Below are 128,075 nucleotides of genomic sequence, written 5' to 3' on the forward strand. Positions count from 1 at the left end.
ATAAATGATCGAAATATGTTGTATTAATTAGATAAATATTAAATAGTTAGTATAATAAGTATAAAAAAATAATACAAATCTCCTTTAGGGTTAGGATATTATGGTGTGTCTCTTCCCAAAGTTAGACAGATAAACTCTTTCCAACACTTAGGAGGCTTTTGCTGCTTTATTGCACACCACAATAAAAACGCTGAAACAAAGTGAAACTACAAAACTCAGTTATCTCTCAAAACATAACAATAAGATACAGTTTTAGTATAGTTCTTTGAATGTCTTAAATTAACATTACACAACTTTATAAACAGTAACAAATGTAATATACATTTATTAAAACATTACGATTCTTTATACAGAGGATCACAAGATGATTGACACCCTTCATGCATCCTTTGAACTGTCGGTGTAGGAATGATATAACGTTACCGGCATTTGCAGCACCCGGACTATTCACATAAACGGACCGGAAATGGTCCCATCATGTTATCGTTCCGCTGCGGCTCTTTGGTAGAGTATAACGTAGCTCACAAATATGCGTAAAAAAACTTAACATTTAAAATGGAAAACACTAGCAACGGCTCCATTATGTTTAATAAAAAGAAAATTCGAAGCAAACCATGTATAAATGTTAAAAATGCTTAGATAGGGACGTAAGTAGTAAACTCGGGTTAATGTCTGACTCTGAATGAAACTATCAAAAATGTCCCACGAGCGAGAAAAGAGTCAACGCTGGGACTGGGACAGTCCTCAGTGTCGAGCACAACTGGATGAGGTCTTTTTCCGCCCGCATGACTACATCCAGACTGGCAGTACTGAACACAAGGAGTTCTGGACCTTCTTTGAACGCTTTCAAAGGTTTAAAGCCAAAAGAGACATGTCGGGGTCCAAATCCAGCAGGCAGGAATCACACGAGAAAAAATCCAGCAAGAAGTCTGCATCTGTGGATCTTGGGCTCCCTAAGGACTATGATGCCAGATACAGGATCAACATTTCAGTGTGCTCCAGAGACGTGGAGGAGCGTCTGGGAAGATCGGATCACAAGAGGCGCAGAGAGACCTCAGGTCCTGGCAGCCAAGAGATCACAGACTGCCGTCTTGCCCTCCTTCACTTCCTAGATTTCAACCAAAAGCAGAGTTTCATTAAGCTCGCCAAGTTAAAAAGGGAACAGAAGTGTCTACCCATCTTCCAGTACCGGGATAGGATTGTGGAGCTGGTGAGAACTCATCCAGTGGTTGTGGTGGCTGGAGACACAGGGTGTGGAAAGTCCACGCAGGTTCCGCAGTATCTGATGGCATCAGGGTTCAGCCACATAGCCTGTACTCAACCACGCCGCATTGCTTGCATCTCGCTGGCCAAGAGAGTCAGCTTTGAGAGCCTTAACCAGTACGGCTCCAAGGTAATCATAATTCATTCATTTGAGATTCATTCTCACATGTCAGGATGCCTAAAATCCTTTTGTGTCGTATGTTTAATCTGTAGGTCGGGTACCAGATCCGCTTTGAGGCCAGTCGTACCCCTGCTACCAAACTCTTGTTTCTGACTGAGGGTCTGCTGCTCAGACAGATCCAGCATGATGCTTCGCTGGGTCAGTATCAGGTGATAATCGTGGATGAGGTGCATGAGCGACACCTGCACTGTGACTTCCTGCTGGGAGTTCTGCGTTCACTGCTGCCGCTGCGTGCAGATCTGAGGCTGGTTCTCATGTCCGCTACCATTAACATCAAACTCTTCTCCAACTACTTTAACAATGCACCTGTACTGCAGGTGCCTGGTAGACTCTTCCCCATTCAGGTAAGCAGTGAAAGTCATCCAAATGCACAGTGAATTTACTTAAAATTTGATTTTGACAAGTTTTTGATTGTAATTGTGTTTCATTTCAAGTGCATTTAAACTGACTTGGGTATATTAGGACATTTAAGTAGGTTTAACAAACAAACCTTACAAAAACAATACTCGTGTGCATATTGAAACAAAACAATGGTACGGATATATGTTAAGATATGTGAGGGTAAGGTGTTTTTAAATGAAGGGAACGCAAACATGCATTTTAATCTAGGACTACGATAAGCCCCGTCCCATAAACATTAAAGTCACAGTGGCAAAAAGTAAAAAATAGAAATCCAGGCGTCGTTTAATGAAAGAAGGGTAGATCAATGTCATTATATTGGTGATATATAATTGGAGGTACATTTGGTGTCCAAAGTCATTTATTTTTCTTTTGTTTCCAACTGGTTATGTATTTATTACTTTAATAATTGAGTACTCATTGTCATGGATCACAGGATGTTACAGGCCTTAACAATATAATATTTTTGGTAGAAAGTGTCTTATATAGCTGAAATCATGATATCCTGTTAACACTGACCACGCTTACATGCACCCTCATATAAGGGCTGTCATGGTTATGAAATTTTGCTGACGGTTAATTGCCTAATAAATTGTGCCGATTATGACGATTAATTGCCTGTTAGGGCTTTGACATTTGTGACGATTAGTTGTCTGTTTTATTGCTTTGACATTTAATTCTCACATTTTTTTTTGTTTGTTCCTGAAATCATTTTCACACATTGTTGTGATTATTTAAATTAAATACTTTGCAAGGTTTACATGGCAGTAAATATTAATAAACATAACACATATTTTAAAGTAATTATTTAATGAATATATCTTTCAAAAAATGAAAATTCTTCATATAATAAACACAGTTAAGTTTCAAAATGCAATCAAAATAAACTGATTACACCAGAAGAGTTTTACCTGGCAGTTAATACTGCTTATCAAAGTTTTGCAGCATTTCTTTAAATGCAGTTTTTTTCCACTGTATTGAATGGCTTTGCATTGTATCACGTTACACTGTCACTTAAAGGAGTAGTCCACTTTAAAGATGGGGTCCATTGGCTTTTTATAGTAGAAAAAAATGGTAAGTCAATGGGCCCTATCTTTAAAGTGAACTACTCTTTAAGGAATGCCATCTGATACGGTCTCATTTATGCATGCGCTTCAGCTCCCCCTTGTGTTTTTTAAAGAAATGTGCAGTCATTGCGGTGATCTATAATCATCGCGGTGAGGTCAAACAATCGCGATGAGACGATTATTTAATCATTGTGACAGCCCTATCCTTATAATTCGACTAAAATGCGATTTTGGCAATATTTAAATTTTACTTTATTTCATATAAACACAATACTTCAATAAAAATAATGTGACTAAGCTCATCAGTTAAGTTTATCATTTTCTCATCCTCATGTTGTTGTAAACCTGTATGAATTTCTTTTTTCTGGTAAACACATAAGATGATATTTTGATAGATGATGGTAGGCACACAGTTGATTGTAACCATTGACTTCCATAGTAGGAAACAACTACAATGGAATTCAATGAGTACCGTTAGCTGTGCTTATCATCATTTATCAAAATATCTTCTTTTGTGTTCACCAGAAAAAAGAAATTCATACCGGTTTACAACAACATGAGGATTAGAAAATTATTATTTTTCATTTTTGGTTAAACTTTAAATTTAAGTCAAAATTTCTTGGAATTTGGTAGTTTTCACTTAACACAACACGACTCTGTCAGCAGTCTGCCTTTATCCACAAACAGCTCAAATAACGCGACAACAGCATATAAAACTGTTACTGGCACTGTCATAATATTTCTGTCTTCATCACGGCACAGAAAAAGAAAATACATCCATAAGAATGCTTTGTCATTTAATTAAAACAGTGGACAGCATATGTGAGTTCATCATTTGTGTTCTGCATTGGGCTATGTGTGAATGATAAGCACAATCATTAGCGAATAATCATAAAATTAAAGCTGCATGTTACCAGCAGTGAAGAGGTTAACTCCAGTCATGTAAACATCTTACTGCACTTTAGTCCTTACTCTGATATTATTGGAAATAATCACATTATTGGTGTACAAGTAAACATAGTCACTATTACTCTACCAGTTTGACAGTAACTAAATTGTCGCTTTCTCATCTGTATTTTATTTTCTAATCTGTGTAGGTAATTTACCAGCCTATTCCTCCAGAAGAGCAGGTGTCCCGCTCGGAGAAACTGGACCCGCGGCCGTACCTGCGTGTGCTGCAGGGTATTGATCAGCGCTATCCGCCGGAGGAGCGAGGTGACCTGCTGCTTTTCCTCAGTGGAGTGGCTGAGATCTCTACCATTCAGGAGGCCTGTCAGACTTACGCCACACACACCCAGCGCTGGATTGTCCTTCCTCTTCACAGCACCCTTTCACTGGCACAACAGGATAAGGTTTGATCATTCAAACATCATTGAATGTTGCAGTTGCTGTGCTTCAGAACCCGAATTTTATATGAGCGTTTCTTATTTGTGACTGAAAAGCTATTTTTTGTGATTTACTGATTTTAACATACAATCATTATACATTATGTAAAGAAGATTCTGTGAAAATATAACCTTGACATCTTGACATCAAAGGGGACATATCATGAAAATATGAGTTTTTCCATCTTTAAATGTTATAATTGAGTCCCCAGTGCTTCTATATAATAAACCTGACACCCATTTATAACTGCTTTGAGTGACCTGCTTTAGATAACTTAAGGGAATTTGTTAATATATGTCACTTATAAATGTCTCCTTTTAATTATTGTATATTTAACCCCATCAGGTTTTTGACATCGCACCTGCAGGTGTCAGAAAATGCATCATTTCTACCAACATTGCTGAGACTTCAGTCACCATTGATGGAGTGCGCTTTGTGGTGGATTCAGGTACTTTTGTAGGTCATCTGTATTATATTTTAGAAGTAAAACCCACATCAAGCGCTGTTAAAAAGTTTTTTTTTGGCAGGTAAAGTAAAAGAGATGAGTTTTGACCCAAAGGCTAAGATGCAAAGGCTCCAGGAGTTCTGGATCAGCCGGGCCAGTTCAGAACAGCGCAAAGGACGTGCGGGCAGAACCGGGCCGGGTGTCTGTTACAGACTTTACGCTGAGTCCGACTATGACGCCTTCGCTCCGTATCCTGTTCCTGAGATCCACAGGGTGGCGCTGGACTCCCTCGTACTGCAGGTGCTGACCCTTACATCTGCTTGTCCCGCCCCAAACACACACTTCAAGCTGCATGCAAGGACAGGACAATGTCCATACAGTTTAAAGACACAACCATGTTGTTTTTTGCAGATGAAGAGTATGGGTCTGGGAGACCCTCGCGCTTTCGTTTTTATAGACCCTCCACCCGCGTCCAGTATTCAGACCGCAGTGACGTATTTGAGAGAACAGGGGGCGCTAGACGAACATGGAGAACTCACCCATATTGGCAGGCTGTTGGCTCAACTACCTGTCGATGTGGTCATTGGTAAGAGTTTCCTAACTAGCTAGCATCACTATTGTAAATGCTAATGCATTTTTTAATGATCTCAGGCCATCATGCCACCATTGTTAAACATATCGTATACACGTGTTTGTTTCAGGAAAAATGTTGGTTCTGGGTTCCATCTTTAAACTGGTTGAGCCGGTGCTGACGGTTGCCGCCGCATTGAGCGTTCAGTCTCCATTTTTACGCAGTGCTCAACACAACCCCGACTGCTCCACCGCCCGCCAGCCCCTGCAGAGTAACCAGGGAGACCCTTTTACCCTCCTGAACACTTTTAATGCATGGGTGCAGGTCAGCCTTTCAGCCTCTCTGTGTGTTTAACAGTGCATCATCAGTGCTGATGTATTCAGCGATGTGTGTGTCTCTCATCAGGTGAAGAAAGATCGAGGAAGTGGCTCCAGGAAGTGGTGCAAAAGAAGAGGACTGGAGGAACAGAGGCTGTATGAGATGGTCAACGTGAGACGACAGTTTAAAGTAAGATCTATTACATAGATTTCTTTCTATGACATCACTTCATATGCTTTCTTATGACAACTTGTGTTTTATGGTGTCTTACAGGAACTGTTGCGAAGTCACGGTTTGCTGGAGGATGATACGGGCGGCAGGTCGCAACCGCAGGACCGAGCTCAGCGCAGGAAGAGACTGACCGAGAGGCAGAAGCTACACCAACTTAAACGAGACCACGAGCTTCAGGAAAACACCAAGAGGAAAGTTCTCCGTCTGGAAGAGGGACTGGAGGGAGATGGCTCGTCTGGGTCAGATGATGAGGGAACGGCATCAAACAAGAAGAGGAAAGATGAACAGACCGTGGACATACAGGTGCCTCTTAAAGGAAAATGTCCTTCATAGACAGGGGTTCAATTCTATCTATAATATTAGGCAGGTGTGTTTAATAAAATGTGTTATATAAGGACACACTGTCCCTTTAAGAATGGAGTTGAATAGCCCTGTCAAAGTAAGACCACCTCTTTGTGTGTGGAGTAAATGACCCCTAGCTAGGAAACGCACTGACCAGTGTCAGGTGACCCAAAACAAAGATATTGGATATAACAAGGTGTTGATAAGGTTCAGAAATCATCATTCTAATTTACTCAGCAATTCTCCTGCATCCTGATTGGTTGTCTGGTTTTACAGGAAGTGAAGTTCAAATTGCGTCACAATGTAAACGAGCTCCAGGAAGCTGCGCACGCCAGTGCAGATCTGTCATCACGGCAGCAGTCTCTGCTCAAACTGGTGCTGTGCCGTGGACTCTACCCACAGCTGGCCATGCCCGATGAACATAACGCGACACGCAAAGACTCTGAACAGGTAACTGCTAAATGCACACAAACAGTCACTCATTCGTCATGTTTGTGCAATAACAGATTGATGTTATTTCATTTAAATGGAATTACTTTTATGCATTAGGTGTTCCACACACGTAACAAGCAAGGTGTTGTGATTCACCCAACCAGTGTGTTCGCCACCGACCCTGAAGTTCTTCACGTCCCTGAGCAGGAGTGCAGCGAGTTTGGTACACACTGTTGCTTCTGAAATAAACTTATGACATGATTATCTCAAACTTAAGGGTTCTTCACACTATGAACGATAAAAATTATTGTTTTAAAATTGTTCTCCGTTGGGGCTGCACGATATTAAAGGGACACTCCATTTTAAATCGCAACTTTTAATTTTCCATTTGTCTTAGTACACGATGTAACTACAGAAGAGGCAAGTTTTAAATAGCAAAAATATACAAACTCTTTGGTTATTTTTAGTGCAATGCTAATGGTCTAATCAGATTCAATGGATTGTGCTAAGCTATGCTAAAAGTGGTACCGCCAGACCCAGAGATCGGCTGAATGGCTAAAAATCAAATGTTTAACTCTAGGGTAGCTGAAAAATGAGTATATTTAAAAAAAAGTGGAATGTCCCTTTAAAGATGAATGTGATAACTTTAACATTCTTTCTAAACTTTTATTATCATAAATATGATAATACATTGACTATATAGCTAACTTTGACTATGCATACTCTTTTGAAGTATTCAAATCATTTAATTACTGCAAATGGGAGGGTGAGCGGTGGACTGAGCTGTTTGTTGCAATTCACAACTTCACCGCTAGATGTCGCTAAAATCTACACACTGCACCTTTAAATTTGTAAATTAAAATGAAACGCATTAAAATATGTTTAAAAATGGAAAATTATATTAGTGTGTACTCTTATATAGTTAAAGTTATCATCACAGTGTGAACACCACCTTAAGGCCGAAGTATCGTCTATTGTTTACATGTATGTGGTTGGGCTGCTTAACGATGGGGGATTATCACGCTTACGGGTTTCATGGGCGGGACTTTGTGCATGTCCACTTCCGACGTAGTTAGGTTAGGTATCTAACATCCTGTAAGGCAGTGGTGGAATGTAAGTTACTGTATTTAGTGCATTTTTCACGTAATTGTCTTTGAATCTATAGTGCATACTTTTGACTTACATTTTTTAACAAATTATCTGTATTTTTACTTTACTACATTCTTACAACACCATCGTTCCTTTTACGTATCTTTCTCAAAAACTTTTCTGTTCAATCTGGACCAGCAGAACTGGCATTACGATCCACCGGAATGTGCACAAAGGTTGCTGAAAGCGCAAGTACTACGTATCAGCGTGATAATCCCACATTAATCGCTTCCCAAATACAAGTTTACATCACTTATGTGTGTGTACTGTCACTGTGTATAATAATGATGTATATATATAAATACACACACATGCATGTATAATTATAAGCATTTATACTTGTATATAACATAAATTATATGCAAATGTACAGTGGCAAGAAAAAATATGTGAACCCCTAGGACTGAACTGGTTTTCTACAGTGATTTGCCATAAAATGTGATTTGATCCTCATCTAGGTCACAACAATAGACAAACGCAATGTGCATAAACCGACAAGACACAAATAATTCTAGTTTCTTGTGTCTTTTTTGAAAACGTAGTTCAGATGCTTTTTCTTGCCACTGTATATACACATGTAATTATTTCTTAAAGGCGGAGTGCACAATGTTTGAAAGCCAATGTTGATATTTGAAATCACCTAAACAAACACGCCCCTACCCCAATAAAATCTGGACCTTCTTTTAAAAGACCCGCCCCACACATATGCAACCCGGCAAGGATGTTGGTTAGTAGACACGCTCCTTACTGCTGATTGGCTATAAGTATGTTTTGTTTGTCGGCCCGTCTCCTTTTCTAAAGCGTTTTTCAAACATTGTGCACTCCGCCTTTAAATGTATACATGCATGTGTGTGTATTTTTATACATAATTATTATACACAGTACACATGAATGCAATTAATCGTTATGCAACCCTAGTATAGCAGGGTCCGTATACAGTGCGTGCAATGCAATTTTTGTCATCAAAAGGGTGCACATGTACTGTATGCCCACCTTATTGAAACTCTGTGTACATTGTACGCAGAACTTTAAACGTCTGTGTACATGTAAACTATATAAATACTATAAAACTATACTCTGCAATGCTGTGCGTTTGACCGACCATGTACGTATGTTCACGTAAATGTTAAAAACAGACTATACTCCGGTCTTAAGTCTATCGATCTTTATATCTCAGTGCTCTATCTCACACTCACTCACTCTTTGTAGGTGCTGATAAAGGGCAGAGTAATAGGCACCAATTGCTGGCTTTTGTTACTTTACTGGAAACCAACAAGCCTTATGTGTCAAACTGTGTTCGTGTTCCAGCCCTGCAGGTCAGTGAAAGTGACTTTTCCTAGTAAACATTATTTGGCATTTGATGTAGCATACATACCTTTATGTAAATCAGCATGTCTCCTAGAGACCCGACCATCTCGGATGTTCACCTCCAGTCGTGATCTCTCTCCGTAGGCCCTGGTATTGGTCGCTAACTCTGTGGACACTAATGCAGACTGCACACGGGTGGTGGTGGATGGCTGGTTGGAGTTGGGTTTGAGCGATGGAAATACGGCCCTTAAGGTTCTCTCCTCTGCCCTCACTCTGCGAGGGGAATGGGAGCGACTGCTTCAGGCCCAGCTCGGCCAGGCCGGCTCAGGTTCCACCGCTGGGCTTGGACTGGGTGGACCCAAACCGTCCCGTAGGGACCTGGAGAAGCTCTGCGAAGGTCTTGTGCGATTTCTGCTCTACACTGAGGTAATAAGTTTGTCACGTTTGTCAATGTAAATTAATGTTTGCCAAATGCATTAGTCTGTCTGGTTTATATAAGTCTAACATCTCCACCCATTTAGGTGAGTTACAGTCTGAGACGACTGACAGCGCTCCAGTCTCAGAACCTGTATGTCGGACCCCAGCAGGATAGCGAACTCTCCTCCACCTCAGTGCTCGGCTCTCTGTTTCCCGGCACGAAGGCGGAGCCGGATCCCATTAAAGGAGGCCTGCGTGTCAGCCACTTCTTCACCTACAACTGTCTGTGTGTACGTGCTCTTCATATGTCCACAAATATTGCGTTAAGAAAAGTGGGCACGTGTAGTTGCTATTCTTACAGGTGTTTTGTTTCTCGTCCCTCTTTTAGGACTCTAAGGACCTGTATAGTGAATGTCTGCGTACGTTTTGGAGCTGTCCTCACTGTGACTTTTACATGCCCCTGACACCATTGGAGCGCATGCAGCATGAGGCCACCTGCAGGCCGGCAGAGGAACAGCAGCCTGAGGATGGTGAGCAAGTGAAAGCGGAAGCATCCATTAACAGGATCATGATGTGCTGTGTTTTTTGTTACTGATATTTTTTGGTTGAAAGCATGATGGCTTGTCTTAACTGGAAAGAAACATACAAATTAGTGGTTGCTCATACATATATATATATATATATATATATATATATATATATCATATGAAAAATGTATTTATGTATGTGTGGGTGTGTATATCTTTCTTCAGCATGACTAATACAAATTTGTCTTGACAATAATGTGAGTTTTCTTCTAAATTAATAAATGAAAACTATTTCTTTTTACAGAAGCTGAAAGTGCAAAGCCTTCTGCATCGTCTTCATCTCATCTGACCAGAGTTTATCACTGTGATATCTGTAATAAAGACCTGAGCCTCACCTCAACAGAGATCCTGAAGCACAAACGCCAGCACCTGTCCTGAGATCCTGACTCAGCCTTTATATGATCTGCAATCGTACAGGACCAGTTCATCGGTTTCATTTTTTTGATGGCACATTGGGAGCCTTCTTGGTCTGGTGTGTAACATGATGCTGAAAGGTCTTGTTGTTTTATATAATTACAGTTACAAATGTGTTTCATCATAAAAAGGTAGCTTTTTTTATGTTCATTGCTTTTGGTTGAGTTGGTCATGATGTTGCACTGTTGTGATTGTGAAATACTGACTGGTGCGCCCTCTTGTGGACAGTAAAGAAGGTGTCTTGTAAAATTGGCCCAATTTAGTGGTTATTTAGGGGTTTCAAACTATGGTAAGGACCCCCAAATATGATAAAAACTTATGCAAGGCACCCCATCTTAAAATATATATCCATTTCTATATTTTTTCTATAAAAATATTTAAACTGTTTAATAAATAGTAATTTTGATATTATAAAGACAGCTTAGTGTTTTGAAATAATTGACTATTCAGTAGATTTTTTCTTTGCCTTTTTTCCCCTTAGAAACTTCTGGAGTTCCCCAGAGACCCCCATTTGAAAACCCCTGATTTAGATTATTGTCAAGACACTTGCCAGTTCGCAGTAACTTACTGTGATTTAAATAAAACAATCTTCTTATTGTTGTAATGCAAAATTATGTAATATATACACATTTTAATATAAAAATAGACTACTTTGCAATACAATAATAAGAATTTGGAGTGCACAGTGTATGCAAAATGCACTTCCTGTGGATTTTAAGGTAAAATATGATCAAGATGTTTGACTTATGGCAGATTCACAATGGTCCCCAATGCATAATTGCACTGTACAGTGTTGTACTTATGCCACTATATTTGTGGAAGTCCCAAATCGTGTTTCTCTTACGTTGGATTCATTTCAGAAAGCGTTGTGCTGTGCATAAACATGTAAACAGGATTCAGAGTGCAAGCTTTTCATTAAAATATAGAGTTAGGGTTTAATTAATGATACAAACCCACGATATGTAACACCTCAAAGCAGCAAATTGGCACAAAGTCAGAGAAGTTAGACAGCACAGAAAATAAAAACCCGTCTCCAAAAATAAATAAAGAATTAGAATAAATATCTCAATAAATATATAAACAGGTAATATTTTCCATTGATTACTTTTTCAAACTAATAGATACATACATATTAAAATATGCACATTGGCAGAAATAAACAACCCGAAAAGGAAAATGAGTATTTAGGTACGTCATTACTAAAATTATAGGTTATTGGTTAAATAAATCAAAAGGCACATTTATTAATAGGATGTATGACTAGGGCCTTCAAGGGTGGTCTTATCTCTCAAAGATCTCTGTTTTCCAGTGCTATTTTTGTAATATTCTGCTGAGAAGATGTGAGTGTGTGTAAGACTGCGTCTTTGAAAATGAACTGTAATGTGTCCGAATGAAACTTGGACTATGATGTGCAATGCTCCAATGGCCGCTTGATCTGCATTTATTACAGCACTGATTCCTATGTAACTTGACACTCCTTGACAGAGTAAATTGGGAAGGACATTAAAGTTCTTCTTCATCCATCATGGATATTTTTCATCTGACGTGATTTAGTGGCGAGTCTTTGTAAATCAGATTGACTTCAGGGCTGCGTCTGATGCTTGTTTACGTATTATTACTGTAGCAGCAGAGGTAAGATAAGTTTAAGCGATTCAATATAGCAGCTTTGAGATATTTTAAAGCAATGTTTTAGGTCCAAACTGATTGGTCTAAATTCTCGATATTCTTCATTGTGATTTTACCAGATGCAAAAGTTTTCAGCATTAAAAAATCCACAATATAAGTAAAAAAGTGCATCCAAATTACTTACAAAGATAATTAATTTTAATTATACAGCTATAGTGTGGTATTTTTTGACCAATGAGATTTCTCTGTGGGTAGGGCTACACTTTTAAAAATGTCTGTAGAAATTACAGTATTAATGGCAGCTGTTTGCCAGTAACTTACTGTAGATTTAAATGTATGCCACCCACTGGCAACAGTTTGTTCAAAATTAAAGGGGACATTTCACAACTTTTTTTAAAATGTAAAATAAATCTTTGGTGTCTCCAGAGTTTGTATGTGAAGTTTTAGCTCAGAATATCATAAAGATAATTTATTATAGCATGTTAAAATTGCCACTTTGTATGTGTGAGCAAAAATGTGCCGTTTTGGGTGTGTCCTTTAAAATGCAAATGAGTTGATCTCTGCACTAAATGGCAGTGCCGTGGTTGGATAGTGCAGATTAAGGGGCGGTATTATCCCCTTCTGACATCACAAGGGGAGCCAAATTTCAATGACCTATTTTTTTATATGCTTGCAGAGAATAGTTTACCAAAACTAAGTTACTGAGTTGATTTTTTTCACATTTTCTAGGTTGAAAGAAGCACTGGGGACCCAATTATAGCACTTAAACATGGAAAAAGTCAGATTTTCATGATAGGTCCCCTTTAAATAAGCATTAACATAACAGCCTCATGCAAAGCATTCTGGGAACCAAAATCTGAAGGAAAAAACTTTCTGGTTCCCAGAATGCCTTGCACAAGGCTGTTATTTTGTAGTTTTATTCTAATGTTTAATGTTAGTTTAACTTTGAACAAACTGTTGCCAGCAAACAACATAAATCAAAATCTACAGCATCTCACCGGGAAACAGCTGCATAACTACAGCAAATATTTTACAGTGTTCCCCAACTATAGAGTGCCGCAATTTGTTGTGCGCTGGTTAGAAAGAAACTCTTCAGAGCCCAAAAGCAAATTTGAGATGCAGCGTAAGCTATAACAGTACTTTTCTTGTTGCCGTTCAGGTAAAAGTGTTGTGTTATACACATTGCACTGTATTTTTGGTGGTATCTACAACTACAATTCAAGGCCTCGGTTTACATTCGCTAAGCAAATGTTCGGCAGATTCTGGTCTAGATTATCTTTTCACTTTTTTGGTCTACACTTGAAATATAGGCAACATTCTTGGTTGTTGGCGAGTTAATGCAACTAGATTCTTGACGGAGGAATGAGAGTATGTATGTGTCTGCATGTGGTGACATTGGTTTTGGTGAAAGTGACCCTTGACTGCGCGGGATCCGTTCACGTTCTTTTAAACAACTTAAACGACATCGTAATCTCCTTCACGAGATGTTTTCTAGCTGAACATGCTTGGAAAAACCTACAGTGAAGACCATATTACAAAACCTCACCACAGCATACAGTCCCCGAAATAAGTGTCTCTTTCTCTCTCCTTAGGACATTGAGGTAAAACTCAGTAAATTAGAGGTAAAAGGGGAATTGATTCAAAAAAATATCGAAAATCTTTCCATATTTCAAGTAAAATAAGATACTCGTAAAAGGTCTGATAACCATACCTATAAACATCATCTGTTTTTTCATCTTGTGTGTTCTCCATAAATAAAAAAGAAAACTAACAATTGAAACAGTTTACACGTCACTGATCCCCATTCACTCCCCACCTCCCAGAGATGACCCCGAAAACCAGCCAATCAGTGAGCTCAGACCCCCGGGAGTTATCTCCTCTGCCTGTCTGCCTGAACCGTGCGGTGACACGCTGCCCATGCACTCAACATTGGTACAACCATTAAGGGTCCAAGTAAAGAATAGAAAGAGCGGAATGCAGCAGACGACCTTGAGTGGGGACGGGGTGGGGGAGGGATTTTATCGTGAAGGTTTATGTAGGAGATCCGGCTCTACGGCTGTTTCTCCAATGACGACAAAGTCTTTGTGCTCCCTTTCCTGTCACAATAAGCCCCGCCCTCCCCGGCCGCATCCCAAGCCCTCCCCCCGCATCCCTCCCCCCTGTCAGGCCTCATCGCACGGCCTTGTGCTTTCCTCCGCAGCAGCCGCATCTCTCCCCACAGCGCAGGCATGCGCGCAGGGGCAGGTAGCAGCACATGCAGGGCACGAAAAGAGACAGCGCCAGCAGCGCCATCCAGCGAGCGCAGCACAGCGAGTGCGGCCGCCCGCCCAACGAGTCCTCGCACGAGCACGGCTCCCAGAACTCGCCCTCGGAGTCCGACATGCAATGGTAGAGCAGGCTCTCTGCGCACCACACGCACGTCCACTGGCGCAGGCAGTGTAGCGCCGGGTCAGGAGCATCCCGGCAGCGGCCCCGTCCGTTCTCGGAGGCGCTGAAAACAGAACGGCAGTACACGCAGCGCGACGAGCAGGAGGAGGAGCCCTGTGGGCAGGAGCTGTCGTCGTCGGGAGAGATGGCCTCCCCGCCGCCGCCCCCTCGCTTGCGAGTCCGAGAACGGGGAGTGGCGAGTGAGGTGTGGATGCAGCAGGGAGATGGTGACCCTTTGCCTGTCTCCTGTGGGGAGCCGCCGGCAGATGGCACCCCCGGAACGGCATTGGGCATGCAAGTGGGCGAGGAGTGATGCTGAGAGCCTTTGGTGTCCAGCATGACGGTGACCTCGCAGCCTGTGGTGCCCACGCCAGCCAGTTCTTTCTCGAAGCGGACTACGCAAAGCTCGGTCTTATCCGGTCCGCCTCCCACGACTACGCCTCCGGTAAGCCCTCCCACCTTGGTCCGTGCGGCACCGGCGCGTCGGTAGTCCTCGTAGCCGCGTGTTCCCCACAGGTCTTTGCAGGGGTCGAGGCTGCGGAGGTCCCCCTCTTCTAACAGGGAGATGGTGGGTGAAAGTGGAGAGATGGGAGAAGCAGCAGGGGGCGCTATGGGAGGAGTCGGTGGAGCCGGAGGTGGCGGAGGAGGTGCCGGAGGGTTCAGCACGGCCGTAACTTGGGTGAGCTGGTGCTGGGTTGGTCGGGTGTGGATCTGTGGTGAAACACAGGGGATGGGAAATAGTAATGAACAGGACTGCAACTTTCCCCTGAGCTTTTGACATATAAGAGGTATCAATAGAAAAAAATCCTGTATGTTTTATAGCCTAAAACGCCCTCCTTATTAATAATGAAAGCGTTTATGTAATGGTTCTTCAAAAAAGTATGACATCACACTGTAGGTTCATTTTCATATAACCTTTCATATAACCCCCAGAGAAAGACACTGCATTTGATCATATCATTGGCTCCGCCCACTGGCGTTCAGTCAGAGGAGCGACTCAAATGGATCTGAAGGAGTAGTTGTTTACAATCTTGACAAGATTGCAGTAGATCTGATAACATTATATACTGCATATAAATGTGTACGAGTTTGTGTCGCATACATGACAGTAGTTTGTGTGAATGAAATACTACATACTACGTACTACATCCGCCATGTTGTTACATCATGTTACATACGTCATCAACAACAGGTTGTGTGCAAAGTGCAATTTAACCACATAGAACAGCTGTTCTCTATATGTATTTGCATTTAAATAGAGCAGCATTACAGCTTTCGACATTTTTGAATATGACGATGCCTCTCCTTCTTCTTCGCTGGGTCACTCCTCTCCCGGGGGCTCATGGGACAGTAAAGTGTCCATCGAACGCACACTTCAATATCTTGCCGGAAGTAGTAGGTCATGTGGGTAAGTTTCACCTACAATTTTTCAAACCACTATGAATTCGAAGTACTGCTCACTAGGCCTACTGCTTTTAGGGTGTTTTCAGAACTGTAATTCAATTGTTTTGATCCAAAACCGGGGGTTAAACCGCTACAATGTTGCAATTTCATGTTGGTTCAATTGGCATTTGCAAGGCATCTGTTTATTTATTAAAATAAAACACTGCAGAAGTTAAAGAAGATGCAGAAAAGTGTAAACTTTACCTGGGCTGGGGTCTGCGTCGTGACGCCGTGCGCTGCTCCATACGCAAACTCCTCTGTGGAACGCACAAAACAGGTGGAGGACGACTCACTGGTCACTATGGTAATGGGTTTAGGCAACATCTCTTTTCTGCTGTTGGATGACGACTCACTTCCTGTATGAGACTGAGACAGACTGCAAGTCATCAAACATGCAGAACCACCTCATGCTAAAGCTAACAGGATTTGGACTATACACAGGCCTGGGTGTAACCTGCACAGAAGACAATATGAAGGAAGCCGGTCGCTTTAGGCTGTCTTTTTGATTCCTAATGCACCTGATCATTTTAGTTGCAGTTTTAGTAAAACTTAAATGTGTGTTTACCTGCCTAAAAGAGACTGCACCAGCTGAAGAGACGTTTGGAGAGACCTGGATGCTGAATGTCAAATTCACCTGAAAGCATCTCAATGAATCCTAATGGCAGCACTATTGTTGCATCGACTGTTATTACGTTCATGTAATATTGTGCAAGATTTTAGAAAGACATTCACAGGAACCTATTTATGTGGCCTTGCAGAAAAAGATGAAGGAAAGAAGGTAAATGCCAATGGAAAAAATAAGTAAATGCCAAATGAGTAAATGTAAATGAAAGTTTTAGAGGTGATGCAAGTTCTTTTCATTTTGCTTTGAATTACATATTTTTAAATAATAAAACTCATGCACAACATAACCAGCTGATGACATCACAGATGAATGCAACAACACGTGCAAGCATAAAGTGAACCAAAACCTAAACTGCCCATCCAGGGTGAGATAATACAGAGAAAGGTAGATGATATTATTACCCCTAAACACCAGAAAAACTATCTAAGTAAAATGAAGATCACAAAACTTGTCTGTTCCTGTCTGTCCGTGACACCTGCCACTCTCTGTATCACTCTAAAGCAGTGGTCTCCAACATGGTACCCGGTTGCCCACACAGAGTCTGTTATTTGCCCGCCAAGGCACTTTCTATTAATAGCCTCAATTTTCATAGTTATTACATTTTAAACAGTGATAAAACATATCAACAAGTAAAATAAAATCAACAAATAAAACAAAAAGGTTTTGAGTAAACTACATCAAAAAAGTAGCCCACCATATTGTTTTATCCATTGTGGTAGCCCTTGCTCAAAAAAAGGTTGGAGACCCCTGCTTTAAAGCATCTAACATTAGAAAAGAGTGGCTGATCATCAGTCTGATCTTAAAGCAACACTATGTAGTTTTTTTACGTTTAAATAATGTCTCTAAAATTATTTCAGTGATAGAACAACTTTTAACTGGACAAATTGTACTGTTGCTGCAACCTGAGCAGCCTCCTAGCTGCTACAAGCACACGCTGAAAGTGGCGGTGGAGGGTAGAGCACACAGCCCCGCCCCTCCCCCTGCCTGCAGAAGAGTGTCTGATACCAGGCACTGTTGCGCTTTTCAACTACATGGGGGAGCTATAAGTCATTTTTACATGGTAACTACATAGTGTTGCTTTAACAGCTTGTATGGCACATTTTAACATAAACTATTGTGTGATCACAATGTAAATGAGGCAGTTAAAAACAATATCTGACGCAAAAACAAACCAGCAAAGTATGTAAACAAAGACAGCCTTCAGGCCAATGCGACCCTTCAAATGGTTAAAAAAGTAAAAAATCACTAGTTTTGGCACAATATGATATGACCTGTTGATGGATATACATACACAGGGTCATTATTGACCTCCTGTTGACCTATGGTCTATGATAATAGGATTTTGAGAAGATCAAGGCACAACGTAAATCTCAGCAATGGACACTGGTTGACATTTCTCCTATTGGTCCATTTCTGTTGTGTTGTGGCAAAATTTTTGTGTGAACTTTGGTTTACTTTGTTAGTTTCGTTGTGTTGTGCACCTCTTGGTTAGACACATGTGAACCTGACAAAAAATGTGAGGAATGTGATTAAAACACTCACTGCTTGACCGTCATCCTCAGTGTCGCCCTCTTCAGGTGTCGAAGAGGATGGCGAGTCAGATCCTAAAGGAAAACGATAACATTGACATGATCACATTAAACATCTGCAATACACACCTATATCAACATCTAAACTACATTAATTTGCAATGATACATCTGACTTACAAATTCGTTCAAGGTATACATTTTATCACTATGTGTGTTCACTGGGAATTGAACACGTGACCTTTTGCACCGCTGATGCAATGCTCTACCAATTGAGCGACAGAAACATTCACGTCCTGTTTTCTATTTATTGCTGCTGCTTTACCTCTGTCCAGCTTCTCAAGGACACTTTGAAGCCCCTTCTCGAAGGAGATGGCATCAGCTGGACTCTGGAAGGTCAGGCCAAATTTCCTCTCCTCCACACGCCAGTGATGGAAGATGGGGTTCACCTTGTTGTAGACCAGACCCTTTTGAATGGCGCATTCCAGCACAGGCTATACGAAGAAAGAGATGCCGGTCACTCGCTGCACTGAGACCCCAGCGAAAGTGATGGACAACCTAGGACAGGACTGTTCAACTCCAGGATACATCCAGGCAAGTGCACTCGATTAGGATTTATATCTGAACTGTACAGAACGGTTGGAGTTGAATAGCCCTGTCACAGGATATAGGCCAGGACTGTCAACATCAGCTCACTCAAAGACAGGCATGAACACACACGCACACACTCACTGCTCGATCGCGTAGCCGTTCTCCACGTATGACATACTCTCTCCGCCCACGACCTTCAGAGCTCCGCCCCTTACAAATAACCACATGACTAAGGCCGCCACCTCCAAGGGGCACCCAGCCACCGCTTGAATCGTCACGTGTCATCACCACTGCTCGGACACGTACACTGTTAGAGAAGTGAAAGGAGTGAGCGCAATAGTACAAACACAGACTTTGACACAATGGCAAATGAAGCAGAAGAAGACAATACACAGATAATAACCCCTTAAATACAAGAATTACATGATGGATAATAAACAACAGAAAATCTATAGAATATAAACATAATATTACAATGGAACCAGACATTTTACTTTTGTATTAGGATATGTTTTGTAGTGAAACAGGATATTCAAAAAAAAAAAAAAAAAAAATGTAGGGCAGGAGTTGATTTCTTTTTCATGAATTGCTTACAGTATATTGTTGGAGGAGAGAGCATTGACAAGTAAAGGGGATTCTGATCATTTCGGCTGTATTAAAATAATAAAGTCAAATATTTTTCTATTTGGAGGAAAAAAAATTGGATGAAATTATGCATTACATAGTAAACAGGGTCAATTCTGACCTCAAAGATTCAGTGAACCTCATATGCTTTTGTAAAAAAGCATAATGACACAACCGCAAACTCCAATATTTCTCCTTCAAGCTGGAGGGCCACTGCAAGGTTAGTTTGGGAACAGAGGAGAGGATTTTTTGAGGGATGCTTTACCTCCTCATCATATGTGTTTTGTGACACTAGTTTGTGGATGCAGCTAGCAGTAAACAGGTGCTTGGTGATGGGTGGTAAAAGACTTTCTCGGCCAACTTTGTCACAATGATGTCAGATGAAATGAAAAGTCATTTTACAAAATTAAGGAAGCAATTACATCTTGATTAAAAATGATGCGGACAATCTTTGGATTATTGTGCATCAGTGAATTGTTCAAAATAAAACGCACAGTATGCATTTCTTGTCCGTAAAGTGATTTAAATTTTTGCCTGAAAATTAATCTATATTCAGATAAATCAGACTATCCCACTCACTTTAACCACAAAATCTCTAAAACCACGCCCTCCAAAGATGCCACTCAAACTGATGTCCTAAATGATTGACAGGAAAGACTGTTTCTTATGGGTCTTAGGCCGCTCCCCTGACTCTTTGGCTTTGGGCTGTCACAGAGAGGTGCCATATCTGTCAGGTACGTAATAAGAACAACTCATGTGTGTATACTTCATTTTATGTGGACTAGTATTTGGCTATATATTTTATATAAGATACGATTGATTTCATAATGAACGAATCTTAATTCTTGTTTATCACATAATGGGTGCTTTGTGTAGCTATTACGTAAACTAAAGGTTTATATCATATAAGCAGTGAAGCACGATTATAACAATGACACGGAACGGCGCGATTTTTTTAATGGATGGTCACGTGGGCGAGAAAAATCTAATCAGTTTGCGCGCGCGCGACTGAACGCGTTCACAGTCATCGCTCATTTCTGCAGAAATGTCCTTATATAGCTATAGCATATATTAAGAATGAAGTCGCTATACAGCAACGAACATAACAGCTCCATGTGTTAAATAAATGAATGGCCTGAGGGAAATGTGCCTGAGATGATGAGGCAGAGGGTGGGAGATGAAGAGGGTATAGGAGATGTATCAATGAACGCGCCCATGTTCGCCATACAAGGCCCTTCATAGCTGTTTCTCAGCCCGACGAGCTCCATTAACAATAAACGCTTTGAAATCTCACATCCATTTTGAATCAGATGTCCATTTTTGAATGATTTCAAAGGTATCCATTATCACGAGCCATTGCGTCTGAACATATCGTCCGATCAAGGCGCGTTCACGCGCACTCATTCGTTCATGCCCGTTTTATGAATGAATAAAATAAACGGAGCTGAATCACGCGTATATTGCACGATAAATTCAATGGAGAGATGAGTGGGTGAAAGGAGGATATGGACGAGAAGAAGAAGAAGAAGAGAAGCGCTGGGGGAGGGGGAGATATGAGAAGAGGAGGAGAGAAGGGGGGGTGAGAGAAAAATCACATTTCATTCATAAAGTTTGGCTTTAAAAATCATAATGAAACTCGAGACGCGTTGATAAAACGCATCCCCCTCCACCTCCGTCCCGCCAATGGCGGAAAACTCGCCATATTTCGTCGGTTTCTCAACGACGTGTTTTATAATTCACGGATGTATTTATACGTGGAGCATTCACACACATCATCTTCGACACACATAAAACGCGTCTGTTACTGCGTACTGGGAAAAGCAACGCGAACATGTCTTTTACGCGGCATTGAAGGCGTTTTATCACGGTGTAGTTGAAATGAGGCCCATTCACATGCGTTATTCATCAAACGCTTGCACGTATATGGAGAATATGTGTACAGTGTTGATGGCCATAGCTGCGTAATTATGTTTATGAGCATCTAACATCAGTTGTAGGCGCATGACCGTCTTACAGTCCATTTGCTTAGAGGTAACGCAGTTCAATCTGTTTCTTCTCTCTTGTGTCTCTAAATGTTTCGTCAAATAAAAATGCATGCACTTACTCGCCCTCCATGGCTCGGTGTTGCCCGCCGCTTCGAGCTGGCTGCCCCCCGGTCTCTCGTCTTTTTTATTTCCCTTCTTACGGAACACACATACGCGCGCGCGCGCGTTCTCACACTCATACACGCAGACACACACACTCACACACGCTCTCGCGCACGCATACACACGCGCTCTCGCTCACATACGCACGCACGCAGTCTCTCGTTCGCTCCTTGGACTCGCCGTTCTCATTTTCTTATCTTTCTCCGTCCACCTTCACACGGCTTCGGATGGGCTCGAGGATGCAGCAGCCATTTTCCACCGGCAGCATCATCATCATCCTCCCTCTCTCGCTCCTTCCCTCCCTCTCTCTCACTCTCAATCACTCTCGCCCTCCCTGTTTCTCTCTCTCTCCCTCTATCTCTCTCTCTACCTGTCGACTCCCTCACAGCAGTTCTCACACACTCACTCGTATGGACACCGTGTCCCGTGAAACGGACACGAGCATGTCTCGAGTGGAAGCTGCATCAGTCAAGTTCAATGCCAGTCATGTTAAAACAATGGTAAATAATGTTATCTATAACATTGTGTTGGAGTATAGATGACTCTCACTAGTCTGACGACTGAATGCATATTGTAATATATAGTTTACATTATAATGGTGATAATTAATACAGGTCTGAGGTCGGTGATATAGAAGAATACAGTTGATATTGTGTGGATAAGGCTTCAGTACCGTGGACAGCACCCATACAGCTCTATGCGCCATGACAGAAGTCACAGCAGCCAGTCTCCATTCATCTCTAACTCCCCCATTCATGTTCACTCATAGCCCACCATTGATAAACAGCCACGCCATCACTCTGATAAACAGCCCGCGTTCACTTTTAACAATTAGGATAACGTACATTAAGTTAGCCTATCGCGAAAGCAGCACTCTTTGCTTTAGCTTAAGTAAATTGGCAAATGTCAGCAATATTGAATGATTCCGGCGTGATTTAACCCGAGCTTTTTTTTTTTTTTTTGTAACGCATCCGTTACACGATAAGATCAATACAGAACAAAACTTCAAAAAGTAAAGGGACGCAGGTAAACGGGTTTAGGTTGAATTTTTTTTGTCTTTACTATGTTCTTCCTTTGTGTTAGTTGTCTTGTTTAGTTCTCCACAGCAGTGATGGCAGAAAATGTTATAATGCGTAAGGATTGACAAACTTTTTACAAAAAAAGGTGCAGAAACTGTAAATATGGAATTTAATAAAATTATAGTTTTAAAAATGTAAAAGAATACGCACGCACGCACGCACACACTTTATTTTTAAGCCATTTGGTTTATGAGAATCGATAACAACAGAGTCCTTTCAGAGTATCCTAGTTTATTTCTGATAACAAGCTAAACAAGTAGATTAACTTTGTTAAAATCATAGCTAAAAGCGAATTAAAAATTACACTGAGCTAACATTGGTGTAAAATGTGTATATAATGTGTTGGCCTATACAATGTTAACTACATATTGGCTGCCAAACCTTCCTTGGTAATTCATGATCGCCGTCTCTTCTCGTCTTTAGAAAACCAAAACATTTGTTATTTTCGACAAGGTAGGCTATTTGTTTAGCCAGTCAGACCTTTAAACAAAGACCGGAGGTTAAGTTCCGTCCAAACGCGAAACCGAAACGCTACACGTTATACAAGTCATACATGTGTTTTCGTGTACGTACACATACATTTATAATAACGTTTTCATTATTATTAAATTATTTTTAAATTAATTTTAGTGGTTTTTCTAATATAAATAAGCTGTAGCCTTAACAAGAAAACATTTGTTGCGACCATGATTTCCTTAAATTTCTTAGTTATTTAAGTATTTGGTAACTAAGTATAAAACTTTTTAAAAAAGTGAAAATAAATAATCATATGCTTGTTCTATAATTTCAGAGTTGCCTTCATATTTTTTGACAAAAACTGAACATTTACTCACTGTATCAGTGATTCCTGCCACAGAATGATGAGTGGTCACTTCAAATGACACAAAGACATCATATTATTAAAATTTATGTAAATAGATCAATAAGTAATACATGTTATACAAAAATACATTTAAACCAGATTTTATTACAATTTAACATACGTTTTATTAACATTTGTACAACATAAGTGCACCATTACATTTAAAGGTGCAATGTGTACATTTTAAGCTGATCTATTGACAGGAATGCAATACATAACCATATTATCAGTGGTGTATAAAGACCTTACATAATGAACTGTTATGGTTTTATTACCTTAGAATGAGCTGTTTTTATCTACATACATTTGCATTAGAAGCTGTCATTTCGCACCGCCATGTTTCTACAGTATGTGAGGGTTTGGCAGGACAGATTAACCCAAAAGCAGACGATGTCGGGGGAAAACAGAAAACACTTTATTTATACAAAAAACAAAAACCCACGAGGGGGTACACAACATGAAAACATGAAACACTTAACTTTGACTGGATAGCAAGACTAGACCTTAACATGAACACGATAACAGAACAAAATGAACCTGCACAGAACTAAAGAGACACTGACATTAAATAGCAGAAACCAAACAAGATAACGAGCGGGAACAGGTGATGGGAGAAAACCAATGATTACTAATAAGCAGGAGAACGAGGGGGCGGGGGGTCACAGGACAAGACACCGGAGGCACATGCCACACAAAAACAAGGCATGAACCTCCACACACGGCCTGGGACTGCCAGAACTCTGCCACCATGCCACAATACAAATATAACATAAGACTTCAAGGCAGAGTCCTGACACAGTAGCCCTAAATGGACAAACTGCTTTACAGAGCACGTTTCGTCACTATATAAATGTCATTGCTTGACTGCTCTCTGCTGTCTCAGACGACAACATGTTTGTCCTGTGGTGGCTACCATAACTTCTCTATGTGCTTTGAAAGGGAGGGGTGAGCGGTGGACAGAGCCGTTGATTGCAAATTCGCCTCACCGCTAGATGCCACTAAAATGTACACATTGCACTTTCAACCTAACAATGGAGACAAAGAAATAAATAAATTTTGATCAGAACCATGTATAGTCACGTAATAATCACTCATCACAGTTTTAAGTAAATGCACAATTGTGGTCTTCTTGTGAACAAACTTGCGAGTGTTTTTCACTTTGCTTGACACTGGCACAGTAAAATAGATTAAAATAGTTATTAATAAATAAAAAATAACTAATAAATGCATAATTACCAAACTGATATTACATGTGATACATTATTATATTTTTGCATATTTATTTATTTATTGCAAATTTCAGATTTTAAAACCTATTCCAAATGATACTATAATAAAATACTTTTAACCACATACCAGCTGTTAAAAAATTTGAGAGTTACAAACCTGCTTGCTGCTTCCTTTGCAAATTGGACTATGATGCAACTTCATAATGGAATTCAACATAAAGCCAAAGTCTTAGTTTCTTGATAATCGCATCACATAATTATTATAATAATCATCAGACAATGTTTGTTTGTATATTGTGAAGAAAATGTTTTGTAATTTTGTACTGGATTTAAAAAACACTTAGGAAATCATGACAAAATAGGACAGAAAATAAATTTCAGACATTTTCAAAACAGCTGTAATGGTCGCGCCATGGCATGAAAATCTGACTTTTTCCATGTTTAAGTGCTATAATTGGTTCCCCAGTGCTTCTATCAACCTAGAATATGTGAAAAAGATCAACCCAGTAACTTAGTTTTGGTAAACAAAACAAGCACATGAAAAAATAGGTTGTTGAAATTTGTCTCTCCTTATGATGTCATAAGGAGTTCTTATTATAATAATACCGCCTCTTAATCTGCACTATCCAACCACAGCACTGCCATTTAGTGCAGAGAAAAGCACAATTGAGTTTTAATTGCAACAAACCACCATCATTGTCATCAGTGTTTGAATTTCATCAGCTCATTTGCATTTTAAAGGACACACCCAAAATGGCACATTTTTGCACACACCTACAAAGTGGCAATTTTAACATGTTATAATAAATTATTTATATGGTATTTAGAGCTAAAACTTCACATATGTGCTCTGGGGACACTTTATTTATTTAAATTTATTTGACATCTTAAAAAATTATTGTGCCATGGCCCCTTTAAATAACAGAAAAATACAATTAAAGGAGCAGTATGTAGGATTGTGACCAAAACTCGTATTGCAATCACAAAACTTGTGGCTAAACCTGGTATTGCAATCACACAACTGGTGGCCAATACACAAAATGACAACATAAACATCAGTTGAGGGCTGCAACTCCACTTTAATATCCAAGTATTTGATATTAAAATGATTTCTTAATGTCTAGTGACATATAAGAGCCATTTTATGATTAATTGATATAAATTTCTTACATACTGTTCCTTTAACTTATGTTCAACTTAAAGTGAGTACATACATGGGAGTAGTACTACATATATGGTGTCTTTTTATGCATTTAAACCTGTTTTCACTGAAAATTTAAATGCAATCAGACAGAAAATGTAGGTGCTACGTGATTGACCCATATATCATTATTTAAAACAATTATGACTTTTCACTCAAATCATGTGACAACAAGCCCCAATCTCTTATATGACACAATGCTGTGTACTATTGAGCATGTTTACCTACATAATAACACCCTATTAAATGGAAACTATACAGAGGACCCTCAACAAGAACACAGAATACAAGAGAGGAAAGGACCACAGGAAATTGTTGCTACAACCCGAAAGACAACAGCTTTGCTTTAACCCACCATGCTGAAGTCCAAGAAAACACACAGAAAATCAAACCTTGAGGGTGAAGATAAGAGCACTGGGGCAAGTCATCTGGGATCTCAGAAAAATGCAATTATCCAATTTTTCCGAAACCTTATTGACTCCACGTAAGTGCTGTCTACAATGTTGTGTTTATTTCAAATGTAATGTTAAATGCGGAGTGCACGATATCTGAAAAACACTTTGGAAAGGGGAGTCTACCAAAACACACTTGTAGCCAATCAGCAGTAAGGTGCGTGTCTAATAAACGACATCATGCCTAGTTTGCGTATGTGTGGGGCGGGTCTATCAACAGAAGGGCCAGATTGGGGTAGGGGCGTGTTTAGTAAGGTGATTTTAAATGTCAACATTGGCTTTCAGAGATCATGCACCCTGCTTTTAAATATGACTTTAATGGTAGTACACTGTTAAAAATAAAGGTAACAAAGCTGTCACTGGGGCGGTACCCTTTAAAAAGGTCCTAATATGTATGGTACAGATATGTATGTACCTTTGAGGTACCAATATGTTTCTTTGAGTACTAATATGTACCCTTTAGACACAATTGTTTACTTTTTAAACCCAGTGACAGCTTTTGTACCAAAATATAACCTGGAATTGATTATTTTGTAAACAGAGCTGCAAATTTACAAAAACGAGAATCTTCTGTTTGTCAACCCCTAAAAGAAGATTTCCAACTACAGATCAACAATGCAAAACTGCTTTACTGTTGACCACTCGTGCACACGTACCATTAGCAAGAATGCTGACCTGCCACCAAATGTAAGACGATGGTGACTCAGTGATCAATTTCTTTAAATGTGTTGGACGGCAAAAGTCAATTATTCAATTGTTCAGTTTTTTAGGCTGAACGTGAAACATCCTACAGGACCCACAAGAGCCCCAAAGATGGGGGGATGCAAACAATGACTTATACCTGGTGAAAGTCAGTCCTAATGACACTTCTGCAGAAATATTGTTTTGCACAGGCTGTTTTTAATATACACTACTTTTTGAGTCTAACCAAATCTATGGGCAGTAAATCACAGAGTTAAAGGATTTTATAAAAGAGTCAGAAAAAAGGTTTTATTCAATAGAATCATCAATGCCTTGTAACAACTGAAGAAATAAACAGTTTTGTTTTTTTATTATTAGGGGAAGGATCACAAAGAAACTTACCAAATATTAAAAAATCTGCAATCTTGAAACGGCTTCACTCAGTGGCTGGGATACAAAGCAAGGGCATTGAAAAGGTGTACAATAACTCAGTGAACACATTTAGGGCAAAAATGGACAGGTGGTGTTTTATACTCATGTAATTGTGATCTATTTTCCCAAACACTTTTAAAGAAAGTAACACACTCTTGATAAAAACCTTGCACAGTGAATCAAATGGGGAACATGTGACTGTTGCATGAAAGTTTGTCCAAAAATGGGTTTTTAGATGTTCACTTGTAATGCGAAGGAAAACACAACAGATAACACAACAAACAGGGCTTCTTTTACGGGCATGATAAAAGTAGGCCAAAAAGTCCTGGTTTCTCTGAGTGCATGTTATCTTGTGTCTAAACTGAGTATAGACATATGGAAACTGTACAATGGTTTAATTTCTATACTGGGATAAACAAACAAGAACCTATTTGAATACATGTGTCTACATGTTGTATAATCGCACTACACAATCATTTCTAGCTGCCTTGCATACTCGATGACTTGTTGGGCCAGCTCTGTGGAGGGGATGTTCACTTCTTCTGTCTTTTGGTGCTGGGTACTGAATGAATAGTAACCATCAGGGCTCTGCGTCCAGCCTCTCTGCAAAGCGCAAAAGCAAAATCATATCAAATAAAAAGGCAAATGATCCGTCAAATTACTTCTCTAAAAGTACACTTACTTTCTTAGCATATTCTGTCATCTTTTTAGGAGAGGAAAAGAAAAGGACCCGTGTGGCCTCGTTGAATTGGATCTGTTCATATGCTTTCTCTATGCATCCTGCAATCTCATCTCTATAAAAACAAGATTACCTTGTAGTAAAGATCAATATGGCCAAAACAGATTCTACATTTGATTATCGTTAAGACAATGAATAATGAAAATCCCTACCGAATAGTATCCAAGAGAATGTCAATGAAGAAGGTATAGCTTTCGGCAGGGATATTTCCTTTGGCAAGGAAAACTTTATTGTAACTGCCCTCCATCAGGTACTGATTGTAGACGGATAAGAACACATTTTAATTAACTTAAAGTATAGCCAATAGACATTACTACATGCATGCAACCAATGAAATAAACTATTTAAATGTATTGCACACCTGCTCTAATGAAACTGGGTGTGTGATGTAGACATTGGTCTGGATGTCTTTTGCACTCAGTCTTTCCAGCTCTGTGTGGAACTCAGAAACTCTGTTCTGAGAGAGCAGGAAGAGCAAGTTAAGACCCAGCAACTGGTGCCTGTAAGCGGATTCGGGTAACTCTTCCTTGTGGAATTGAAAAGAGTGCAGAAGGATTATAAAAGGAGCAAATAAAACAGTGCGAATTACTACTGTTAGCAAATAGACCACAGCTATTTCATAAAATCACTGCTGTTACTTTATGGAGACGTTTCCCAAAAAGGGTTTAGGTTAATCCACAACTAGGCCTTAGTTATTTTACAACATTAAAGTCGTTTTTACAAACATACTTTAGAAAAAAATTAAGATACATCAGTGCAAGATGTTTTTAAATTAAGCCAGCTCAAACATGCACTTAAGTCTGGGACTGGGATAAGCCCTGTTTGGGAAACAACCCCTGAATGTGTCAGTTCATCACAGTATAGATTAAAATGTTTATCATTGCCCTCTGTGTAACACAACATAGTGTATTACAAAGCAGAATACAGTATACACTGTGTGTTGAACAAGTATGTGGTGAGAGATACTTACTTGTAATCAAAGTAATAACACTTAAGCTGAGCCATGTAGCGTTCAAACGAGGGGATGTCTTTCTTTAGTATGCTCCATAGTGCCCCGATCTCCAATACATCTCCTGTAAAAGACATAATATATCTTAAAGGTGACATAGAATGGTTGAACGGAGTATTTATCCTTGTTCTGTGATGTGACATGTAGACAAATGTTTTTTTGTTTGGGTCTGTAATGCCTTAGAAGCTTCCTAAAAACCTCTCTCAGATAGCTCTATTAGGGTGGGGGATTTTACACAACAGGTTTTGCACCTATTTGGCCCCCCCTAATGGCTTAACTTGCAATCTCATTACTGATTGGCTGACTTTGCTGCCACTCAAAAAAAGTAACCAATTATTTTAAAGTGGAGGGGCAGTTAGATGCCTGTGATGTCATAAGCATCAGTTTTTCAGATTGGGCTGTTTTCTGGCTGACATTTCTAAAAGAGGAATTTCTATGAGACTGAGATGTTTAGCATGTTTAGCACTTTTTGTATGTTTGTGAATGTGGGTAGACTACCATATTCAACAAAGACAAGGTAAAAATGTTTTTTTCAATCTCTGTCCCCTTTAATAAGACTTTAACTTGGACCACGGCACAAACTTTTTATTGAGTCTTCATAAATACATCTCTGGCAAGAATGAGCTGCTGTTTGGTTAGTTTGGTCCCAGTAGTTGGTAAAAAGTTCAACTCCAAAAGGGAAATCTTAAGAAATCAAATCCAGCATATTAAAATGAGATGAACTATTTATGACAGGTGTATAAAAAAAGTTTAAAATGTAAAGGTAGAATAAAAGGTTGAATAAAGTAAAAAAAATAGGGTCAATGCTAATTAGGCCAGGTAAATGAGATTTGTCAATTGACATAATAAATAATAATACATATTATTATAATTAAATTGAAACAAATATGCATAAATGTATGCATCTACCGTATATAACGTATATATCTAAAATCCATCCATCTATATCAATTCACGTCACACATGCTGTCACTTTGCTTTTGCATGATTTGTTTTGGGGTTGCTAACTTGTCATTTCGGTGGTCAAAAAGTCGTAATCCCTAACGACACCTCACCAACTATTCAACTAGTTGTTTAATTATATATATCTACAACAAACTAAACCAAAGGTAATGCGCGTTTGTTAGTAAACAAGAGTCAGTCAGATTTTAATAGTTCGAGATAGCACGATTGCTAACTGCCTGTCAGTGTCAGGTCATTCATTTGGCTTTTTTTAATCGTATCTAACCAGTGTAATTGACAAATGTCGTGTGTCCTACCTTAAGCTTGCTCAGGATCTCGCCACATTTGTTCAGATTTGGATTTTTTTTATTCCATTCAGCTTTCAGGGTCTCATACAAGCTCGCAGTCTCTTTCAACACAGACGCCATGGTGATTCTGCAAAAACGTACGACACCGGTCTAGCGGAACACGGCAGGAAGATGTCGTAAAGAATGTTGCTGTCGCCGTGGAAACAAAGAATTTTGGAGCGTGATGATGGGATTTAAGCCAATCCAGTTTGTCCGATGATGAATATAATATTTTCCTAAGAATAGAAACTAATCAATAGTATACATTTTGTGTCAACTAAAATGTTTAGAACGATTAAGTAATACGGTTGATATATTGACGACTACTTTCATTTTCATACTTTCATTTTTAGACACAGAAATTGAGACATGCATGGATGTGGTAGCCTTTTCCAGATTGCAATTAATAATTATTCAGACTAAATTATCGGAATAATTATTCATCCCTGTAAAATAACTTGCATATTCTTGGAATACGCATTCTTAACATGGACTATTAAAATAACAAAAACTATTTATAACACATGATTTACAAAATAACAGTTATTGACATTAAAATACAAAAATTGTTACCACTCATACTCTTAAGTAAAATCTGTGGGAAGAGGGTTATAAAATACAAAATGATGTATTGGCGCCCTCTGCTGGATGCAGTACGAAGGGAACGCGGCATTAGCGTTTAGCTGTTGTTGGAACGAGCAAAGGTAGGCTGTGATTCAAATTTCTCATGACTGTACTTATTTGTAATAAATCATTACAATGTCAGATAAAGTTATTTGTCGAGATACGCGCTGTTCCGATTGGTTATGTCATAGCTGAAAGTATACGTATCTGACATGCGCAGTTAAAGGGGGACAAAGAGGAAAGAGTGGGTGGCGCGGCGGCTTGTGAAAATCTAGTCATTGCTTTATTTCTGTCACACCAGCGGTGATTTTAAACCTCTGGGACGATCGCAAAGGTCCAAGCCACACCCGAACTGTAAGCGATATTCAAGCGCAACTTCAAATGCGACCAATCAAGGGGGTAAACAAGATTGTAGACCACGCCTCTTATACATACTTCATAAAATGTCTTTTTGTGAGGGGGCAAATGGTTAATTTCGTTTTTATTACATAGAAGCCAATCCTCCACTGTAACACTAGAAGTCGCGCCACCCCTTATTTGTGATGTTTAAAAAGATGGCCAATCACAGTTCACTGTGTTTTATCAAAACAGACTGCTTTATCATAAAAAAAATCCGGACCCAATGTAAAGCTGTACGGATAGGCGCCTGCTTTTTATTTTTCGAGGGAATCCCTCCTCAAACCTAAACATGTGTCACAGTGGTTGAAAAAATGTGCGTATTGTATATACACAATTTGGCTAAATACAATCAAGATCTACATTGTGGTTATAGAGTGAAATCAGGCAGTTATTCAAAGTATTCATGTTAGTGTTTGTGTATGAAAATTGAATTCCCTTTGGCGTGTTTTAATTATCTTCGATTAAATGATACTGTTCTCTTAGAAAGTATATGAAAGCATCTTGCACTGACCCACGTCTTCTCTATCGTCATGTCTTATCTATCTGTTTACAATTGTGAAACATGATATATCAGTCAGCCATTTATTTTAACACTTTTCTGTGTATGTTCCTATTGATCGAGTCAAATAATTACACGAATAAAGTATAAGAATATGCTTATATATAATAAAAACATTCACAGTTTGCCGCAATACAATAACACTGGGGTGTTGTTGTTTATTAATCAGGCAAACGCGTCGGGCCTCTGTTTCCTGCTTCTGAGCGCTGTGCTTGGGTCCTAACGCGGAGCCCGTGCAGGGCCGTACTGGAGACCCCGCGCCGCCTGCACCTCTATCGTCTCGGGTGAGTTTGTTACAATGTAGCAATTTCTCTATAATTCTCAATAACTATCACAAGGCTGCAACATTCGCATGTTGCAGGCTGTTCACAGACCTCTTCTCTGCCCGCTTTTTACGACCGGGCCGCTGCAAAGGTCGGCAAATAGGTTGATTTTACAGCGAATTCCCAAGCATAGCCCCTGGTCCAAGAGTATTCCAACATAAACTCATATTTAGCAGGGATAAAGATAGTCTACGCAATTACGTCTATTGAACACCGAACACCTATTTTTTTATTATGTGGGCTCGTTGCCTCAACAAATACGTTAGTGTGTAAGAAAAACTACGTGTCTACAATCAGTTGTTGTCAGATATGTTCGTATTACGTGTGTAAACGCAGAAATAACAGCTAGGTTGCTAGTTAGCCGTAGCTAACTGAGTCTGCAGCAGATCGGGCATTTAAAAGCTAGTTAACAGTGATGATAAAGGCAATCTATGTAGTTAAACATTTAAAAAGAGTCGCAAATAAAACGCTTTGCATTGCACCAGTGCGAATGTCGAACGAGTTTTTGTAGTTTTGCAAAGGAGAAATATAACCGCCGTATCCTGGAAGTCCCGAGTGTCCGTTCAGTCTCCAATTGTTTTTATTTTTATTTTTAAGAAAGATGCTCTTAAAACGCTTTAAAATACATCCTAGTGCGAAGAAGCTTTAAGTATGTGACAACGATTGACCGTATGCTCCGCAATGTTTATTTCCCCCCAACAAACATTAGTGGCGTCCCCGCCTACCTCATCCTCTTTCTGTGGTTTCGATTGTTTAGAGTGAGACTTTACGATCGTGAACAGTGTAATGACTCATTAAAGTCTGCCTAATTCGTGAAACTAGGTGTTTGTGAGCCGGTAAATCGTAATATTTGCCCACATGTGATGTTTTTCTGCCTGGGAGGATGTGAGATGATGCGCGCGCTTTTTCCCTTCATCTTCTCTCGCGCCATAGACAGCGCACGAAAGTTCAGTTGTTGATGTGATGAAAAAACATTTCTTACGCTATAGTTTCGTAATATCGCTTCAAAATATTTTTTTTTTACATAAACGTATATTTTAGACAGACTATGCCATGTGAAAGTAATAAATCAATGAAGTGATATCCTGATTTAAAAACTGTAAAACCGTGTATTCAGCCTTATTTAATATACTATGTGTAAATTAATATCAATGTTTTGGAGCATTTTTTTTTTTCATTTTTTTGTGCGTTTTTGTTTATTTATTTTGTGTAGTTATTCACATTGTGATTCTCATTAACATTTAAATTGCAGTATTTACATTATATAGCATCTACATTTTTGACAATTCTGATTTATTTTCTTAAGAATGTGCTTTATTTTCTTTACATAACAAAACATGGCATTTTTTTGTAATTTACAAATCACTTTTTATGCTTATTAATGTTCTTAATTGTTATTGTCAAGTGCTTTTGTTGCTTTGTATGAACGTTTCTGCTAAATACCTAAATGTAAACATGTTGCATAACTTGCATATTGTAAATAATGTTTCATCCACAAACATGTCTATGACCGGTAAACATTTTTATTTGCTTTTGTGGGCTGGATGTGTAAAAACATAAACACACAAATTAATATAAACTGTTTCCATAGTTAATTTTTGTGCGTGAAACTTCTTTATACAGTTGACATGGATGATGAAGATGGCAGGTGCTTGCTAGATGTAATTTGGTAAGTGCATTGTTTTTTTTACCCTGTTAACTCAGGAATAACATTTTTATTATAATTCATCATGGATATCTTGAAGTGTTTTAGACATTAATGTTTTCTAATTACAGTGACCCACAAGCACTCAACGATTTCCTTCATGGATCAGAAACACAAGTGAGTACTGAAAGTGAAAGTCTCTGTGATTTTTTGTCTGGTATTGTTTTAGTGCTAAAATGGCACATATAATGGCTTAATCTAGATGGGTCACAGAATAACAAAGCACTCTTACGCATAAGCATTTCCGGCGCTTTAAGTGTTGTTTACATTTCCATCCAAATCGGTTGTTTGGCTTATTTGATCCTTTCTTTACAATTTAATTGCTTCTCTTAATTTCAATCCTGATTTTTCCTCTTTGGTTAATTCACATATATAACATACTAATCTAATGTTTCATGTCTTTAACTCCTGTTTTCTTACCTGTTTGCTTGCCCTTTTAACTTGTGTATGCATTGGGTATGCCTGCATTTTTTTTCTGGTTGATTGATGCACTTGCCCTTACTTTTCTCTTTCCTTAACTTTCCCTCTTTATCTGACTATTTACCCCCCCTTGCATCTGCCTATCCCTCTCACACGCCTGTCTGTGTGCTGTGGTGATTTCTGCCTATCCTATCCTGGGTATGTCTGTCTGTAGCTGGACACTGATGACCTTTTGGATGGCTCAAGTGACCCGTCCAGCTCGTTCTTCTCCACCGCTGGGGTGAGTAGTTTCCCCCAACCTCCTGTCTCCATCCTTTTCATAGCGTGTGCTTTTCGGTCAGCCATCCAATTCAGATGCATTGTGCACCAGATCTGCATCTACAGCGGTCATGGTTTTGCCATAGGCCTGGAGCGTGCCAGAGGCATTTTATTCCTCCTCCATTTGGATTAGCTGTCATGTCAGTGTGCTAACATTGGTCTCTCTCTGTTTTCCAGGGCCATGTTCCTGAGGTCCAACCACAGGCTCAGCTGTCGACAAATGAGCCAGGCCTCCCTAGAGTCAGCGTTGATTTGGACTTTCTGGAGGACGATGACATCCTGGGCGGATCGCCAGGAGGAGACAACGGAAGCAATGGTGTTGGGACAAATCATGAGCCTTGTGACATTTTGCAACAGAGCCTGGCAGAGGCGAACATCACAGAGCAGAGCCTTCAAGAGGCAGACGATGAGCTTGATCTCAGTTCTTTTGGGTTAACTGGTCTCACGCAAGTAGTCCAACCCCTCTCTGATGCTGGCCTGTCTGGGGTGGGCATTGGAGGTGCAACTCAGATTTTTCCTAGCCAAGGCGCCCCTAATGCACCCTCTAATGCCACCCCAGACATGCTTGGCTCTGTTCTGGCACATCCAGGCTTGCAGCTTCAATCCCAGGTCATGAACAAGACCATAAGTGTCCAACCATTTGTGCAGCCAGTTGGGCTTGGAAACGTAACTCTTCAGTCTATTTCAAGCCTTCAGGCCTTACCAAATGGCAGTCAGTCTGGACCGCTGGGTATTGGACAAATTCAAGTTGTCGGCCAACCGACTGTAATGACAATAAACCAATCTGGGCAACAGATCTTGACAAAAACCATGGGCGGCTACCAATTGCATCAACCTGGGGCTGAGGCCGCAAATACTGGAACGCAGGCTGGGCTTGGAGCTTCTGTTTTGGGCTCAGGAGGTGGACTTTTAATACAAGGTGGCAAGGCCACTCTAGGGTCTCCTGCCTTAAATGGACCAGCTGTCTGTTTAAGCAACACAAACACCAACAACAGTGGAACGACAATGGCCACTGCTGGTGGCATTGTGGGTTTTGGTAATGCATCTTTGAGTGCCGGAATTGGGTCTCAGAACCAGCCTCAAGGCCAAATCATGCAGAATGTCATCATCCAGCGAACGCCAACACCAATACAGCCCAAACCTCCACAAGGGGGTACCATCCAACCCAAAATCTTCAAGCAACAGCAACAACTTCCAGCCCCGCACCCCTTGCCAAATGACGCTAATAAGGCTGTCGGGGTGCAGCAAATCCCAGTGTCTGCTGCTCAGAATGTAACTCTTCTCACTGGGAAGCCTGGCTCAAATGTAGTCTTGAGCACACAGGCAGCATCACAAGGAACACAGTTTTCTCAAGCTCTCTTTAAACAGCAGGGCCCCCAAACATCAGGCAAACCACTCAGTGTTCAGTTGTTAAATCAACAGGGCAGCATTGTTATTCCCTCTCAAACTGTCCTACAGGGCCAAAACCACCAGTTTCTCTTACCCGGGCTTCAGACTGGAGGTCAAATCCTGGCCCAGCATCCCGGTGGTCACATCATTACCAGTCAGGGACCTGGAGGGCAGATAATCGCAAATCAGATCTTGACAGCCAATCAGAACATCAATCTGGGCCAGATGTTGGCCTCGCAGGGTCACCCTCATATTCTCTCTGGACCCTTTCAGCTGCAGCCCGGTCAGATGGGTCAACACACGTTGTTCCAAATGCCGGTGTCCTTAGCCCAAACACAGACACAAGCCCATCCCATAACGGGCCACGTACAAACAGTCATCCAAGGCATGCCAATACAGAATTCTCTCTCAGTGGAGAGTCTTAGTCCGGCAGTCAGTTTACAGACATTACAACAGTCCGGTGGTATTCCCAGTAACAGTAGTGGTGGAACAACAGCCATGGCTCCGTGCCAGCCTGGAGAGGGCATCACAGTACTGGGTGGCTCCGCAGACCCAGCTGCCCAACCGGCGCAGGCCCAACCGCAGCCTTCGATTCTCACGGTTCAATCGACACCAACGGTTTCAGTAGCTGCTTCGGCTCCTTCCTCTTCATCTCCGTCTCCAACTATGGCCACGTCCACATCCTCGATGGTGGGTTTGGGTCATCAGGCCCAGCACAGCCCAGGAAAGGTGTTGTTCACGTCCTCTGGTTCCAGTATGATCCTTAGCCAGGAGTCTCTACAGATGTTCCTACAACAGGTCAGTGTTCACTGTCTGTAAACCTCGTTTGTCGTTTGAAAACTGTGTGCTTTAGCCAATAACACATCTTAGCTAACGTCATTTGATCCCCAAGCTGACCAGTTATTGTTTCACTTCTCCTATCCCTAAACTGATAAATGTACTCATGTTAGGACCATCAGCAGCAAGCGGGAAAAGACCCACCTGCCGCTGTAGGTGTACCTGCATCTGTTATCGTCAGCGGCAGCAGTTCTGGTCCCGCCCCTTCAGGCCATGACAACTTGTTAGCTGAGACTCGGCAGAGGCAGAGTCCCAGCCCCTCCCTTGGCCCCACCCACATGGCAACAGTGGTTAACAAGGTAGATGAGCTCAAGCTCTGTCCTTAGCCCCACCCACTTGTTGCTGCCTCTGCTGCGTATTGGACCACTGTCTCCCAGCAAAACTTCCTTTATCTCCTTGTCTCTCCCACTCTTCTCCTTGCCAGGGTTGTTTTGTTTACGTTTTAGTGTCCGCATCTTTCATGCTTTGCTTTTGGTTCACTGCTCATGATACATTCGTGACCCAGTCTATGCAAACCAGGCTTCATAATCTAATGATGACATTAGTAGCATCAAAGTTAAATTTCATTTTTGACTTGGTCGTACTCAGTCAATATTAAGGATATCAAGGTTTTATATGTTTTGAACATAATGTACTGAAAATCGCATAAAAATTACTTTAGCTGGATTTTTTCAGACTGGGTCACATTTGTCTTTGCTATTGTGATGCCAATTGTCCATCATTAATGCAATAGTTTTGTCTTTTTGCTTGCCACACATCTCATTGCCCTCATAATAGACTTGATGTTAATTTGCATGATTATTTAACCAGGAAGCTTGACAAATGACATTGACACTAATTGAAAGGAAATTCACGTGAATGACGGTGTAATCGTTGCTCTAGTGGTACATGCAGGTTAGAGATTTCATTTGGTTGCATTTGCATCACCTTCATGCACTTTTCCATGAGCATGGACTCTTTCTATCAGTTTTCTTATGCTGTAAATCTTTATACCACTCGCACATCTATCCAAACTAATACTTAAACTCACTACTGCTACCCTAATATACAGTTACTCCTGTTTTTAACTTTTCAATCGATCCCCCCACACCACCTCCCAGCACTCCCTAAAGAGAAATCAAATTCATTCCCTTCAAGATCACTTTCAAAGATTTGATCTTGATCACTTCCTCGCTGCCCTGAATTACCACTCTACTAGCAAAATGTTGTATATGATTTTTACTTCTTTTTTTTACTTTTCTGTTCTTGGTGAACACATTTTTGTTGTTCTTTGCAAAGATGCTGCCCTCGTAGTTGTCTGTTTTTCAGACCCCAGTGGTGTCTGTTCTGTTTTAGTTGTGTGCTTGTTGTACATTTTAGATATTTAGTACTAGGGATGTTCATAGTACCAGAGATGCTGCTAATTTCAGTTAATTTTCCCGCAGCTTGTTAACTGAACATTTAACCGTTAACTGATAAGATTATAATATTTAATTGTCATTGAATATACAGTTAAAATACATTTTATTTAATTTGAACGTGCAAACACCAGCAACAAATCACAACAGAACCAGGATTCATACATTATTAAATATTCACGCAACTTTACATTATCATAGAGCACGCAATCAGTCCAGAGGATTAATATCCAAAGTGGGCGGATTGTCTCTTTTTCATCTACCACAGTGGCCATTTCTATAACAGGACACATTTCAAAAAGTTTTTTCTGTTTGTGCAAAAAGAGAGATGTTTATGGTCAGGGTGTAGGACAGAGGTGATCAGCGAAAGGTATGTCTGGACGCTCGCGAGACGGACACGGGCCGCGTTATCTTGCGCACACACGCATGGTTCCGTGCAACTTCCAAACCATACTCGAGCACGGACACTTATGCAGTAAAAATTATTTCTCATACAATTGATTACTTTACCAGACTATCAATTTAGCAATAATTCACATCATTTAACGGCCAGTCACAAATTAAGGATAGAAAAGTGGCACGTTAACAATTTTTTTTTAAACCTGATTATTGATACCTGAATATTAATCGGTCCTAAATTCTTTCTTTCGGTTAACGGTTTACCGGTCAATATGAACATCCCTATGTAGTACATTTAGAAGAGGTATTCAAACTCTTCATGAATATATTTTTCAAGCTTTTGAAAAAGAAATTTTCCTCTGTCTCTCCTATTATCTTGCTTGTGTTTGTTTGTGGCTTGTTAATGTGTGTTATTTTTCATGATTGCTATAGGTAAGATTGAAAGTTATTTGTTTTAGTGATGCACTGAAATGCAAAAACAAGGTTTAAAATGAATTACACAGAACAGGATATAAATAAAAAAGTTTGTGTAACACTCATCCCACACTGTTCGTTATATGAGTGTGAATATATCTAAGTTACAATATTAATGTCTCACATGATAAATTCATCTCGCATATTCAGAAAATGTGCAAATGCACTAGTTGTGCTGTGATTTTTGTCATCTGGTCACATCATTAAAGTGATTTATTCAGAATTATTTGTCGATTGTTTGTGCTAGACCCTTTAGTTATAAATCCAGCCCATTTTCACCTGAAGGATTGTGATTGTAAATGATTTTGCACGTTTGGGATGATGTTGATGTTCCCCATTATCCTAAAGAAGTTAAAACCTTTCTGTGAAGCCTTAATAACAAGCAGAAAATAACATCCAGATGCTCTTGAATATGTCTGTTCTGTCACGTAGACTTCTTTTTGTTTTCGTTCCTGTTCTCATTGTTTTTAAAGTTGCTTTTGTGCCAAATCTGTCAAGATCAGAGCTGCATAATCGTTTTAGCATCGACATTGCAATGTATGAATCAGAAAATGTGTAGGGGATTTTTTTTTCTTTTTAAATTAACATGGTCTGGTTGCTTGACAAGTGGTTTGTTAAACCATCACGCAACAATTTTTCTCAAGTTGACATCCCAGAGATACAAGAAATGCAAGGCACAAGTTAAATATTTCAGTGCATCCCTAAAAACGTAGTATGTGTCCACAAATTGTTATTTGAATGCATCTGTTTTTTGACAATTATCTGACGATTTCCCTCTTATCTCAAGGTTCCTTCAGGGGCACATCCACAGACCATAAAGATCCAAAGCGCCTCCCCATCTCAGCCTTTGGTTACCCCTGCGCAGACACCCACCCTATCCGACAGCCCTCAACCCGCCCAGGTGTCTCCCCTTACTCTCGGGCAGCAGATCCAGTCTCCTCACCAACACCAGCAATCTCGCCCTCCCTCACAGCCTCAGCCCCAATCTCAGACTCCTTCACGCTCCTGCACACCCTCTTCTCTACCCCCTCTCTTTATAATACAGAATCAGATCGCAGGTTCACCACAAGCATCGCAGCCAGGACCTCCACCGCAGCAGCCTCAGCAGATACAAGTGCAGCTTCAGCCTCAAGTTCTTCCCCAGACTCTGCAGCAGCCAGACGTACCTCCTTCTTCCTGCTCCCCGAAACCTGCACAGTTCCAATTCCAGCCTGCTGTGAGGGAGGCCGGAGCGGTGAAACAGCAGGTGACTGTGGTGCCAGGACTGACCGCAGAACAGCAGCATCACCTTCAGCTGATCAGTGCGCAGCTACAGACCATGTCATCCATCGCACAGCCTACACCTCAACAAAAGCAGCTTTTGGAAAAGCTTCACCAGGTATCGTGTTGTTACGCCGTTTCAAGATTTAAAAATGTTTTCAGCCACCGTGATACGATTATTGTTTGTGTCCTCAGGTCCAGCAAAATATTCTCATTCAGGCCAAGCAGCAAGCTCAGGCTCAAGCCCAAGCCTCTCAGCAACAGGCTACAAACCAGTTCAACAAAATGCCCGATCAACCTTCAGTCCAGGTCGCAACCTCGGCACCATCCACCATCCAAGCTTCGGTCCCATCGCTTCTGCAGCAGAAGTCTGTGCTTGTCAAGTCCTCTACTACAGGTGGGCTCCCAGAATTACTTACCTTGATATGTTTGTTGCAATATATTACCGTGCTGACAATGTGTTGTTCTCACCGCAGGTGCAAATGACACACAAGCATACTCTGCGGTTTCAGCTGGGGCTACGGTGAACCAAGGAATCACTACACCAAATCTCACACAGGCTGTTCATGTGAGTGAAATGTGTTTTGTAATACAAAACGTTACAGCTGCAGTTATTACTGAATGGGAAATTTAAACCCTATCTTAACTTCTGAGATCTTCAAATTTTGCAGGCCAAGCCAGGAGTCATAAGTTCAGTTGGTGGACTCACTCTGGCTAAAGCAGGTTTGCAGATTCAGGTTTTGGGTGCTGGACTGTCTCAGATGCCTGCACCTCCACCACCCACTCCTGTTCAAACACAGGTAATGTTTATAACCACATTGCATCAATTAAAATAAACTGTGGATTTATGTTTGTAGTAATATTTGTGACGTCTCTTCATAGACGACAACGTTAAAAAGACCGTTCAGCATGGAACCAAGCAAAGAAGCTAGGTAATTAAACAAATTTTAGTTTCTGTTGTATATATTTGTTCATACCTTATGAAAGGTGCCACCTATACTGCTGTGTCGTTTGCACACCCTGGCACTAGGGCTGCACGATTAATCGAAAAAGAATCACAATCTCGATTCATACATAAATGCGATCTTCATTTTTAAATGATAGCGATTCACTTGCATATACAGTATTTTCCTGTATTCAGATGGAGAAAGTGACAAAGCAACAACATTGGTTTCGAAAGTAGGCAGGGAAATGAGTTACCTCTGTACGTTTCTAAATCGTTTCTAAATCGGAAGGCTGCAGCCTCTGGAGGTCGCATCTGCAGGCTGCATACGTTATCAAGTCTGGTTCATTTTAGTTAACGGAGCATTACATTCGCAAGTCATAAAAATACTACAACAATTTATATTTAACTTAAAATATTAGTCACCTTTAAATGTTAATTGTTAATATTCTGAAATTATGATGCGCAGCTTAGAAATGCGACCTCCAGAGACTGCAGCCTTCAGATTGAGAAACGGACTCAAGTTCTCCATTAGAAAGGGTTTTTAGCATGAGAGGAACATTGTAACATGTCTGCGTTTCTCTCTGATGCCTCAAAATGTTGATTGTTTAGTTTTTTAAAGGTTTAGTGTTTTTAAAGTTTTAAGGTTGGCCAGATCGATAGTACAAAAAGCACAGGTGCTATTTAACAGCTAATATATTTTAAATTAAATTAAGGGGTCTAAAATAAGGAAGAGAGACTTTTAAAAGAGACTTTATTATAACTGAAAGTCCTGTAGCACTTTTTTTTTTTAAATGAAGTGCATAATAAATGTTTTTGTAAAAAATAAAAAGAATCGAGTAAGAGAATCGGGATCTCAATTCCCATGGAGAAAAATCGTGATTCACATTTTAGCATGAATCGTGCAGCCCTACCTGGCACACATATTTGTGAAACCTGAGAGTTGTTCTTATGCTGTACACGTGTATCTGTTTGTAGGATGCTGGAACAGCTTCGAAAACAACAAGGCTCAGTTTTACATCCTGACTATAGTTCACCTTTCCACTCGTTTGAGGACACACTTCATCGGTTGTTGCCGTACCATTTGTACCAAGGCATGGCTTCATCTTCAGAAGACTATCGCAAAGGTAAATTCTCAGGCCCTTGCTTCCATATTTTTGGCAGCTTGTGCTTTTGTTGGCAGTCGCTTCGAGGCTGACTGTGTATCTCTTCCTTTATGTTTGTCTGCCCAGTCGATGATGAATTTGAAAGCGTCTCAAGTCAACTCTTAAAGCGCACACAAGCAATGCTGGATAAGTATCGTCACTTGCTCTTCGAGGAATCAAAGGTATCATTTATATAACTGTCCCTCACTTTCTTTTTCATATTGATTGTAACTTAACATTTATGCCTTTCCCAGATGCTTTTATCCAAATCCATTTAGTATGTTCTTAAATACATTGGTCAGTTTGTATTAAACCCATGAGACTCTACTCAACCGCTTGAGTAACTGAAACACTATTGAATTATATAACCTGATATATTTGGCAGTGCATTTAAGGCATACATTTTCAGTCCACCCTCCGAACCTTTGACGTTGCCCGTGCTAATACAATACTATGGCTTACGTGAGCACTTATTGGTATCTTGTGTGCTTGTCATTCTGGAGCAGAGGCTGGGTCCCTCTGCAGAGATGGTTATGATTGACCGCATGTTCATTCAAGAGGAGAAGGTCGCCCTGAGTCAGGACAGAGTTCTGGCCAAGGAGAAACCAGGTAATGAACATGCATTAAGGAAACTTGAGGATTCAATAAAACTTAAAGTATCTAATGAAATAGTGTGATCAGTGCCATTTTCTTTCCAGTTGGCATATTTCTGATTAAAACAGGATTGGACTTTGAAAGGCAGGTGACTTTCTCATAATAGAGGGCATTTTAAGATGAGTCCTTATCCCCCTTCGGACCAGGGTTTCCCGCAGAAAATTAGTTAGTTAAGGTGGTAGGGTTGAGTGGTTGGTCGTGTCCGGGAGGCTTGGCAATCGCAGGGTTCCCACAGGTCCCTGAAATTCTTGAAAGTTTGTGAATCTGGGGGAAAAAATTCAAGGCCTTGGGAAGTTTTTGAAAATATACATACATAGATACAGGTCATTGAAAGTGCTTGAATCTATTTTATGCAAGAAGGTTTCTGGAAAAAATCCATATCATTTCCTGTGTAGTGTAGGATAATATCATAAAAATTCTAGACTTTTTAAGCACACGTGTTAAACTGTTTGCTTTAAATGATTATATCTTCTGTATGCGAATGGTAATTCACACCAAATTTTTTGCATAGTTGTGTTTGACACATAAAAACGTCTCGGGTTACGTATGTAACTGTTGTTCCCTGAAAAGGGAATGAGACGCTGCGTCTCCCTTGCCATACTTCCAATGCCGTCTTTGGCAATATTTCAGATAGCGATATACTTCCTGGCTCTCTCTCGTCACCATGTCTTTGTTGTTAAGCCTGAATTTGATATACACATTCAGACACACTTACCCCTGGAGGCGTCCCCAAACTGTCACCGCAGTGATGCAGCGCGAGTTCCCTCAAAAGGGAACTCTAACAATGTATCTTAAAAGGTAACTCGATGTAACCTTGCTCTCACTTGAAATGTGTCCCCAAATTTAGGAGTTGAATTTGAGGGCATTAGACCAGGAAAGTCCTTGAAAGGTCCTTGAATTTGAAGTTAACTAAGGTGTGGGAACATACGCGTCATGAAAATGAAAATATTTTTATTTAAAACACTCAAATAAAACCAGAAAATGAACACATACTAGATTATTAATGAATTGAATGTTTTTACCTCTAACAGGAATAGCTGCGTGATAAAGTGAATCTAAAGGGTTAATAAACACTAAATAAAGCAGATGTTGTAGAACGTCTGGCGAATGATAATAGATAGCGCAAAAATTGAAAAAACTGATTATTTGGTCGGTGTGTGTGTTTTAATAAATGTTAACAATAGGCAAAATGCAATGCAATATGCTTTGAGCTCAAAAAGAGATTTTGCTCGCTCCATCTTAATGTGTTTGTCAACGTAGTGGTCTATAGGACCACTATCGTCATTTTGCCCCATGGACTTCAATTGTATTTTCCAACACATTTGATGGTGTTGTATCTAATAATTTTCATTTTGGACTCTTTGCAGAGGAATATGTGGCTAATTCCTGTTTGCTGGACAGCAGTGCAGTAAGGCCTGTAAAGGTAGAGCTGAGCTCTGTAAGAATCGCGCCACCACCAGTTGGAACTCCACCTGTGGCAGCTACACCAACTCCAGCTGTTGCCCCTGCCCCAACCCCTGCACCGGCTCTTGCTTCTATCCCGGCTCCTGTATCTGCCCCTGCTCCCGTTTCTGCTCCTACACCTGCACCCTTCCCTCCTACTAAACTGGTAATAAAGCAAGGTGGAGGGGGCGCATCGGTATCCTGGTCCACCAGTTCCACCCCTACGCCTGCTCCTGTGGTCAGGCCCTCCGTGGAGCCGGTTGCACCGAACGCCTCCTTCAGCCGCACTCCGTCCTCCTCCCGGCCTGTTGCTGATGATGACGATGATGTCACGCTACCCCAGCGAACCAGCAAGCCGCCCATCAAGACCTACGAGGCGCGTCGGCGAATAGGTTTGAAGCTGAAGATCAAACAGGAGGCGGGACTTAGTAAGGTTGTTCACAACACCGCATTAGACCCGGTCCACTCCCAGTCCCAGCTCACACCGCAGCCCCAAACTCCTGAGCCTCCTCCGAAAGTCAAGCCATCTGTAGCCCCACTCACCACTGTCATTAGAACTCCGCCCCCAGCTTCCTACTCCACCCCCTCATCCGCTGTCACTACAGTAACCACACATAAAAGCTCCGCCTCCAGTAGTGCAACTTCCTCTAGCGGAGCCCCACCCTCCTGGTCTTCGTCAAACCCCTCCACGTCCACGGCACAGATGAACGGCACTCTGGAACACCACGAGGTAGGCGGGGTCAAACGTAATCCGGCCTCAACGGCGACTCCCCCACAGACCACTTGCCGGCTCCCGCTTCGGAAGACGTACCGTGAGAACATCAGTCCGCGTCACAGGCCGGGTGTACCGGGGGGAGATACAATACCCATTTCATCAAGACCTCCTGTTACGTCTTCCCCTCAACCACAAAGCTCCTCCCCTAAACCTGAAAGGACTGTGATAGCCAGTGTGAAACTAGAGAGGCAGGGTGGACACGGGCGGTCCCACTCGCATCCAGAGTCACAGGGCTTTGCAGCGGTAGAGGACGTTCTCTACCGCGGTATCAAAAACGCTTACCACCACCATCAAGAGTTCTCTGACAAAGAGGACGAGGCCGAGGAAGGTGGCGGTATCGGTCGATTAAAGGGCATGGAGGGCAAACATAGAGATGGAGGAAGGGGTACTTTCAGGATGGATCAGCATGCTCCTGGCCCACCTTCTCTAGGAGAGCCTTCCTCCACAAGAGACTCCTCACTTCCTGCCAAACGCTGCAAATCGGACTCTCCAGACATGGACAATGCAAGTTTCTCCAGCGGTAGCCCGCCGCCGGACGACTCGCTGAACGAGCACCTGCAGTGTGCCATAGACAGTATACTGAACCTACAACAGGGCCCGCCTGGGCACGGAAGCTCCGGGCGAGGGCCGTTAGGGAGGGTTCATGGGTCCAACCTGCCTAACCAGCACCAAACCCACCCTTCCTACAGACAGTCCATGCCTCCCCTGTCCTCTCAGCCCTCTTCTGCCCCCATGTCCCAGCATCAACAGGTAGGGGGCCGAGGACAGAATGGAAATCTTGTTTCACAGACGCACAGTAGATAACAGCCCCTTTAGTAGAAGTTGACTGAAAGACTGAAAAAGCAGCAGGTCAATGGATACGGGAAGTAAACTTTTCAGACAGTTTTCCCACGTTAAGCTGTGTTTGCTTTCTTCGTCTGTGGTTTTTGCTGATGAAATGTGTTCTTTTGGTTTACATACGGCCCTATCAGTGTACTTCCTAAAGTGCGCTTTGGTATGATTTTCGAAATTTTGTCCCACTTTGTTGGATGCGAAACGGCGGCCGTTCCTAAGTTTCTCAATTTTTTGTGAGAGTCGGTCATTTAATAAATCACATGCTTTTCTAGTTACTGCAGCACGATATACAGACTGCAGAAATTCTTTGATATCATGAAATTCGGCATATCGAACAGTGCTTATCTTTTGATTTGGTTATTTTGGATCACTTTTCTTTAAAGAGACCAGATTGTTCATATAAAAATGGTTCCCTATAAAGTGTAATTATGTTTTTTGAAATTCGTGAACACTTCAGGGAGGCTTAATAATGCATTATAATGGTGTGCGCTCCCCCCCCCAAACACTTTTGGTTATCTTATTACAGGAATTAACAATGTAGCATTCACAAGCAGATAAGTCACCTGAACTGTAACAAATCTGTCGACGTGAAAGCATTCCAGCATCAAGAGCACATCAAACAATCACAGCACAGTGAATTTGAGACTTAAAATAAAAAGTTATCTTTGCCTGTAAACAGGGTGACGAACAACCATCTTTTGCATCTCTAATATATGTTCTAGTAGTAAGACAAAACACCCTCTCTCCCTCCCATTATTTTGTAGACGAGTGTTTTCGTGAGAATCACTGAAAGATATCACTTTGGACCGTGCAGAAGCAAACACAGCAGAAGCAATGACATGAAAAAAGAACAATAATAATGTAAAGAGAAAAAGATAATAGAACTGTAAGAATTTGAAGTATAGTACTACAGATTAATTTTGTATTGTATTTATTGTGTATAATGACACTTTTTAAAAAAACTGTACATTTAGTAAAACTGTAAATTAAACCTTTCTTCTTTTATGAAACAATCACACTTGTTTGCCATTTCAATGTGTTTTTAATCTAAAAGTTCAGTAGTTTTTTTTGCATGATTGTATGCAATGCTTTTAATGACCAGTAGGTGGTGGACCTGCACAATATAAACTGTCTGCCAGATCTCTAAAGCCTGGATACACTGCATGGATTTAGGCTATCCCAGATGAAAGATTACAATCGTGGGATTTCTTTGATCGTCTATGTTCGAATTGGGAGGGGTGAATATACCTCCTATAAGAATTGAGAGACCCCCTATAAAGCACAAGAAATGTCCCTTGGTTTTAAATAAAATTAAAATACTATAGGAATTAAAAATTCTTGTGCTGGGATGCCACAAGTGATATTGTCCATTATTGTTTGAAAAAATGTAAACTCTTTTGACAGATTGTTAGATTTAGGATTGGGTTAGTGGCTTTTAAAAAGTTCTTAAACTGTTATTTCACACTAATTTGAGGGGTAAAATGATTAGGGTTTGAGTTAACCTCCTAAGACATGTATTTCTTTTGTTATTTGCACTATAATACTAAATTCTCTGTAGCTGAAACCTGTTTTACACAAATGTGGCCAATAACACTTCATGATGAAAGAAAAAAATTTAGTTATTATATTTTGGGTTCTTTCTAACCCCAAATAGCTTGAAGAAATCTGGAAAAAAGACAAACCAAAGCTCGGGTCTTATGAGCAGAGTTCCCACGTGTCCTTGAAATCCTTGAAAGTTTGTGAATCTGGGGGATAAATTCAAGGCCTTGGGAAGTTTTTGAAAATATACATAGATACAGGTCATTGAAAGTGCTTGAATCTATTTTACGCAACAAGTTTTCTGGAATAAAAAATCTATATTATTCTCTGTGTAGTGTAGGACAATATCATAAAAATTCTAGACGTTTTAAGCACATCTCTGTTCGCTTTAAATGCTTATATCTTCTGTATGCGAATGTTGATTCATACCAAAATGCTTTTTTGCATAGTTGTGTTTGACACATGAAAACGTCTCGGGTTACGTATGTAACTGTTGTTCCCTGAGAAGGGAACGAGACGCTGCGTCTCCCTTACCATACTTCCTGTGTCCCTGTAACGCCGTCTTTGGCAATATTTCAGATAGCGATATACTTCCTGGCTCCCGTGTCACCCTGTCTTTGTCATTAAGCCTCATCATTGGTTGAATTTGATATACACATTCAGACGCACTTACCCCTGGAGGCGTCCCCAAAGTGTCGCCGCAGTGACGCAGCGCGAGTTCCCTCAAAAGGGAACTGTAACAATGTATCTTAAAAGGTAACACGATGTAACCTTGCTCTCATTTGAAATGTGTCCCCACATTTAGTCCATGAATTTGAGGGTATTGGACCTGGAAAGTCCTTGAAAGGTCATTGAATTGGAAGTTAACCAAGGTGTGGAAACCCTGTATGAGGTTAAGGATCATTGAGGGTTTCTTTGATTAAAACATGAATCCAGGACCAACAAAGAATGTTGATCCAGGATCACAGCTTACTTTGTGAAATCATGACGATCCTATAATGATGGGGGCTTGGTCGGGGGGTGGGGCTTAGCTAGGGTACCCCCATAATCTTCGAAAACTGGTGATCGTGGCTCTTTATCGGTGGTCCCAAGAGAGCTTCAAAGATGGCAGTTTTCCTGGTCTTGCAACCAAAAATAGCCTACAATAGTTTTCTGACAGTGTCAGAAGTTCAGGATGATCAACAAACAGTATTTCTTTACCAGTAACGCATGCTGATGACGTTGTGCTAACACAGCCATCACGACCACGATTCAAAAGGTATCATCATCGTACACTCTTCATGCTTGTCGTACCCAAGATTCGCACAGTGTGATATGGGAGTGCAAAAATCCTGCCGTGTATCCCGGGATTAAACGGTGCCCTTTCATTCCAGCAACAGGAGTCATGTGAACGTCCGATGTGCAAGCAGATCTCTTGCATCAACAAATGCTAAAGATATCACAATGTGTTGCTCCACAGTACACTGCTGAAAGATGAACAGCACCACACCCTCATGTTTGCAGGCGGTACTTTATGTAAATGAGTCCCTACACTCCCTATGAAGCATCAGACTCCACCTCAATGTGTTGATGCACTGGCAATCTTTGCTCACCACCCCACCCCGATCTAAACCTACCAGCCTTCCAGGGCTTTCCCCGCTGCTGTGTTATTAGAAGAAGAGGTGCACAGAGAAAAGCAGGCAGGGAAGGATAGGGAGGTGACTTGTGTGCACATTTTGCTGGGAGAGAGAAAGAACAGTTAGATCCTATCATAACCTCTCATCTGAAATACATTAATGATCTGCAGAAGATCCTTCACTTGAAGTGCTTGATCTGGTGCTATTTTTAAGGTACATCCTTGTGTGTAGAAACACCTTCTGGGTTGGAGAAGACAAAGAAAGTAGTGTTAAGGTTCATCAACTCTTCAAGTACTTTTGGATGAATGTTTTAAGGTAAAGGTAAGATCTTTGTGCTATAGTCAAAACTGTGTGATAGCATGGGAAAAACGTACCTAATCTCCTTTTTCTCCAAATGGTAATGTTTACAGGACGATTGCATAACGTGCATCTTTAACTATAAAGTCTGTGGTCGAGTTGTTTAAACCGATGTGAACTGTAGCTTCGATCCAAAGAAGGAAAGAAATGAATTTTACGGTCTCTTTGTGATGAGCAAAAGTCTCCGCTCTTTCCTCTTATTGCCAAAAATGCAGTGTTGCATCGGATCTGCAATAGGTTTGGAAATTAGTTGGAGCTCAAGGCTTACTTTTCCCAAAAAGTTTGCGGTCTGTGTTGCAATTCTGGTGAATGATGCCACAAGGCATTTTCCACCTCCTGCGCAACATGTGAGTGCATCCAAACTATGTTGCACTTCTGTGGAGAAATCTGGCTTCATTTTGTTAATAAAGGTCCGAAAATTGGCACAACTAAGAGTAATGTGTCTTAAAAAACATTTCAGCTGTCCAGTTTCTTTAATTTTGGATGAACTTAATTTGATCCTGAATCAATCCTTTAAATATAGATCTATAAATGGTTAAAATATGTACCACATAGGTATGTATACATTTGGTATCAAATGTGTACTTTTAAGATACTACTCTTAAGTTGCAAAGCTGTAATTTTAAATCACCAGGGAAAGATGTTTTAATATTTTTTTCTGACTGTAGGGAGTGATTTTTGTTTTAATCCAAAACATGATGGAGATTAAAATGGAGATTCATTGGAATTCAACCAAGGCAGCTGAATATGATTTTTGTCTCACAAATCACTGGCGCTTACATCAGCCCTTTCTAAACTGCAATCTTTTGTGTATTTAATTTTCCATTAAGCGCCCCAGTTGGAAAACTGTTTTCAATATAAGGAAACAAGTTATGAATGCGTGTTTGTGGAGTTGGGCGTGTAAGTGTTTCCAAAAGGAGCACCAATTTTTTCCAGACATGCATGGACAATGTACTGTACGCTCCCTGTGGGCTTGAAAAGACTCTTTAATATTCATCATTTGCAGATGCGTTAAAAGATTACATGTACAAGAGGTTTGTTCACCCTAAAACAGTAAAAATATTTTCTCCTTTTCTTTCTTTTCTTCCAGGTAAAGGTAAAAATCACAGTAAAAGTCCACAGATTTGAAGTAAACTACATTTTGATTTATACACCACACCATACCCCGGAGCTAGAAACATTCGGGTGTATTATATAAATACAGCAAGACAGAGAAGAGTCTTCCCAGAGGAGACATAAACAGTGCAAAACACAGCTATAAATCGACTGCCAAGGAAACTCTGACTAGTCACAAGATGTCACGCTGGGGACGTAAGAACGTCAAGAAAGCCCCCGAGGTGATCAGGACGGTGACCGAGGGTCTCAAGTCGCTCTATCGAAAGAAACTTCTGCCCCTGGAGGAATACTACGGCTTCCACGACTTCCACTCACCAAGTCTGGAAGATGCCGACTTCGACAACAAACCCATGGTGCTAGTGGTGGGGCAATACTCTACTGGAAAGACCACCTTCATCAAGTAAGACTAAACATAGATGTAACCCAAGTTCAAAACAGGGGTGACCCTGCCAGGCCAAAGTCCAGGAAATATTAAAGTTATACAGTATTTTCACAAAATGTTCTTTACGTTGTGTAGGGTACATACCCATATATTCATAGGCAGGGTCACCGTTTTTTAAGAGTCAGCTATTAAAATCTCAAAATCTCTGATTTGAATGTAGGGAAGGGGGTGTGTCTATACTGAAGTTACGCCCCGGGGAAGTTTTAAAAGTCCGCTCATGGTTTAGGTATTTGAGAGTTGGTGTTATGGACAAATCATTATTTCCTTGGTATGTGATACCAGGCGGATAAAGTGACCAATGTTTGGCCATTTTGAGACTAACATACCTTTAATAGAAGGACAGCATGGAAATGTTATGTTCCTGTATAGGTCAATGTGTTAAAGGGACACCACTTTTTTACAAATAGGCTCATTTTCCAGCTCCCCTACAGTTAAACTTTTGATTCTTGCCGTTTTGGGATCCGTTCGGCTGATCGCCGGGTCTGGCGGTACCACATTAAGCATAGCTTAGCATAATCCATTGAATCTGATTAGACCATTAGCATCGCGCTAAAAATTAACCAAAGAGTTTCAACATTTTCCTATTTAAAACTTGACTCTTCTGTAGTTACATTGTGTAGTAAGACCGATGGAAATTAAAAGTTGTGGAACTATACTCTCATTCTGGCGTAATAATCAAGGACTTTGCTGCTGTAACATGGCTGCAGCAGGCATAGTGATATTACGCAAAATAGTCCCCTTGGTTACTTTCAATAGCAGAGGTCTATTTTCGGGCGCTGCATAATTTCATTGCATCTGCTGTCGCCATGTTACGGCAGCAAAGTCCTTGATTATTACGCCAGAATGAGAATATAGTTCCTAGCCATATCTGCCTAGAAAATCACAACTTTTAATTTTCCATCAGTCTTAGTACACAATGTAACTATAGAAGAGTCAAGTTTTAAATAAGAAAAATGTTGAAACTATTTGGTGATTTTTAGCATGATGCTAATGGTCTAATCAGATTCAATGGATTATGCTAAGCTATGCTAAAAGTGATACCGCCAGACCCGGAGATCAGCTGAATGGATTCCAAAACGGTAAAAATCAAATGTTTAACTCTAGGGGAGCTTGAAAATGAACACATTTTCAAAAAAAAAGAGGAGTGTCCCTTTAACAGCACAAAAGGCATGGGTTTGATCCCAAGAAAAAACACATACACTGAAAAAAAATATGTAGCATTGATGTCGAATGAACATATAAAAACAAGTTAAACTTATTAAAAATATATATAAGTTATGTCAACTTATTACAAGTCTAAACTTAAAATAGTAGGTTAAATTGACCAAGTTGTTTTAACTTCATGTTGCATTTTTTGTTTAATAGATAATGTTCATTTTCTGATATAAGCATTTTCAAATAAATCGACTTAATTTCAAGTAAATGTTTCAATCAGCCAATTTGAAAACTATTGATCTTGTATTGGTTGGAGACATCTTTCAACCTCTTGATGAATTGTGGTAGTGCTTCATGTGTATAGGACAGCTACAGTATACATAATTTTAAAGGGGTAGTTCACCCAAAAATGAAAATTCTGTCACGCCTGTATTATTTTCTTTGTTCTGATGATATCTTCCTTTGTGTAGGGTGACCATACGTGCCATTCTTCCCGGACGTGTCCTGTCCAGGATTTCGGTGCATCTACCAGAAGTCGGATTTGTTGACCGCATACGCCATTCAGTTAAAAACATAAGACATACAATCGTAGTTTCATTCTTACCTTAAAATGTAACGTTTACTTTTCTGTAATAATAATAATAACCCTCTATGACGTTGGCGGTCAACAAATACGACTTCCGGAAGACGAACCCGAAATCCTGGACAGGACGCGTCCGGGAAGAATGGCACGTATGGTCACCCTACACAAAGGAAGATATTTTAAAGAATCACAAGCCCCATTGACCCCATTGCTTCTGATTGGTTTGGTTACAAACATTCCTCAAAATATCTTCCTTCATGTTCATCAGAACAAATAAATGTATTCAGGTTTGTAACAACATGAGAGTGAGTAAATACATTTTCATTTTTGGGTGAACTATCCCTTTAACATTGGATTCAACCCCCAGTCAGTGTTTTATTTACTGATTGAAAACAGAGCATGGCAGAAAAATAAACAGTTATGAAAAGCATCATGTCAGCACTCTATTCATGACTTCATTCTGTCAACACAGATATTTGCTGGAACAGGAAGTGCCAGGGAGTCGCATAGGGCCAGAGCCCACCACCGACAGCTTCACTGCTATCATGCATGGAGACGTGGAGAATCTCATTCCTGGAAATGCCCTCATTGTGGATCCCAACAAACCCTTTCGCCAGCTCAACCCCTTTGGAAACACCTTCCTTAACAGGTGAATTGATTTGTACGTGTTGCACGGGCCAGCTATGTCGAAATGGGGTCGAGGAGGGTGGGTCGTGTGAGAGAATGTGTCCACTGATCCATCTGCTTATGCTGGGCAGGCTGGGAAGATAACAGAGAAACAGTGTGTTAGTTTTCGCTCTATGGAATTTGAAGAGTCTGTGCCAAATTTCAAAGGGAGGAGGGACTTTTCTTGTTTATGGAAAGCTTGTGGAGGGGAGAGATATCACAAGAGAAGTTATTCAGCAAGGAAAGCTGCAATGTGTAATGACTTGATGGTCAAAGTGCACCAAAGGTTAAAAACATTTACTCGTTTTTTTTGACTTGTAAAGGTTGACTTTATGCATCTTGTGATCTAGATTTGTACACTCTGAAAAAAGATGGGTAAAATATGAACAAACCCAGTGGTATAGTGTAGTACACTTCTTTATTAGATGGCATGGGGTATACCCACCTCTAAATTCTAATCATTGATTAATAATATTAATTTCATAATGACCCTTATGCTGAAAAGTCAAGCAGACAATTTTAAGTGACAACACAGTGGCCCATTTTGAAGTGAACTAAATATGCAACACTAGTCTTACATATCACTGTTTATAACACAGGGCATTCAACCTTAGTTGGGCTGCTTAAAAATGGGATCATAATTTAAGAATATACCCACTTCTTCAGGCATCACTACACCACTGGACAAACTCAACTGTTGGGTTAAATTTATCTAGTAAATGTGTGTACAGTATGGTGGTGATAGACTGTTGAACTGTAGTAGCCAATATATTAGCCGATATTTGGATTGTTTGGTTAAATTAACCGATATATTGCAGTTGACGATATTTGGACTGTTGTGTTGAATTAACATGGTAAATGAGTGTATGGTGGCGATAGACCGATATATTGCATTGACCGATATTTAGACTGTTGGGTTAAATTAACCTAGTAAATGAGGCGCTAGACCGATATATTGTAGTGGACGGTATTGGTACTGTTGTGTTAAATTAACCTGGTAAATGAGTGTATGGTGGCGGTAGACCGATATATTGCAGTGGGCGGTATTTTGAACTGTTATGTTAAATTGATCTAGTAATTGGGTGTATGGAGGTGATAGACTGATATATTGTAGTGTGCGATATTTGCGATGCTGATTTAAATTAACCTAGTAAATGGTTGTATGGTGGAGATTGAACGCTATATTGCAGTGGGCGGTATTTTGCGCAGCTGGGTTAAATTAACCTAGTAAATGAGTGTATGGTGGTGATATATCGATATTTTGCAGTGACAAAATTAGTACTGTTTTGTTAAATTAACCTAGTAACATAGGGTATTGTGGCAAAAGACAGATATATTGCAATGGACAATATTTTGGACTGTTGGGTTAAATTAACCTAGTAAATGAGTGTATGGTGGCGATAGACTGATATATATTGTAGTGGACGGTATTGGGACTGCTGTGTTAAATTAACCTAGTAAATGAGTGTATGGTGGCGATAGACCGATATGTTGTAGTGTGCGATATTTGCACAGTTGATTTAAATTGACCTAGTGGTGGCGATATACCGATATTTTGCAGTGACAATATTTGTACTGTTTTGTTAAATTAACCTAGTAACTGAATGTATTGTGGCAAAAGACAGATATATTGCAATGGACAATATTTTTGACTGTTGGGTTAAATTAACCTGGTAAATGAGTGTATGGTGGTGATAGACCGATATATTGTAGTGGGCGATATTTGCACAATTGATTTAAATTAACCTAGCAAATAGGTGTATGGTGGAGATAGACTGCTATATTGCAGTGGGCGATATTTGTGCGGTTGGGTTAAATTAACCTAGTAAATGAGTGTATTTGGCGATAGACCGATATATTGCATTGGGCGCTATTTGGACTGTTGTGGTAAATTAACCTAGTAAATGAGTGTATTGTTGCGATGTGACGATATATTGCTGTGGTCGATATTTGGGCTGTTGGGTTAAATTAATTTAGTAAATGAGTGTGTGTGGTGGCAATAGACCAATATATTGCAGTGGGTAATATTTGGACTGTTGGGTTAAATTAACCTAGTAAATGAGGCGAAAGACCGATATATTGCATTGGGCGATATTTGGACTGTTGGGTTAAATTAACCTAGTTTAATGAGGCGATAGACCAATATATTGCAGTGGGTGATATTTGGACTGTTGGGTTAAATTAACCTAGTAAATGGGTGTATGGTGGAGAGTGGACGATATATTGCTGTGGGCGATATTTGCTCGGTTGGGTTAAATTAACCTGGTAAATGAGTGTATTTGGCGATAGACCGATATATTGCATTGGGCGATATTTGGACTGTTGTGGTAAATTAACCTAGTAAATGAGTTTATTGTGGCGAGAGACCGATATATTGCAGTGGGCAATATTTAGACTGTTGGGTTAAATTAATTTAGTAAATGAGTGTGTGGTGGCAATAGACCAATATATTGCAGTGGGTGATATTTAGACTGTTGGGTTAAATTAACCTAGTAAATGAGGCGATAGACCGATATATTGCATTGGGCAATATTTGGACTGTTGGGTTAAATTAACCTAGTTAAATGAGGCTATAGACCAATATATTGCATTGGGCGATATTTGGACTGTTGGGTTAAATTAACCTAGTTAAATGAGGCTATAGACCAATATATTGCATTGGGCGATATTTGGACTGTTGGGTTAAATTAACCTAGTAAATGAGTGTATGGTGGAGATATACAATATATTGCATAATATTTTATTATCGGCATTCAACGATTGCCCACCAAAAAACACTCAGACCTAAAGTCAGACAAGTCTGGCTAGTCAATTAAATGACCAATCATTATTCACATAATGAAGGAGTGCAGTAATGTTTCACTCAAACGACACTGTGAGGTGTCATATCTGCAGTACATATGTCTACAAACATTTTTCAAGCTCTTTAAAAGGAGTGGATTTATAAATATTATCCATAAAATATGTTTGTCTCTGATGTACTGTAATAACATTTGTTATATCAACCTCATTTCAACTAATCGGCCACATTGCTCAATATCCATATCCACATTAGTCATTAAAAAACCCAGATTGGTCGACCACTAGTGTGTACTGTTCTGATTGTCTTTTAAGTGAGTTGCTAGGGTGTTTTGGGTGGTAATGTTGCAGATAGTTATGTTTTCGGATAGTTGCAGATATTTTAACACTTAAAGTAAAAGTTTGTTATACCAATTTCAAGGCCACTAATCTAGGTAAGGAGATAATGGGCTTAAAAATGCTGTAAAGCAGAAGCTATAGTGACAGGCAACTATGCTGAAGTTCAAGTCCAGTTCATCTGACCAGCTTCAGTTTTCTTAACCTTGCCAGGAAAGTTTCAACATTATCAGGTCGAAGGTGCACATCGGCACCAGAGAGGGAGCTGTTCGGAATGCCGTTTTTCCACAGATTCGGTTGTCCTCTGGTCTCTTAGGGTGTATTTGTGAACATGTTTTGAGAACGTCTTTTCTCTTGTTTCCTGGCCAGGAAAACAGTTCACGTTAAACTCATTTAGCACAGGAAGAGACTGTGTTGTTCTATAGCTCGGATCATTAGCAGCAGGTATTGTTTGCTTTTGGCAGCGTTCCTTATTTTCCTTCAGGAAGCTCTGTGTGTTTCAAGCACTGCTTCCACACAATGGAGCGACCAGGGAGGAGTGACGCTCGAAGCCTGCTTGTTAGATCACATACAGCTGTTATAAGGGTAATGAAAAATTCTTTCGGCTATTCTCCAGGGGAAAGTTGTTTTAACTCGAGGGCTCTTGGATGTTTGATCATTGTAGCCTTTTATGGTATTACACAGCAGCCATTTTGGGCATAAGAAAACCAGTGGCCCCAAAACTGATGTTGTCCACTTAAAAAAATAATTTCACTGAATTAAATATACTGAAAACATACATGAAATATAAACATATATTAAAGGTGCCATGTGTAACTATTAGGAGGATCTTTTGACAGAAATGCAATATAACATACATAACTATATTATCAGTGGTGTATAAAGACCTTACATAATGAACTGTATTGTTTTTATTACCTTTTTATCTAAATACACCGCGGGACCCCTTACATGGAAGGCGGGTCCCCTTAATGTTTCTACAGTAGCCCTTAAGTGGACAAACTGCTCTATTTCGTCACTACATTGTCTCAGACAATGTTATGTTTGTCCTGTGGCAGCTAAGTGTTTCGAACGGAAGTGGACTGAGCCATACATATGGCAGATATATATATATATTTAAATATATTTCAAAATATACAAAAATGGCAAAAAATTATAAAAATAATTTGGCCATATTATAAAATTTAATAAATTTAAAAAAATTAATATATATATATATATATATATATATATATATATATATATATATATATATATATATATATATATATATATATATGAATAAATATATTATTTTAGCTGCCACAGGACAAACATAACATTGTCTGAGACAATGTATATATATATATATATATATATATATATATATATATATATATATATATATATATATATATATATATATATATAGCTTACTACTATGTTATGTTATGAAAAATGTGTTTTTATGTTTACAAAAGAATAAAATTAAATATTTTCAACTTCAAATAAGCTTGCATATATTTAAAATATATTTTGGCAAAGAATACTTTTTTGCCATATGGGATGTAAAATTTGAAATGTATTTGCTTGCTCTTATATTTTTAAAATATATGTTGATATATGAAACGAAAATATATTTCCGAATTCAAAAATATATTCATTTGAGCATTATTTTCTACAAAATATATTTATTTAAAGGGTACCATCCCAGTGACAGCGATTGTATCTTTATTTCTGAAAGTGCAGCATAAAACAACTGGCAAATCACAGATGAAACGTGCAATGTTGTCAGTCGCTGAACGCAAAACATCATCTCTTTAAACTTGATTGTGCGTCTCTGTCAGGTTCCAGTGTGCTCAGCTGCCCAATCAGGTGCTGGAGAGCATCAGCATCATCGACACACCAGGCATCCTGTCTGGAGCCAAACAGAGAGTGAGCAGAGGTGAGAAATAATGAGAGGTTTGGTGGGTTGATCGTTGCTATGAATTAGATTAGATTATGACCTAAAAGTCAACCTTAAATTAATTTAAAGATGACACATTAGTATGGGGAACACACATTGATTATTATGACCTAAGCCTCAATAAGCTCCCAATTTACTTATTATTAATAGCTAATAAGGTAGTTGTTGTAACAATTGGGTTGTATTAGGGATGTCGAATATGGTCATGCAGAAAAATGTGCTTTGTACATAATAATATGCAAGCTAAGCAACTTGTTAAAAGTGAGAATTGGTCCCTATACTAAAGTGTAACCAATTTGAACGAATGAAACTCATTTCATTGTAGTTTATTGTTGACTCAATGATGAAATGTATTGCTTCAGTGTGTCTCTGTGAGTGGTGTTTGCCTGGAATAACCACAGCAACATCAGTACATCACTACACTGTTAGTCAGAGTAAAGGAGTATGATTATAATAAAGATAAAAAAAATATGTGTCACTATTAGAATACAAGCCAACAAAACCTAGTAAAGTTGTAAACACATTATCAAAACCTAGAGACAATATATGTGATGTGACCCTCGACCACAAAACCAGTTATAATTGGCATAGGTATATTAATAGGCAAGAATATATTGTATACATAGGTTTTGATGCCAAAAATCATAAGGATATAAAGTAAAGATCATGTTCATGAAGATATTTTGTAGATTTCCTACAGTAAATATATAAAAAATGCATTTATCATTAGTGTCATTAGTGTGGCTAAGGACTTCATTTGGACAAATGCGATTTTCTCAATATTTAGTTTTTTGCACCCTCAGATGCTAGATTTTCAAATTGTTGTATCTCACCAAATCCTATCCTAAGAGACCATACATCAATGGAAAGCTTTTTCATTCAGCGTACAGATCTCAGTTTCAAAACTTTGACCTTTATGACTGGTTTTGTGATCCAGGAATGCATGTTTTGCAATTCCAAAAAATGCTGGGTTATTTTTAACACAGTGTTGGGTAAAAATGGACGAGCCCAGACGGCTGGGTTTTAATTTAACCCATGCTGTGTTGTTTTAACCCAAAATGCTGGGTTGTTTTAACCTATCGTTAGGTCAAATATAAACTTTTTGGGGTTAATTTCAACCCAGCACTGTTTACAGTGTAAGCATACTTTTTTTCATTACAGATAATTAGATTAATTAACAGTCCAAATGTACTTAATATAAATAATTCTGTAAGAATCATCAGGAAGTCACAGAAACCTAACAAGAATACTAAGTGATACTATTATAAATTATAGTCCACTACTGTTCTGAGACCTATTTCAGGGTAAATAAAGTATGTATAATATCTAGGCTCTCCCACAGAGGACATTGTTGAGTAATCCCAGTTTATCTCAATGGTCCCAGGCCTGTATTTCTTCACATATTTTCCTCTCTAAAGGGAATTAAACATATTTTGTGTGTGATGCATGATGAGACTGAGCGAGTGAGCTATTAAGGTGTGAAAGGGAGAGGAAAGGAAGGAATGTGAAGCCGTGATATTTATTGTACAGGAATCTTTAAACAGAATGCAATCCAAGTTTAGCACTTTAGTTAAAAATATGATTATATTAGCAAACAGTCTCCACGTTTATATTTACAAAGTGCGTCAGTAGGTTTCTCTCGATTCAAATCCTTTTAAAGTTGCAGTGTGTACATTTTAGCGGCATCAAGTGGTGAGGTTGCGAATTGCAACCAACGGCTCAGTCCACTGCTCACCCCTTGCTTTCAAAACGCTAGAAGCTACGGTAGCCACCACACTCAAAAAAAAATTTCATTGGATTAACTCAATAAAATTGTGGACAGGATTTCCATCCAATATGAATGTGTACCCCTAACTCATAAAAAACTGCTTTACACAATAAAAATATATTGAGTTAGTCCAACTCAATTTAAAGTAAATGGCAATACTCAATTAGTTGCCTCAACTCAATTTAGTGTAGTCTGAATAACTCGATTTAGCGTAGTTTGAATAACTTAATGTAGTGTAGTCTGAATTAATAAATTCTGTAATTTTATATAAACCGTTTGGATGAGCATGTGAGAAGAAACTGATCTCCAAACAGGCATTAACACAGTTAATGCTCATTGAGAGAAACACGTCACATCCACAACCTAACCACAAGCGCCACTCTTCTGCATGATGGTAACCAAACAATTTGAAAAAAATATAACACAAACACTTCTAAATCAATAAACGGAGATTAAACGCTATTAAGTCTTTCTCTTTACCTAAAAATGCATAAAATAACACTCAATTAAAAAAATTACTCTCCAAAAGCAGTTGCATGCAAAGCATGCTGGGAAATTCTCTTTCCAGAACCCAAACTCAAACTAATTGTGTTAACGCCATTAAAAAGAAATCAATAAATTATAGTACATATTAATTTTGTGTTAGACTAATTAAATGTAAATACTTATTGCTCTTAATGAGGTATTTTTAATTCATTGAACACAATTTTAATGTGTCATTTCTAAGAAGGGCTTGAATCATTTTTTTGAGTGCACGGGACAAATATGTCATTGTCAGAGACAATTTAGTAAAAAAAGTTTGTCCGTTAAGGGCTTTTGTAGAAACATGGCGGCACAAAATGGCCACTTCCACATAAGGGGATCCTCAGTGTGTGTAGATAAAAACGTCTCATTCTCAGGTAATAAAAACATAAGGGTTCATTATAAAAAGGTCTTTATACAACCCTGATAATATAGTTTTGTATATTATTTTGCATTTCTGTCAAGAGATCCTTCTAAAAATTACACACTGCACCTTTAAATAAATCAAATTTTACTAATAATGTATAATTGACAGGTCCATCATGAGCAGTGTTAGCTGTGCCTTGCAGCTCCATGTTAAAATGTTATGGGACGCTGGTTACTCAGTGGCGTCAAAATTATCTTTCTAGTTTCTAGTTAATTCATTTATGATGAATCCAATAGCAAATTTATGACATCTAGAGTCAATGTGTGCATTTATAAATGGCTCTGGATTAAATCATCTGCTAAGTGAATGAATGTCCATTTAAATAAAATATGTGGTCCTGTGTGTGAAATCTCATAATCTAGATTAGGAGCATCAAAATTTGATTTAACATATTTTTGATATGGTCTTACTCAGTCAATATCTATATATCAAGGTTATACATTACTGTAGGATGATTTTATGTAGAAAACTATGAAAATTACTTACATATATGTTTATTAAATATGATTGTCTTCTACCCTCTTCTTTATTTCAGGTTATGACTTCCCAGCTGTTCTCCACTGGTTTGCCGAGCGTGTGGATCGGATCATCCTTCTGTTCGATGCTCATAAGCTGGAGATCTCGGATGAATTCTCAGAGGCCATCGGTGCCCTTAAAGGCAACGAAGACAAACTGCGTGTCGTGCTGAACAAAGCCGATATGGTTGACACCCAGCAGCTCATGCGAGTGTATGGAGCTTTGATGTGGTCTCTCGGGAAGGTTTTTGGCACTCCTGAGGTTCTGAGAGTCTACATCGGGTCCTTCTGGTCCGAGCCTCTCGTTGTTACCGATAACCGCAAGCTATTCGAGCTGGAAGAGGAAGATCTGTTCGCCGATATCCAGAATCTGCCCCGACACTCAGCCCTGCGCAAACTTAATGACCTGGTGAAGCGGGCTCGACTTGTTCGGGTATGTTTTCGAAATAAGCTATGAATGAGTTTTCTTAAACCTATATACATTTTGTTACATTGGTGCATTTTATTCATATACGTAGGTGCATGCCCACATCATCAGTTACTTGAAGCAGGAGATGCCGTCTGTCTTTAGGAAGGACAACAAAAAGAAAAACCTGATCTACCAGCTCCCAGTTATCTTCTCCAAAATCCAGTTACAGCATCATATTTCCCCCGGAGACTTCCCTGACTGTGCTAAGATGCAGGTTTGTAAAGGTTTGCTTTAGGTGTGACAAACTTAACCATTATGAATGACCACTCACTCTTTTCTCACTTATCGTGCAGGAACAACTTATGGGACACGACTTCACCAAGTTTAAATCCCTGAAGCCCAACCTGATGGCTGTGTTGGATGATCTTCTGTCTAGTGACATTGCCAAACTGATGCCCCTTCTCAGGCAAGAAGAACTAGAGGCCGGGGACCAACTCGGAGTGCAAGGTGGGGCCTTCTTGGGCACCCGTGCTGGACCGTTCGTGGAAGGTGACCCCTTTGCCGAAAACGCGGATGAAAATGGCGAGGGAGGTGAGGAAGATGACGAATGGGTCGTGACAAAGGACAAACCTAAGTATGATGAGATCTTCTACAACCTGGCACCAAACGAAGGAAAACTTAGCGGCACCAAAGCCAAAGATTGGATGGTGAGCACACGGCTGCCCAACTCTGTTCTGGGTCGCATTTGGAAGCTCTCGGATGTGGACCGCGATGGCATGTTGGATGAAGAGGAGTTTGCATTGGCCAGCCACCTGATCGAAGTGAAACTGGATGGTCACGGGCTGCCCCCTGAGCTGCCTGCCCGTCTCGTACCACCATCCAAGCGCCGACAAAAAGGCTCTGATGCTTAGACAATGTACAAAGCTCACACGGCTTCCATACTGATATCTATACTTCTCCAGCTTTACATTGCTTCACTGTATTTTAATGCCGTTGTTAAACACATTATTAGTGTCTTACTCTGTATTCTCACTGTAATAAAAAATGCCAAAGATTCCCAGCTGGAAGCCAAAGAACATTGAGATAACCAAAGACTGCTGTCATTCGTAAAGAATGTAGCAACTGTCGGCCATTTTGATTTCCGATAGTAAAATCAGAGGTCCGTGTGACGTCTGATACAAATGCTACACATATGACTCACATCATAGTTCAAACTATTATGGCTTCTGAACTGTGAAACTGCAAGCAAACTTTTGTAGATTATTGTCATTCATTTCAGTGTAGAAACCTGTATTCATAGCTTTACACACATTTCTAGCAGCTTTTATTTTTTTTGCCGGCTAAATATCAAATGTGAAGTCTGAGCTTTCGACGGTTGACCAAAAGATGTAACTTTTTTGGGGTAAATCTGTTTTCTAGCATGTTGCTTTAGTCCTGGCCCTATAAATGGAAAAGCAAATATATTCATATATTTTTTGTCGTTTTTTCTCTTTATTTTGTATTGAATGAACTCCATGCATATGAATGAATGTCACAAGATATAAATATATATGAAATGAAAGTCATAAAGAAAACAAAATGTGGAAATTCTTACTACTGTAATCCATTTCACTGCTTCAGTTAACCGCAATGTTATCACAGTAAATACACTGAGCTGAATAAAGACCCGTTGACTTGTTTGTGTTGCTTCGAACCAGATTTTTTACAAATTATGCATTGAGAAATATCCATTAATAATACTCTGAAATAATACTGATGTCTTAAATTGTGTAGAAAAAATAAAACAATGCAAATCTATAGCCTCTACTGAGCAGTGGCGGCTGGTGCCTTTTGTTCTGAGGGGCGCGAATTCAAAATATGTGTTTGGTGTATCATGTGAACCTATGTGCATCATGCGTCATGTCAAAATATGTGTTCGGTGCGTCATGTAAACATATGTGCATCATGTGTCATATCAAAATATGTGTTTGGTGCGTCATGTCAAAATATGTGTTCGGTGCGTCATGTAAACCTATGTGCATCATGCATCATGTCAAGGTTATTTTCAACTGAATGTTAATGCAGAAACCCAGACACTGGTTTAAATTAACCCAGAAATTGTTTAAATTTGACCCCAAAATGGGTTAAAACAACCCAGCATAGATTATGATTTGGGTTTGTTCCTTTTTGATCCAACGCTGGGTTAAAAATAATAACACTTTCTGTAAAAAGTAAACGTTTATGTCTTGGGAAAACTTTTACTTCACTATATTCTAAAACAGACTCATACTGTTTATTCCTTTATATTAAATATTAAAATTTATTTAATACCCAATTACATGAAAATGTTATACTTTCATACTTTTACTAAAAGTAAATGTACTTTTTACTTAAAGTAATAAAGTATTAGATGTTTAATAGATATTAAATGTTAAACAAAAACTTGTATTTATGAAATGTAGTGGAGTGATATAATGCTTGGAAATGTATTCCAAAGAAAATTATTTGCTGCCTTAGATTTTTTTGGTTGAATCAACTCAGATTTACAAGTCTTTTAAACTTACTAATAGAGATGAGTTATTTTAACTACAGATGAGTTGTATCTTATAAATATAGTTGAAAAAAGTCAACTTCATTTTATAAGTTGTAGCAACTTATCTCTTGTCAAGATAAATAATAGTAAGTTGACATGACTTGTAAATCTGAGTTGATTCAACAAAAAATGTATGGCAGCAAAGATTTTTTTGCGTGTACACTGTAAAAAAACTTTGCTTAAAATTTTTTGTTAAATCAACTCAGATTTACAAATTATGTCAACAGAGATGAGTTTTCATAACTTATAAAATATAGTTGAGAAAAGTCAACTTAATTTTATAAGTTATAACAAATCACCTGTAGTAATAACAACTCATCTCTAGTCAAGATAAATAATAGTAAGTTGAAATGACCTGTAAATCTGAGTTGATTCAACAAAAAATTTTAAGGCAGCAGAAAAAAATTGTGATTATGTTTCACATTAAACAAACTAAATCACACAAATTATAAGAAATTATCATTTAAATTTTGGTTACAGGGTTACCAAAATATTGCATTAAAAAAATGAAATATTGCATGTAAAATAAAATAAAAATAAAACAACTTCACTGTAAAAAATACTTTGCTGCCTTAAAATTTTTTGTTAAATCAATTCGGATTTACAAGTCATTTCAACTTATATTATTTATCTTGACTAGAGATGAGTTGTTAACTACAGGTGAGTTGTTATAACTTATAAAATTAAGTTGACTTTTCTCAACTATATTTTATAAGTTGTGTCAACTCATCTCTGTTTGATTTAACAAAAAAATGTATTTTTACTTTTTAAAAATAAAAGTATTTTTTAAAGTGTTGATAACAAATTAGTTAAACTTTCTTCTTTAAAGAAACGTCATTTTCTAAAGGATCTCTTTCTTTCACTCATATTTTGTTAAATAAAATGTCTCTTTTATTGATTTCTGCTGTATGGTAACTTTTAAACATGTTGTTCTCACTCTTCTTGTTTGGCTTATTTCATGTGAAGCACTTTGGTCAGTTTGGCTATTGTAAATGTGCTATACAAATAAAATTAAACTAAAATGGTAACACTTTACAATAAGGTTGTATCGGTTAACATTATATGTATTAGCTAACCCAAACTTACAATGAACAATACTTCCACAGCATTTAATAAGTACATGTTCATTTCAGCATTTACTAATACATTTATAAAAGTTGTAGAATGAGTTAATGCACAGTGAACTAACATGAACAACTGTATTGACATAAACTATATTATTCTTAGTTCATGTTAGCTAATGCATTTACTAACGTTAACAAATACAACATTATTGTAAAGTAAACAAAGACTTTGAAAAGTTTTAATCCCCAAAGGTTTTTACAATGTTTTTAAAATGCAGACACATGAAAAGAAAAGCACACAATCGGGCATTTAAAGCTGCACACATATGCTGTACAGTTGCTCAGTTACAGGCCAGATAAACAGTGAGTCACACAACTCCGTGCCAAACCCCCATACCACCATTTTCCATCTTCCAGCACAACCGTCCATTCCTCAGTTTTCTCATTTATTTTCCAGCTCCGCGTCATTCCAGAGGCTCCGTTAACTTGCCACACTTCATACTTAATGTCTACCCGCATTTCCCCCCTTTCCTTATGCAATCTCACATGTGAAAGCAACATTGTTTGTGTTATGTGTGACTTCACAGGTTTGTGAAAAAAGAAAGGAAGGGCTCTCCCTGTTTCTTTCCTCAGTTTATCCATGGAAAAAGAATCACAAATGAGAAACAGAGGCAACCCACCCATCGCTCCACTGCTAGCTGGTTTACAGTGTGACTCACTTATAAAGAATGTGTTGGGAGGGACCTGAAGAAGTTATTAATATCTCTTTTCCTCGGGTCTGTTAAGTTGTCTAAAGCCTGGGTTCAGGCTTTCAATGCTGTGCCTTCACGTAAGATGTTAACAACATTCCCTATTTGGAATTTTCTGCACGACTGGTTTTAATCCCTGGCCATGTCTGTGTGTGTATGTGTGTCAAAATGAGTATGCACAGAGGGAGACGTGACAGAGACTTATCTGAAGACATTTGAGATCTGCCTCATAAATTTTGTCTTATTGAGCAATGAAAACACAAATCATTATAATTATTTCCATTTTATACAGAACCTCCTAACCGCCTAGTTTTCTTAAACAAAACCGGGTGACTAAAGTATTAACACTAAAAAAATGTAAAAGGCTGCGCAAATATATTGCCAGAGATCAGTTTATTTTCTGGTCTTTTAAACAAAACAACCTTTTAGTATTTCTGATAATATTATCTGATGGCACAATACTGATCACTTTTAAATATTAACCATAGCCCTATTTCTTTTTCTTTCTTGCATTCAACTTTGGCTTGCCACCAATTGAAATTATATATATATACATTTTATATCATAAGTCATTGTGAATCTGTTTTTACAAAATTTATAATTAATAAACTACTTATATGTTTCTTTGAAAAAGGTTAAAAAGAAAGGTTATTAATATAAATTTATTGATTTTATTAGTTGAATTGTGTATTATTCCATTGTTTTGATGATATTACTTTATTTTAAAATGTGGGCATATATATGTGGCTAAAAGCATCCAAAATAAATCAAAACTATGTAATACTTTAGCATCTTCAAAATTTCCTCTTGCCTGAATTTGCAAAAATCATACTCTTGGCATTTTATCAAGCAACTTTACACCCTGACAAGTTTTTAAAACAATATGTGCTCTTGTTGCAACCCTATATCACTATTAACTGCTTTAAAAATATTGATTCAAGCCATCTATTTAAAAAATATGTCTTATTTCATATTTAAAATATGTTTCATTTAATATATTTTAAGTTTTCTATTGAAAGTTTGCAATTATATTTTATATAAGCCTACTTACAGATTAAGATTTTTAAGATCAACATTTCAGTGTTTCCAAACCTTGGAAGGTATAGGGTGACAAAGATAATTGCATATATGAAGCATATGAATATTGTTGTATAATTTTCCATTATGTCTCTTACACAGTGACTGTTGGCCCTGTGTGTCCACAGTCTCTATGAAACGAACCATGAATCTTTTCTTCATCTTTAAAAGGGATAAAGGGGTTCCGCAAAGCTAGCCTGACTCGTGGCAGAAGCTGTCCACATGGCAACCACAGAGACAGGAAAACAATATTTGTACATGTGGACACCGCCTGTGCGCAGGGATTCCCTCACAGACCCGCACACAGGGGTCTCCATCCACGTCACAGTGCCTAAATGGGGATTTCCTCACGAGTATGCAAACCCCACAAACCACATTCAGCACTCGAGTGTCATATCACATGATCGAGCGCGCCCTCTGCCGGACATTTACAGATTTGCGCTTTACATTCATCACTCGTATCGCATCCGCAAGTTTCAGAAAAAAACTCATCTTTTATAAAATATATGAAAGTTATGTTATGTATTGTCTGCGAATTAAAATTTCTGTATTAAATGTACACTTTGTGGTTATGATTAGTTAATGACTTTTCTAAGCTGCTAGGTTCTCATTGTGTTGTCGTTGATTTTACGAAGTTGTAAAATAATAATTAATAAATAAATGTTATTTAATATATAAATACAACATATTTACATTTATATGTAGATTAATAATGATCCTTTTAATATTAGTAGTATCATTCTAATTATTATTTTTCGTATTATAAGTGTGGTTATTATTTTAAACTTTTAATTAATATATAAATGTAAAATAATATATATAAATATTTAGATTTATGTTGTCCTTTTGAGCTAATTATTTTCATTATTGTTATATTTATTCTTATTCTTTTAATTATTATTACTTTTATTATTGTTGTTGTTGTTGTTGTTTAGCTCAAGTAACTTTTATTTTGAAAGGACTCGTCATTCGGCCCTGTTGGAGTTTTCCGGGAGAGATGTGTTGATGTGGCTGGATTCCTAAGTCTGTTGCTAAAGTTGAACAGTAAACAAACTTGATGGATACCTCCGGTAAAGAAAAAGAGGCCATGGCTCTCATGGCAGAAGCCGAAAAGAAAGTAAAATCCTCGCAGTCTTTTTTGGGCTCTTTGTTTGGGTATGTTTTATAACTTTATTTGACTTCTGACAGGCCAACCGGAATAAACAGACTGCTAGCATGCTAGCTTGTTAGCTGTCAAATGTGAAGTTTAAAAAGCAATAATTAAACAAACAGTATAAAACATTTTCCTCCCACATATACATTTTTTTAATTTATAAAGACATACAGAGTTTTAAATCACTTTACGTTTTATTTCAACTTGTAATGTAAGTTTTCCTTGTAATGTAAGTACGTTAAGTTGGAAACGGCCATTTTTAGTACAAATGATGCATCTGTATATATCTAACAATTATAACAGTAACTTACCACATTATAGAGGTTGATGTTTACTGAATATTGTGGTGTAATGATATCATGAAATGATTGTATAGTCGGACTACGATATGTAACTTTGACATAACGGTAGGCTAAGCTTTGATAGGAGTCAGCTGACATCCACCTGATGCATAAACAGGCATTACAACATTTCTATACATGCATACATATATACACATTTGAGGTTCGTAACTTTTCTATTAAATGAGAACTCGGATTTTAATGTATCAATTTCAAAAGTCACCCTAGTCCTAAAAGAAAGACCTAGTAAAGATTACTACCCTTAAAGGGATAGTTCACCCAAAAATGAAAATTCTATGATCATTTACTCACCTTCATATTGTTACAAACCTGTATAAATTTCTTTGATCTGATAAACACGAAGGGAGATATTTTAAGGAACGTTTGTAACCAAACCGATCTTGAGCCCCATTCACTTCCATAGTAGGAAAAAGAATACTATTCAAGTGGATGAGGCTCATTAACGGTTTGGTTACAAACATTCCTCAAAATATCTTCTTTCGTGTTTATCAGATCAAAGAAATGGGTTGTAACAACATGAAGGTGAATACATGATGACAGAATTTTTATTGTTTGGGTAAACTATCCTTTTAATAGAAATCACTTCTCAGAAATTTCTTATTAATTCATATTTTGTGGTAAAACTAAGTTTATATTATGTCAAAATAATACAAACATAATAATAGAATTTGAAGGGAAAATAATTAGGTAAATGATTGGGTTAAATTAATGACTATTGTTATGTTTTCCCAAAGAGCACAGGGGTTTAGGCCCGGTGACCGAAAAGTTGGAAGGAAATACAGAAATAAGATTTATTAATTTTCATTTATTAATAATCCAAGTAATATTCCTGTTATATCTTTTAAAACAGTTTGTCGTGTATTGAAGATTATTAAGTCTTTTTATTTTTCACCAGGGGCTCTTCAAAGATGGAGGATGCTTGTGACATGTATGCTAGGGCAGCAAACATGTTCAAGATGGCCAAGAACTGGAGTGGTAAAAACATATTTACATCATGTTTTTTTACTTTTTGAAGATGAGATTAAATGTTATTTTTTGTCTGACATTTTGCCTGCGTGTGTTTGTTAGCTGCAGGTAATGCTTTCTCTCAGGCGGCTCTCCTGCACCTGCAGATGCAGAGTAAACATGATGCGGCCACGAGCTTTATAGATGCCGGCAATGCCTTTAAAAAATCAGATCCTCAAGGTATTTATCCTGTGATAAATCATCTGTCAACATTTAGCGCCTCTAACCAACTACTGTAGCTTTTTGTGAGCTGAACTGTCTTACTTGGGTTAATAATTGTCTAGTTATCAATGTGTAGTTTTCAAAGAATTCAGTGAAACAGTGAAAGTTCATCCACCTTGTATCAGCTGCCTCTCCTTCTCTTCACAGAGGCCATAAACTGCCTGAACAGAGCCATTGAAATTTATACAGACATGGTAAGAGTCTTTCTTACAGTATTGGTCTATAAAGATTGTTTATAGTGGTAGGTGTTCTGATGTGTGGTCCTGGATACTTTTGAAAATTGTCACTTTAAATTTGAAACAAAGACTATGGTAAACTATGATTCATGAGCACTTATTTTTAAGACATATTGCACCACAAGGGGGCACTGTAATGCAAATTATCACCCCCATATTTTACTCGCTCTCAAGCCATCCTAGGTGTATATGACATTCTGCTTTCAGCCAAACACAGTCAGAGTTAAATTAAATAATATCTTGGCTCTTTTAAACTTTATAATGCCATTGTACATTTTTAAAGCTTCAAAGAAACACGTCAATCCATCACAGTTTGTAGCATCGGGTCAATATTGAGAAGGCCAGAACTGATGGTTAAATGATTTTTATTTCTCTCCGTGTCATCAACCAACGTAAGAGCTAAGTAAACAAATAAACCATGCATTACATTTCAACCGTAACACAGCTCTTTACATTAGTTTTAATCCGTGAACTTTAAGTTTCACATTTCACAATAACATTCATTAAGTAGTTCAAATATATGTTTTATAAACTTTACAAACCTTGTTCCCCAATTGACCGAAGCTAAAACCTTGTATTTTATCCGTGCCTTTTACGTTTTAACTGTGAACCTTTTAGACTTTCTTTCGTCTCTTTTCCGCCGTTCTTCCAAACTGAATTACGTCACTACATATCCGGTTTCTGAGGTTGCCAAAATAAAAGCTCAATATTGTAAACATAAAACATTATAGCATAACTATAATTAAAATGCATAAAAGTAATAATTAAAGTGCATAATTTCTCTGTTGGCTTTTACACTCCCACCAAATTATTTGTTGTTACACAACTAAAACACAAATAATTTCTTCAAGTTACTTTACCAAAATATAGAAATAACCTTGTAAGCATATTACAACTTTAACTTTCAATACACTTAAGCATTGTAAATTTACTTTTCACAATCTTCTAACAGTAGAACTAACTTATGAACTGGGCGTTCTACTACAGACATTTTGTTCACACGTTGACCCTTTTTGGTAAGATTCTTGTCTGCAAAGCCTACTTTGACCTTTCTGACAAGTCCATCTGTATCTTTTACAGTGTCCAATATCCTTCCAAGTTTCCACTGGGATCATGGTTGCATTTCATCTTTGTCCATTACTATGTCTCCTATTTACATGTTTCTTTTAGGCTTGTGCCATTTTTGTCTGACCATTATGTTTTGCAGGTACTCTTTTTTTTCCACCTGCTCCAAAACTGTTCGAGCAAGTACTGTACTTGACGCCATCGCCTTTGTGCATACAAGTCCTCCTTAACACACTGTCCTGGGGGAGGCAGAGGGGTTGAGGTTTTCATATTTCTTGCTGGCCTCTTTTGCAAGACGAACCTCATCTCGCGTAGATGAGCAGAAGCTCTTTTGTATTCTTTCCTTGCTTGTTTGGGCAGCGATGAGTGATGGAGCCTTCCTCCCACCTTGAGCACATTGTCCTTGTCCAAAAAGACATCCAAGTTGTACATCTTGTTGTTCTTTGAAAGCTGTTTGCCTTTGCTTAATGTCTCTATTTCATTTTGGTATGCGTGTCTTTGCAGGTCTTTGATAATCACAGTCTCTGCGTTTTGTCTTTCAGTCACAGTTGTGAGAGTATTTGATTTGTCTTTGAGCCGGTTTAGTCTGGTTTCAGCGAGTTGTCTGTGATCTGGCATTTGTGTTTTTTCTTTAAATGTTAATGGCATTTCAAAATGTCCATTTTCAGTCCGTGTTATGCCATGCTCGAGATTCTGAAGGAATATTAAGTCATCTTGTGACACAGTCCTTTCATTTCCGTTGATCTCCTTGCGATCTCTTTCCAGCGCACGTATTGCATCTGCTGGAGTGGAGGGAGGGATTTCTTTAACAGTGACTCGGTGACAGAGGCTGCTCGCCATGTCTGTTTCGCCGTCTGGTGTCGAGTTGCCAATTATGCTCCATCCCAAATCAGTGTGAATGGCAAAGGGCTCGTTTTCTTTGCCTAAGATTACTTGTTTGGGTGCAAGAGCTCTAGAACAAGTATAGCCTATGAGGAGACTTACTTCACAACTGAGAAGTGGAGGGATCTCATCTACTATCGGTAGCAAGTGACTCCACTGTTTGGCAGTTTCACAGGTAGGTATGTGTTCTCTGTTAGCAGGTATGTAATCCTTTGTGTATGCAGTGGGGAGCTTTATGACTGTGGCTGAGTTATAACCTCTCACTAAAAGATCAGATACCTTTCCACTGCTTACAACTGCATTTTTACCCATCATCGTAGTAAGTTTCAGCTTCACTGGACAAACATCTGCCTGCAGCTCATGCGTGACATCCTGATTGATGAAAACAGTGTCACTCTGTGTGTCCAGTAACGCATAGACCAGTTTTTCTTTGAGTGGGTTGGTGGTCGTCGAGAGCCACACTGGAACAATCATTGAAGTGCTGACTGACTGTTCAGATCTGGCAACGTTAAGTGACATGGCTGTTGCTGTTTCAGGTAAGTTAACTTGAGTTGCATTGATTGTGTTTACACGTGTTTCTCTTTGCAGACTGTTCCTGTAATTTTCATCATGAAGACACGTTGGGTGTCGCTTTGTGCAAGTTTCACAGGTGAGGCGGCGTTTGCAGTCCTTAGCGCTGTGTCCTTGTTTTAGACAACCATAACAAAGTCTATTGTCTTTCACATATTTCCTTATGTTTTCTAGGGACATTTTCAAGAGGTCTGGGCACAGGTGAAGTTGATGGGTGCCTTGGCACATTGTGCATGGTGAGCCGTTAGGTATTTTTGTTATCATCTTTTTGTCATTTTGTACAGATGTATTTGTGTTAAATACACTTGCCTTGTTTCCTTTGATTTCCTTTGTGTACCTTTTGTCGCTGTTTGTTTCAGTGTAGCGAAGTGCATGAATGGAGGTGACGGGATTGCAGGCGACTTCGGCTTCTAGCGAGAGGAAAGAGGCAAAAGCGCTAAAACTTGGAAACTCTCCGCCCTCCAATAAAGTCTTTGTTACCTGCCTGTTCCATCTTGCGTTTATCCAGTCTGGTAGTTTGTGCAACAGTTTTTGGTTCTCTTCGCTGTCATTGAGTATTTGTAGACCCTTTACGTGAGGCATCGCGAGTAAGCATGCATTTATGAAATCTGCAAATGCTCTCAGTCCATCAGCATCTCTAGGCTGAACCTTAGGCCAGTTTGCTAGCCTTTCTCTAAATGCTTTCTGTATCACGAATGGCTGGCCGTACCTCTGATTCAATTTGTCCCAAGCGTCTTTGTATGCCTCCTCATCGTTTCTGAAAAAAGTCCCTTCAAGGCATTTTCGAGCTGGGCCCGTTACATATCTCTTTAAATAGTACAACTTATCTGCTGTTGAGATGCCTTGTTGTTCAATCAGCGATATGAACGTGGATTTCCATTCAATAAAGCTTAGTGATTCACCACTAAGCACTGTTGGTTCTGGCGTGGGAAGTCTGTTCAGTTTAATGCTGTCCTGTACGGCTTGAGCTAGTTGAGAGACATTAGGTGGAGTTGTCTGCGCAGGAGTGAAAGAAAGTGCTGATGTGGGCTGTTTGGGTATGAAGTATGGTTTCACCTGTTCACCTTTTATTGACTGTACATCATTCACCTGTGATAACTCTCTGTCATATGCTTCAAACCTAGCTCGAGCTGCCTTCACGTCCTTCTGTGCCTTTAAGCGTTCTAACTCAGATGTTTGAGCTGCCATTTGTTTCTTGTGCTCCTCTTCTAGAGCTTTTATCCTTTCCTGTTGTCTTAATTCCTCTAGTACAGTCTCATATTCAGCCTCCTTTGCAGCTAGCTCAGCTGCTGCGGCAGCTCGTTGTGCTGTGAGCTGTGAAGCTGAGGACCGTTGGCTGCGATTTGATGCTGCGGTTGAGCCGTATATGGATTGGGCGTAATCGTGCTTTAAAAGTCCACGTAAACGAGTTCTTTCGCGCTCTGCATCAAATTCCTCATCAAGACCACTTAATCTTTCTAGAATTATCCTTACAATGTCATGAGTTATTGCATCACATGCATCAATCTTCCTCCTTATGTCAGATGATGGTGCCATTTGGTTCCTTATTTCTGAATATAACCTTAATACATCATCTCTCCTTTGCTCTGTTTTATCTGCAAGTTCTGACATCTCCTTGTCTGTGATATCTGATTTTAACTTTTCTCTTGTTTCACGTACCTGTGTTTTCCATTGTTCATAAAGAGTTGTTGGTCTTTTTTCCCTTTTACTCATTTCTTCCCTTTGATATGTAATCATCTTTTCCGTTTGTACTTTAACTCTTTCAGAACGTCTTGGTAATTCTGATATGCTTTGAGCTTTGTTTTGAAGCTCTGTTAAAATTTGTTCCTTGCATGTGATTGAATCTTTAATGTTTTGTCTATCCTCACTTTCAGCTTCAAGTGAGTTCTTTAAATCTTGAATTTCTTGTTGTAAACTTGCGATCTGTTCATTTACATCCATTTGACTTACTGAAGCAGCCTGTGATCCTTCCATTTTGAGTGCTTTTAGTTGAACTGTTGTATTTTCTGACCAACTTCTGCCACCTGCTGGACGTCGCGGGTATTGCCGTTGAATCTCGTAACTACGTCATGCAGGCTGTAGCGGTGGTCAAGCTCTTACTGTAGCATCGGGTCAATATTGAGAAGGCCAGAACTGATGGTTAAATGATTTTTATTGCTCTCCGTGTCATCAACCAACGTAAGAGCTAAGTAAACAAATAAACCATGCATTACATTTCAACCGTAACACAGCTCTTTACATTAGTTTTAATCCGTGAACTTTAAGTTTCACATTTCACAATAACATTCATTAAGTAGTTCAAATATATGTTTTATAAACTTTACAAACCTTGTTCCCCAATTGACCGAAGCTAAAACCTTGTAGTTTATCCGTGCTTTTTACGTTTTAACCGTGAACCCTTTAGACTTTCTTTCGTCTTTTTTCCGCCGTTCTTCCAAACTGAATTACGTCACTACATATCCGGTTTCTGGGGTTGCCAAAATAAAAGCTCAATATTGTAAACATAAAACATTATAGCATAACTATAATAAAAATGCATAAAAGTAATATTTAAAGTGCATAATTACTCTGTTGGCTTTTACACAGTTATTAAATGTCTTCTGAGGCCAAGCAGTGGGTTTTAGTAATGTTGGGTCAGAGATTAGCCTCCAGCCTGACCTCAGCTCTTGTGAAAACACATACAGCCATAGTTTGTGGGGGCAGTCGTAGCCTAATAGTTAGATTGTCGGTCTTGTCACCTCAGAGTCGCTGGTTTGAGTCTCATTGGCACCTTAACCCCAATTGCTCCGCGGGCGCTGTAGGGATAGCTGCAGAGTGCTTTGTGTGTGTGTGTTTATTACTCACTGGGATGGGTTAAATGCATATTTCGGGTATACGTTCCATACTTGACGTGTCACTTTCACTTTCATATAAGGCTTGTAATAAAAATGTTTTCTCATTGACATTTAATAACTGTGGGGATTAGTTTTTTAAGGTAGGAGGCACTTTTTTGGGAGAATTTTTGATATGATAAAAAGTATTCTCTACTCTAATGGCACAGAGAAAAACCTAAATACATGAATATGGGTGATTCTCACAAAAACTTGGTTTTAAAAATGTCAAGCATGAAAATGTAAAAATTGCTTAAATTGACTTTTTTTCCCACCAGACATTGAAAAACAAAGTCTGGAGTAAATGGGAACATTAATTTAAAAACTTTTACTTATCATTTAACACTTTTTGTAACATAATTAAAAAAATTTGTCCCAAAAAATCTCATTACCGCAACAGTCAGAAAACATCAACACTGACATATTTTCAAAATGACATGACAAACCTGAAAGAACATAATTTGGAGATTCTGCACATGCATTTAAAATCAAAGTATTATGCTTCTATTAATTAAATTAACATTTAATACGCATCTGTTGCGGTAATGATAATCAAAATGTCGTGTAAGCATTCTGACAAGACAATATTTCAAAGTAACTGTAAAAAAATGATCTTACCTGATAGCCATCTTGAAGTAACTGGTCCATGTGCTTGGTCACTCAAAATCAAACTTTATTAAAATTCTGTATGTGTGCTTAAACTGTTCTCAAAAAGTGTTGCGGAGGATGAGAACATCAGGCATGGACACATCATTTTCCTAATTTTTCTTCATTATTATTACATGAATCTTCAGTAAATATTTTTTCTGTCATCTAAAGTAGTCTAGCAAAACATCCATTTATTTATTTTTCTTAATATTGTTGTTAATTTGATTAAATAACAACATAAAGCATGTTCAAACACAGCCGGACACATTGCGGTAATGAGAATTTCAGCAGAAAATGAGATAAAATTTCCAATTATAAATTCTTATGTTGAAATTACACATTGTGCAAGGTAGAACACAGTATTGTGTTAATTCTGATGCTTTTTAATGTTACTATATTACACATTTTAAAGCTAAAATCATTAGTGCCGTGGTGTTTCAATGGTTTTGTGAGAATCACCCATATACATTTTATAAGTTTGAGTAGCCCTGATTTACATGATATCACACTAAAGGGTTTTATTTTTCCGCTAAAAAAAACATATGACTGTATTATTCTGTTTATTACACAGCTACTTACCACCAAAAAAATGAAAACATGAAAATATAATATTGACAAGTCTGAAATTATTTTATCATCCTACTTTTCATATCAAAAATTCTCCCAAAAAAGTGCCTCCTACCATCAAAAACTAATCCCCACAGTTATTAAATGTCAATGAGAAAACATTTTTATTACAAACCTTATATGAAAGTGAAAGTGACACGTATGGAATGTATACTGGAAATATGCATTTAACCCATCCCAGTGAGTAGTAAACACACACACACACACACACACACACACACACACACACACACACACACATACATCTCTACAGCGCCCGTGGAGCAATTGGGGTTAAGGTGCCAATAAGACTCGATCCAGCGACTCTCAGGTGACAAGAATAAGATGTATAAAAAAATGTTCATTCAATGAAGTGACATCAAGTAGTTTTTAGTTCTATTTTCTAATTAAACTAAATTTTACGCAAACGTCCTGGTTTATGCTAATCCCTGTCCGGGAAACCACACCTATGTGTTTTACCTTTTCAAATCAATAATTTTATCAAATGACACTGTTCCTCCGAGCATTGTTTGGAATGGCCCATTCAGCTGTTTTTCACATAATTAACTAATTTCCTAGTTAAACGTTATATTGCTATTATTTTTATTACACCTTTTTCAATGAATGCATCAGTTGATCAGAACAAATAGTGTGGTTATCATTATTAATAGTCTATTGTTTTTCGATTACACCACTGCATCTGTAAGTAAATAATTTGCAATGTCAATGTGTAAATATTACTACCAGTAGTTACAGTGGTTTATCAGGTTACCAAAGTTGTACTGTTTTTTTGAACACAACTGTATGTCATTTATGGATAGATCCTGTATTGTCCTCGAGAGTAAATTTGTTTTCACAGTAGGTGTGTACATTACACATCACAGACATGACACATAACGAAATCATTTTTTAACGAATCCACGTTACATAATAAAAAATAAATGGCATTTATCTTCACTCTGTGGTGGTAACCCTGTAATAGCAGTTTTGGTCAAGGACAAATGATCACATAACACAGGATATTACAATGCAAACTCACACTGCTTCTTTGTTATGTATTTCTTCTTGTGTTATAGGGGAGATTTACCATTGCAGCGAAGCACCACATCACCATTGCTGAGATTTATGAGACCGAACTGGTTGACATTGACAAGGTCCGACTTATTTTTTTGTTGTTAAACTAAAAAAATTGTATTCTGCTAAAACATTTTTGTTTAAATTGATTCACCTTACATACTTTATGTATTTATTTTTTAGGCAATAGCTCATTATGAACAGGCTGCTGATTATTATAAAGGCGAGGAGTCAACCAGGTATTGTAATATTTGTGGCATTGCTTGTCATTACTACTGAAAGAAGAGATCAAGTAGGGTAGTAGAAAATAGATTACTTATAATTGTACATAGTAGCACCTTTGTGTAGATTACAATTCATGACACAATCAGGACACATTAAGTCACTTGTTTGCCTAAGAGTAACCCACTGTAACTCATTTACAATACATTTATTAGGGTAGATAGAGACTACATGCAAACTAAGTTAAAAAGTAACTAATCCATTCCTTTTGTCTCTATAAAACCAAAGTTCAGCCAACAAGTGTCTGCTCAAAGTTGCCACCTACGCCGCTCAACTGGAGCAGTACCCCAAAGCAATTGAGATCTATGAACAGGTAAAAATGTGCATGTTTGGTGTGTCTGGCCTTATCTAGAGTCAGTAGCCTGGTCCTGTGTAAGGGTGTTTTCACACGTGTTGTGGCCTCAAAGCGCACCAAAATACATTGTATCATTTTTTGTTTAGTGCAGTTTGAGTTCACATATGTTGTGTTTACTGTACTCAAAACGCCGCACCGTACACCATGTGACAACGGACAGCACTGTCATTGGTCTCTGACAGCTCTTACCATCTCATGACCACCTCCCATGTTTCCACGACAACCAGCCTGACAGGAAGAGAGAAGCTAGCAAGATTTGGAGAAAAACTATGCACGTCTTTGCGATGTTTCTGTGCTTTAACGCAAAATTGCTCAAACATGTGGAGAACTTCCTGTATTTTGTTCGGCCTGAGGTCGAGCAGCGTTCACACCACAAATGGGTCGCCAGCTTAGAGCGGTCTTGGAGCGTTCGTTTAGTGCACACCAGAGTGCGGCTGTTGTGTTCACACTGACCCAAACCAACCGTACTCGGACCGACACGTCATTTGGGACGACCTAAACAGTGCATGTGTGAAAGCACCCTAAGATGTTTATTGATGTATATTATTAGGGTCAGAAATGGTGGCTCATTTACTTTTAAAGAGCGATTTATAGTCGTGCGTAGGTCCTTGGGCGTAGGTTCCGCGTCGGTTTTCATTTATACTTTTGCGTCGTCGTCCGTGTCTACATGCAAACACACGGCCAGACCGCTGGTAGGCAGTAACCACGCGTGTAACCACAGTAGCAGCACAAACGTGGAAGAAGAAGCTTAGCAAGTTAACCCACAAACGAAGAAGAAACAGCAACTTGTTGTGTATAATTTGAGAAGACCAGCAATGATGGAAGTAAATAAACAACGACTTTTGATGCAGTTTGAGTAAATCACTCCTTAGCTTAGCTCATCTTTGTTTTCACCGTCACAAACGGAAATACCTATGACGCAGTTTTTTTTACCTGACGGGAGGGGCTCTGGTGGACCAATCACAGCGCTTGCGGTCCGCGTAGATCTGAGGCTACGCAGAGCTACGCACAGGCGTAGGACCTACGCACGACTATAAATCGCCCTTAGGCCACCTTTTAGAGCAATTTTGTTTCTAAAATGCTAAAAATGTCAACATTTTACATGTGAGATCACTTTTATTATATAAAAAATTGTCTGTCTTGTTTTTTTTATTTGTCAAAAAGTTCCTCAATAACGAAAATTACGCAGATTTAAGGAAAATGGGTATCTTTATAATATAACATACGGTAACTATATAACAGACCTAAATAGGGATGCACCTAAAGGAATATTCTTGGCCGAAGCCGAATACCGTAAAAAACTAACATTTTTGTCCAATTTTCTCACCATTGCACAAGTTACATTTTCAGAATGTCCCTTTTACTATATTTATTTACAATATTTAACAATAATTTGTTTTAACATTCCAGAAGTGATTATAGGGCTTTTACACTTGGTCACTTCTCTGATCAAATACCGCATGTCCGGACTATAAGTCGCACTTTTTTTCATAGTTTGGCTGGTCCTGCGACTTATAGTCAGGTGCGACTTATATGTCAAAATGCACCAAAAGAAAACATTACCATCTACAGCTACAAGAGGGCGCTATATGTTGCTCCTGCAGCCTACCGCTGAAAAAAACTGTTAACTGAAACATTAACTTGAAGACAATGGAAAAAGACTTGACAAACAAAATGTCCCTAAAAAGAATAATAATTTTCTAAATAAATGCGACTTATAGTCCAGTGTGACTTATATATGTTTTTTTCCTCTTCATGATGCCTTTTTTTGACTCTGGAGCGACTTATAATCCGGAAAATACGTAGCTAAAGATAGACTTGTTAAAATTGGTTCATTTACATTCGACCACATTAATGAGTCTTGGCTAAACAGATATTAATCCAATCTTCTATTCCCACGGAAAAAAATATGTGGCACTATATGTATGTATGTTAAGTCTTTCTTGGACACTTTAAAATGCTTTCACCAATATGTTTGCTGCATTTGCGCGCCTTTCACTTTGCCCTGGTTGCTATTTAAACACTTCATCAAAGACCTCATTGTTTGGTAAAATGTATTCTTTCTTTTCACTTGTTCGGCCGAACATAGAAATTGAGTTTTATGCTATTTTCAGCTGAATAATTTCGGTTGCTGAACATTCGGTACATCCTAGACCTAAATCATATAATCTCTAACTCTAAACTCATTTGTATAGCTCATCGGTCTGAAATGAAACTCTTCTTTCTTAAAGAACCGGTGTATCTTTTGATATAGGAAGAATGTTAAACCTGTAAACTCTGTTAAGCAATTTTCTTTGTATTTGTGATGGTGTGTTTTCAGGTCGCAACACACGCAATGGACAGTAATCTGCTGAAATACAGTGCAAAGGACTATTTCTTTAAAGCAGCTCTCTGCCACTTCTGTGTGGACATGCTTAATGCTCAGGTATAAAACAAGCTCCTGTCTCATTCTTCCAAAAAACCTAACACCTGTGTATTTTGGAGGCCCCTTTAATATCCCCTTTCTTTTGATATTTCGTTTGTAGCTTGCCCTCCAGAAGTATGAGGAAATGTTTCCAGCTTTTTCAGACTCGCGTGAATGCAAACTGGTGAAGGTGAGTTTGATTTTTAACTTTCTTTTCTTTCTTTCTTTCCAATATTTGTTACACTGAAAAAGTGTTGACAAGCCCAAAGAAGTGTGTGAAGTTAATGCTATTTTTTCTGTTGCTGGTTTTTATCACTACTATAGCTGTTAATACTGTTAAAACTGTTAGGGTGGGGATTTGAGCAAACTATGCAGATCCGTTAAATCATGCAGCCTTTTAGAAACAAGTCTATTAGGGGAACAACAAAAATGCGAACAAACCAATGCTTATGAAGTAGAGGAACTGCTGTTTTGTTTGAGGTTATGTTATACTGAAATTGTCCAAAACTTAACACACTTATTTGCTGTACGTATGTGTATTTGTCTCATCCCTTATCTGAACATTTTAGTATTTATTTGTACTACTAGTAGTTCATTGATAGTTTCCATGTGACGTCACACATTTACGCTGGAGGGCAAGAGAATGCTATCTACATTCGTCAGCAGCTCAAGAAGGAAGTTATTTCTTTTGTTTAGGCTAAATACTAAATAGTTGTTGCGCAATAAAGTGCACTTACTGTCCACGAGACAAGTCTGGGCTGGGTGTTAATGCAGTCAGAGACAAAACCTAGAAAAGAGGAACTTCGTGCCTCTGAGAAGTAAATTTGACTTAAAAAAAAAAGTTTGTGTCATGTTATTCAGGAACTGACTTGCCACTGACTTGTTTTTCCACCTAGAATGCAAGTAAATGCTTCTTTAAGCGCTTTTATATTTAAAAGAAACCCACAAATTAAGGGAAAGTGACGCAATTTACGCGTGTATTTGCGGCTGGTCTGTTCGCACTGGATTGGTATTACCTGAGGTAATTTTTCCGAACAGCATTTGGACAGGACTAAAATCACTAAGAAGCTCTGATAAAAATTGCTTTACCCCACCTCCCTATGTAAACTAATCCCGTCCGAATAGTACTAATGTCAGTAAAGATTACGGCGACTTTTACCGTCTGTAAAAAGGTTCGGAGAAATTACCTCAGCTAATACAAATCCAGTGCGAATAGACCAGCTGTAAATATACAGGTAAATTTTGTCACTTCCTGTTATTTTACGGGTTTCTTTCAAATATAAAAGCGCTTAAAGAAGCATTTACTTGCACTATATGCGGAAAAACAAGTCAGCAGTTAGTCAGTTACTGAATACCACGACACAAACTTTAAAAAAAAGTCATATTCCCTTCTCCGAGACACGAAACTGTTTCTGAAACTGACATTCTCCCCAAACTGAAATTAAACACAGTATTTCGAGTTTTTCTCGTCTGTGTCATGTTGTTTGCACATCTGATATCATGAAGCAATGTAATGTGTAACTAATGACGATAGAGGCGCAATCGAGTTATCCCTCTCACTTCTGAATGTGTTACTGAGATTTCTAATCTCGTCCGAATTGACCATAAATATTACAGACGTCCTGTGGTAAAATTACATTACGCCATCTACCCCCGTAAAACTAATCCCGTTCGAATAGGGCTTTAATATACTCGTATTTACAGTGATCGCTTCATTATAGGTAACCTCACGTAAACACTGGATATATTAATCATTACATTTTAAGCTATAAATCGTATCATATATGTGCATAATTTTTCTTTTTTCTTTAGTGTTTTTTTCATGAATGTGATTTAATACATTATAATACAGTACAATATGATAACATTAATATAATCCTGTCTGAATTATAAGACGTATAACTAGCATTAGTATTGAATCTCCGAAAAGAGAAGTAGCCTGCCATTTATTTAGCTGATCTAAACCATTTTATAATGAAGTGAAAGCATTACGTCTTGTGTATAGAGCAAATGCATACTGTATAAAAGACAGTACAAATTGTGTTGCATCCTCAAAATAGCAAGGTCAGTAGATTTCATGTATTTTCCTTTTTCTCCTTTTTTATTCAGAAACTTTTAGACGCTTTTGAGGAACAGAATGTGGATGCATATACCGATGCTGTAAGAAAAGCCACCATTTATTCTCTACAATAACTGCACAGTAGCAGGCAAGCTCCGGATGAAAGGGTGTTAACTCGCTTTCTTTATGTTAAAGGTGAAGGAATATGACACCATCTCAAGACTGGATCAGTGGCTTACTACAATGCTGCTTCGTATAAAGAAAACCATACAAGAAGACGAAAGTGACCTTCGCTAAGCCAAGTTTTTTATTTGTTTCCACTCCCTCTCGCTCATGCATTTAACCGCGACCTGGTGTGCAGTTTTGATGGTAGACCATTTCCCTTTAACCTCGTGATACCTTTACCACCAGCTCTCAGTGCCTTAATACAAATGCTTTTTCTCAGACACCCCTCTGTCTTTTATGACGTGACATGCTGCTCAGTCGTGGACGCGATTGTGCCGTCAGACCCCAGCAAACACTAAATGAATATAAGGCTGGTTGATTAAATGGGATTTTCAGATGTTGAATGAGAACTGAAAACAGTAATACTATGATGTGCACACCATGCTTCAGAAGGGAAGCCAAAGCCTCGTCTGCTCTGTTTGATATAGAGCACCTGTATTAAAAATAAATGCCTTCGTTTCTACTATTATTCTTTGTAGTAGTGGCACATATATTTCTATTCCTATCAGAAATGCCACACTTTGTATATCTGCATATTTTTGCTTGCTGTTCCCTGCGTTAGCTTACTTGATGATGAAAAATGATTTAAATGCTAATCTTGTCATGTTTGTATTTGGAAATAATGATAACATATAAGTGTGAGAGAGAGTAAAAAGATGACTCAACCAACACGGATATAATAGGAGGATGCATCAGTGTGAGTTTTGTTACCTTGTCAACCGTCAAAAAAAGTTTTAGTGTTGGGCTCTTGTTATTTCCTATGTTAAGGTTACAACTTTGTCATTATTTACTCCCCCACTTGTCGTTTGATCCCCAGTGACCACTTAGGTCATTCCCATAGTAAAAAACCCAAAAGTGTTAAATGACTTCTTTTGACTTATTTCAAGTGTCCCGAAGACATTTACTCCTCTAGTTTCATGTTGGGGTTTCAGTTGTTACACATTATTTTAAAACCTCCTAAAACTGCCTAGACAACAGTTCAGATGGAGAATAAATGGTTAATGTCCTCAGGGCAACATTATTTTTACCCTGGGACAACATTTTAACCAACCAACCAACTAGATTTTAGAAATAAGTTTACAGTTTGTTTCTTAAACTTACAACCAGGATTAGCTTGTCATAGACCATTGTTTTTCATGTATCATTTCCCTCTGATTTTAGGGTTCGGTTGTGGTTTGGGTTTAGGATTTAGTTACAAAAATGTGCTTGATTCACAATTGCTCTGAGGGCATCTCTCACTTTGCAAAATCAGGTCAAGCAGGTTGAAACGACATGAGGATTAGTAATGACAAGCGTTTAATGAATGGGAATGTGAACAATCCCTTTAAGAATAACTTGTAATTCATTCATAATTAGTGAAGCACCCATTGTATTTGTTTACCTATTATTTTTAATTATATTGTTATATTTATGTTTACTGTTAATTCATTCCTAGATAGTGTATTTTTGTGATTTACCAGTTCAAAAACTCACTTCCTCTGGTTTTAACTTCCTTATACTAGCTTTTGTGTTATAAACGGCAGACACGCGCTCGAGAATCAGTTCTGAATAAAGATTCGTTCAGGAGTCGAACGTGAGTTGTCCATGATTCAGTACACAGGTGTGTGGGCAGGACCAAACCAAACTAACCAGATACAGCCAGGTGCTAATGATGGGAAAGAGAGAAGTCGAGTCGTAAAGGTGGTCGGGTGCCCGGTAATATCACGCAGTTGTTGACAACGTCAACTCCGTTTGTTCTACGTTTAGACGGTGACAATCGTCAGTTTACGCCGTAAGCGTCGATGTAACGGTAAGTCTCTTTCTGTTAATAATAAGCGGCGTTTGTTTTTAGTTTATTCGTCTGAATTTTTTGTTCTACAAGTTACTATCTGAGACGATAAGATCTTTATAACAGTCATTTCGACGCCGTTGACGAAACCTATTGGCATCCCACCAAACCAGATCATAATTTGACATGCAATGTTACATACAGAAAACCCAAATCTTAAATACAGTAAATTAAACATTTATGTCTTTTAAAGTTTTACAAAGGAAATGGGATTTTGTTCTTTTTACTGAACCAATGTTTAAATTGACCGTTTAATCTGTGTTGAGCGCTGAAAATGCAATCTTTTATATTTTGACTCAAGGGCCACATCTAGGTTTTGAAATACATTTGAAGAGATGCACTAAAGTTATGTGAAAGACCAATTTAAATGTATTAATTTCAAACCAAACCTCTATTACTATACATGGACATTTATCTTTAACTTACCCTGCTTTTAGGAACACAATGTCATATTTTAGAAAAACTGTACCTCTTGTACAGTGCATATCACACATCTACAGTAAACATTTTAAATAAATTGAAATAAAATATTTAGCATATATAAAATGAGCGTTGTGTTTTACTATATATATATGTATATGTATATGTGTGTATATATATATATATATATATATATATATATATATATATATAATTACAGTTATCATCATGATAGGGGTGGTGGTGTAGCTGTAGTTTTTTAACGAGTATGTCCAGCTTTATAAAAAACAGCCTTCAATGCCCACAAATTAAATTTGCTTGCGCATTCAGAGCATGATGTAGCAGCACATTTATGATTGTGGTTCGTATGACTTGTAAAAACCATAATTAGGTTTTAATACTTGAGCTCTGGACGTGGTCGTTTCTCAATTACCAAGTTTAGACTCAGAACGAACTCCCGAGGACGGTTAAATTGCGAAATGGAACAGCAGAGTAGCCTACTTGAGGTTGTCATTAAGTCTAACCAATTATACATGCAGCCATTCGTATTTTTAATTTTTTTTAACAATAAAATAGCCTAATATATATAAAATACAAAAACGTTTTCGTTTAAAAATATGAATGTGGTTAAGGCAACACGCGCAGGCGTCATGCTCATTTAAACGTTTTTTGAGGCAAATTGATTTTGCGTGCAACCTCCAAATAAAAATAAAACGTCCATTAATCTGTTACTTGTTTTTTATCTTTTTAATATGCACAATATTATCAATTCTGTGAGGCAACCTTGTCACTTTTCAGAGATTTTCGCCGTTTTGATCGTGTTACATGTTACTTTATTTATGAAGGGATGGGATATGGGCGGATCAATCCTAAAGTATCGATATTTTCGATCCTGTCTGTCGGTAAAAGTCCGCTTTATCGCCGCGTTCGCTCTTCAGTCCCATTTCCTTCCGCTGTATCAGCGTTCATTCGCTTTAGTCACTACCAGCACACTCAGTCAGTGCAGGCAGGTTTAAAAAAGGGGTTCCTGTGCATTGTTGCGGTCGGTTAATAATGATGCAGCCTCGTGTGACATTTGTCAACAAAAAATATGCCACTGTGGTGGCCTAATACTACATGACAAAAAGCATCTAAAAGCAAAATGTCTGTTACAGAGCACGACGAAGTGCAGCCTCACACTCATCCCTGGTTTGATTTTCAGTGCATTCCAGTCTACTGACTTTTATCAGGGTTTTATTTTATTTTCAAAAGCAGTAGAGTTTATCAGTCAAAGAAAAACAGGCTCAAGAGGAAATGTTAATGTCAACATTCGCTTTTTGTTTATCTCAAAAACGTATAAAGGGAAGAGATGTGGTAATAGTGTTCAATGCAAAAAGTTGTCATGTCTATTTTATTTGATGTTAATTATGATGGCTATCAAAAGACCCCATAAAATCACTTTAATAAAAATATTTCATAAAAGTATCGGTATTGGTGACACTTAAAAGTACTTTGTATCGGATTGTCAAGAAAATAACTGGTATCACCCCCCTAGAAAGAAGGCAGATGCAACAGCGCAGTCATCAGCATCAGAGCGTGGTCGCGTGGTCCTTGCTTCTGCATTTTGCAATCTGAAGAATTAAAACGTTGTCATAAACACTCACAGCACTTCCATACCACAGTGGTGTGTGTGTGGTTCAAAACGGGACAGTCTCGAAGTTATACACTCTTAGAACGAATGTGTTAAAAACAACACAGTAGTGTTGACTCTGCGTTGTCCAGAATCCACCAATCTCTGTTTCATTATTTTAACAACAATGCTTTTGAAGCGTTGAACATTAAAATCATGTGATTGTTGTCATTTTCATTGTTTATAGGCTATACTTTATGGGTTTAAAATTACATTAATTTTATTTTACTTTATAACAATACATTTTATTGGAGCTAAAATCTGCAGGACATCGGCACTCCAGGATCAAAGTTGCCTACTCCTTGGTCACCATAAGCTCAATAGATGGCAAGCTCAAATCGCGGCAGTGACAGCTAATGGTGCGCTTCCGGTCACAGCTTGGATGATTTTCTGAGGCAGCTGCCTCTATTTGTGACACCTTTTGGTGGCACTTCTGTCTACTTGTGCCAGCTACCACTGTTTTTAGGCACTGACAATGATTTTGCACGCTCAATGTTCGTGTTTAGTTGCTGGCTGGCACTCTGAAATTGCTTTGAGACAGATAATGCTGTCACTCTTGGCTTATTTGCGTGCTCGCTTTCAGCATTTACTGGCACACATTGACTAAAACAGTGTTTTTAGACACATTATTGCTTATGTCACAAACACCTTAACTTCCTAAGACCTGGATGTCCACATATGTCCACCTTTTTTTGTTTGCACCATTATATTTAATCTTGTGTAACTGGAACCTTACACTGCTTAATGTTCAAAGAAAAAATATTTGGTTATTTTTATTTATTGGTTCTTTCTAACACCAAAATAGCTAAAAGAAAACTGAAAAAAAGACAAACCAAAGCTTGGGTCTTAGGAGGTTAGATGAAAACACCACCCTTGGCTGCCTGTTTGTGTCGGCTGATGCGGTTCGTGCTTGCCATCGTTAAGGGAGAACACCACAGTTTTTCGGTATTTTGCTATGTTCATACCTCAACTAAGACGCATTAATGCATCCCTATCTTTTTTCAGCGCGTGCACCTTTGGTCTTTGTACAGCGAATGTGTTGGCATTTGGCCTGGCCCCATTCATTCCTATGGCTCCAAACAGGGATGAATTTAGAAGCCACCAAACACTTCCATGTTTTCACTATTTTGAGACTGTTGCATGAGTAGTTGCACGAGTGGGAATGGTGGCACAAAATAAAACTTTATTTTGGAGCTATAGGAATGAATAGGGCTAGGCTAAATACTAACACATTCAAGCAATGTACAAAGATTAAAAGTGCATGCATTGAAAAAAGATAGGTATGTATTAATTCGTTGAGGTATGAACATAGTCAAATATTGAAAAAGGGTGGTGTTTTCCTTTGATGGTGGCAAGCATGAACCGCATCAGCTGACACAAACAGGCAGCCAACTACAAACAATCACAAATAGCTGATGCTGTTACCAGAAGTGTTATCACTAGCTGACACAAAATAGTATAATGCTGAAATATCACTCTTGGCTCATTTGTGCGCTCACTGTTAATGTTTACTGGCACACATTGTTCTAGACGCATTTTTTGCTTAAACATCTTTTGCCTAACTACCACAGTAATAATGTACCGTTTAAAAATGCAGAGTAATATCATATTAATGAAGCACAGCCACCTGACGCGGTTTTGCCATGGTAAAAATATAGTAAAACCTTTCAAAACGAAATAAGACAAACAGCTAAAGATGAACTTTAAAATTATAAATATTTAAAAATTTCAAACGAAATGTCATACATGTACCTGTATGGTGTTGATATTACAAAAATATTTTACATAAGCAAAGTACAGAAAATAATATATAACAATCACTTATTCTTATTAATGTTCATAATAATTATTTAGTGTTTTAAAATTAACCTATAAATCATATTAATATGTTGTAAGAGGGTGCAAAAACAATTTTCACATTTTTCACAAACTTTCACATTTATCATCATGTGCCAATATGGCAGACACCTACACCATGAGAAACATTTACCACAGTATTTATTCTTTAGTATCCATGATTTTAGCAGAATATTTACTATTTGTATTACAATAGTTTTACTACAAATAAAATACCATTGCTATTATGGTGAGAACATTGTGGGTAGATTTGTGGTTCCTTTTTCGAGGCATAGACCTGGAAACAGCCCTGATAACAGCACTTATCAAACAAAATGGTATGACAGTAATTTTAAAAATAGAATTGGTGCCTGTTTCTGACAAAAAAATCTTGATACCATGGTAGACTTCTCTTAAAGGGATGGTTCACTCAAAAATAAAAATTGTGTCATAATTTTCTCATACTTGTGTTGTTCTGAATTTGTATGAATTTCTTTTTTTCTGATAAACAAAAAAGCAGATATTTTGATAAATTACGGTAACCACACAGCTGATTGTAACCATTGACCTTCATAGTAGGAAAAACAAATATTATGAAAAATTGTCATAAATAATGAAGAAGATATTTTGATAAATGACGCCAGTTGACGGTACCCATTGAATTCCACCGTATTTGTTTTCCTACTATGGGAGTCGGTGGTTGCTATCAGCTGTGTGTGCTTGCCATCATTTGTCAAGGTGTCTTCTTTTGTGTTCATCAGAAAAAAAAAAAAAAATTTGTGCAGGTTTACAACAACATGAAAATGACAAAACTTTCATGTTTGGGTGACCTATCCTTTTAAGGGTGATTTATCATTAAAAACGAATGCTAAAATATAATGCATGGTTTATAAACAAGTACACACATTAGTGTAACGACATTTAAGGTCTCTGCGGATAGGCAAGTGGTATTTTTAGACATCTTATTAGGACATATTTGAACACTACTGTAGGTAGGCAACTCTGTTAGGGCACGACCATAGTGAGCCTAACAACAAATGTACAGTAAATGAATGGGAGTAAAGTACATTGAGAAATAATAACATGATCCATTATCTAAATGTGTTAAATATTCATCGAAAAACAATTTGTAACCCTATCGGTGAAAACCAGTCTCAAAATCAAAGATAACAAGCATCAAAGTTTCATTTCACTCATTAATTTCACATTGATTTCGATTAAAATCTTTGACATGATCTTACTCATTCAGTATTAAAGATATCAATGTTATATTTTCACAGAATTTTCTTTACATTATGTAGGATGATTTTATGTAGAAAACAGTCAATCACAAAAAATGACTTGAGCTGGGTTTTCACAGACAGGTCACATTTGCTTGGGTTTTAAATACAGATTCTACCTCAGGTGATGTGTTGTCTTGTCTCCAGGGTCAGTTCGCTGTACTCATGAGAGTAAACCTGTACTTCAGGTAAGGGCATGTCATTTTAATGAGACACTTGAGATTAGTTTTCCAATAAATAAGCTTGCATTTAATTTTAGATAGACACCTTATTTCAATATACGCGTGTGTGTGTGTGTGTGTGTGTGTGTGTTATATATAATAAATATATTAGGGCTGGGAAAAGATTAATCGCGATTAATCGCATGCAAAAGTTATTTTTTGCATAATGTGTGTGTGTGTGTACTGTGTGTAATTATTGTATATATTTAACCACACACACATACATATATTCATGACAGATTTTTTTATTTATATTTCAATTTTTTAATTTATATAGAATATATAAAAATATAAATAAATATATACACACATGTAAATGTTTCTTAAATACATACATGAATGTGTGTGTGTTTATATGTACATAATAATGTGTATATATAATAGTTTGTCTGCTACTAGTAGTAGTAGTTGTTGTAGTAGTAGTAGTAGTAATAATAATAAAAAATAATAGTTTGAATTTATGCAGGTTTGTATATATTTCTATAGATATAACACAGACCAGAGACTTCTGAGAAATAACTGATACGTGGTAACGATGCCAAACCACAATATCTTTATATAGTAAATCGTAGGTCATATACTTCCTAAAAAGGCAAGAGCATCTGCTTTTATGAAATTTTTTAATGTGTAAGACACAATGCACACATGCGTAGCTGGTTTCACATGCATAAAACCTAATTCACGTGCACAAAGTATATATATTCTCCTAAGATCCGAGCTTTGGTTTGTCTTTTTTTCAGATGTCTTCCAGCTATTTTGGGGTTAAGAACCAATAAATATAATAACCAAATATTTTTCTTTGAACACGAAGCAGTGTAATTGTTCACATTTGTGTACAACAGGTTCCAGTTACAGAATTAAGTATTATGGTGCAAACACCAAAAAAATGTTATATCCACTTATGTGGACATTTAGGTCTTAGGAGGATATATATGCAAAAATTTACGTAAAATACAATTATATTCTGATAAAATACATCATACAAAATACGTCACAGATGTACAACTATTTTGAAAGTTTAAAATGCAAGTTTATCATGGTTTGTGAATGTGTAAATTGTCAACAACATGGTTTCCAGGTTTTTACTACAATAAAATCTTTATTAATTTTTCTAAAGGATCCACTTCTCGAAACAATAACTGTTTGAAAGACAGGACTTTCAGTCAGGGGCGCTGTTAGGGGGGTGCAGTATGCCAGCCATATGGGTCCACGAGAACGCTAGAGGGCCCCACCGTCATCACTTGTGTTTTTTTTTAATCATTCACGTTTAAATGACTAATACCCCATTCACACAGACCTCTGGTCCCAGAAAATACCCGTAAAATTGCCAGACAAGCGTCTGTGTGAACAAAAACTCGTTCCGTTAATCTTCTGGGATCGTTGCCGGAAAGAGGACCTAGTAAGATACGCGGGTAACCCTCTGTGTGAACTAGAATGCCGTAAAGGGCGTGTCGAAGTGAGGACGCGCGCGTCATCATCATCACAACACAAGTTATGGTTCAGCTCCTTACAACGACAGATAACATGCATATAAAAATTCACAATGAGAAATGTTGCAAACTAGATTGAAGCAGTTATCAGAAAATTATATATGAGACGCATAAACAATGACGCACGTGCCGTAGTGAGGACGCGCATGTCATGGCAACATGAAGTTGGTTCAACTCTTTAAAATGAGGGATTTACAACATTCACGACGAGAAATGGCAGCATACTAGACTGAAGCAGATATCAGGTAAGTTAGCTCGTTACTTACTGTGTTGAAACAGAGATCATTCAGCAGCATAAAAGAATATCGCGTCACGTGCTCATTTGAGCTATAATAAACGAAAATACCCGCATGTCATTCCAACGAGATATATCGTTCAGTTCCTCAAAATGCGGGTTTTAAATGCATATAAACAATCACGATGAGAAATGTCTGAAAACTGTATCAAAGCAGAAATCAGGGAGCTTGTCAAATATCCACTCTGAAGCTGAGATCATTCACCAGCATAGAACTGTGCATTCACGCGCTCCTTTGTAGTCTTATCATAAACAAAAATGCATGCGAGTTGTTTCTGGAGAGAGAAATAATATATAATATGCAAACTTCAGACGCTGCGTAGAAGAGAGGGCGGGACTTTCAACATGTCAAGTGTCTTTCCGGGACCATCAGATGCCGTGTAATCTTGGCAGTGTGAACGAAAAAAACCTCTAACTATTCCGGAAAAATCCAGGATGCATTTTACGGGTATTTAACGGAATTTCTGTGTGAAAAGGGCTTAACACTGTAGTAAAATGTAAAGTAAATTAATATAAAACTACTTTAAGAAAAAAAAAACAGCATGCAAGCATGACCTAATGCAATGTTTTACACTTGGCGGGTTCCCGGTGTTTTTTATTTAATTGTGTGGGTAAAAATGGGTATATGTGCGTAGACACAATTTTGGTTTGGGATCAGTTTGGTAGGTGTTTACAGTTACATTGTTACATTATATAAGTTAATAGGTAAACAAAACCAAAGTGTGCATGTACTTCCAATGACGTCCAACCATGAGTCCTAGTCTCCATGCATTATTCTTATTTTAGCGATCTCTGTAAAATGATCACAGGAATATTGTTTGCTTTCATAGGTTAAATAGTATTTATTTTTCGAATAATAAATCTTTTTGTTTCAAAATTTGCAAAAAAATAATTTTTTGTCACAAATGCAAGTGAAATGCTCTGTCGAGCCCTACAAAATTAAATAAACGCACTCAACAGAGTAATTTTTATGTAGCTAGCTACACATTATGCTTTAATTCATCTCTAAAGTCAAAACATCATCTAAAGGAAGGGGTTTTGCATACCCCCCCTTGCGCTTCTGCTTTCAGTGTATGTGAGGATATTTATTGCCAGTCATATGAGACATTTGCCATGCCTACTGTTGCCTTTAATATACACAATGTCATTGTTATGGGTTTAAATGCATGTTTATATTTGCAACTCTTTAGCAAAGTCAAGTCATGATGATTGTGTCTTTATTTTCTTTATTATAGAACCACACATTTACCTATTGTAAATGTGTAAACTTTTTAACAATTCATGTCACCCACTTTTGCTCTTCAGCAAGTGATCTTGTTCATTTAAATGTGTAATGCATGTGGAGATAACATTTGCTTTAAATTTAGTTGCTTTGATCCATTTCTGTGTCCTGACAGACATGCCACGAGACAGGAGTAAGAGATTTTAAACCACCTTAAACCACGCTCTCTCATCTGTCTATTATAATATCTTAAGTGTGTCACATGAAAGATACAATACAAAGCATGCTACATTGTTTATGGGTTTAGGCGCTTTTCTGCAAAAGGTGTCATTCACACCTAATTTATTTGAAGTGCACTGTAAACAAAGTATGTATGTATGAAGGCACAAAGGGTACAGGAAGGATACCAAAGAGTAGGCTTACTGCAGACAGAGGCAGCGTTGCCAACTTCTTTCAGTTAAAGGTATATACAGCTGGTCGCTAAATGTCACTATAGATGATGTCATACAGGTTATCTACATAAAATACCGGCATATCAGTGGGCAAGTCTCACAAACCTACATAGGTCATCAGTGTGATTTTTATTTTAAAATAAGAGCTTTTTTGTTAAACGGTAACACAACTCCAGGGGACTACTACTTTCATTATATATTTTATAATATTTATTTAGCATTTTGTTTTTTAATGTAGTTTACATTGTATATTTGGTAGTTCGGTGATTCTCACGAAAACTTGGTTTTAAAAATGTCAAGCATGAAAATGTAAAATTTGCTTAAATTTACTTTTTTTCCCACCAGACATTGAAAAACAAAGTCTGGAGTAAATGGGAACATTAATTTAAAAACTTTTACTTATCATTTAACACATTTTGTAACATAATTTAAAAAATTTGTCCTAAAAAATCTCATTACCGCAACAGTCAGAAAACATCAACACTGACATATTTTCAAAATGACATGACAAACCTGAAAGAACATAATTTGGAGATTCTGCACATGCATTTAAAATCAAAGTATTATGCTTCTATTAATTAAATTAACATTTAATAAGCATCTGTTGCGGTAATGATAATCAAAATGTCGTGTAAGCATTCTGACAAGACAATATTTCAAATTAACTGTAAAAAAATGATCTAACCTGGTAGCCATCTTGAAGTAACTGGTCCATGTGCTTGGTCACTCAAAATCAAACTTTATTAAAATTCTGTAAAAAGTGTTGCGGAGGATGAGAACATCAGGCATGGACACATCATCTTCCTAATTTTTCTTCATTATTATTATACATGAATATTCAGTAAATATTTTTTGTGTCATCTAAAGTAGTCTAGCAAAACATCCATTTATTTTTTTCTTAATATTTTTGTGTTAATTTGATTAAATTACAACATAACGCATGTTCAAACACAGTCGGACACATTGCGGTAATGAGAATTTCAGCAGAAAATGAGATAAAATTTACAATTATAAATTCTTAAAATCACACATTGTGCAAGGTAGAACACAGTATTGTGTTAATTCTGATGCTTTTTAATGTTACTATATTACACATTTTAAAGCTAAAATCATTAGTGCCGTGGTGTTTCAATGGTTTCGTGAGAATCACCCAGTTATGGACACATTATTGTATTTTAAATGGAAGAAAACACTGTTTTGATCTTAAAATAAAGCATTTTCCCTCTGTACATGACTGTGGGGACGAGCACTTCTGTGGTGCTTGGAATTCTAATTAATAAATAAAAATGAAATATTGCTAAATTGATGGCTCAAGAAGTTGTAATTGTTCAAATAACATATTGTTTCATTTTAAAATATTAAAAAAATTGTAACCCTAAAGTATTTTTCAAGTGTAATATCTCTGTAAAGGCTAGGGACAGAAAAACGGACAGTTCCGTAGAATGACCCAATAATTAATAAGACTAAAATTACTGCATACTCAATCCTTAAGGCAGGGGTCTCCAACACGTCGCTCGCGAGCTACTGGTAGCTCGCGTCTTAATTGCAGGTAGCTCGCTCGTGGGTTTATTTATTTTCTGTGGTTATGGCGCATTTGGATGTCTAGTTAGTGTTACAAGCGCCTGTGGTAGTAAAGACTGGGTACGTATTTGACGTCGCGTTGAGCTGTGTAGATCAGCGTATCATATGACATCAGTAATTTAACATATATGATTTAAAAACAAACAGATAAGTCCGCGCACCCGCACCGGACGATCTCCGCAACGCTGTGAAGCCCGCGCAGCGGCAACCGGACGATTCGCGCAACGCTGTGCCGTCATTTTCGGATTCATTTTTGATAAAACGAAAATACAGTCGTCGTCACAGGTTCAATGGGTTATCATCTCATATTTAAACATCAAATGTCAAGAGATACCAGAGAGCCATACGTGACATACATGCACATTCCTATTATGAATCCAAAAGCAGTAAATACTCTATGTTTGGAATCATCTTTCTAAATCTGATCTTTAATAATTGATTTTTTTATTCAAAATGTGGTATTTTTGGACGAATCCTACAAGAGGTGATAAAAAAGTATAAAGACAACATAAAAGTTTTTTTTTGTTGTTGTAGGATGTGTTCTTTCATTTGATGTATCGTATGTTTATGTTTAAAGAAAAGCACTTTCTGGAAGGTATTACAATTTTGTGAAAAATACAAAAAATGCTTGCACTGGCTGGCAACTTTATAAAAAAAAAATGCTGGCAGGAAAGAGTTCAAATCACAGTGAGTGTCAGGATTTGTGTACGAATGAACCCAGATGCAAACGATGTCAGGGAAAAACACAAAACACTTTATTTGGACAAAACAAAAACCCACGATGAGGTACAAAACATGAAACACTGACAGATAACACTAAACTTTGACTTTGACTCTGACTTGAATAACTAGACACGAACACCAGTAACAGAAGACAATGAACCTGCACAGAACTAAAGAAACACTGACATTAAATACAGAAAACCAAACAAGATAACGAGCGGGAACAGGTGATGGGAATAAGTAATATTTAACAATAAGCAGGAGGACGGGCGGGGACAAATGACAAGACACCGGAGGCACATGCCAAACACAAAAACAAGGCATGAACCTCCACACAAGGCCAGGGACTGCCAGAACTCTGCCACCATGACAAAATACAAATATAACAAGACTTCAAGGCAGAGTCCTGACAGTGAGTTAATAGACCGGTGTCTATTAACTCACTAATTTAGGTATAACGTGACACAAGTAGCTCTCGACCACTTTTATTTTTTAGAAAGTAGCTCTCCAATGGAAAAAGGTTGGAGACGCCTGCCTTAAGGGGTATAACTAATATGTAACTGATTTTTTGTGTTTGTTTTTTCTAGGCATGTGACTGAACCTGATATGGCGGGTAATGCAATTTTGAACAATTTTCTTCAGAAGTGAATCTGGATGTGCGGATCATGGCTGTAAAACAAGAAACGTGCAAACATCTCTAGGGTCATTTTTTTTCATCACTTTCTGCTGAGACAAGCATCCTTTCATTTTCCCCAAGGTTTAGGATTTGGATTTGCATCAAAATGAGAGTAAAGTATTCAAAGTTACTTATTTTAGCATTAGTTAGCAGCCTTTGCCTTGTCGTCTTCTATTCAAAGCTGAAGGATGCCATGCACACTCAAAGAGACATGATCAAAAACCAATCGATCACAGCGGACACCCATAGAAAACCCACAACAGCGGACACCCATAGAAAACCCAGGACTACTACAGTGAAACCCATCATTAAAAAGAAAAGCAAAAACAACACACCGCTTAAACTTCCGCAGCTCACTATTTCTGAGGATTTCATAAAGTTCATTCCGAAAAATGGAGCCTTCTGGAACAGAAAACTTCATTCTCTACTCAGGCAGTTTGATGTTGCCCAAAATCAAACACATGAGGACCCACGTCACTGGTTTCGTTGTCAGCCCGAGAGTTTTGAGTTATTGCAAACAAACATTCAAGATATTCAGTCATACCCCCTACTCTATAGAGAGTTTCTCAAAGGCATGGAATGTCGAGATCCACCCGTAGTTATTGACCAGCCCACAAAGTGTGAGTCTGGGAATGAAGCGGAGCAGGTTTTCCTTTTGTTTGCAATTAAATCCTCCCTTAACCACTTCGAGAGGCGTCAGGCTGTTCGAGAGACCTGGGGACGGGAAGGCTTGTATGACAATGGAGTGCAGGTGCGAACGGTCTTTCTGCTCGGCCAATCATTAGAGGATGATCCCAATCTCGACAAACTGATTTCACTGGAAGCTCAGCAGTTTCAAGACCTTCTCGTCTGGGACTTTCAAGACTCATTTTATAACCTGACGCTAAAAGAGCACGTGTTCTTCAAATGGATGCTTGATAATTGTCCTCAAGTGTCTTTCGTATTTAAGGGTGATGATGATGTTTTTGCCAATACTCAAGCGATACTGAATCATTTGCATTCTTTAGAACCTGAGCAGGCATCGTCATTGTACGCGGGGCAAATTATTTTTGATGCCACTCCTTTACGTGACCAAAACATCAAATATTATGTACCTCAGACTTTTTATGAGGGTCCTTACCCTCCTTATGCCGGTGGTGGTGGCTTTCTCTTTTCTGGAAACCTTCTCCCATATCTTTACCATGTTTCCTTCTACATACCGTTTTTCCCTATTGATGATGTCTACACGGGAATGTGCTTTAAAGCACTTGGAATCACTCCAGTCAAACACAGTGGTTTCCAGACGTTTGACATTCGGGAACAAGATCGAGAGAATGCATGTGTACACAAAGACCTGCTCCTGGTGCACCAACGTACCCCACAGCAGACCATGAGACTGTGGAGGAACATGCATAGCTCCATGTTAACCTGCTAAAAGACACATATTCACATTAATATTATTATGTTGAGCCGTTACTGTATGCTTCCTGAAACTATAAAACTTGTTTTGAATTAGAAAAAAACTCTGTAATGGTTTGTTTTTTGGACAAAATTAGGATTATGTTTGTTATTACTTATGACATCCATCTCCTATTCTAAACGTGAAAAAATCTTAAACCTATATATCATTGGAAAGCTTTTGAAATGTAGTTTTTATTATCAAAGCCATTTAATGATAGAAATTATGTGGTTACAGTCTTGTTAAATGTCGCTGAACCCACATAAATGCGTTATATAATTTTTATATATTCATGACATAATATCCTATTATAAATCTTGACACACTATATATCACTGAAAAGCTCTAAGAGTGTAGTTTTCATATTTGAAAATATTTTGCACAAGTTATAATGAAGTGACAGTAATGTATCAATTTGTGACAAGAGTATGCAACAAACCAATGACACCTAGTGGCCGTTGTTTGTAAATCTACTACAGTTTTTATGATTTTAACTTGAATTTTGGAACAAAAATAGTTGAGACTTACAGCTTTATTTTTTTAGCATTTCTTGTATAAAACTTACATTTTTATGTATTTTATATTTTATATGAAATATACTTTACATCGTTTATTTTGTTTCTTAAAACAAAACTATAACTATATTCATTTTAGTAAAAAACTTTTATGTGTCGTCTTTAAAACGAGACCAAGATTACGTTTATCGATAATTTGAAGGTGCTGCACATTAACTTTTCACCCCCCCCCCATTCAAAAAGTGTGATATTCAAAGATTTAAACATTTTGTTTAAAGGCGGAGTGCACGATTTCTGAAAAACGCTTTGGAAAAGAGAGTCGGGCTGACTACCAAAACACACTTTTAGCCAAATGGCAATAATGGGCGTGTCTACTAACAGTCACTGTTGCGTATGTGTGGGGCGGATCTATCAAAAGAAGTTTCAGATTCTATTTGGGTAGGGGCTGGATGATTTTAAGGGCCCAGGCACTTTGGAAGCCACCAGAGATAATTTTATTAGTAACAGTGATAGTAGTAATGTTATAGAAATTTTAAATGTATCTACCAAACAGTTAAACCAGTAAAACAAAGTTATGACTTGTTTCAGCATTTTTGGCAATACTACCCCCCTGCCCCCATTCACTGCATGGTTTTGTCCAGTCGTCTGTAGCCTCAAGACTAGAGTCAGTCAGTTACTGGATATCAGTAACTAAAGGGAGGCTACAGAGGTCAGAGAGCAAGAAAATAGGCGGACAATTATTCCAGTATTATATAATTTAATCACAGAGCTTCCTTCTTTCCGTTATAGCCAACCGCTACCTGATGGTCAATAGGTTACGTTTATCACCACTGAAAATGATATGAATGTAATTTTTGTCCAGATATAGATCTTGAATTTGTAGACACTTGCCAGTATTCTCCTGTTAGCAAACTGTGCTAGCGGACGTTTTGCTAACTACCACTGGATGCTAGCAGACTCATACACATGCAAGCCTCGCTCTCACCTGCTCTTTCACATGAAGTTTTCCAACTATTTTTCCAAACCAGACTAAAGTCTCAAATCTATTTGTGAGATAAAGAGCATCACAGTTTGATTTCAAGCATTTATTTCACTACAATTTCAATCATACTCAGTCGATATTAGACATATTAAGTGTATATCTATACAGAATGTTCTTTACATTATGTAGAATATTTTAGGTAGAAAACAAGTTAATTCTTTAGCTGGTTTTTATTATTTTTTTAAAGTTGACAAAAGGGTAACTTCTTAAAATGGTGATGGTGTTTAAAATGTTAAAGAAAAATGTTTCAAAGTACCTGTCTATAGGCAAATAGCAATGATATTTGTCCTTATGGGTTTAAAAATGTAATGGGTAAAAATTCATTTTAATATACTGGTGCAGTATGAATAAATTTGAATAAATTTTCTAGCCAGATACACTGTAAAAAATACTTTGCTGCCTTAAAATTTTTGGTTGAATTAACTTGGATTTACAAGTCATTTTAACTTACTGTTATTTATCTTGACTAGAGATGAATTGTTATAACTACAGGTGAGTTGTTATAACTTATAAAATTAAGTTGACTTTTCTCAACTATATTTTGTAAGTTGTGACAACTCATTTCTGTTGACATGACTTGTAAATCGGAGTTGATTTAACAAAGAATTTGAAGGCAGCAAATATTTTTTACAGTGTAAAGCACAAGAAACCATTTTGAGAAGGGAAGTTAATAAAAATTACTTTTTTATTAAGTGATTTTTAGGTGTTTTATAGCGTTGCTGGATTGGATGTGATTGCACCCTAGTTATGATTTGTTATTATATTGATATTTATTTTTATTTCAAGGACCACAATAGAAATAAGCTAATGGAAAGAAAAAATAAATAAACTAATGGCTTTTTTGTGTGTATATCATCCTCAACATGTGTATGAATCCTTATTTCTGCATGTTTGTATTTAAAATGTTGTCAAATAAACAACAAAAAACAAACAAACAGTGATTTGATAGAAAAGTCAAATGTCTTTGTGACTTAAAATCTGTATTTGGACAAAAGAATGATGCTTCTGTTTACTACAGTATTGATTTGATGGACAAAGCTTTTAGGGGGCGTGCACACCAAACCTTGTACACCCACGGTGGGCGCATGTTTTCAATTGATTCCAATGGAAACTAAGCGTTTTTCAAATAAGCTGGTGCTCTGCGTTTTTTCCGCGCTCAGCACTGAGCATCAAGAGTTGAAAGAGATTCAACTTTGGGTGAAAAGCTCAGCTCGTCAATGTCAGTTCTCACACGGCCGTCCAATCACAGTGGAGGAGGGACGGGACAAGTATCACAACAACCAACCGGCTCATAGCTCAAGTATCACAGCTAAAAAGCGCTCGGCTGAAAAAACAGCTGGCATTCGGTGTTTGCGTTTAAAAGTTTTAGTGTGCACAACCCCTAACCCCATTTAGTTTAAGCTGGAATGAAGAAAATCTTTCACAGTAAAACATGTGTTCAAACTGCATTTTTTACAATGCCTAGACAGTTCAGCTACAAACAGATCTCAGTTCTAAAGGGGATCGCACACCGGCCGCGCCGCGTCGAGTCGCGTCTAGGACAACTCGGAGGTATTGGAAACCGGAAGTGCGCATTAAATAGTGCGAGCTTCGTCAGATAGCGTCTACTTCAAAATGCAAAATATACGTTAGCAGCCAATGTTAATCGTTAATGATTTGGGACAAATATGATGTCATTTAATGTTAAACTACGTGAGTGGCGCTGTGTGGCGCGACAGGGATTTGAGCAACTTCCTGAGTCACAGCTGGGCAGCGCGGACAGGCGCCACCTGGCGGCGCCGGTGTGCGTATACTCGTAGAAAACAATGTGTTCGATTTTTTTTAGAACGGCACAACAAGTCGTTGCTCATTGACTGTAGTGGATTAATCTGCAAGAGCGGGTGGTGCTGGCAACATGCTCAGTGAAGCTGATCATTAATGACCACTCCCAGGTTTCTGGCTGTCCTGGAAGGTAGTGAATATACTGAAAGATTTTATCAGTTGGCTGCAGCGTACGGTGGCATAGACAATAATACTGATGATGTATTTGATGATAAGGACCAAATAGTCTGGTTTGGCTGGTATGATGGCCTTTTATCTGAATACAGGAATGCTCTGCCTTTCTTAGATTTACATCAGTGGTTCTCGCTCACGACTAGATACGCGGAGGAATCACTGAATTAAATGTAAATTCATGAGTTCGCCTGCCCATTCGGTCTTAACGTTAATGGTAAACTTGCAGCCCTCGTAAGGAGCTAGGCCTGTCAGCTTTAACGATTAATCCATTTATCATTAGCGCAGTCAAATCAGACCATCAGCACTGTGTCATGGGCATAAGTTTGTTTTTAGTACTGCGACGACCCATTGGCATGTGACGAAGTTCCGCAAAGCATTTCAAAAGAATACAGACTCTGCTCTCATGGAGCTCACGGAGCACGCGCCCCTTCGAATTTTTGAGCCAAGTGGATTTTTGCATGCAACCTCAAAATCAATGAAGCATCTTTTCATCTGTAACTTTGTTTTATTGGCAACATGACCAGTTTTTCACTTCACTTTCTCATAAACCATGCAAACACGTTATATTTTACCAAATACACAAAATAATGTTGTTTTAGCAATGAAATAGGTGCTCTTTAAAGGAATACTCCACTTTCATAAAAAATCTTGATAATTTTAATGACGATAGTTTTGCTAGATAAGACCCTTATGCCTTGGTTGGGATCAATTCCTTTTATACTGCATTGAAACTGCAGACTGTTGAGGTCCGCTTAAGTCTATATGGAGAGAACTTGGAATGATTTCTTCTCGACAGAACAAAGAAAGACATAAACATATTAGATGACATGGGGGGGAGTAAATTATCAGAATGTTTTTATAAAAGTGGAGTATTCCTTAAAGTTTGACCACCACCTCAAATTCAATGGGGAAAAATCACGGTAATACACACTCGTATTAGTGCAAAGCTACCAAAAACACCCAATCCTAATTGTTATCTCCATAACAAAATCTGAGATTACCAGACATGGACTCATGCATTTGTTTATGTGTTATTTTTAGGGGTCAAGCCCAGAATGGGAAAAGACCCCTATTGTATCTGTTAGTTTTCTTCTTATTATTTATTCTTATTATTTGTTATTCTTCTTATACCCGTGCGGTCTATGGCAGCCCATAGAAACGTATGTAGGAAAGTTATGAAATTTGGCACACTGATAGAGAACAGTCCAAATATTATCCACAGCAAATTTGGAGTCTCTATCTGAAACGCGCTAGCGCCACCAACAGTCCAAAGTTGCACTTGCATTTTTGCTTATAACTTCTGATCCGTATGTCCTAGAAACAAAATTCTTGTTTCCTCTGATTCCTTGGCTCAAGACTCTATGACGTAATTTTCCATCATGAAATTTTTTATGTAGCAAATTAGTATGTAGCCTCTAGAGACCCTCACGGCAAAAAGTTAAAAGAATTTTGATAAACCAATCCGTTGTCGTATACCGCCTTAACGAATTTTACTTAGAGCGCAAAAAACAGATTTTAGGCTGTATCTTCGCCAAACTTAGACACGACACTTGGTAGTTGTGATGCCAGTCAGGAACTGAGGGTGCATGCACAGTTTCGTTGCAGCGCCACCTAGTGGTGAGACAAATGTATTACACGCCTATAACTTTGGCTGTGGTCAATGTATTTTTACGGGACTTGTTTCCTTGGAGTTTTGAATAGTTGCCAAGTTCAACGATACCAAACATGCCAGGATTCGCCTTACGGTTTGCCCTGTGCTTCAAAATAGCGCTTAAAAAACACACGCGAATATCTCCGCAACGTTATTCTGATCAACTCGAAAACGCCATAGGAAGAACAATGCATTACCTTCTGAACAAAAAACTTTATTGGTGTTACATTAAAATTTTCATCAGAAATTTGCGAAAAACGAAAAATTACCTTCAAATTTTGTGTTTTTTACACATGAATGGTTATAACTACGCAACAAAATGGAATTTTTTCACCAGATTTGATACGCTGAGCAGAGTCTGAGGTTATGCCTGCACCACTAGTTGGCCTCATAATTGAACAAAACCTTTCAAATCAAGCAAACCCTATGGTCATACAACTATTTCATTGCTAATCTAAAGTTGTAATCTAAAGATGTAACACAGTTATGACCTGAGGTTGCATGCATGATTTTGTCATAGCGCCATCTAGTGGTTTTGAGAGAGAAAATGGCTATTTTGCCTAAAACTACTGCAACAACACATCTAAAACCTTGAGTCATCATGGATTATTCCTTTCATGGCTTGAAGTATAATCAATAGTGGATGTCAATTCACGCCCTAGCAACCAATGAGAATACCTTATCAACCGTTTTTGAAAGAACTTTTTCTCTGCATCAGAACATCGTTGAGACATGGGGATGGTCTCTTTTGACTCATTTAACTTGTTGTAACATGTTGTGAACCATGTTTTGCCACTGAAATCATCACTCACGTGTCCTTCGTGTTCTAATGTTCCATGATTGTCAATAACAGAAGGTCAATTGCAGTAGACAAGAACATACATAGATTATTTTTGTTCATCTGAAATCATTAGGTTTACCTAGGTTCTTTAGTCTGCTTATCCAAACTTAACTTTAAATCCTTCTGGGCCATTTTCGGCTTGAACCCGGTATTGCTGCTTGCAGCTATATTTATATATTACTGTGGTTATTCCATGAGCCTGGAGACTGCAGTGTACACAGTGTGAGTGTCACAAGTCAGGGCTGGCCACTAATGTAAACATGGGGAGGTCCCAAAGCAAACCCAATGACCAGACAACACAAGTACATGTAAGTATAAAAATATAACTTTATTTAAATTATTTAAAAAGAAGTATAGGGATGGGAAGGTTAAAACTAAAGGCCTCTGTTCTGCCCTCCAGGTGGGCCGTGACGCGTAGAAAGGGGGAGGGGAACAAGGGCCAGGTGTCCGGGACCCAAGACACTAAGGGGGGGTGAGCAGGTAAGTCTCTTCCGCCTTGTTTTGATGATCCCGTGGCGCCCTCCTTTCCTCCTCCCGGTCGCAGGCTCTGCTTCTCTCTCTTTCTCCTGCTTTAGGCTGGCAGCTGTAACATCAAGGGGTTGATCTCAACACTGGGGCTCACACTACTCACTGGTGGCTGCACACAGGTAAGTATCTCGCGGTACAGGCTCTGGTTCTCTCTCTCCTGCTGTAGGCTTGTAGCTGTTACACAGTAGGGGGTTAATCTCAACACTGGGGCTCACACTACTCACTGGTGGCCGCACACAGGTAAGTATCTCGCGATACAGGCTTTGGTTCTCTCTCTCCTGCTGTAGGCTTGTAGCTGTAACACAGGGGGTTAATCTCAACACTGGGGCTCACACTACTCACTGGTGGCCGCACACAGGTAAGTATCTCGCGGTACAGGCGCTGGTTCTCTCTCTCCTGCTGTAGGCCTGTAGCTGAAACACAGGGGGTTAATCTCAACACTGGGGCTCACATAGGGTCAACACTGGTAACTCTTCACCACTGTAACAGTGTAATTGTTCTAGTCACGCTATCTCTTAGGTTTCCTCAGACAATATTCACATTCCATGCATTCAACGAATACTTTCAATGGTGGCCCCGATTCGGGAATGGTGGACTTACGGTGTTTACACTCAGTCGGTAGATAGATATTTCTCCAACCTTTATGATGGCAAAGCGTCGCGGTACGTCCTTCCCACACGCCGGTGATACTGTCAGCGGGGGAAATCCAACACTGCCACGCCGAGCCGAACGCTGCCCTCTCCTCTCGTTCACTTCGACTCCCGAGAACTGGACAGGGGCGCACCTTTGTAGAGGCTCCGTGACAGATGGTATCGATCTATGCTTCCCTGTACACAACAGTACAACATACACACAGCGTACTCCGTAACAGGTTGCTTTACTCACAATAATCTGATGTTCCAAGATGCTTCACCACCGTTCCACCGAATCGGCCACGTCCAAGGGTGACAGAGCCAGCACTCCGCCGAAGCTCCAACGCAAGAGTCACATGCATATACAGTAAGTAGATTGCCAGCCTCACGGCCTCTCGTTGTTTCACGTCAAGTTCAGTAAAGGGGGCTACTGAAAACACCACACAGCATCACTGCAATAAGTTTAAAGTGTATTCTCACACCAAAATCTCAGACTCACCCACAGCACTCTTCACTCTCCTACGTGAATCAATAAAGTTGCAGCCCCACTTCATCCGACTGTCTTCGGCTGATGGAAGATGATATTGCAGGCTGGCGGTATAAACGTCGCTGCTGTGGCCCTTTAATCCTCTCCAAATTGTTACACCCTGGCTCACCCACCGCCTTGCTCTGTGTTTGGGCCGTAGTCTCGCCTACTAAGGCTCACAATGCATGTTGAAAACACATTTCACAATAGCACAGTAATGTAGATGCCGAGTACTCACAATATTGACGATCCTTTTCCTTTGTTTACCTCCGCAGGCTTATATGCTTTCCTCTTCGCCCCGATGTAAATCCACATCTGCCGTTCTCCTCAGTACACTCACGGTGAGTGGGCTGCTAACAACAGCACACACAAATCAATAATCGTTCACAAAGCGACTCGTTTCTCAAAGAGCCTTCAATGCATCATATACTCAGCCCGTGTCTTTCTCTTCTTCTCACTCTTAATTCCAGCAACTGTAAAATCCTTCCGTTACCAGCGTGACTCGGCCCAATTCTTCCCTCGATGACACCAGAGCGAACCAGCAACGAAATCCCAGCCGTTACCAAACACACAGCGGACTCCTGCGCTGACCGGACTGCAAAACAGAGCAACAACAACAACTGAACTCTGAGCAACTCAACCCCATCTTTGTGTTTAACGCTCCTTTTTGTATCCCTCTCCTTCTGTGTATCCTCCAATCACTGATCGCTGCATTCATTACTCACACCTGTGTTAGATTAGACTTGATTTCGCCCCGCGTCGCTTACCGGAAGTTCCGGTGTCTCCGTTTCATCGTCCGGGTGGGAAACCTTCCGGGCGGAACTAATCTTCCCTATCAAATAGTTCTGCCCCTTAAAATCGTCACCGGGTGACATGAGTTTATAATATTTTCCTCAAATGTGTAATATAAATAAATAGTGCTCATAAATGGCTGTTTAAATAATATCCTTTATTGAAATAAATGGATGATTGGACCTGGAATCAATATAAGTCATGACTTTACAAGTGGATACGCATTCACCCGATAGTAGCGCAGCATACGATGTTTAAGATCTGGTAAGAATAAACTATCGTGAGAACAGTGGTGGTGAGTTGTTGCTTTCATCTCTCCTCATCATCCTGTGCTGAAACTCTATGGTGAATGCGCATTGGCTGCTAATGAAAGCTAGTTATTATAGTTTATAACGTTTTAAATATGGATATTTTTCTTACAAAATCACACAGATTACCTCCAGAAGACCTTTATTAACCCAATAGAGACGTGTGTTAAGGATGGATGCACTTTTTTGGGCTTCAAACTCAGAAGTTGTTCCATTATAAAGCTTGGAATAGCAAGAACTTTTTTTAATATAACTTTGATTGTGTTTGTCTGAAAAAAGATGGTCATATTTATCTTGGATGGCTTAAGGTTGATTATGTCACGGGGCTGTTGCAAATGAAAAGTGAACATGACAAGCTTGTCAAGTATGCAACGAATACTCAAAATGTGACCTTGTCATTTAACCCATTCCAGTGAGTAGTGAGTAGTAAACACACACACAATAAATGTTTCGATAAACACACACCTGGCATGTCAAATGTCTTAAAATAACCACCTGAGCAATGTCTGTGGTAACTGTGGTATGTGCAGAATAATTGACTCGGGCAATTATTTGAAAATAATGCACACTCTGCTTTGTGTCATGCCACATTACCACTTTGGGTGTGCATTATTTTCAATTAATTTAATGACTGTCATCAATTATTCCTTAAATAATCATGGGGTAATTTTCATTTAGTGCTTTAATTAACATCTGTTAAACAAGAGCAACAGCATTTAGATTAGGAGTTATAAACTGGAACAAGTTTGAGATTTTGATAATGATGTGTTTAATCTTACTCCGCTAAACCTCAATAAACTTCTTCATCAAGATCTTCAATGTCCTTATCCTTTATTTCTTTACATGCTCAAAGGATAGTGATCTGGGATGCATTTACAGCTGCCCTTTCTTGCCTGACTGTAACTTGTCTTTCATGTTTTATCTGAAAGCATTGTTTTTAAAGGGACCCTTTGAATGACTTGAAGTATAAATGCATTGCATTTAAAGGAACAAGCCCAAATTGTGGGAATTTAGGTTATTCACTGTATCCCCCAGAGTTAGATAAGTCCATCCATACCTTTCTCATCTCCATGCGTGATGTAACTCTGTCTGACGCAGCCCCCGCTAGCTTAGCTTAGCACAAAGACTGGAAATGAATAGCTTCAGCTAGCATACTGCTCCCAATAAGTGACAAAATAACACGAACATTTTCCTATTTATGTGTTGTGATTTGTATAGTCACACTGTGTACAAATAAGGTGATATGAGACACAGACATCTTTTAACAGCATACATACTGGGAACTATATTATCTGAAGGCGAATCACTGCTACTTGGGCAGAGTGATTTGCTTACAGTACCCGAGAAGCCCCCTGGTGAGGAGCAGAGAGTTCGGTCAGAGTTGTGCAAATCACTCCGCCCAAGATCCCAGTATGTATACGGTTAAAAGATGTCCGTCTCATATGACCTTGTTATTTGTACACGGTGTTTCTATACAAATCCCAACACATAAATAGGAAAATGTTTGTGTTGTTTTGTCACTTATTGGGAACAGTATGCTAGCTGGAGCCATTCACTTCCAGTCTTTGTGCTAAGCTAAGCTAGCGGGGGCTGCGTCAGAGAGTTACAGCACGCACAGAGATGAGAAAGGTATGTACTGTAAGGACTTATCTAACTTTGGGGGATACGGTGAATAAGCTAAATTCCCCAAATCTGTGCGTGTTCCTTTAAAGCCAGACTTGATGACTACAGCACTTGTGCTCATTTGCAATAAAGAATGCTCAAGACGATCCAAGTCCCTGGTCTTCACTGAAAAGGTTTCTAACAGTTCAGTTACCTCATTCAGTCTAAATGCCATCATAGTATGTGTTCCCTGTCAGTCAGCATGTGTTTACATACTTTTGCGAAGTTTGCATATTACAGATATCATCACTTAATTTTCCTACTCTTCTTCGTCACAGTTCTGGTCTGCTTTGCATTCATGTGTATTGGAGTTGTGGCTTTGGATGGCAATTTGCAGGAAGGGTGGAATCGTATGTCTTCAATGCTATCAGGCCAAAGTAAGCATTTTCTTAAAGGAATAGTCTACTCATTTTAGTATTGAACTATGTTGTTGCCTTGGCTGAGAGTTGTTGATGCATCCCTCTGTCGTCTGTGTGCGTGCACGTAAGCGCTGGAGCGCGCTGCGACACTTCGATAGCATTTAGCTTAGCCCCATTCATTCAATGGTATCAAACAGAGATAAAGTTAGAAGTGACCAAACACATCAACGTTTTTTCTATTTAAGACGAGTAGTTATACGAGCAAGTTTGGTGGTACAAAATAAAACGTAGCGCTTTTCTAAGCGGATTTAAAAGGGTAACTATACTGTATGGCGGAATAGCACTTTTGTGAGTACTTCGACTCGGCGCATTAACACCCTCCCTCTCCCATTATGAGAGGGAGAAGGGGAGCGGACTTTTCAGGCGAGTCGAAGTACTCCCAAAAGTGCTATTACGCCATAAAATATAGTTCCTCTTTTAAATCCACTTAGAAAAGCGCTACGTTTTATTTTGTACCACCAAACTTGCTCGTATAACTACTCGTCTTAAATAGGAAAAACGTTGATGTGTTTGGTCACTTCTAACTTTATCTCTAAATGGTACCATTGAATGAATGGGGCCAAGCCAAATGCCATCGAAGCGTCGCAGCGCGCTCCAGCGCCCACGTGCACGCACACAGACGACAGAGGGATGCACCAACAACTCCCAGTCAAGGCAATAACACACTTTAACATTGAAAATGAGTAGACCATTCCTTCAAATCGCCAACTTCACCTTTAACCTCCTAAGACAAACGTGGACACTTACACTGCTTCAAAAAAAATTTGGTTATTATATTTATTGGTTCTTTCTAACCCCAAATAGCTGGAAGAAATCTAAAATGCAAGCCAAACCAAAACTCGGGTCTTAGGAGATTAAGTTAACATTTAAAAGATAGAGCATGCTGTAAGAGCAGATGTAGTACGGCTGGTATTTTTTATTGGCAATTGGAAACATAATTCTCCATCTAAGTGTCTTGCATCAGGTCTAACTTGTTAAGCTTGAAGTTACCACAGGAATTGGTTCTAGGCCATATTCTCTTCTCGTTATACATACCTTCTCCAGGATACATTATCAGGAAGCATAACATCAGTTGGCACTGTTATGCTGACAACACCCAGCTTTATATTTTCCCGTAACGTTGCGAAACCAACCGGTTTTCAAGGCTAGCAGACTGCGTTAACGACATTAGTAAGTGGATGGCAAATCATTTCCTTATGCTTAAATCCAATAAAACAGAGGTGCTTATATTGCACCAAATAGCTCCAAACAAAATATGTCGGATTACAACATAGATTGTTGCACTGTTGTGTCATAGTCAGGAACCTAGGTCTGAAGTTCGATAGCAACCTATCATTCGATAGTCATATATCCAACACTTCCTGCACAGCATTCTTCCATCTTACAGATATTTAAAAAATGAGAAACACAATCTACCTGCATTTATGACCTCAAGAATTGACTACTGTAAATCATGTATAGTATACATTTTTAAATATTGCTAATCAACTACAAAGTCTTAAAGAGCACCAATTATCCGATTCAGGGTTTTACATTTCCTTTGGTTTGTAAGTGTGTATTACATGTTAACCATATGAAAAAGGTAAAAATCACAAAGTAAACGATGACAATAGTTAGCGTTTCCAACGTAAATCTATCTTCTTGGACTACAACAAACACATGGATTTAAAGTACTTCAGTCTGTGTGCATGTAATTTATTTAATACACAAGTTCCACAATTTGAGTTAAATTTATAGACTGTAAAAATATGGGCGTAGTGTCGGTGACGTCACCCATAGGTTTGTGAAGAGCTTTTTTTAAGCCAATAGTTGTCAGGGCCTGCCATCTCCATCTTGGCATTGCGCCACCGCACATCACCCACGGATAACCGAAAATAGGTAAAGAGGGGGGAGAGGGTTGAAGCTGAAGTGGCTGGTTGCTGAAACCACGCCCGCTTAGCTCAACGGTAGTGACAGAAGTGGCAGTTTACCCGTCACTCAATTGACTACGCCCTTAATTATGTAGAACTTTAAAGGGGGGGATTAATGGTATTTCAAGCATTCTGACTTATTAACACAGTTATAAAGTTGTTTCCTCATGCTAAACGTAGGCAAAGTGTCAAAACCGCAGTTGGGCGTGTTTCAGAGTATTTCTGTGCCGAATGCACTTCGCCAGGGTTCGTACAAGTTTCGGCTAATTTTTTTCGATTACAGTTCTAACTGACGTTTCAGGGGTTTTCGATACGCATCACTTCTTTATATGGGCTTCCGCCGGAAAACTTCCCCCGGAAAACACCGCCCAGCCGTCAGTCAGCGGGAGACGCTAGAGCTTGCTAACAGCTTATCACGCCACTCAGCTTTGTTTAATTTCAAAACTCAACAATGGCACAAGAAGAAGTGTGTTTTTCGATGTAAGGAGAAGACATCCAGCCTTATGGAAACAATGGATATAGTTTATTATCCGGATTAGCAGCGGAGTTTTGCGTGTGTGTTTGATGCGGTGGATTTTCAGAACCGGGTCATGACGAGTTACACATGGTAAGTAAGACTTCTGTCTTATGTTGGAAATAGGCGCGTGTATATTATATAAATGACACGAACATGTAGTGAATCATAAGTTAAAACAGTGTTGTATAGTGTTGCATGACTCGTACTCGCTCCACCCGCGGTAGTAACTCCTCCTTCTTCATTTTTTCGTACGTTATCGGAAAGATTCGGTAAAGCTAATCTTTCTTTTATAAATCTGATTAAACTAAAGACTCGTCAGAGATATAAAGGATGTCATACTACTCTATAGGTACTCCAGATTAACATCAGAAATGCAGAAACAGCGTGTGTTACGTGAGCTTTAAGGCTTTATATAATTTAAACGGATGAGTTACAAAAAAATTCACCCCCTCACAGTTGTCACAAAGGGCAAAAACTGAACCAGTCTCTAGCGGCCAGTTGATGAATTGCAGTTTAAGTCACTCCTGTGTTGGCTTTATGATAAAGATGTGTTTAAGATTAAAGGAGTCATATGACCCGCTTTCATGTTTTCCTTTGTTTTTAGAGTGTTAAATGATGTCTCTGCACATAAGAGATCGACCTAAAACGGCTTGTTCAAACATGCCATGCAGTTAGACGTCATACTGGTTTAAACATTTGCATAGCACCGCCCTAATGTATACGCAAAGATAGAGGGCGTAACTTTCATTCGCGCTGTAGTATTGTTGTTGCCGCCATGTCAAGTAGACTCTGTGTGTTTCTTTGCTAGTGATCATGAGTGAAGCTTTGAAAAGTTGGATAGCTGCAGGTCGGCCATTGGCTAGATAACAGTGGTTTATGTGAATTCAGTGACACATTCACATGTAAGAGAGACGTCAAGGAAATGTATGAATAAATCTTTTACCAAGCATTCACCTAATTTACTGACAAAACAGGTAGCTTGAGCAGAATCAAATGAAAACTTTTGTCAAATACAGTATGTAAGCAAACTCTATCTAATATTTACTTTTTGACTCTGTCTTATCCTTTCACCCATGACCGACAAACCCAAATCCTGTTCGGCCTGATGCTCAACCTTGTACAGTCCACTAAATGATGACTACAGCTAGGTGATGGAAATCTGTGGTAATCACAGCCTCCATCTCAAGATCAACATGACAATAGCAGATCATCTCTTATCTTACTCTTATCAGACTAAATGTTCAGCATCACTGCCACAAAAGAAAAATTGGATGGACCATGTTCTGTACAATAATCCAGCAAACAAAATAATATGGACTTGCTAGCTTTTGTAAACATTGACACAATCCTATTGACTTTTATTTTTACATTAATAATGCATTATTTACATCCCATTCATTTGTATTCTATGTCGTCTATCTGTTTGTGCTAAAATGTACATCTGAATGTAATGTCATAATATGTTAATATTTAGTATTTTATTAGCACTTGCATGTTTTGATGTGGCATATGTCCTGATTTTAATGATTGTTTTTATTATTGTCTATTTAAAATGATTGTCTTTGCCAAATTGTATTGTTTATTTAATATTGATGCAGTTATTTAACATCTATATCTCATCTGAGTAGTGATTTGTTATATTTGCATAAAAATTCATATATTTATTATGATGTATATTTTGTAACTTAATAATGTGGTTTTAATACCCATATTTATTATTGTATGACACCTCATGTAATGAAAGTGAAAATAAAAGTATTTTTCTGATGTCTTGCAGTTCTGCTTTTAAACTATTTAACCATATAAAGTGCTGAAAAAAAAGTACAAAAATAACCCTCCTGACAGCTGATGAATTAATGGTTCTTTATAGCACCACTGAGGTTCAATGTAGCACTATTCAAGGCAAGGTTCTATATAGAACCATCTAAAAAAGGGTGCTGCTATGTTACGGTCAAGCCGTGACAGGTCTTGTTTCTGTTCCGATTGTCGTCACCTGGACATTTGTTAATTAATCACCTGATTCATTCCACCTGTTTGTCATTAGTCTGTGTGTATTAATGCCAGTGTTTGTGCAATACTCACTGCCAGATCATTGTTGCTGATTCCATGTTTGTACCTGTTCTCCGTGTTAGTGTTCCTGTGTTTACTTACCTGCCCGTTGTTTGATTCTCGTGTTTTGTCTCGTGTTATCATTAAATGTTATTTATTCATCCTGAACTCTGCACTTGCGTCCTCACTCTCGTTCCCAGTCGTGACAGAAGAACCCTTATTGTGATACTATATAGAACCATTTTTCTTAAGAATGTAGCACACAGAGATTAAATTCTGCAGTTGGTGCCAAAAACAAGCCATTATTTCAGTATTGTGCCATGTAAGGAATAATTGATGACAGGCTGTTGAATTATTAAAAAAGCACACCCAAGCGAAGTGAAGTGTGCATTCTTTTTTAAATAATGAGTCAATTATTCCTCTTATACCACAGTTACCACAGACATTGCTAAGACATTGCTCTGGTGGTTATTTTAAGACATTTGACAGGTTAGATGTGCATTTATAAAAAAAATAATGCATACCCATGGAACTTTTACTATTAGGTATGGTTTGTCTACCTTGTACGGAAACCTTATAGGATTATTCCATTTTCTTAAAAGAAAAATCCAGATAATTTACTCACCACCATGTCATCCAAAATGTTGATGTCTTTCTTTGTTCAGTCGAGAAGAAATTACGTTTTTTGAAAAAAACATTGCAGATGTTTTCTAATTTTAATGGACTTTAATAGAACCCAAAAGTTGTGGTTTAAAAGTATATATTTTTTATTTTTCTTGTCAAAAATGACAATCGTTTCGCTAGATAAGACCCTTATGCCTCGTTTGGGATTGTTTATAGTCCTTTGAAACTCCGTTGAAAAAAACTGTTAAGTGTTGAGTTAAGTATTAAATGTTGGGTTCTATTAAAGTCCATTAAAATTTGAAAAATTCTGCAATGTTTTCTTCAAAAAACATAATTTCTTCTGGACTGAACAAAGAAAGACATCAACATTTTGGATGACATGGTGGTGAGTAAATTATCTGGATTTTTCTTTTAAGAAAATGGAATATTCCTTTAATGTCAAATCTAAAGTAAAGATACAAGGGCTTGTAAGAACTGCAGTGAAAATGACAAGACATAAAGACTAAACCAGTATCCAGTCTCTCACTCAAAAAATAATTCATTGGATTAACTCAATTAAATTGTGGGCAGGATTTCCATCCAATATGAATGTGTACCCCTAACTCATAAAAACTGCTTTAGACAATTAAAATATATTGAGTTTGTCCAACTCAATTTAAAGTAGATGGCAGTACTTAATTAAGAGGCTGTTTACACTTTGCATTAACATGTGTTTTCATCGATCGGATCACAAGTGGACGACGTTAATGCCAGGTGTAAACGGTGTTCAAAACGTTTTGAGCTCGTCCACTTTCGACCACTTTCAACCACATCCAGAGGTGGTTGAAACCACTTTCGATCGGATCGCTTTGGAGTTGCGGAACACACATGTGGTTAAATGCGTTCAAACAGCCACACGCGACCGCCTTCTCTCTGCCCATTTATCTAATCTGAGGTATTAAACACAAGTTTTACGTCTTTTTTGACTTTTGGCGTGAACATTCGGTGAACAGCGCTATGTTTAGCCTTTCATTGATAAAACTAAGCGGCTGATCTCCGTAGTTTCGTTTTGAAAGCGTGTGAAAGTTGTGCGATCCTATTTCATCAATTGCGCTGAAAATTCAAAGTAAGCTCTTACATACTCATGTACAAAACACTGTGCAGCATGTTTACTTGCTAAACAAGCAGTGCACTCCGACATAATATTAGTTTGAGTCCATATAAACTCATAATTACTCCCACTCTGGTTTGAATGACAGCAGAGAGACTCGCCCACCGTCTCACAGACCACCCCATCATAGTATTCAGCACAGAAGCGGTCGAAAGTGGACAAAAGAGACGGATTTAAATAACAGGTGTAAACGTAATGTGTCTCTCGCGTCCACTTGTGATCCGATCGATGAAAACACATCTTAATACCAAGTGTAAACAGCCCCTAAGTTTAGTTGCCTCAACTCAATTTAGTGTAGTCTGAATAACTCAATTCTGTTATTTTATACAAAACATTTTTATATCATACTAATTAGCATAACCACATGTTAGCATGCTAATAATAATTACATATTATACTTTGGATGAGCATGTCCAAACAGGCATTAACACAGTTAGTGCTCATTGAGAGAAATACGTCACATCTACAACTTAACCACAAGCGCCACTCTTCTGCACAATGGTAACCAAACAATTTGAAAAAATATAACACAGATGCTTCTAAATCAATAAGATAAACGAACAGTAAACACTATTAAGTATTTCTCTTTACCTAAAAAAATGCATAAAATAACACTTAATTAAAAAAAAATTACTCCCCAAAACGCAGTTGCATGCATGCTGGGAAATACAGATCCATGGCCCAGTTAGTAATAGCAACAGAAATCATTCATGTTGTCCCAACATAAAATGATTAAGTGGACTGAACATAATATAATTAGGTTGAGATGAACAAAAAACGGTATTCTTTTTCCAGAAACCAAACTCAAACTAATTGTGTTAACGCAATTAAAAAGAAATCAATAAATTATAGTACATTCATTTTGTGTTAGACTAATTTAATATTATTGCTCTTAATGAGGTATTTTAAATTAATTTAACACAATTTTAATGTGTCATTTTTAAGAAGGGCTTAAATCATTTTTTGAGTGAATTATGTACATTGAAGGAGGTCAAAAGAATTCTAAGTGACCCATCACATATACATTATCCCTGTTATGAAGTGTTACCTTCTGGTAGAAGGTACAGGATTCCCCGCTGCAATCTGAACCGTTTTAGAACTTGTTTGTGCCAGTATCTATTAGACTGCTTAATATGGACATGGACACCTTTTAACTTTGTAATGTTATATAGACACGAATGCCTTTTATATGCATAATGTTGTCATTCTTTTTAATATATATATTTTTTAATATATTGTGTGTATCAGGTGATGTAAGAATATTGATCTGAGCCTACCCCAAATTTCCCTACTAGGGACGATAAAGTATATTTCATATGTTTTATGTTGTATTGTTGTTCAAATAGGTTTTATGAGTTAGAAAATGTGGCAACATTTGTTGTTTTATCTTGTACTGATGTTTTCAACTCAGAGGGGGTTTAATAAGAGTTAGAAAATATGATAACAAATAGTTTTTACAGGCTTTTTTATGGAACAGAACACCTTAAAATCTGCTGTCATTTTCAAAGCAGATATTTATCTTTAAAGGTCATTAAAGTAAGACTCACTTTGTTTACATTTCTATCTGATTAGTTATTAAGCATTTCCTGTTTTCAGCAAAATAAATCTTTATTTCCATTAAACAGTTCTGCGTACACTGTGTAATAAGAATATGATGACAGTAAACAAAATGAAAGGTCTTTTTTAATGGTAACAAGATGGACAGTTGACATTTATACCTGTATTTACAGTGAACATAAGAGCTTACAAGTTAGATTTAAACAGATGATATCACACACATACAATTAGCAACATTTCTTTAATACATGAATGACAAAAATCAAGGCCTCCTTGAATTGGCCATAGTTGTAATGAACAGCATTATCAAAAACAACTGAAAGGTCAAACTGCTGCTCTGCTTTCACTTTGTCTCAGAGAAAGCGGTCATTTCACTGCAGAACATAACTTTTAGTATTTTTGTCTTGTTTTTAGTACAAATATGTAAAGATTCTTATATCAAGACACATTTTCTTGATGAGCAAAATTACCTAAGAAAATAAGTCTAGTTTTTAGACCAAAAATATACAATTAAATTTTTTTTTTCTTGAATTAAGTGTTTAAGAAAAAAAAACTTACCCCATTGGCAAACTTTTTTGCTTGTTTAAAGCACACATTTACTTAAATTTGATATATTTATTTATTTTCTTGGGTAATTTTGCTCATCAAGAAATAGGGTGGCCATTCGTGCCAGTTCCGCCTGACACGTCCCGAACATGTTTTCGGGTTCGTTCACCGGAAGTCGCGTTACTCGACCGCATACGTCATCAAGGTTCTCACATTTCAGTTAAAAATACATTAGAAAATTAAGATTAATTTCTTTTAAGACATACAATCATTGTAGTTTCATTCTTACCCTGAAATGTAATGGTTGCTTTTCTGAAATTAAACCCGAAATATTAAACCTTGAACGCGACTTCCGGAGAACGAACCTGAAAACATGTTCGGGACGTGTCCGGCGGAACTGGCACGAATGGCCACCCTATCAAGAAAATGCATCTTGATTTAAGAATTATAGATATTGGTATTGAAAACAAGACAAAAATACTAAGTAAGAAAGTAATTTGTTGCATTGTTCCAAATGAGGGTGTTCTGGTTAGGAATGATACCATGTTCCTGTCATACATGTTAGCTGCTACTGATGTACAAACTAAAGCAATCCAATATACACATGTCCATCATCTTTCAGACGAACACATCTATTTTAGTAAATGTCCTTGGTTTTCCAATGAGAAAAAAACAGGGATCAGTGAACAACTTCTGACTTTGAAGCCCAAAGAAGTCCATTCATCCTTCACAGAATCCACACGGCTCCAGTGGGTTAATAAAGGTCTTCTCTGGGTAATCACTGCGATATTGTAAGAAACATATCCTTATTTTAAACTTCACTGTAAAACCTGAATAAGTTGACTCAACTTAAACTGTTTGAGGAAACTGATTGCCTTAAACCATTTAAGTTTTAAAACTCATACGAGTACTGTAAACTGTAAATTATAAATGCATATGACTAAAAATGTTTGAGTTACTTTTAATCAAATATATTAAGTTTGCTTAAGTTCATACCACTCAAATAGTTTAGTTCACTCAAGATATTTTATTTAGTTCACACAACTATATAGCTGCTCAAATGGTTTGAGGAAACCGATTGCCTTTAATGGTTTAAGTTGACTTAACTCAAATAAATAAGTTCACACAACTATATAGCTACTCAAATGGTTTGAGGAAACAGATTGCCTTAAATGGTTTAAGTTGACTTAACTCAAATAAATAAGTTCACACAACTATATAGCTACTCAAATGGTTTGAGGAAACCGATTGCCTTAAATGGTTTAAGTTGATTTAACTCAAATGAATTAAGTTACATAAGATCAGAAAAACAGTATAAAAATGATGACAGAAAAGGGTAAAATTACTACAGTTTATTGAACAATCATTTATTTTACAAACATTGCTTTAGACATAAAATAAAAGTGTGCTTTTCAGTCCAAATTCACATTAAAACTACTATTAGATTTACACATTCCTTGTGAAATATATCAAGTATTCCTTTATGACTTTAATAGACTTAATGTACTGTACACTTTTAATAAATCAGTGTACTGTTCCTTAATTCAAACTACATTTACACATTTTTAAAATGTTTCTAAATTACACAGGGTCACATTTGTCTATGCCAAACAGTGAGAAAACACAAATATTATTGTTTCACTGACAATATTGTGGTGTACTCACACAGCATGATGAGTAAATAAATAGGCCACTTGTAGTATTAATTTCGTTTATGACTTACACTGGTTTTACAGTGTATAATAACTTTATGATAGCAGATAAAACAAAATGATGCAAATTCGATGCAAAACTGTACAACCAAACTTCAGTAGATAGCGTTGTAGCCTGCAGTCGGGTTTATTCGGTGCACTAACTGCTGCAGGATCATCATGTAAATCTTATTTCAGTAGTAAAGCATTTACATCTCCCTTTAAAGGAAATAAATAGATCAGGCGCTAAATCAAGAAACTAAAGGCATGTTTGTTATCTCTCTAGCGTACTGTAGAATAAACAGGCCATTGTGTCAACAAACATTATTTCTCTTCAGGTCCCTGTTTAGTGCAAACATAGGTTTCAGCAAAACAACCGAGGTACTTCCAGAGAGTTACTTCCCAGTTATTAGGCATTTTTAGACTGAAACTTTTTTTTTTTACTTCTGTCCTGATAACTTTGAGGGGGTGGTCTATGGGCAAGTCATTAAAACACGAGCCGGAGAAATGACGGGTTTAAGCTGACGTGCCCTAATATTTTTTTGATTGTGTTGTCACTGATTGTGTTGTTAGTAAACATGCTGCAAAAATTTTTTACAAGTATATGAAAGGGCTTTCTCTGATATTTCAGAGCAATTGATGAAATTAGACGCTTTTACATGCTAGCAAAATGAAACAAAAATCAAAGAACAGCTGCTTTAGTTTGATCAATGACAGCCTAAAGACTGGCCAAACACTGCAGGTTTGTGCTAGAACAGTGTTTTTCAAACTGGGGGCCAGGGCCCAAAGGGGGGCCGTGAGATGGTGCCAGGGGGCCCCAGTTTTATGACATTTTATGAAATACATTAATTTATCATAAATTCTGTGTAATTTAGCCTAAGCCTAAAATAAGGCTACTAACCAAAAGCACTACTTTTTTGTATAATTTTTTTATTAAAATGTTGAGTTTTAGAACAGTTTTTTGTCACAAATTTTCTTTGGGGGGCTGCGAAGGAATGCACCGTACACAAGGGGGGCCGCACGCTGAAAAAGTTTGCGAACCACTGTGCTAGAAGACTGATGAATAAACATTTTGCTTGTACATCAAACATTAGAACAAAACACAGAGAATAGGCGATTGATTTTGACCACATGAGCGTCTACACCACAGAAACAATCTGGTCAAATGCGTTCTCGGCTAATTCTGAATGCGGTCGAATGTGGACGAGCTCAATACAGGTCCTTGAATTCTTGCCTGGCTGCCAAACCTCTCTGCACAATTGTGATCCATGCTCATCATCTCTCCTTGTCTTTAGCAAACCTAAACATTTTATTTTTGACAAGCTAATTGTTTCAAAGAGCAGTTAAGCCACTAGCCAGACCAATAAATTAATACAGACCGGAAGTTCACTTTGATTCATGCGTGTAACAGCTGGTCATGAACTCCCTGCTAAAAATCACAGCTAAGACCAGCATAAGCTGGTAGCTGGTTTTAGATGGTTTAAGGTGGCAGTAGCCATACTTTCTGCCCGCAAATATAACGAGGGGCAGGTCGCCGGCGACGATCGGCCGCGGCCTTGGTTCGTCTCGCTGCCATTAACAAGGTTGACCTAGCTCTGTTCCAAGTGCGCTTGCAACGTCAAACAAAAGCTAGAGCGGACGGAACCGCCGCATCGGGTTCCTGAGAGGGAAACAAAGGGGGCTGATAACCAATTGAGGCTTCAAACAGAGACATATTGGAAGATGAAACGGGCAGGGAATTGTGAGCGGATTCTACCCAGGGCAGTTGTGGGCACCAAGATTTCGGATATCGCGATGTACCTGAGCGGTCTCCTTGGCAGAGGGAAGCTTGGGCAGGGGAATAAAATGAACCGCTTTGGAAAAGCTATCCACCACCGTAAGAACAACGGTGTTGCCTTTAGATAGAGGTAAGCCGGTAACAAAATCTACGGCTATGTGTGACCAAGGGCGGGTGGGAACAGAAAGGGAATTAAGCAGACCAACGGGTGACTGATGAGATGCTTTAATGCGTGCGCAAACCTGACAGGCCAATACAAACTGACATCCTGTCTCATAGAGGGCCACCAAAAACGTTGACGGACGGTAGCCAACGTTCTCCGAACTCCTGGATGGCAGACAAACTTGGACTCATGACACCACCGGTTGACCTCGGAACGGAGTGCAACCAGAACCCACAACAGACCCGCTGGACACCCCTCTGGCACTTCTACCCCTCGTCCGGCCTCCCTCACCCGCTGTTCGATTCCCCAGCGAAGAGCACCAACCACCCTTCCCTCCGGAAGGATGGTTTCGGCTCTCACAGCATCGGGACCCTCGTACAAATGGGAGAGGGCATTGGGTTTAACGTTCTTACTACCGGGCTGGTACGAGAGGGTAAAGTTAAATCGGTCAAAGAAGAGAGCCCAACGAGCCTGTCACAAGTTCAACCTCCTGGCTGAACGGATGTATTCCAGATTCTTATGATCCGTCCAGACCAGGAAGGGTTCCGAGATACCCTCCAACCAATGACGCCACTCACCCAAAGCCAGTCTAACCGCCAACAACTCCCAGTTACCTATGTCATAGTTTCATTCAGTGGAATTTAACCTATGGGAGAAAAAGGCGCAAGGATGCACCTTCCCATCCTTAGAGGACCGCTGAGAGAGGACGGCGCCTACCCCGACATCAGATGCATCCACCTCAACAATAAACTGAGCCTTAGGATCTGGAAAAGAAAGCACAGGAGCAGAGATAAACCAGAACTTTAACTTATCAAAGGCCTCCTGAGCATCGTGATTCCAAACAAAACTCTCCCTAGTGGAGGTGAGAGCTGTAAGCGGTTTAGCAATCTGACCGAAATTTCTGATGAATCGCCGATAAAAATTGGCGAAACACAGAAATTGTTGCAACGCTTTACGTGAGTCGGGAAATGGCCACTCGGCAACCGCCTTAATCTTAACTGGGTCAGGACGTATCTCTCCGGCGGCGATAACAAAACCCAAAAACGAAACTGACTCCTTATGAAAATCGCACTTCTCCGCCTTAACAAATAACTGATTCTCAAGCAGACGCCGTAGAACTCTGCGAACGTGTCGAGGGTGTATCTGTAAAGAGGGAGAAAAGATGAGTATGTCATCGAGATATACAAAGACAAATGTATTAATCATGTCTCTCAACACGTCGTTGACCAGAGCCTGGAAGACAGAGGGGGCGTTACAAAGCCCGAACAGCAAAACGGAATATTCAAAGTGTCCTGACGGAGTATTAAATGCTGTCTTCCATTTATCTCCCTCTCTAATACACACAAGATGGTAAGCATTGCGTAAATCTAATTTGGTGAAAACACGCGCTCCCTGCAGCAATTCAAAGGCTGTAGACATCAAAGGTAGGGGATACCTTTTCCTTAACAGAAATGTCATTTAACCCTCTGTAATCTATGCACGGACGCAGGGAGCCGTCCTTCTTTTTGACAAAAAAGAACCCTGCTCCAGCTGGAGAGGTTGAGGGACGGATGAGACCGGCACGAAGAGCATCATTAATGTAACAATCCATAGCCTCTCTTTCAGGAGCAGACAGAGAATAAAGTCTACCTTTAGGCGGAGAAGTACCTGGAAGGAGATCGATAGCACAATCGTATGACCGGTGAGGAGGCAGAGAAGTGGCCCGGGCTTTACTGAACACCTGAGAGAGATCAGCGTACTCCGCCGGGACTCCAGTAAGATAGACCGCTGGAACCTGAAAAACAGAAGAAGAGCCTGAAACAGCTGCACCAAGACAAGACACCTGACATGAAGGGGACCAACTAAAAATAACATTACGCTGCCAATCAACGTGAGGATTGTGCTGTGCCAACCACGCATGACCCAAAATAATGGGATATAATGAGTCATGCAGAAGGTAAAGCACAATCTCTTCACGGTGATTATCAGAAATAAAAAGACTTACGGGTGGGGTGCAGTGAGTGACCTGTGCAGTCTGTTGTCCTTTAAGCGTCCATACTGCCAGAGGTACCCTAAGTTCACCAAAAGGAAGTCCCCACTCTCGAGCCGTCTTCTCATCCAGAAAGTTACCTTCGGCTCGCGAATCCACGAGAGCCTTTGACGAAAAATCCATTCCCTCAAAAGATACTGTCACTGGTAGATGCGTGGAAGAAGCAGAGGAGATTTCGTTCATAACAGTGCCCACCAGGACTCCCGGAACTACCGGTGGGCATTGGACAGCTCCTCGCCAGATGTCCAGACTTCCCGCAATAGAGAAATAATCCATTGATGAGTCTCCTCTCTCTCTCCTTAGGTGCGAGCCGCATTCTGCCTAGTTGCATGGGTTCGCTGGGGACAGCAGGATTAACAGGGTTGGAATGTGTAACAGAAGTAACTGTCTCATCTGAAAAAAACTGGTGTCGAAGGGACTGGCGCTGGCTGCGATACAGCATACGACTCTCGATACGAAGGGCAAGTTCAACCAGAGAATCCAAGGTGCGAGGAATCTCGTGAATGGTAATCTCATCCTGGATCTCGTCTTGTAATCCTTCCAAGAATTGTGCCCTCAGAGCCGCATCGTTCCAACCACACACAGCAGATAATGTCTGAAACTCCACAGAGAAATCAGTGACTGTACGGTTACCTTGCTTCAACCGAACCAACCGAGCTGCGGCCGCCTCTCCCTGCACTGACCGATCGAAGAGTCTCATCATCTCGGTCTTAAAATCCTCGAATGAATGACAACACGGAGACTGAGTGTCCCAAACTGCCGTAGCCCACTCTCTAGCTCTACCGGTCAGAAGAGTGATGACAAAAGCCACACGAGTATCCTCGGCAGTGAATCTTCGTGGCTGCAGAGAAAACACTAGAGAACATTGTGAGAGGAAGGAGCGACACGAACCTGGGTCACCATCGTACGTGGGAGGATTTGTGATGTGAGGTTCTGACTCATTCGAGCGACGAGACTCCAGCCGCAGTCGTTCCATCTGGGTGGTTAACTCCGTAAGCCTAGCAGTGAGACCCTCAACTTCTCGAGTGGTGGCAGATAGCTGGGAATCCTGCTGTCCCAGCCAAGCTCCTTGTTGTGCGAGTGCATTCCGTACCGTATCCACATCCGCTGGATCCATTAGTGGCGAGTTCTTCTGTTAGGGGCGAAAAAGCACAGACAAGGATCCAAATGCAATGTGAATTTTATTAGCACAATAAGGAGAGAGAGAGAGGAGAACAGATTTAATCCGCTGCTTGAGACAGGGTGAAATAGCAAAAAAGTCACTGCTGGTGCACCACTGTGAAATATCCACTGCTTGCTAACAGGGTGAATATAATAATACAAAAAGTCTCTATTGTATAATGACAGGGGAAAAATACTGCGCTGTGGTGCTGATTCTGACACTGCTAACTTTCCACTGCGGTGAGCTTCGCTGTGCGTAGACAGGGAGATGCAATCGCTGGACAAAAACCAACGTGGAGATCCACTGTTTAGTAAACAGGGTGATGAAGTCGTAGGACGCTTACAGTGAGAGCGTTCACAGCGCCAAAACAAAGCAAAGAATCCGCTGTAAACCACAGGAAGAGCAGGAAACAGTAATCCGTTAGAAAAGTCTCTAAAGCTAGAAGCGAGACGGTCAGCAAACTACGCTGGACAGCGCCAGTACTGAAGAGAAGTCAATACAGTCCAACACAGCAGGTTACCACAGATAGTAATCCTGAAGCAGAGAAAAGACAAGAGCACACCAGGCAGCACGGGGAAAGCACGACAGAATGCACAAGTAAACTAAACTAGAAAAACTAAGACTAGAAACAAACTAAACAGGGCAGGACAAGAAATGGCGAAAACATGAAACAACGAACTCGCAGAGAACTGCGGAAAAAAGGGAATTAAATAGCAAACCAAGAGGGAGCAATAATTACCAACAGGTGCTTGACGCAGGAGTGAGCGATAAGTGAAGGGAAAAGCACCCGAGTGAAAGACGTGCACGTGAAAGCTGTCAAAATGAGAAAACACACAGACACAAAACAAAGACCCAAACAAAGCAATCAATCAAACTGAAATCGTGGCAATTTGACCTTTAACTATAGTTGACTGAGCAGGTGTTGAATGACTCGATCTAAAGTCAATAGCCATATCCCTGGTCTTCTTTATATTCACGCACAAAAAGGAACTATCGCACCATGTTAAAAAATCATTCACTACTGGCCAATGACAGTTCTCATCTTTACTCAGGAGACTGACGATAACAGTGTCATCCGCAAATTTTAAAATTAACCTGACTGGGTGTTTACTTACACAAATAACAATAATATGTCATCTGCACGGCACTACATGAAGTCGAACACCTGTTGTTAAAGCGTAACTAAACCCCTGGTCAGAGTCTGACTCCACCCACTGGCAATATTTGAAAAATGCAAGAAAAGTGGGCAGATCTCAACAAAGATAGAGGGGACGAACTAAGTGTGTGGTGAGATCGTAACAAGGGCGTGGTGAGCTTGAACCTGCTTACGTCACAAGACATTTTTGGACCCAACATCCAATAGGAAAATTCAACTGCAGTAGCCACCGTTCAACCTGAAGAGGGCAGCACTCAGATGTTTTTACACCATATATTGGAGTATTGACACATTTTATATCCAAATGTCAAAAAACTTACTAAAATCAATGAACAGCACTAATAAAGCCCCATTCTTACAGATCATTAACTAAAAAAAAGTTTGTTTAGGGTTTAGTTACGCTTTAATGCAGTAAGGGCTAATGTGCAGCAGAAGCTTAAAGGGGAAGTTTCACAAGACATTTATAAAGTGTAAAATAAATCATAGGTGGCCCCAGAGTACATATGTGAAGTTTTAGCTCAAAATACTCCACAGATAAATTATTATAGCATGTTAAAACTGCCACTTTGTAGGGGTGAGAAAAAATGTGCCGGTTTTGGGTGTGGTCTTTAAAATGCAAATGAGCTGATCTCTGCACTAAATGGCAGTGCCGTAGTTGGATAGTGCAGATTAAGGGGTGGTATTATCCCTTTCTGACATCACAAGGGGAGCCAAATTTCAATGATCTATTCGTTCACATGCTTGCAGAGAATGGTTACGAAAACTAAGTAACTGGGTTGATCTTTTACACATTTTCTTGGTTGATAGAAGCACTGGGGACCAAATTTTGGCACTTAAACATGGAAAAAGTCTGCTTTTCATGATATGTCCCCTTTAATATTTAATGTCTTGAATGTTTTAAGTGGTTTTGAAAAAAAGCTGTTGGAGCATTTTTCTGCAATTGTAATGCATATCAATCTAGAATGACATAAAAGTCACATGAATTCTGATTTGACTGTTTAGACTGAGGACGTATTGCAAAACATTTGACCTGTATCCTATTTAGAACCACGTATGAAAGTGGCTCAAATTGAAAAAAAATCAGATTTCATATGGTTTCTGCTGTTCACACTGATGTGACAGATTTGAGTAAAATAAGCAAAAAATTTGACTTTGACTGCAGTGTGAATGTAGTCTCAGGCCCTGTTCACACCTGGTATTAGAATGCATTTTGGTGTATCGGATCACAAGTGGACGATGCTAAATACAAGTTACTGCTAAAACTGTCTGCTTTGTGTAGAGTCGTAACCATGGCTATATTTATGCCACTTGCGCCATCTACTGTCAGAGGGAGATTTTGCCGTTTTATTCAGCCTGTCTAGTGTTTTTTTTTTTGTGCAGATGTTTTATTTTAGCCTTATTTCACAAGGCTAATATCATTTCTTTTAAATTACACAATTAAATTCAAAACAACTGCAGATCCTACATGCATGTACAATCTTATTTTAAGGTCGGAATGGCCTGATAACAAGCTAATATAAACAAAATAGCATTAAATCACTGTGCATCCCTAATGTATAAAATTTAAGGTGCTTTAGACAAACCATGTTTTATTCTAGTTGTACAGACCTAAACAAATTACATGTAAAGGTTAAA

General features: G+C 38.6%; 8 protein-coding genes and 1 long non-coding RNA gene across 16 annotated transcripts; 6 read left to right on the forward strand and 3 right to left on the reverse strand.

Moving 5' to 3' along the window:
- Positions 1–458: 458 nt before the first annotated feature.
- On the forward strand, positions 459–10,925 carry dhx34 (DEAH (Asp-Glu-Ala-His) box polypeptide 34). The gene is made up of 16 exons (XM_055175047.2): positions 459–1,393; positions 1,477–1,788; positions 4,008–4,262; positions 4,642–4,744; positions 4,824–5,041; positions 5,153–5,327; positions 5,443–5,636; positions 5,718–5,819; positions 5,904–6,164; positions 6,480–6,653; positions 6,753–6,858; positions 8,994–9,100; positions 9,237–9,518; positions 9,614–9,799; positions 9,898–10,039; positions 10,341–10,925. The coding sequence occupies exons 1-16, from the start codon at positions 683–685 to the stop codon at positions 10,472–10,474; spliced, it is 3,462 nt and encodes a 1,153-aa protein (XP_055031022.2). The 5' UTR covers positions 459–682; the 3' UTR covers positions 10,475–10,925.
- Positions 10,926–12,481: 1,556 nt separating this feature from the next.
- spred3 (sprouty related EVH1 domain containing 3) lies at positions 12,482–22,263 on the reverse strand. Of its 3 annotated transcripts, XM_055175061.2 has the most exons (6): positions 21,479–22,263; positions 18,892–19,057; positions 18,485–18,653; positions 18,174–18,235; positions 16,211–16,372; positions 12,482–15,274 (listed from the first exon to the last, which is right to left on the reverse strand). In XM_055175061.2, exons 1-6 carry the CDS (start codon positions 21,487–21,489, stop codon positions 14,306–14,308), a joined length of 1,539 nt encoding a protein of 512 aa, XP_055031036.1. In that variant the 5' UTR covers positions 21,490–22,263; the 3' UTR covers positions 12,482–14,305. The 3 variants fall into 3 exon arrangements, with proteins under 3 accessions (XP_055031036.1, XP_055031037.1, XP_055031038.1); XM_055175062.2 differs by lacking the exon at positions 21,479–22,263 and having other exon boundaries at positions 16,211–16,382; positions 18,892–19,032; XM_055175063.2 differs by lacking the exon at positions 21,479–22,263 and having other exon boundaries at positions 16,211–16,382; positions 18,884–19,016.
- Positions 22,264–23,562: 1,299 nt separating this feature from the next.
- On the forward strand, positions 23,563–24,676 carry LOC129419872 (uncharacterized). Its single transcript, XR_008636721.2, has 2 exons — positions 23,563–23,813; positions 24,265–24,676. It is a non-coding gene; the product is annotated as an uncharacterized lncRNA (long non-coding RNA).
- A 2,644-nt stretch (positions 24,677–27,320) lies between these two features.
- On the reverse strand, positions 27,321–30,643 carry psmd8 (proteasome 26S subunit, non-ATPase 8). Its single transcript, XM_073853345.1, has 7 exons — positions 30,465–30,643; positions 29,807–29,889; positions 29,166–29,259; positions 28,558–28,722; positions 28,349–28,449; positions 28,140–28,251; positions 27,321–28,060 (listed from the first exon to the last, which is right to left on the reverse strand). The coding sequence occupies exons 1-7, from the start codon at positions 30,573–30,575 to the stop codon at positions 27,923–27,925; spliced, it is 804 nt and encodes a 267-aa protein (XP_073709446.1). The 5' UTR covers positions 30,576–30,643; the 3' UTR covers positions 27,321–27,922.
- Positions 30,644–31,071: 428 nt separating this feature from the next.
- On the forward strand, positions 31,072–47,405 carry bicra (BRD4 interacting chromatin remodeling complex associated protein). 4 transcript variants are annotated; one of them, XM_055175040.2, is made up of 16 exons: positions 31,072–31,198; positions 32,246–32,360; positions 34,023–34,068; positions 34,176–34,221; positions 34,739–34,804; positions 35,020–37,029; positions 37,182–37,367; positions 40,126–40,716; positions 40,794–40,995; positions 41,075–41,166; positions 41,270–41,398; positions 41,481–41,530; positions 42,520–42,668; positions 42,774–42,868; positions 43,190–43,295; positions 44,708–47,405. In XM_055175040.2, exons 3-16 carry the CDS (start codon positions 34,028–34,030, stop codon positions 46,360–46,362), a joined length of 5,418 nt encoding a protein of 1,805 aa, XP_055031015.2. In that variant the 5' UTR covers positions 31,072–31,198; positions 32,246–32,360; positions 34,023–34,027; the 3' UTR covers positions 46,363–47,405. The 4 variants fall into 4 exon arrangements, with proteins under 4 accessions (XP_055031015.2, XP_055031016.2, XP_055031018.2 ...); XM_055175041.2 differs by having other exon boundaries at positions 43,193–43,295; XM_055175043.2 differs by lacking the exon at positions 37,182–37,367 and having other exon boundaries at positions 31,074–31,198.
- A 2,116-nt stretch (positions 47,406–49,521) lies between these two features.
- ehd2b (EH-domain containing 2b) lies at positions 49,522–64,266 on the forward strand. The gene is made up of 7 exons (XM_055175060.2): positions 49,522–49,862; positions 50,995–51,420; positions 53,673–53,849; positions 58,828–58,925; positions 62,199–62,611; positions 62,697–62,861; positions 62,941–64,266. Exons 2-7 carry the CDS (start codon positions 51,200–51,202, stop codon positions 63,496–63,498), a joined length of 1,632 nt encoding a protein of 543 aa, XP_055031035.1. The 5' UTR covers positions 49,522–49,862; positions 50,995–51,199; the 3' UTR covers positions 63,499–64,266.
- Positions 64,267–69,013: 4,747 nt separating this feature from the next.
- On the forward strand, positions 69,014–85,639 carry napab (N-ethylmaleimide-sensitive factor attachment protein, alpha b). The gene is made up of 11 exons (XM_055175066.2): positions 69,014–69,204; positions 70,460–70,539; positions 70,633–70,749; positions 70,939–70,985; positions 78,745–78,822; positions 78,926–78,981; positions 79,253–79,337; positions 81,700–81,804; positions 81,905–81,973; positions 83,893–83,943; positions 84,038–85,639. Exons 1-11 carry the CDS (start codon positions 69,107–69,109, stop codon positions 84,137–84,139), a joined length of 888 nt encoding a protein of 295 aa, XP_055031041.1. The 5' UTR covers positions 69,014–69,106; the 3' UTR covers positions 84,140–85,639.
- Positions 71,334–76,040, reverse strand: LOC129434894 (uncharacterized). 2 transcript variants are annotated; one of them, XR_012357664.1, is made up of 3 exons: positions 75,873–76,040; positions 71,570–75,729; positions 71,334–71,426 (listed from the first exon to the last, which is right to left on the reverse strand). XR_012357664.1 is itself a non-coding variant. In XM_055193506.2 (2 exons), the coding sequence occupies exon 2, from the start codon at positions 75,516–75,518 to the stop codon at positions 72,222–72,224; it is 3,297 nt and encodes a 1,098-aa protein (XP_055049481.2). In that variant the 5' UTR covers positions 75,519–75,729; positions 75,873–76,040; the 3' UTR covers positions 71,346–72,221. The 2 variants fall into 2 exon arrangements, 1 of the variants encoding a protein (XP_055049481.2); XM_055193506.2 differs by having other exon boundaries at positions 71,346–75,729.
- Positions 85,640–85,697: 58 nt separating the features above from the next.
- On the forward strand, positions 85,698–101,686 carry b3gnt2l (UDP-GlcNAc:betaGal beta-1,3-N-acetylglucosaminyltransferase 2, like). Of its 2 annotated transcripts, XM_055175065.2 has the most exons (3): positions 85,704–85,856; positions 91,248–91,288; positions 97,672–101,686. In XM_055175065.2, the coding sequence occupies exon 3, from the start codon at positions 97,867–97,869 to the stop codon at positions 99,172–99,174; it is 1,308 nt and encodes a 435-aa protein (XP_055031040.1). In that variant the 5' UTR covers positions 85,704–85,856; positions 91,248–91,288; positions 97,672–97,866; the 3' UTR covers positions 99,175–101,686. The 2 variants fall into 2 exon arrangements, with proteins under 2 accessions (XP_055031039.1, XP_055031040.1); XM_055175064.2 differs by lacking the exon at positions 91,248–91,288 and having other exon boundaries at positions 85,698–85,856.
- The last annotated feature ends 26,389 nt before the right edge of the window (positions 101,687–128,075 follow it).

Source organism: Misgurnus anguillicaudatus, chromosome 15 (assembly GCF_027580225.2).
Source record: "Misgurnus anguillicaudatus chromosome 15, ASM2758022v2, whole genome shotgun sequence".
Classification (NCBI taxonomy): Eukaryota; Metazoa; Chordata; class Actinopteri; order Cypriniformes; family Cobitidae; genus Misgurnus; species Misgurnus anguillicaudatus.

Excerpts from the sequence above, each read along its gene's own strand:
- dhx34 (XM_055175047.2), top strand. The coding sequence starts at position 683 with ATGAAACTATCAAAAATGTCCCACGAGCGAGAAAAGAGTCAACGCTGG. Across the intron at positions 1,789-4,007 it reads GTAGACTCTTCCCCATTCAG|GTAATTTACCAGCCTATTCC; the intron begins GTAAGCAGTGAA and ends TAATCTGTGTAG. Across the intron at positions 4,263-4,641 it reads CACTGGCACAACAGGATAAG|GTTTTTGACATCGCACCTGC; the intron begins GTTTGATCATTC and ends TAACCCCATCAG.
- spred3 (XM_055175061.2), bottom strand. Across the intron at positions 18,654-18,891 it reads AACGGCTACGCGATCGAGCA|CCTGTGCTGGAATGCGCCAT; the intron begins GTGAGTGTGTGC and ends TTCTTCGTATAG. Across the intron at positions 15,275-16,210 it reads CGACGCAGACCCCAGCCCAG|ATCCACACCCGACCAACCCA; the intron begins GTAAAGTTTACA and ends GTTTCACCACAG.
- psmd8 (XM_073853345.1), bottom strand. The coding sequence starts at position 30,575 with ATGGCGTCTGTGTTGAAAGAGACTGCGAGCTTGTATGAGACCCTGAAA. Across the intron at positions 29,890-30,464 it reads AGATCCTGAGCAAGCTTAAG|ATTTCCCTTTTGGAGTTGAA; the intron begins GTAGGACACACG and ends TGATTTCTTAAG. Across the intron at positions 28,252-28,348 it reads ATTCTCTTGGATACTATTCG|AGATGAGATTGCAGGATGCA; the intron begins GTAGGGATTTTC and ends TTGTTTTTATAG.
- bicra (XM_055175040.2), top strand. The coding sequence starts at position 34,028 with ATGGATGATGAAGATGGCAGGTGCTTGCTAGATGTAATTTG. Across the intron at positions 37,368-40,125 it reads TGGCAACAGTGGTTAACAAG|GTTCCTTCAGGGGCACATCC; the intron begins GTAGATGAGCTC and ends TCTTATCTCAAG. Across the intron at positions 42,669-42,773 it reads TTCAGAAGACTATCGCAAAG|TCGATGATGAATTTGAAAGC; the intron begins GTAAATTCTCAG and ends TTGTCTGCCCAG.
- ehd2b (XM_055175060.2), top strand. The coding sequence starts at position 51,200 with ATGTCACGCTGGGGACGTAAGAACGTCAAGAAAGCCCCCGAGGTGATC. Across the intron at positions 51,421-53,672 it reads GGAAAGACCACCTTCATCAA|ATATTTGCTGGAACAGGAAG; the intron begins GTAAGACTAAAC and ends CTGTCAACACAG. Across the intron at positions 58,926-62,198 it reads CAAACAGAGAGTGAGCAGAG|GTTATGACTTCCCAGCTGTT; the intron begins GTGAGAAATAAT and ends TCTTTATTTCAG.
- napab (XM_055175066.2), top strand. The coding sequence starts at position 69,107 with ATGGATACCTCCGGTAAAGAAAAAGAGGCCATGGCTCTCATGGCAGAA. Across the intron at positions 70,986-78,744 it reads TTGAAATTTATACAGACATG|GGGAGATTTACCATTGCAGC; the intron begins GTAAGAGTCTTT and ends CTTGTGTTATAG. Across the intron at positions 81,974-83,892 it reads GTGAATGCAAACTGGTGAAG|AAACTTTTAGACGCTTTTGA; the intron begins GTGAGTTTGATT and ends TTTTTTATTCAG.
- LOC129434894 (XM_055193506.2), bottom strand. The coding sequence starts at position 75,518 with ATGGAAGGATCACAGGCTGCTTCAGTAAGTCAAATGGATGTAAATGAA.
- b3gnt2l (XM_055175064.2), top strand. The coding sequence starts at position 97,867 with ATGAGAGTAAAGTATTCAAAGTTACTTATTTTAGCATTAGTTAGCAGC.